Source organism: Bufo gargarizans, chromosome 2, assembly GCF_014858855.1.
Source record: "Bufo gargarizans isolate SCDJY-AF-19 chromosome 2, ASM1485885v1, whole genome shotgun sequence".
NCBI lineage: Eukaryota > Metazoa > Chordata > Amphibia > Anura > Bufonidae > Bufo > Bufo gargarizans.
This window is the reverse complement of record NC_058081.1, coordinates 681,959,335-682,103,513: the sequence shown is the minus strand read 5'-3', so window position 1 is coordinate 682,103,513 and position 144,179 is coordinate 681,959,335. Positions and strand designations below refer to the sequence as shown.

The window sequence follows — 144,179 nt, the reverse complement described above, 5'->3', positions numbered from 1 at the left end:
CGGCTGCGTTCGGGTCCGCTCGTGAGCTCCTTCAAACGGAACTCACGAGCGGACCAGCGAACGCTAGTGTGAAAGGAGCCTAAAAACTAACTAGATCAGTGGGCAGAGCGGCGCCCAGGGGTCCCCCTGCACTTACTAGTATGCCTGTGCGCCGCTCCGTTCGCCCGGTATAGGCTCCGGTGTCTTAGCTCCCTCTGACTGATTTTTTGTAGGAGGCGTGTCTCTTGCTGCACTGCTGGCCAATCGCAGCGCACAGCTAGGGGCATTTTATACTGGGGCACATTATGGTGGGTACTATGGGGAAGGGGAGAGAGGGGAACTATGGGGTCATCTACGGGGGCACTAATAATGGGTATTTTATACTTGCAAATTATGGGGGACACTGAGGGCATCTACTGGGGCACTATATAAGAGGGGCATTTTATACTGGTACATTATGGGGGGCACTAGAAAGAAGGGGGAGAGGAGCACTATGGTGGCATTTACTGGGGGCACTATATAGGGGTATTTTATACTGGCACATTATGGGGGCACTATCTCAACTGGGGCATTAAAAGGGGGTATTTTTTGTACTGTCACATTATAAACGGAATTATTACTACTGGGGGCATTATGATTGGCTTTATTACTACTGGAGGTCTATGGGGAACATGATTACTAGTATGGGCACTATGGGAGCATTATTACTTCTGGGGCACAGTGGGGACATGTTGGGGGCACTGTAGGAGCACTATTACTACTATGTGTGCTCTAGCAAAGAATTATTCCTATTGGTGGGACTTTTTGGAGCACTATTACTGTGGGGGCACCTTGGCACAGTATCAGCTTACCCCAATTATTTTGGCAGAATGTTATGTTTACACTATTAGTGTCAGGGGCACTTTTTGCTGGGTGCAGTTATTTTAGGGCACTAATTGCATGGTACTACTATTATCAGGGGGTTTATCTGTTTCTGCAGTATTGGGGGTGGTAGGATGATTTGTCCAGAAGATGGGAGGATGATGGAAAAGTAGTAAACTAAGATTTTGTTTGTCAAACTGCAGAGACGAGAAATGGCTGAAAAATGGTGGTCTGGTCTGAAGTCTGAAAGGATAAGGCATGTGGCGCTGTTTTACCCTGTATGTAGGGGTGGATGGAGGGGTTAGTAGTACAGTACTATCTGCACATTGTACAAAAAATATAAATTTATCAGCAAAATACTATATATTTGTGTCAGAAGTTGTGCTTTTTTAATTTTTAGAATAATGTATTAGAATTGTATTTGATACTTTTGTGCTAATTTTTATTTTATTTTTTCTGTATATTAAAGGACACTATAGTCACCAGAACCACAACAGCTTAACGTCGTAGTTCTGGAGTCTATAGCATGTCTCTGCACGCTTTGTAATGTAAACACTGCCTTTTCAGAAAAAAAGGCAGTATTTGCATTACTGCCAAGGAAAACATCTAGTGGCCACTCATTGTTATTACAGTTTACTACTCTACGAGGTGGGTGGTGGAGGGCGTGATTCCATGCTAGGGTGTGGGAAAGCAGGATTCAGGGGGCCCAAGTAAATTCTTGCCCAGGGTCCAATCAATATTAAAGACAACCCCGAGTACAGCGGCGATCTGTCAGTTTTGCCAGAAACGGAAAGTACTGCCCATGCTGCCCACCCGCTTCACTACGGGCTCCTCGGCAGTCGGCAGCCAAGTGAATCTTCCCCCGCCCACCTCAGCTGCTATTGGCTGGGAGGGAGAGGGCAGCACTGCCATTGGCTGCTTGTGTATCTCAGCCTAGCAGGGCCTGCAGAGGCAGAAAAGAATGGGGCTTGGGGATTTAACATCAGTAAACATCGTTGCGCGCCCCTCCCCCTGTCACCACGCCTAGAGGACAAAGGCACGAGGACAGAGCACATCAGAACTGTAAGTACCTTTTATATCTGTGCTGCACCCCTGACCAGCGGCTCCGTGTTACATGCACCCCTGACCAGCACCCCCTGCATTACATGCACTCCTGACCAGTGCCCCCTGCGTTACATGCACCCCTGACCAGCACCCCCTGCGTTACACGCAGAATAAGTAATATTAGTTGCACACAACTACATCACCCACAGGGTGTTGTCCTAGATTGTTCCCTTCTCCAAACGCTTCACCCTTTTGTGATTATTCCCACAGCCCTGGTATTTGCTGAAACTGCTTTAAACTATAAAGAAAAGTTTTCCAGTGTTTCTCTCTTTCTCAGGTCTGAAGCAAAACCGAGGAAGAAAGGAAAACTCTTGAGCGCTTGTCTTCTAAGTATTAGGTTAGTACAATAAAAAGCTATCCCTGCCGACCGCAATACTCTTGTATCTTGTAATCTTATTTATATATACTTATTATGTTTTTTTCAGTAGTATGATTAAGTGGTGAAAATTACTAGTGCCCCCCCCCTCCCCCCCCTATATATTGTTCCTAGAGTCGCCACTGGTTAGAGCCATACTCTTCATAGATGATCATTACGCTGTCTGGTAATGTGCCCCATATATATTTTCTGTATTGTTTCCATCGTGCTCTTTTTCCTTCTAAATACCTGATCAATATTATGGATTTTTGATAAAGATTTCTATATATTTTTATGATATTAGTTCCATTGATTCCCTTCTTTTGAGCTTAGTCTATGTTCACTGATCTATGGATGATTTTTTGAGATGATGAGGTTGTTGTAGGTGTTTATGAATAGTGAGTGCAGCTCTGGAGCATAATACAGGATGTAACTCAGGATCAGTACAGGATAAGTAATGTATGTATACAGTGACTGCACCAGCAGAATAGTGAGTGCAGCTCTGGAGTATAATACAGGATGTAACTCAGGATCAGTACAGGATAAGTAATGTAATGTATGTACACAGTGACTGCACCGGCAGAATAGCGAGTGCAGCTCTGAAGTATAATACAGGATGTAACTCAGGATCAGTACAGGATAAGTAATGTAATGTATGTACACACTGTCTGCACCAGCAGAATAGTGAGTGCAGCTCTGGAGTATAATACAGGATGTAACTAAATGATTTTCCTATTCCATGACGTAAAGTCATAGTTTTATTAAAGACACAGAGTCTCACTTTGCTTTCTCCTTCTTTACTGTCCACCAATAGCAGCAAAGAGAAAACATTTACATACAGGAAACCATAGCAACCAAGGTCCCTCCCCTATGGCCCCTATAATAGGCCGCTCTTCCTCTGGACCTTCCTCTTTCTTTGAAAAGCTGGTGCTGACATCACGAACATCCCAACGATAACTCCGAACTGTGACTGGAACGGATAAGTCCAACGCCAACGAAGCGCACCCAACTAGCCAACCTGGCTAAACTGTAAAAGAGACATCAACCGGGAACACGGCATCTTAGAATGGAAAGAGCTTCATCCTGAAAAAGAAAACAGACCATAGGCCTAGGTGAAACAAGCATGTCAGGACAGAATGTCCGGAATCCTTCTACTCAACTGACTCAAAAGTGATCAAGTGACTGAAGAACAATCTAAATTGCAATAAATAACATGAAAGACAATGGCAATTAAATAAACATTAGGACAATAAATACCTAAAACAAAAACAACTATAAAAGGTTAATAATACAGTGAGGCAATACTAAATGACCCCTGTAACAAAAAAACGCGAGGAGACCCAAGGGAGGGAACCAGGGCGGGCAATACTCGCCTCAATGTCTTTAATAAAACTATGACTTTACGTCATGGAATAGGAAAATCATTTAGTTTTACAGCAAGACACGGAGGCTTCGTATTGCAAGTTCAAAGCCAGTCTATAATATAAGCAAACAAATTAGATGGAGGACGAAAATAAAATTCTCTGAACGTGGTAACATTCGACCAATCAGCCAAACGCATGACATCCTCCAATCTGGCCCCCGAAACCGCCAAGGCGGTGGCAGAGGCACCACGCGCAGAATGGGCCGTGAAGATAGAAGTGTCAATTCCTGCTAGAGACATGACCCATTTAAAGGGACACTGATAGGCAAATTCAGCATATTGTGTTATATATCTGACATTACAGGTCTTATACAGTCTATTAAAAGCATGTAAGTATCCCCCCTGTCCACCTTCTAAATACCGAAATATAAAGTTTTATAACTTGCCTGTCTCCTCACCAATCTGCCCAAGGGGCGGCGTTTCATCTGAAAATGCGCCCAGCCAGCTGCTCCCAACTGCCGTTCTGTAGCCCCGCCCAGCTCATCAATATTCACTTAGCTGGGCGGGGCTCCTACTCTCCCCAGTCACGATCCTGCCTATGGTTGATAGAATCCTCTTGGCAGCGTCCGTCTAATCCTCTGCGCCTGCGCCCCGCCGTGGTTAGATCGCGCCTGCTGTACACACCCTGCCTGCGTTCCCAGAGGCAGCTGCAGCCTCTGCCTCATGCCCCAGGCACTGTTCAAAGCAGCGCTTCAGAGCGCTGCTCACTCACATCTCCAAAGGGGTTAATGATAGTGCGGAGAGTTGTAGCCCCGCCCAGCGAAGTGAATATCGATGAGCTGGGCGGGGCTACAGAACGGCAGTTGGGAGCAGCTGGCTGGGCGCATTTTCAGATGAAACGCCGCCCCTTGGGCAGATTGGTGAGGAGACAGGCAAGTTATAAAACTTTATATTTCGGTATTTAGAAGGTGGACAGGGGGGATACTTACATGCTTTTAATAGACTGTATAAGACCTGTAATGTCAGATATATAACACAATATGCTGAATTTGCCTGTCAGTGTCCCTAGCCATCGTGCCAACGTAGGGCTAGAAACTGGACCAAAAGGATGTCGGATCGAAAGGAACAACTGAGAAATGGCGGAAGACCGATGTGCCAAAGTTCTGGATTCGTACTCCTTAAGGCAAGCCTCAGGACACAAAATAGGAGAGGAAGTAAAACTGGGATAGGAGACAGACCGGATGTTAGTCTTGGTTCGACGCAAAATGTTAAAGGTGACCCCATCCGGGGTAAAAGAACGAGCGTCGTAGTCAAGGGCCCTCACATCCGAGACCCTCTTGCATGAAACAAGGCAAAACAATGCCCAAAATTTTGCGGACAATTGCCTAAGCGTAAGGGCTGAATTGTCGGGCCAAGAGGATAAAAAGGAAAGGACCAGGGAGACGTCCCATGTAGTGGAAAAACGAGGCCGAGGGGGGCGAGCCAACCGTGACCCACGCAAAAGGCGAGACCCAGAAGGATGTTGACCAGCCGGGACACCCTCGTACCCAGCATGGGAAGAAGAAATAGCGGACCTGAAAAGGTTGATGGTCCGATACGCCTTCCCCGCCTCGAAGAGAGAGGTGTGAAACTCCAGCAGGTGGGCTACAGGTGCCGAAACGGGATCCAAGTCCCGCTCCACGCACCAGTTAGCCCAAGTTCTCCAGGCAGCCCGGTAAGACTTTCTGGTATCGGGAGCCCATGCGTTATCCAGTAACTGTCGAGTCACTGCCGAAATGCCCTCGACAGCTCCAGGTGTCCGGAGATCCGGCACGCCAACAGCCGTAGGGATCCGTCGAGGAGAAGTGGATGGTGTAGACCCTGAGAGTTGCGCAGGAGATCCGGTCGGGTCGGGAGGAGAAGAGGTACCTCCACTAGGATCCTCATCAACGAAGAAAACCATACTTGAGACCCCCAGAACGGAACCACCAACACCAAATCCGCCAGGTGACGTTGAACCTGGAGGAGAGTCCTCGGAATCATCGAGAAAGGAGGAAAAGCGTAAAGGCGGGACACCGACCAATCTTGGAGAAACGCATGCACCGCCACTGCTTCCGGATCTGGACGCCAGCTGAAAAACCGGGCGAGTTGCCTGTTGAGCCGAGAAGCAAAGAGATCGACAGACATCGGACCCCATATCTCCGAGATCGTTGAGAAAACCTGTGGATCCAACTGCCAATCGCTGCCATCCGATAGGTAGCGTGAGTTCCAGTCCGCACGAACGTTGCTCAGCCCCGGTAAGCATTCCGCCTGTACCATGATGTCCCTGGACAGGCAAAACGACCAAAAATCCTTGGCTAACCGAGCCAAGGTTGCCGAGTGAGTACCTCCCAAACGGTTGACATATCGGACCGCCGATATATTGTCCATCCGTAGCCTGATGCACGCGTTGGCGATCCCGTTGGAGAAGCTCCTCACTGCAAACGAACCGGCTAGTAGTTCCAATGCATTGATATGGAGGAGGGATTCCTCCGCCGACCAGGCTCCCCCCGTGGAGACCCCATTGCAATGGGCGCCCCAGCCCTGGAGGCTCGCATCCGATTCGATGGTCAATTCCGGCAGAAATCTGAAGATCGCTCTGCCGTTCCACGCCTCCAGATTGGCGATCCACCAACTCAACTCCTCTCGGGCCTCCGAGTCCAGAACCACCGCGTCCGCAAAGGAGGCACCGGTCCGAAGATGGGCGATCTTCAGCCACTGTAGAGCCCGGTAGTGCAACAGGGCCGGAAACACAGCCTGAATCGATGAGGCCAACAAACCGATGATGCGAGCTAGGTGACGTAATAAAAGGTGGGGAATGAGAAGAGCATGCCTCAACTCCTCCGAGAGCGAATCCACCATGAAGCCCAGGAACTCCATCCTCTGAGATGGGATGAGGGAAGACTTCTCCTTGTTGAGGAGGAAACCGAGATCCGACAGTAGGTTCGCTGTCCACTGAAGATGTTCCAGTAGTCCCACCCTGGACTCGTGCATCAGCAAGATGTCGTCCAGGTAGATGATGAGGCGTACGCCCCGAGTCCTCAACCATGACACGACCGGACGCAGCAACTTGATGAAACACCAAGGGGCTGAAGACAGACCGAATGGCAGACAGGTGAACCTCCAGATCTCTCCTCTCCACCGGAATCGGAGCAGATCCCTAGAATGAATGGCCACTGGGACCGTCAGGTAAGCATCCTTTAGATCCAGCTTTACCATCCAGTCCCCGGGAACTAACAAATCCCGAAGGAGGTGGATCCCCTCCATCTTGAAATGCCGGTAGCGTACCACCGAATTCAGAGCGCGAAGGTTGATGACAGGTCATCTGACCCCCTTTTTTCTGGACGAGGAAGATGTTGCTGACCACCCCCCCCCCCCCATAAGGGGGCGCTTGCTCTATCGCCTGTTTTTGTCTGAGAGAGACCAGTTCCGCGTCCACCAGAGCGCAATCTGGGCGCGACAATGGTACGGGTGGAGGGGAGGGGATCAGGGAGGGGGAACCCGTGAGATGGAGTCTGCCCCCTACACAAGGTACCATAGAATCCCCAATCTGGGGAAGACTTACCCAAGGGTCTGCGATAGCTTGGATTGCCTCTGAAGGAGCGAGATCGCCATTGATTTCCTCTGGTAGAGAAGAAAGGTGACGGGTTGCGCTGGTCCTGGAAGGATGGTCGTTGTCCACCGGAACCTCTGTTCGCGCCACGGGCCTGAAAGTTTGCTTGGCCGGACAGACGGCCCCTACTACTGCCGGCCCGATGAGAGACCCGTCCCTGGAATACCCTGCGCATAGAGGCCTGGGCCTTGTCAAGCGCGGTAAAGGTACCCACAAATCGGCTCATATCTTTAATGAAAGAATCCCCGAAGAGGAGACCCTGGGCGTCCTTACCCGCCTCTGTGAGAGCCAAATTCACCAACTTGGGGTCAATTTTAAACAAGATGGCTTTGCGCCTCTCGATTGCCAAGGAGGTATTGGCGTTATCGGCAATGCAGATTTCCCTCTGGGTCCAACCCCGCAATTCTTCGGGATCTATTGGGGAGCCCTCATTTCTAGCTGCCTCAGCTAATTCAAAAATCTTAGCCAGCGGGCCAAAGATATCCAAAACCTTATCCTGGCAGCTGCGGAGAGCTGAATCCAGGCCCTTCTTAGGGTTCTAGCCGGTTGTGGCCAAGAATTGTGACATCTTGGGGTCCACTACGGGGGTGTCACACACTTTGTTGGGCACTAATGGTCTGGGGCACTCGGCCCTAAGTTTGTTCCGTGTCTCACGGCTAAGAGGGTGACGTACCCAATGTTCTAAATAAGACCCCACATGGTCAGTGGGAAGCCACTCAGCCGAGCGAGGGTGATGCAGAGTCTCAGGGTCGAACATCGGTTCGCCTGATGCATCTAGCAAAGCCTCTGAACGGTTAACGTTGGATGAGGATGCCACATCTTTGGCAGAGGAGGCCGTGGTAGCGGATATAGGGGGACCCTGAAATGGGGGGGCGACATCCTCCTCTGACCCGTAATCAAAGGCCGCAATAGCCTCCTCGTCCGATGCTCTATCTGAGTCAGACCTCTCAGGTGATTGTGCTCTAGCGCACTTCCATGTCCGAGCCCGTTCTGCCTGGCGGGAAAAGGCCCTTTTTCGTGAACTATGCACGATTTCTGGGGTGGCAGGATGCGCACCAGTCAAAGTCTCCTGTGGCACAGGAGGGTCATTATGGGAAGGCTGCGGAGTAATACTAGGGTCTGGGAAGGACCTACTAGCTGGCTGGGCGGACAGAGCATGGGTGATGGTTTGCGACAGAATAGTCGACATGGAACCCATGGCCGCCATGATAGCGTCTGACACAGAGCGCTGTAGGACCAGTGCCTGTGCGTCCACCTCAATGGAATTGTGACCCTCAGGGGAGGAGGGGGGCATAATAATCGCAGGAGGTGTAGGGGCAGACATGATCCCACAATATGGCCGGTAATGAAAACACCCTGGGGTAATCCTAAGCGCTGGCTAAACCTGATAGCACCTGAAATACAAAGCGACCGCAGCTAAAGGCAGTGAGAGCAGGAGCCGCCGACCACAGAGCACAGGAGCTGGAGACACGCAGGGCCGGAAGTGACGGAGGAACCGGAAGCCCGTCTGAAAAGCCCGCGAAACGCGGTGACCTCTAATCCAAGACGGCCGCCGAGATCTCGCGAGATCTCGCAGCCGGCCGGGTTACTGAAGGCATTCCAAAATGGCCGCCGAGATCTCGCGAGATCTCGCGGCTGGTCTGACTACCGAAGGCGCTCGAGAAAGGTGCCGCTGAACCCTGGGAGAGGAGCCACCGTCCCCCAAACGTCAAGGGACGTGAGGAGACTGCTCCGGTGAGTAAGAGGGAGCGCCGCACAAGCGAGCCGGATCGCCGCTGTGAGCGGCTGCCAGTAGTGAAGGGGGACGCAGGGAAGCGCAAGTGGGGACAAAATAAAGCGCAGGGAATAAACGCAGAGGCCCCAGTAAACTCAGAAGAGGCAAAAGCGGGCAGACAAAGCAAAAGGGAGCGCTGCTAGCAAAACAGGGTTAGTCACCCTGGGTTAAGAGCGCAAATACACAAAAACACAAATCACTGATAAAAGAAAATTACACAAGTGCACTTAGCTGGTGGCAGCAGCAAAGAAAGAGGAAGGTCCAGAGGAGGAGCGGCCTAATATAGGGGCCATAGGGGAGGGACCTTGGTTGCTATGGTTTCCTGTATGTAAATTTTTTCTCTTTGCTGCTATTGGTGGACAGTAAAGAAGGAGAAAGCAATATGAGCCTCCGTGTCTTGCTGTAAAACTCAGGATCAGTACAGGATAAGTAATGTATGTACACAGTGACTGCACCAGCAGAATAGTGAGTGCAGCTCTGGAGTATAATACAGGATGTAACTCAGGATCAGTACAGGATAAGTAATGTATGTACACAGTGACTGCACCAGCAGAATAGTGAGTGCAGCTCTGGAGTATAATACAGGATGTAACTCAGGATCAGTACAGGGTAAGTAATGTAATGTATGTACACAGTGACTGCACCAGCAGAATAGTGAGTGCAGCTCTGGAGTATAATACAGGATGTAACTCAGGATCAGTACAGGATAAGTAATGTATGTACACAGTGACTGCACCAGCAGAATAGTGAGTGCAGCTCTGGAGTATAATACAGGATGTAACTCAGGATCAGTACAGGGTAAGTAATGTAATGTATGTACACAGTGACTGCACCAGCAGAATAGTGAGTGCAGCTCTGGAGTATAATACAGGATGTACCTCAGGATCAGTACAGGATAAGTGATGTATGTACACAGTGACTGCACCAGCAGAATAGTGAGTGCAGCTCTGGAGTATAATACAGGATGTAACTGAGGATCAGTGCAGGATAAGTAATGTAATGTATGTACACAGTGACTGCACCAGCAGAATAGTGAGTGCAGCTCTGGAGTATAATACAGGATGTAACTCATGATCAGTACAGGATAAGTAATGTCTGTACACAGTGACTGCACCAGCAGAATAGTGAGTGCAGCTCTGGAGTATAATACAGGATGTAACTCAGGATCAGTACAGGATAAGTAATGTAATGTATGTACACAGTGACTGCACCAGCAGAATAGTGAGTGCAGCTCTGGAGTATAATACAGTATGTAACTAAATGATTTTCCTATTTCATGACGTAAAGTCATAGTTTTATTAAAGACACGGAGGCGAGTATTGCTTTCTCCTTCTTTACTTTCCACCAATAGCAGCAAAGAAGAAATTTACATAATCATAACAACAAAGGATCCACCCCTCTCAGATCCTATAATAAGCAGTGTCCTCTTCCTCAACTTCCTCTTTCTTTACATCCGCGACACCAACTGTAACTGGAACCGGAACTGGAACCGGAACTGGACCCGAGAACTGCAACCAACGGGACCAACGAACAGCAGAGTTAAGCCAACCGGGCTAACACCTCAGGAAACCATGGAACAGACCAAACACCATGGAAAATTCAGCCTGAAACAGAGCAAACAATATAGCCAGTGTAAGAATCGGATCAGGTAATGAACGAAAAACGACCCTGGAAACAGAAGCACACAGCCAGGTCGGTGAAAAACATAGGACAATAAATAATACATGATATACATCAAATATATAAATATCAACTAAAGACAATGTAACAGTCCAACAATAACACCCCACAAAAAAGGGCGGGCAGGAGAAACCTCCAGGGTGGGCAATACTCGCCTCCGTGTCTTTAATAAAACTATGACTTTACGTCATGAAATAGGAAAATCATTTAGTTTTACATCAAGACACGGAGGCTCATATTGCAAGTTCAAAGCTGACCAATAATGGAGGAGAACACATGAGGAGGCGGTCGGAAATAAAATTCCCGAAATGTGGAGGCCCAATAGACCAATCCGCCAGACGCAAGATGTCCTCCAAACGAGCCCCCGAAACCGCCAGGGCAGTGGCAGCCGCGCCCCTGGCCGAATGAGCGGTAAAGACCGTCGTATCAATCCCAGCAAGGGACATGACCCACTTCATCCAGCGCGCCAAAGTGGGGCTAGACACAGGGCCAAAAGGATGGCGAATAGAGAGGAACAACTGTGGAACGTCCACAGAGCGGTGAGCCCGAGTGCGCAACTCATATTCCCGCAAGCAAGCCACAGGACACAGCGCCGGGGAAGATGGGAAACAGGGAAAAGAGACAGACCGAATATTGGTCTTGGTGCGCCGCGTAATGTTAAAGGTGACGCCCTCAGGAGAAAAAGACCGAGCATCATGGTCCAGAGCCCTGACGTCAGAAACCCGCTTACAGGAAATAAGGCAAAAGAGGGTCAACAACTTGGCCGAAAGCTGACGGAGGGAAAGAGCCGCGTTCTCAGGCCACGCAGTGAGGAAAGAGAGGACCAGAGAAACGTCCCAAGTGGTAGTGAAGCGCGGCCGAGGAGGCCGAGCCAAGCGAGACCCACGCAGCAAGCGCGACACCAAAGGGTGCTGACCCGCCGGAACACCATCAAAACCCCGGTGGGTTGAAGAAATCGCCGACCGGAACAAATTGATGGTCCGATACGCCTTTCCCGCCTCAAAGAGAGACGTAAGGAACTGCAATAAATGGGTCACAGGCGCCGAAACGGGATCAAGGTTCCGTTCCACGCACCAGCTAACCCAAGATCTCCAAGCTGCCCGGTAAGATTTTCGGGTGCCGGGAGCCCAAGCGTTATCCAGGAGGCGTCTAGTTGCCTCCGAAACTCCCTCGACCTCTCCGGGAGTCCCGAGATCCGGCACGCCAGAAACTGAAGGGAGCCGTCGACCAGTAGGGGGTGGGGCACACCCAGAGGGCCCTGGAGGAGATCCGTCCGATCCGGGAGGAGGAGAGGTACATCCACCAGGAGTTCCAGGAGGATCGGGTACCAGGCCTGAGTCCCCCAGAAGGGGACCACCACCACCAACTCCGCCATCTGACGACGAGTCTGAAGCAGCATCCTCGGGATCATGGCAAAGGGCGGAAACGCATAGTGTAGAGCCGAAGTCCAGTCCCGGAGAAACGCATCCACCGCCTCCGCTTCCGGATCCGGGCGCCAGCTGAAGAACCTGGAAAGGTGAGTATTGAGCCGCGACGCAAAGAGGTCTATGGCGCAAGGGCCCCAGATGGCCGAAATCGAGCAGAACGTCTCCGGAGCGAGCCTCCAGTCGCTGCCGTCCGTGAAGTACCGGGAGTTCCAATCCGCTCGGTAGTTGTGAAGACCCGGGAGGTATTCCGCCTGCACCATGAGGTCCCTGGAAAGACAGTAGGACCAGAATTCCTTTGCGAGGCGAGCCAGAGTAGCCGACTGAGTGCCGCCCAAGTGATTGACATAGCGGACCGCCGACACATTGTCCATGCGCAAACGGATACACGCATGGGCCATGCCATTGGAGAAACTCCGGATTGCGAACGAACCCGCCAGAAGTTCCAACGCGTTGATGTGAAGACGGCTCTCTTCCTCCGACCATCGACCACCCGTGGAAATGCCTTGGCAGTGGGCACCCCAGCCCTTGAGACTCGCGTCCGATTCCACCACGAAATCCGGTTGGAAACCGAAGATCGCTCTGCCGTTCCACGCCTCCAAGTTGTCTATCCACCAACGGAGCTCCTCCCGAGCCTCCTGATCCATAACCACCAGATCTGCAAAGGTGGCACAGGCTCGAAGATGGGCGATCTTCAGACGTTGTAGAGCCCGATAGTAGAGAGGCGCCGGGAAAACCGCTTGAATCGAAGATGCCAACAGACCAATGATGCGGGCCAGATGGCGCAGCGACAGGGAGGTAGCCGCGAGAGCGAGCAAAGAAAGAGGAAGTTGAGGAAGAGGACACTGCTTATTATAGGATCTGAGAGGGGTGGATCCTTTGTTGTTATGATTATGTAAATTTCTTCTTTGCTGCTATTGGTGGAAAGTAAAGAAGGAGAAAGCAATACTCGCCTCCGTGTCTTGATGTAAAACTCAGGATCAGTACAGGATAAGTAATGTATGTACACAGTGACTCCCCCAGCAGAACAGTGAGTGCAGCTCTGGAGTATAATACAGTATGTAACTCAGGATCAGTACAGGATAAGTAATGTAATGTATGTACACAGTGATTGCACCAGCAGAATAGTGAGTGCAGCTCTGGAGTATAATACAGGATGAAACTCAGGATCAGTACAGGATAAGTGATGTATGTACACAGTGACTGCACCAGCAGAATAGTGAGTGCAGCTCTGGAGTATAATACAGGATGTAACTCAGGATCAGTACAGGATAAGTGATGTATGTACACAGTGACTGCACCAGCAGAATAGTGAGTGCAGCTCTGGAGTATAATACAGGATGTAACTCAGGATCAGTACAGGATAAGTAATGTATGTACACAGTGACTGCACCAGCAGAATAGTGAGTGCAGCTCTGGAGTATAATACAGGTTCAGTACAGGATAAGTAATGTAATGTATATACACAGTGACTGAACTTCTTATGTATAGTTTGTGAAATGGGCCCTAGACACTGACATTCCCTTTAAGCTCAGATGCCGGGGTCATTTACGTCCCTTTTTGCCCTTTTTCGCCATTTACGCTAAAGGGCAGGCAGGAAGGCCCATCTCATTTATCATTTCTACACCTGTTTAAGACATAGAAAATGGTCTAAATCTACACCAGCAAGGAAGCCGATGTACAGTTAGAAGTGGCGGTGGATCCACAGAAGTTATGTATTCATTACAGTTTCTTCATAAACAACCCTGATGAATTTTAAAGAAAAACTGCTTTGTAGGAAGAGGACGCGACTGCGGCTTTGAACTTCTGAACATGTTTATAAGATCTTACAGAATCTACATTAATTAAAAAGGAAATGTTGATTAATGCAGATGTCAAAAGATTAACTATCTTAACTTGGGAGAACCCAGAAAACTTTGAAAACAAGACTTCAAAACAGTCAGGCCACTAAAAAGTCAGCGGCGGCAGGACCGAGAACTGCAGCTCCGAGAGATGAGGTTCACAGATTAATTATGGGACGTCTGAGGCGAGACATTAACTGAAGCGGCATTTAATAATTCATGGATTTGTTGAGTGACTTCTGAGGGATTCTGCATGGCCACAATCATTACTCTGAGAGGAAGGGAGCTGAGAGATTACACATCCTAAATATTGATTAGAAACTTCCTCAAATTGTGAGATATAAGTAATCACATCATATTACTTCTCCTGTACTGATCCTGAGTTACATCCTGTATTGTACTCCAGAGCTGCACTCACTATTCTGCTGGTGCAGTCACTGTGTACATACATTACATTACTTATCCTGTACTGATCCTGAGTTACATCCTGTATTGTACTCCAGAGCTGCACTCACTATTCTGCTGGTGCAGTCACTGTGTACATACATTACATTACTTATCCTGTACTGATCCTGAGTTACATCCTGTATTATCCTCCAGAGCTGCACTCACTATTCTGCTGGTGCAGTCACTGTGTACATACATTACATTACTTATCCTGCACTGATCCTGAGTTACATCCTGTATTATACTCCAGAGCTGTACTCACTATTCTGCTGGTGCAGTCACTGTGTACATACATTACATTACTTCTCCTGTACTGATCCTGAGTTACATCCTGTATTGTACTCCAGAGCTGCACTCACTATTCTGCTGGTGCAGTCACTGTGTACATACATTACATTACTTATCCTGTACTGATCCTGAGTTACATCCTGTATTATCCTCCAGAGCTGCACTCACTATTCTGCTGGTGCAGTCACTGTGTACATACATTACATTACTTATCCTGCACTGATCCTGAGTTACATCCTGTATTATACTCCAGAGCTGTACTCACTATTCTGCTGGTGCAGTCACTGTGTACATACATTACATTACTTATCCTGTACTGATCCTGAGTTACATCCTGTATTATCCTCCAGAGCTGCACTCACTATTCTGCTGGTGCAGTCACTGTGTACATACATTACATTACTTATCCTGTACTGATCCTGAGTTACATCCTGTATTATACTCCAGAGCTGCACTCACTATTCTGCTGGTGCAGTCACTGTGTACATACATTACATTACTTATCCTGCACTGATCCTCAGTTACATCCTGTATTATACTCCAGAGCTGTACTCACTATTCTGCTGGTGGAGTCACTGAGTACATACATTACATTACTTATCCTGTACTGATCCTGAGTTATATCATGTATTATACTCCAGAGCTGCACTCACTATTCTGCTGGTGCAGACAGTGTGTACATACATTACATTACTTATCCTGTACTGATCCTGAGTTACATCCTGTATTATACTCCAGAGCTGCACTCACTATTCTGCTGGGGGAGTCACTGTGTACACACATTACTTATTCTGTACTGATCCTGAGTTACATCCTGTATTATACTCCAGAGCTGCACTCACTATTCTGCTGTTGGAGTCATTGTGTACATACATTACATTACTTATCCTGTACTGATCCTGAGTTACATCCTGTATTATACTCCAGAGCTGCATTCACTATTCTGCTGGTGCAGTCACTGTGTACATACATTACATTACTTATCCTGTACTGATCCTGAGTTACATCCTGTATTATACTCCAGAGCTGCACTCACTATTCTGCTGGTGCAGTCACTGTGTACATACATTACATTACTTATCCTGTACTGATCCTGAGTTACATCCTGTATTATACTCCAGAGCTGCACTCACTATTCTGCTGGTGCAGTCACTGTGTACATACATTACATTACTTATCCTGTACTGATCCTGAGGTACATCCTGTATTATACTCCAGAGCTGCACTCACTATTCTGCTGGTGCAGTCACTGTGTACATACATTACATTACTTATCCTGTACTGATCCTGAGTTACATCCTGTATTATACTCCAGAGCTGCACTCACTATTCTGCTGGTGCAGTCACTGTGTACATACATTACTTATCCTGTACTGATCCTGAGTTACATCCTGTATTATACTCCAGAGCTGCACTCACTATTCTGCTGGTGCAGTCACTGTGTACATACATTACTTATCCTGTACTGATCCTGAGTTACATCCTGTATTATACTCCAGAGCTGCACTCACTATTCTGCTGGTGCAGTCACTGTGTACATACATACATTACTTATCCTGTACTGATCCTGAGTTACATCCTGTATTATACTCCAGAGCTGCACTCACTATTCTGCTGGTGCAGTCACTGTGTACATACATACATTACTTATCCTGTACTGATCCTGAGTTACATCCTGTATTATACTCCAGAGCTGCACTCACTATTCTGCTGGTGCAGTCACTGTGTACATACATTACATTACTTATCCTGTACTGATCCTGAGTTACATCCTGTATTATACTCCAGAGCTGCACTCACTATTCTGCTGGTGCAGTCACTGTGTACATACATTACGTATCCTGTACTGATACTGAGTTACATCCTGTATTATACTCAGAGCTGCACTCACTATTCTGCTGGTGGCAGTCACTTGTGTACATACATTACTTATCCTGTACTGATCCTGAGTTACATCCTGTATTATACTTCAGAGCTGCACTCACTATTCTGCTGGTGCAGTCACTGTGTACATACATTACGTATCCTGTACTGATACTGAGTTACATCCTGTATTATACTCCAGAGCTGCACTCACTATTCTGCTGGTGGAGTCTTTGTGTACATACATTACTTATCCTGTACTGATCCTGAGTTACATTCTGTATTATACTTCAGAGCTGCACTCACTATTCTGCTGGTGCAGTCACTGTGTACATACATTACTTATCCTGTACTGATCCTGAGTTACATATTGTATTATACTCCAGAGCTGCACTCACTATTCTGCTGGTGGAGTCTTTGTGTACATACATTACTTATCCTGTACTGATCCTAGACATAGGCAATCTTATGTTCCTCCATTTCATGTCCCAGTCATTGGAGAACTACATGTCCCAGCAGAGTGTGACATCTCAGCAACACTGCTTATGATCATCCTCTGAATTTAGGAATGTTTTCATTTGCTGAAGGAAGCAGAGGTTTTAATAATGTGAGCAAACAAAGTGTGCCGTATATAAGGAAGGATTAAAAGTATTTACACAGAGAAGCCCGAACCGTCATATACGCCTATATAGAATATGTCACCGCACCTGCGTCACCCTATATGCACTCCTGCATTATCTTGGGATCCGTTTTTTGGGGACACAAATAGATCTGAGTGACCAGGAAAATGTATGGACAAACCCCCCCATCCTCCCTCAGAGCTGGAATCTGAGCAGCCAGCAGAGCGCCATCACCCCCTAGTGTTTGTTTAGCAGAATGGCCAACCGTAACCACAACATTAGATGTGAGGAGTTCTCGGGGCAATAGATATAGGGACTAGTGCAGTGGTAGCAGTCACACCTGGTCCCTGGGGCTTGAGGGGCCCCACAACCATACTGAAAATGTTGCATGGTAGGTGGGGCCCCTGTTACACATTTTCCCTAGGGGCCCAGGAGCTTTGAGTCTCTTATTTGTCCTGTGTTTGGCGTAACAGCGGCACCTGACCAGTAGAGGGCGAGTGCTTCAAGCAGCAGCGAAGGTTGACATCTCACATCTCCTCTTATAGAGTCATTTATCAGATGGAGAGATAACTCCCAGCATTGTCTGCCGCCCTGTGGTTATCTTGTAGGAGCAGATGTAATGTTAAGGCTCCTAAATATGGACATTTGATCCGCCAACCATGACAGGGGCTGCATGGGTAATCTAGGCTTCCAGCAGGGCAGGGTAAGTTACAAATAACCATGGGGCCCCATAGTGAGGCTTGGAATGGGGCCCCACTCCACCATGAGGAAAAAAAAAAGCTTATGATGGGATTCCCAAATCCACAGGGATAATGCACACAGTGATGTCACAGTAATGGGATAATGCACACTGTGATGTCACAGTACGGCATGCTGTGATGTCATAGTACCTAAACAATGAGCCTAGTGATGTCACAGTACAGGAATAACAGACACAGTGATGTCACAGAACAGAGATAATAAACGCAGTGATGTCACAGTACAGAGATAATAAACACAGTGATGTCACAGTACAGAGATAATACACACAGTGATGTCACAGTACAGGGATAACAAACTGTCACCACCAGACATCTGAGAAGCTCTGACAGACGTTCTTCAGAACCTCCTGTTTGAGGTTCTTTTGTTTTGCTTTCGTTTTGTCATCTCGTTTCCCTCTCTCAGCTGTCATCTAGTTGCACTGATTGCATCCCTTTAACTCCCCTCCCATACTGCATCACTTTGCGGTTTATACAACTTCCTGGAGTGTGTACATGCTGGATGCTACAACTGACGAGGGCATGCAATTTTCTATCATAGAGATCTTTGCATAGGCTGAGAAGACAGGGAGAGTTTCAGGGCTTAAATAGGGCTTTCCCTTTTGTTCCTTAGTTTTGGATCCAGTCAGGAGTTTTGGATCCAGTCAGGATCTTCATTTTGTGTCTTCTTGTTTCCTGTACACCATCCGTGACATTATAAACCACCAAAACCGTCTCAAGCATGGATCCGGTTTCACTTTTGACTGAACACATGCAGGGTCTTTCATTGGAGGTAGCTGATCTCTGTAAAACTGTGTCTCAGTTTCAGGTGACCGGTTCAGCTTGCGTTCATGGAGTTTGTTCTGAGCCTAAGATCTCGCTCCCGGATACGTTCTCCGGGGGTAGTGAGAATTTTGTGCGTTTTAGAGAGGCTTGCAAACTCCATTTTCGCCTTCTTCCCCATTCCTCTGGTGATGAGGAACGGAGGGTGGGGATCATTATATCGCTGCTCAGGGGTAACGCTCAGTCGTGGGCCTTTACACTACCGGTGGGGGCACGGCCCCTCCGCTCAGTGGATGAATTTTTTTAGCCCTGGGTCAGATATGTGATGATCCGGATCGTATTGCTCTGGCTGAGTCTAGACTACGTCTTTTATGCCAGGGTAAACAGTCCGCAAAGATATACTGTTCAGAATTTCGGAGATGGGCAGCTGATACTGGTTGGAATGATGCTGCACTCCGAAGTCAATTTTGCCATGGTCTTTCAGAGGGATTGAAAGATGCATTTGCCTTTCATGAGAGACCTACCTCCTTGGACTCTGCCATGTCTCGGCCGTTTATATTGACAGGCGTCTTAGAGAGAGATGAGAGATCACTCCTTCCTGTCATACTCTGTCCAAGGACAGTGCAGAGGTCTCATTCAGTGCACAGGGGTCTCAGTCGCTCTCAATCCCTTCTGAGCAGGAGCCCATGCAGCTGGGTTTGCTTGCCTCTGACAATAGAAGACTCAGCTCTCAGAGGAGGGTTTGTTTCTGTTGTGGAGGTATAAATCATTTGGCAAATGTTTGTCCCTCTAGGAGATTCAGGCAGTTTTTTGAGAGTAATAAAGAAACAAAAAGAAAAAAATCCTCTAAAAACGTTCCATCTGGTACTATTGGTAAGGTTGATGTGGAAATTGAAGGTTTTCCGTTTGCTTGTAGTTCCCGCTTTGTCCTACCTGCCAGGGTGGTGCTAGAGAGCAATAACATTTTTTGTGAGATTTTTGTAGATAGTGGAGCAGCTGTCAATCTCATTGATAATCAATTTGCGATAACTCATGGTTTCCAGGTGCGCACTTTGGAAAAGGATATACCTGTTTTTGCTATTGATTCCGTTCCACTTTCTCACAAATCGTTAAAGGGCATAGTTCACAATATCCGTTTGATTGTGAGTGATACTATGTTGAGGATGTGTCATGTTTCGTCCTAAGCAGGTTACCTACTCCTCTAGTGTTGGGGCTACCCTGGCTCACTAAACATAACCCCACCATTGATCGGCAAGCGAGGCAAATAAATGGTTGGAGTGACTTTTGCAGAGAGAATTGCCTCACGACATCTGTTTCTGAGACTGTACCATCTTTTCTCTCTGAATTTTCGGATGTCTTCTCTGAGAGTGGAGTTCAGGATTTGCCCCCGCACAGGGAGTACGATTGCCCTATTAATCTCATCCCAGGCGCCAAGCTGCCTAAATCTCGTTTATACAATCTCTCCCAACCTGAAAGGGTCGCTATGCGTGCTTATATCTCTGAGAGTCTGAGAACGGGACACATACGACCTTCGAAGTCACCCGTTGCCGCTGGTTTTTTCTTTGTTAAGAAAAAAGATGGTTCTTTAAGACCATGTCTGGATTTCAGGGAGCTGAACAGTATCACAATTCGTGACCCTTATCCACTTCCTCTGATCCCGGACCTGTTTAACCGGATTGTTGGGGCTAAAGTTTTTTCCAAGTTGGATCTAAGAGGGGCATACAACCTGGTCAGAGAAGGAGACGAATGGAAGACGGCCTTCAATACCCCTGAGGGTCATTTTGAGAATTTGGTTATGCCTCTTGGTTTGATGAATGCTCCAGTATTTTGTGAACAGCATTTTTTATCATTTTATGGGGAAATTTGTATTAGTGTATCTAGATGACATTTTGATTTTTTCTCCTGATTTCAAAACTCATAAGGACCACCTACGTCAGGTCTTGCTCATCCTGCGGGAGAATAAATTGTACGCTAAACTGGAAAAATGTGTGTTTGCGGTTCCAGAAATTCAATTTCTGGGGTTTCTTCTCTCCGTTTCTGGTTTTCGCATGGACCCCGAGAAGGTCCGCGCTGTGCTTGAGTGGGAGCTTCCTGAGAATCAGAAGGCGCTGATGCGTTTTTGGGGTTTTGACAATTATTACAGGAAGTTTATTTTAAATTATTCCTCTGTTGTTAAACCACTCACTGATATGACTAGAAAGGGGATAGATTTTTCCTCCTGGTCGGTAGAGGCGCGTAAGGCCTTTTCTAGTGTCAAGGAGAGTTTTGCTTCCGCTCCCATCTTGGTACAACCTGATATCTCTCTGCCCTTCATAGTTGAGGTGGACGCTTCTGAGGTGGGTGTGGGTGCGGTCTTGTCTCAGGGTCCCTCTCCTGCCAAATGGCGACCGTGTGCCTTTTTCTCGAAGAAACTCTCCTCCGCAGAGAGAAATTACGATGTGGGAGATAGGGAGTTGTTGGCCATCAAGTTAGCTTTTGAGGAATGGCGCCATTGGCTAGAGGGAGCCAGACACCCTATTACCGTGTTTACCAACCATAAGAATATGGCCTACTTGGAGTCAGCCAAGCGTCTGAACCCGAGACAGGCCAGATGGTCTTTGTTCTTTTCAAGGTTTAATTTTGTTGTCACGTTCCGCCCTGGGGTTAAAAATGTGAAGGCGGATGCCCTGTCACGTTGTTTTCCGGGAGGTGGGAATTTTGAAGACCCGGGTCCCATTTTGGCTGAAGGTGTGGTGGTCTCTGCTCTTTATACTGAATTGGAGGCAGAGGTTTAGGCAGCCCAGGCAGAGGCTCCTGATCTTTGTCCTCCTGGGAGGTTGTTTGTGCCTCTCGCTTTAAGACAAAAGGTTTTTAAGGAGCACCACGATACTGTCCTTGCTGGGCACCCGGGGGGTAGAGCCACAGTGGATCTCATCGCTCGGAGATTCTGGTGGCCGCCACTTCGTAAGTCGGTTGAGGGTTTTGTGGCAGCCTGCGAGACCTGCGCTCGTGCCAAAGTCCCTCATTCACGGCCATCAGGTCCTCTCCTTCCGTTACCCATTCTTTCCCGTCCTTGGACACATCTGTCCATGGACTTCATTACGGACCTGCCTCGTTCCTCGGGAAGACTGTGATTCTGGTGGTGGTGGACCGTTTTAGCAAAATAGTGCATTTCATTCCTTTTCCTGGCTTGCCCAATGCTTAGACGCTGGCACAGGCATTTATTGATCACATTGTCAAATTGCATGGTATTCCTTCAGACATAGTCTCTGATAGGGGCACGCAGTTTGTTTCCAGATTCTGGAAGGCTTTCTGTTCTCGCTTGGGGGTTCGGTTGTCATTCTCTTCTGCTTTCCACCCGCAGTCGAATGGCCAGACGGAGCGCGTCAATCAGAATCTGGAGACATATCTGCGCTGTTTTGTGGCGGAGAATCAAGAGGATTGGTGTTCTTTTTTGTCCCTTGCTCAGTTTGCTTTAAATAACCGTCGTCAGGAGTCCTCTGATAAGTCATCCGCAGTTTGGGACATCCGCAGTTTGGGACATTCTCTGGAGAGGGGTCTTCTGGTTTACCTGATGAGGACAGATTCTCCTCGTCTTTGTCATTTATTTGGCAAAAGATTCAGGATAATCTAAAGAGCATGAGTGAGAGATATAAGCGTGTGGCGGATAAGAGACGTGTGCCTGGTCCGGACCTGAATGTTGGTGATCTGGTGTGGTTGTCTACTAAGAATATCAAATTGTAGGTTCCCTCCTGGAAGTTGGGTCCTAAGTTTATTGGGCCTTACAAAATCTTGTGCTTCATCAATCCTGTTGCCTACCGTCTTGATCTTCCTCAGACTTGGAAGATCCATAATGTTTTTCATAAGTCCTTATTAAAACCTTATGTCCAACCCATTGTACCCTTGTCTTTGCCTCCTCCTCCGATTGTGGTTGATGGTAATCTTGAATTTCAGGTCTCTAGGATTGTGGATTCTCGTTTTGTCCGCAGTTCTCTCCAGTACCTCGTTCATTGGGAGGGTTATGGTCCTGAGGAGAGGATGTGGTTCCCAGTGACGGACATTAAGGCCACTCGTCTCATCAGGGATTTCCATAGGTCCCATCCTGAGAAGGTGGGCTCTGAGTGTCCGGAGTCCACTCGTAGAAGGAGGGGTACTGTCACCACCATACATCTGAGAAGCTCTGACAGACGTTCTTCAGAACCTCCTGTTTGGTTTTTTTTTGTTTTGCTTTCGTTTTGACATCTCTCCTCCCTCTCCCAGCTGTCATGTAGTTGCACTGATTGCATCCCTTTAAATCCCTTCCCATACTGCATCACTTTGCGGTTTATACAACTTCCTGGAGTGTGTGCATGCTGGATGCTACAACTGATCCTTCTACAGATAAGTCTGTTCATTGATTTGTGTTTTCCTGTTTGCTTGATCCTAGGTGACCCTGACTCCCTCCGTATTAAGTGTAGGGAGCCGGTGTTCGTGTCCCCCTCACTATTATAGGGTGTTCAGGTGTCATACAGTGGAGGCACGAGGGCATGCAATTTTCTATCATAGAGATCTTTGCATGGGGAGAGTTTCAGGGCTTAAATAGGGGTCACCCTTTTGTTCCTTAGTTTCGGATCAAGTCAGTCGGATCCTTATTTGTAACTTCTTGTTTTCTGTTACACCATGCCTGACACAAACACAGTGATGTCACAGTACAGAGATAATAAACACAGTGATGTCACAGTACAGGGATAATAAACACAATGATGTCACAGTACAGGGATAATAAACACAGTGATGTCACAGTACAGAGATAATAAACACAGTGATGTCACAGAACAGAGATAATAAACACAGTGATGTCACAGTACAGAGATAAACACAATGATGTCACAGCAAAGGGATAATACACACAGTGATGACACAGTACAGAGATAATAAACACAGTGATGTCACGGTACAGAGATAACAAACACAGTGATGTCACGGTACAGAGATAACAAACACAGTGATGTCACCGTACAGAGATAACAAACACAGTGATGTCACAGTACAGAGATAATAAACACAGTGATATCACAGTACAGAGATAACAAACACAGTGATGTCACAGTACAGAGTTAATAAACACAGTGATGTCACAGTACAGAGTTAATATACACAGTGATGTCACAGTACAGGGATAATATACACAGTGATGTCACAGTACAGAGTTAATAAACACAGTGATGTCACAGTACAGGGGTAATAAACACAGTGATGTCACAGTACAGAGTTAATAAACACAGTGATGTCACAGTACAGAGTTAATAAACACAGTGATGTTATAGTACAGGGAGAATAAATAGTGATGTCATAGTGTAGGGATAATCTAATGAGTAATGTTACTTTCTTCTTTCCTCTGCCAGTATCACATATGCTGCCTCCGCCCTGGGTACCCTCGCGGCCCACACTTACCTGACTGAGGGCGTCATGTAGATAATGCTTCTGTCCTGTTGACGCCCTACCATGTAACCCAGACAGAGTACATGTGACCTACACGTCATGAACTCTGTGTCCTGGTTCATCTGATCGCGCCTGAATTGCTGGAAATCCGGAATTCTGTGGTTCTATTGTACTGATGTATTTATTATTTCCGCAGTATGTCACACCTGAGGTTATAATTCCAGTTTATGGGTATTTACACCCCCAAGGTGAAGGTCTGTCGCCGAAACACGTTGTATCTTTTATCCTTGGATGTCTGTCCTTTTATTTATATATTTTATATACAATTGTTTTTTAAATTTAATTAGCAATAAATCAATTTGTATCCAGGGCAGCACCACATTATTCACTTTTTATTTATCATCCTTGTACATTTCTCTCCGGTTCCTTGTGGACGATCCGGCAGGAGGGGGCAGTAGCCTGGGATTTTCTGGAAGGAGATTTACGCTCCGTCCCGGTGTTGTGCCAGGCTTTGCACAACTATTTTTGGGAAGAAGTGATCTGCATGGATGCAAGGTTCTCAACTCTGAGGTGTTACACTAGGGACACGCCCCTGTACTCTTTTCTTTACAAAAAGTATTCAAACAGAGATGCAGGTGAAATGCACAAAGTAATATCAGAGTACAGGGATAATGCACACAGTGATGTGATATCCCCACCGGATGCCATCATAGTCAATAGAGTCCGGTGTGACGCACGGCCGGGTACAGTGAACTCACGCAGGCACTGCAGGCACAGGATACCTTTAGCACAGTGGTCCCCGGCGGACCGGTGGTGGTGGTGGTGGGGGGGGGCGCGGTCCGCGGAGCTTAATCACATACATAATAAAGTACATATTACAGAATATGTGGCCAACGTTGCCAATAATAATACTTTACAAAGGCCAAATAATCCCGCTACAACATGACCCAGTCATTAATAATCCCGTTTAGGCCCCCACTAAGTGTCTTACATGGGATCTCTCCTCTGGCTGGAGTCATTCTCTTTTTCTCAGTCCTGCACAGATCACCATGATGACGTCTCCTGACCCCAACTTCTTTCCTCATAATTGAACACACCTATTTAGTAATAATGCCTCCTTTCAAGCCCCTACTTGGTAATCATCCTTGTTTAGGCCCCAGTAGCTATAATGTCCTGCCCCTCCCCCACCACCCTAGTAGTGCCCTATGTACATATCACACGCCCCAGTAGTTTCCTGTTTACATATAACGCCCCCAGCATGGGCCTCTTTACATATTGGACATGATTTGGAAAGACACAGCCCTGTCTATATAAGATCTCACATCTCACAATGCAGATGAGAGCAAAAACCAAGCCATGAGGAGGAAAGAACTGCCTGTAGAGATCAGAGACAGGATTGTGAGGAGGCACATATCTGGAGAAGGAGACAAAATCTTTCTGCTGTACTGTAAGTTCCCAAGAGCACAGTGGCCTCCATAATTCTTACATGGGAGAAGTTTGGAATAACCAGGACTCTTCCTAAAGCTGTCCGCCCCACCACACTAAGGGGGAGAAGGGCCTTCGTAAGAGAGGTGATCAAGAACCCAATGGTCATTCTGGCTGAGCTCCACAGATCCTGTGTGCAGATGGGAGCAACTTCTAGAAGTTTGATAATCACTGCAGCCTCCACCAATCTAGGCTTTATGGCCTAGAAGCCTCTCCACAGGAAAAGACACATGAAAGCCACTGGAGTTTAACAAAAAGTACTTGAAGGACTCTCAGACTGTGATAAACAAGATTCTTTGGTCTGATAAAACCACGATTGAACTTCTTGGCGTCAATTCTAAGTGTCATGTCTGGAGGAAACTAGGTACTGCTCATCTCTAGTGTTAGGTGCGAATATTGGAATCACAAATTTTATGCGGGAATATTGCCACTTCGAGAATTCGCGAAGATTTCAATTTTTTTTCATCTGAACCCATGATCCCTCCCTGCTTCTTGCTTGTGGGCCAATGAGAAGGCTGCAATGTCTTTGTCTGAGCTTAGCAACATCCCTAGCAACCAATAGGAAAGTTGCCTCCCCCTTACTATATAAGATCCACCCCAGCAGCCATTTTCTGCAGTATTTTGCAGTTCTGAGAGAGAGAGCAGTGTCATTGCTGTGCTCTGTGCTTTCCTGTGTCATTACATTAGATAGTTAGTTAGCCTATATATATATATATATATAATACAGATAATTAGTGGGAGATAGTCAGTGTAGGTTATATCCTGATATAGTGTAGCTGATAGGTTCTGCTGTCCATACATACATGCTACAGACAGTGCTGTGATCAGGGCAGTCTTTAACGCGGGGCAAAAGGGGCAGCTGTCCTGGGCCCAGTTTCTCCTGGGGGGCCCAAGGCAGCTGCCTCTCGAGCCCCGCTGGCCACTGCCCACAAATTATTTTTCCTCCCATAAGACGCATTTTCCCCCCAAAATTGGGGGAAAATGCCTCTGCGTCTTATGGGGTGAATGATAATCAGCGCTTTCATTCTGGAAGCGCTGATTAGTACCGGAGGACCGAGAAGCGGTAAAAGCTCTGCACTCACCGCTTCCTGGTCCTTGGCTGTCGGCTGTGCACAGCATGACCTCATGCTGTGAGCAGCCGTCACAGCTGACAGCCGACGACTCGGAAGAAGAGAGAGCACTGGTGGTGAGTAGCGACGACGTCCAGGAGCAGGAGAGGTAAGTTATTTATTTATTTTATTTGCGCTGATGGCTGGGGGCTGATACATGGCATTGGGGGCTGCTATGAGGCTGGGGGGGGTGATATATGGCATTGGGGGGGATGATATGAGGTCTGATTCAGGGTCTTATTAACAATGGGAGTCTGATTGGGGCTGTCAGCTGAGGTCTCATTAACAGTGGGAGTCTGAATGGTGGTTTGACCTGAGGTGTAATGGAAAATATATTTTTCTTATTGTCCTCCTCTAAAACCCGGGTGCGTCTTATAGGGTGAAAAATACAGTACTTGCTTGCTCCTCCTCCCGACCTTCCCTGCTCTTTGCGTACGCCGCGCGCCATGATGCCACGCGGAGGCACTGCAATGCTAGGGTGAGCTGAGCCCCGGTCTCCTTCCTGAACTGCAGAGCGGAGCCCACTTCCAGCCTGAGCCCAGCTGCCCAGAGCACTGATCCTGAGCCGCTGGAGTCTTCAGAACTGGAAGTATTTACAGTCATTCACTGGACTCTACCAGATGTGTGGATTTTTTTTGTGTGTGTGTTGTGGTGGAGAGCGTGATTGCCTGCTAAGGTGTGGGAAGGCGGGATCCAGAGGGCCAAAGTAAATATTAGTAATATTCTGCCGTGCCAACCGTTTTCTCCAGTCTCAGAAAACTTTTAGCAGCTTGAAAAATATAGCAAAAGTGACCCACGCCTGTATTGCGCACGCAATACGCGCATATTACATTGCTGATTTTCGCAATCAAGAAAATAATGTCAAATTCTGACTAATATTCGCCTAAATATTTATGACTAATATTCGCCTAAATATTCACGAACTATCACAAATTCGAATATTGCCCCTGACGCTCATCACTACTCATCACCTGCCCAATATCATCCCTACAGTGAAGCATGGTGGTGGCAACGTCATGATGTGGGGCAGGGAGACTGGTCAGGGCTGAGGGAAAGCTGAAAGGAGCAAAGTCCAGAAATATTCTTAATGAAAACCTGAGCCAGAGCTGTGGACCTCAGACTGGGCTGGAGGTTCACCTTCCAACAAGAAAGTGACCCTAAACACACGGCCAAGGCAACATGGGAGCGGCTGAGGGACAACTCTGCGAATGTCCTAGAGTGGCCCAGCCAGAGCCCTGACTTGAACCCAAACATCCAACCTGACTGCGTGAGAGGATCTGCAGTGAAGAAGAAGAAGGAAATCCCTTTATTGTCCATCAGTGGGGAAATTTCGGCATAAGAGCAGCAATCACATTCACAACAGGAGCAAAAATAAGAGTAATTAGAAACTAAAGAGTAAAATACAATAAAAACATAACACAGAATTTACTTAAAAAATTCACTACTGGGTTTCTGGGAACAGTGGTGGTTATAAATCCTAACCGCTGCTGGGAGAAAGGACCTACGATAACGTTCCTTCGTGCACCTAGGATGCAGCAGTCTGTCACTGAAGGAGAATGGCAGACAATAGCGCATACACACACCGCGCCGGGGTCATGTGATTCTACTTTTTCCATCTTCCCCGATTTCAGATCTGAAAAATGGCTGATGTCATTGGGAGAAATTCACCTAAATCTCCCAAAATTCTGGCACAAATTTTTGGGACATTCAGGTCCAATTCTAAAGCTTTAGAATTTATTCACTCATCACATGTAAGAACATACAGTGCCTTGCAAAAGTATTCACCCCGCCCCCCTTGACTTTTTTTTGTATTTTGTTCCATTACAGCCTTAAGTTCAATGTTTTGTTAATCTGAATGTTATGTGATGGATCAGAACACAATCGTCTAAGTCGGTGAAGTGAAATGAGAAAAATATATAAAAAAAACTATTGTTTAGAAATAGAAAACAGAAAATTGGCCTGTGCGTATGTATTCACCCCCTTTGTTACGAAGCCCATAAAAAGTTCTGGTGCAACCAATTACCTTCAGAAGTCACACAATTAGTGAAATGATGTCCAACTGTGTGCAATCTAAGTGTCACATCATCTGTCATTACATATACACACCTTTTTTGAAAGGCCCCAGAGGCTGCAGCACCTAAGCAAGGGGCATCACTAACCAAACACTGCCATGAAGACCGAGGAGCTCTCCAAACAAGTAAGGGACAATGTTGTTGAGGGTTAGGTTATAAAAAAATATCCAAATCTTTGATGATCCCCGGGAGCACCATCAAATCTATCATAACCAAATGGAAAGAACATGGCACAACAGCAAACCTGCCAAGAGACGGCCGCCCACCAAAACTCACGGACAAGGCAAGGAGGGCATTAATCAGAGAGGCAGCACAGAGACCTAAGGTAACCCTGGAGGAGCTGCAGAGTTCCACAGCAGAGACTGGAGCATCTGTACATAGGAAGACAATAAGCCGTACGCTCCATAAAATTGGGCTTTATGGCAGAGTGGCCAGAAGAAAGCCATTACTGTCATCTAAAAAAAATAAGACACGTTGTGAGATTGCGAAAAGGCCTGTGGGAGACTCCCAAAATGTATGGAGGAAGGTGCTCTGGTCTGATGAGACTAAAATTTAACTTTTCGGCCATCAAAGAAAACACTATGTCTGGAGCAAACCCAACACATTACATCACCCAAAGAACACCATCCCCACAGTGAGACATGGTGGTGGCAGCATCATACTGGGGGGATGGGACTGGGAAACTGGTCAGAGTGGAGGAAAAGATGGATTGTGCTAAATACAGGGATATTCTTCAGCAAAACCTGTACCACTGTGTGTGATCTGAGGCGAGGACGGAGGTTCACCTTCCAGCAGGACAATGACCCCAAACACACGGCGGCTAAAGCAACACATGAGAGGTTTAAGGGGAAACATGTAAATGTGTTGGAATGGCCGAGATCTCAATCCCATAGAAAATCTGGACTTAAAGATTGCTGTTCACAAGCGCAAATATCCAACTTGAAGGAGCTGGAGCAGTTCTGCAAGGAGGAATGGGCAAAAACCCCAGTGGTCAGATGTGGCAACTGCTCATAGAGACTTATCCAAAGCCACTTGGAGCCGTGATTGCCGCAAAAGACGGCTCTACAAAGTATTGACTTTAGGGGGGTGAATAGTTCTGCACATTGACCTTTTCCGTTATTTTGTCGTCATGTTCTGTAAATTACATGATGCAAATCCTCAAACAATCCATGTTAATTCCAGGTTGTGAGGCAACAAAATACGAAAAAAGTCAAGGGTGTGAATACTTTTGCAAGGCACTGTATGAAGCCATTGTACTGGATGTGAAGAGCCATCTCCTCGGGGCCGCGTTTCATCCTCCAGCGCCGTCCTGTGCGCTCTTACCTGTTAGACCGGTTATAGCCGCACACTGGTGTTCTGATGCCTTCATTCATTGCCAAAGCTGCGGTTTTACAAGCTTGCAACTATAAATCACCCGCCCGCAGGCTCTCTGTATACGTCAGTAGAAAATATATGTACTTACACAGGTGGAAAGACTTGTCAAAACAATTGTGATGTAGCAGAGCCAAGTTTGTCACCTGGAATGACTCTTATCCCTGTCACATCATGCAGGTAATGCGTGATTGCAACGTCCGTAGGAGTCATCGTCACACAGAAATGATGCAGCCCTGGGAAGTCTCACGACCGATCCAGCTGTGCCAGTATGGACTAGTGCTGGGTACAGACGGGGCGCATCCAGCCTGGCAACTGCTGAAGCCGTCAGTCACAGGCGCCCGGCGATAACCTTCAGTTTCTTGCCGCTCATCTGAAGCCGCAGCGTCTGTAACGGGCAGCAAAAGAGACGGTTCTTGAAGTAGATGCAGGAAAGTAAGCAAATGTAAGGATCAAGGGTAAAACTGTGAGGTGCAGACGACTGGGTCACTGGATCTCCAAAACGGCAGGTGTTCCCGGTGTGCAGTGGTTTGCACCTACCAAAAGTGGTCCAAGGAAGGAGAACGGGTCACCGTTGCCAAAGGCTCGTTGATGTGAGTGGAGTGAAGGATAGCCCGTCAGGTCAGATCCCACAGAAGAGCTGCTGACAACATTACTGCTGGCGATGATGGAAAGGTATCAGGACACGGCCGCTTGTTGTGTACCCACGGAGTACCCATGCTGACCCCTGACCACCACTGAAGGTGCCTACAATGGGCATAAGAACTGAGCCACAGAGCAGTGGAAGAAGGCAGCCCGGTCTGACGCCATCACGTTACATCATGGGGACAGCCGGGTGCATGTGCGCATCACTTACCTGGGGAAGAGATAGCAGGTCGTATAAGTCAACTGACATGTGGGTGGCGGGGTGGGTGGCGTCAGGGAGCACTACGGTGGAGGCAGGGTGAGGCTATGGGCAACATTCTGCTGGAAAGCTTGTGTCCTGGCATTGTGTGGATGTGACACGTAGCACCTTCCTAAACATTGTAAAGAGAAGGGACCCCCTCCCTGCAGAGCAGTGGTGCCCCCTAAAGGCAGCGCCCTCTTTCAGCAGGATAATGCCCCGGCCACAAATGGTCTGAGGAACGTGACAAAGACTTCAAGGTGGTGACGTTCCCAAATTCCCCAGATCTCGGCAAAAAACAAGTCAGATCCACAGAGGCCACACAGAGCAACCTACAGAATCTCAGAGACCTTGTGGAGCGCTCTCCCCCTCCACCCAAGATCCAGAGTCTTCTGCTGGTCAGTCGGGCTCTATAGTCATTTGGCAATCACTCTCATATTTGTTGGGGAGGAAAGGGGGGGCCCAGGCATCATGATTTGGTCGCTCCGGGGGGGGGGGGGGGGGGTAAATAACATAACCGGATGAAGCTACTAATGAATGTTTTTCATGCATGTAAACGGGCAGCGGGGTCGGGGGGCGGTTATACGATGAAACAGGTAGAGCGTGGTTCACATTAGTCTGCCACAAGAGCGGAAGTCCCAGAGAGGCCGTATACAAGGAACGGAGGGTGTCAACTTTTGATGAGTGATGTGAACCTCCCCACCGCCACACAACCTGCATTTGGGGAGGGGTTAAGTAGAGGAGTATGCCGCCGCCGCTGCCGCCGCCACCTATTCGGAAGCTAGAAATGCACAGCCTTCAGCCTCTTTCACACGGGCGTCATGTTTTTTGCCCGGATAAGATGCGGGTGCGTTGCGGGAAAATGCGTGATTTTTCCACGCGAGTGCAAAACATTGTAATGGGTTTTGCACACGCGTGAGAAAAATCGTCATGTTTGGTACCCAAACCCGAACTTCTTCACAGAAGTTCAGGTTTTGGTTAGGTGTTCTGTAGATTGCTATTATTTTCCCTTATAACCATGTTATAAGGGAAAATAATACAGATCGGGTCCCCAGCCCTACAGTCACCTAGCAACCGTGCGTGAAAATCGCACCGCATCCGCACTTGCTTGCAATTTTTACACGGCCCCATTCACTTCTATGGGGCCTGCGTTGTATGAAAAAACGTGAAAATCACAGCTCATGCGCACAGCCCCATGGAAGTGAATGGGTCCGGATTCAGTGCGGGTGCAATGCGTTCAACTCACGCATTGAACCCGCGCGGAAAACTCGCCCGTGTGAAAGGGGCCTTCCTGTTCCATAGCCAGCCACTGATTACCAGGTTAATGCCCTCTGCAGCTGTACTGCGATTTGGATCTTTAATCCCCTTTATTTTTGTTTTACTACTTAAATAAAATAAAAATTGGAAAAATGTACTACTTAAAAAAAAATAAGAATAATTAATTGGAAATAAAAAAAAAAAATCTAAATTGGCAATTTTTATGCTTTGTCATTTTTGTATAAAAAAGCAACAACAACCTACATTTGCTTATCCCATAGACCAGGGAAGCTCAACCTGCGGCCCTCCAGCTGTTGTAAAACTACAACTCCCATCATGCCCTGCTGTAGGCTGTCTGGGAGTTGTAGTTTTGCAACAGCTAGAGGGCCGCAGGTTGGGCATCCATAATAGATACCCATTAGGGTCTATGGGATGGGATTCTGACGCTCTTCCTGCTGAGCCGTGCTTTGTGCACAGCTTTACAGGACAGGCCCGGGCAGCACGGTGGCTCAGTGGTTAGCACTGGTGCATTGCGGTGCTGGGGTCCTAGGTTTGAATCCAACCAAGGACAACATCTGCATGAGTATTCTATGGTTTCCTCCCAAACTCCAAAGACATACTGATAGGGAACTTGTGAGCCCCATTAGGGACAGTGTGATGCTAATGTCTGTAAATGCGGAATATGTCAGCGCTATATAGGTGCATAAAATAATAATAACCTACAGCAAGCCCCAGGCCATCATGGTAACACGATTTTGCTGCAGGAGACCACTCCTCCTACCTAACTCCACAGATGCCACGATTGCCATTGACCACGACATCTGATTGGTTAAACACCCGGGTTCGGTCTCATTGCCGATCCTGGTCATTCTGCCATGTGTTTTAGGTAAAAAATGCCACCTACAGCTGTTAGGGTACTTTCACACTAGCGTTTTTCTTTTCCGGCACTGAGTTCACAGGGTCTCTATACCGGAAAAGAACTGATCAGTCACATCCCCATGCATTCTGAAAGGAGAGCATTCCGTTCAGGATGCATCAGGATGTCTTCAGTTCAGTCTTTTTGACTGATCAGGACAAAGATAATACTGCAGCATGCTACGGTTATATCCCTGGCCCAAAAAACTGAAGACTTGCCTGAGTGCCGGATCCCGCATTTTTTTTCCCCCATAGGAATGTATTAGTGCTGGATCCGGCATTCAAAGCGCAGACCGAAATAAAAGGTGACACTAAATAAATGCCGGATCCCTTTTTCCGGATGACATCGGAAAGACGGATTCGGCATTTCATTGCATTTGTAAGACTGATCAGGATCCTGATCAGTCTTACAAATACCATATCAGTCGGCATACGTTTTGCCGGATCACTCTGCCGCAAGTGTGAAAGTGGCCTTAGCTGTCAGTCTACAGGAATTAGGAGATGCAGTGCAAACACGTCTTTGTGTAGGGACTTTTTTTTTTTTTTTCCTTCATTTTGTGGATATGTTTTTCTTTGCTAATTTTCATGCCATAAACATCCGTAGATTTTTTTTTATAAAAAAAACCTTCACTGTTCCCCCCCTGCACAGCAGTGTTCCAGGCCATAAGTGAACTACAGCAGCCCTTTAACACGAATGGAGCCGCGGCATCAGTATGCTGCGCAGCCTTCATTCTCAGGCTTGGTCTGGGCCCCACACTTCGGCGCGCCCCCCTGGTGCTTGCAACCTCTTCTCCTGGCTCGCTTTTTCCTTAGGCTACATGCACACAACCGTATGTTTGTTTAGGTAAAAAAAAAAAAAAAAAACGGATGACGTACGTATGGCATCTGTTAGTTTTTTTGAGGATCTATTCTAACAATGCCTAGCCTTGTCCGAAAAAACGGACAAGAATAGGCTACGCAATGGACCATACGGATGCAGATAGCACGCTGGGTGCTGTCTGCTTTTTTTGCAGACCCATTGAGAAAAAAACGTAACGGACGCGGAAACAAAATACTTTCGTGTGCATCAGGCCTTACTGTGGCTCACAGGAGAGGAGTGGAGTGTCGCTTCCATTCACTGACAGAGAGCAAAGATCTTGCAACTGTTGAGGTATAAAAACAAATGATATTAGGTGACGTTCACACTGAGTTTTTTTTTTATATGCGGAGTTTGGTGCCCAAAGACTGCGCCAAAAAGGCTGGCAGTTCATCCCCGCTGAACAAAATGGTGAAAACGCTTGTTAATTCATGACCCCAAAAAATAAATAAAAAATCCACTCGACGCGGAATCGGTCATTGAAATGGGAAAGATGTAAAATCGCTTCAAAAACGCAAATAACCACAAGGAATCCTGCAGCAGATTATCAGTGTTTTTTTTTTTGTTTTTTTAAGCAATGAAAAAAACTGTGTGGATGTGAACACACCTTTAGGAATCTGCTGAACATTACATAAAGGATGGGGCTATATCCATGTCTAGACTGGAAACATTGCGGTCTGTATGGTGTAGTGCTCTGTGGTGGCCACTGTGTGGCAGTGTTCCTCTGCACGTCCAGCAGTGCCCACCTCTGTAACCTGTGGCTCTCCAGCTTCCCTCCCAGCATGCCCTGCAGCTGGAAACACTCAGGAGGCTAAATGCTAAAATTCTGGGTACAGTTCTACTAGTTCATCTTGCATCCTGGTCTGCAACCTGCACAATGGGAGTTGTACTCCAAACCAAAAAAAAAAAAAAAAAAAGAAGAAGATCATAGGACTATAATTATAAAATGTATAGTAATCTTTATTTAATCCAAATATACAACTTCAATATAAAATATAGAAGGTAAAGGCACGATGGAAATAGATACAGAAAATGTGCATGAGGGACATAAATCAGGTGAAGCGCTCCATGTCACAATAACCGGATACAAATCCAAACCAGATGTATTGAATCACATATACTTAACCGAGTCCATACAGATTACAAAATGAGCCTGAATAATAGTATATCAAACTGCGTGTGTACAGCTGAATACATGTATAATAGCTATTCCCCCAGGGTAACACAATGTGAAACCCAAGGAAGATATGTCAAAGCTAAATAATAGCAGTGTGGTCAAAATAATAGCAGTGTGGTCAAAATAATAGCAGTGTGGTCAAAATAAAGTGAATAAAGCTCAAAATCCTTCTAATAGCTTCTTTTTCCATAGACACAAATGCATTGGGAACACTACACCTTCTGTTCCAAATCAAAGCAAGAAGAAGATATATCAAGTGTGAGTTGTTCCTCTAAAAAAATTGAAAAGTGATTAGACTGTTCAAAAAAATAGCAGTGTTTGTATTTTTCTTTACAAACTCAAACATTCACTATATAAAATGATAAATGTTTGAAGATTTTGCTTTCCTTTGAATCACTTCACTAATATCTAGTTGTATAGCCGCTGTGTCTGAGAACTGCTGGACGTCTGTGTTGCTCGGAGTCACCACCTTCTGGCCCCTGTGACCAGGTTCTCCAGCCCAGGATGATTGGACGACATTCCACAGTTCTTCTCTATTTCTTGGTTTTGCCTCAGAAACTGCATTTTTGTCATGTCGCCCCACAAGTTTTCTATTGGATTAGGATCCGGGGATTGGGCCGGCCACTCCATAACGTCAATCTTGTTGGTCTGGAACCAAGATGTTGCCCGTTTACTGGTGCGTTTGGGGTCGTTGTGTTGTTGGAACACCCATTTCGAGGGCATTTCCTCTTCAGCATAAGGCAGCGGGACCTCCTCCAGTGTTCTGATGTATTCAGACTGATCCATGATCCCTGGTATGCGATAAATAGGCCCAACACCGTAGTCTGAGACACATCCCCATATCACGATGCTGGTCCACCGTGCTTCGCTGTCTTCACAGTGTACTGGGGCTTCAATTCATCAGTCCACAAAATGTCTCTTTAGGCCAATGTGCTCTTTGGCAGATTGTAAGCTCTTCAGCACATGTCTTGTTTCCACCAGTGGGACTTTGCGGGGGCTTTTTGCAGATAGCTCGGCTTCACATAGGCATCTTCTAATTGTAACAGGACTCACAGGTAACTTTAGACCTTCTTTGATCTTCCTGGAGATGATTGTTGGCTGAGTCCTTGCCATTTTGACTATTCTTCTATCTATTCGAATGGTAGTTTTTCTCTTTCTTTCACATCTTTCAGGTTTTGGTTGCCATTTTAAAGCATTTGCGATCATTTTATCTGAGCAGCCCATCATTGTCTGCACTTCATTATATGTTTTCCCCTCTCCAATCAGCTTTCTAATCAAGGCACGCTGTTCTTCTGAACAATGTCTGGAAAGACCCATTTTCCTCAGAATTTCAGAGAGAATTGACACCTATTTTTCAAAGAATGAATGACCTCACTCCTTGAACTCCACAGTGATTGATCAGATTAGTGATGTCTGACTGCTATTATTTTGAACACAACTGTATAAGGCTGGATACATGGATAGCGATTCACTCACATAAAACAGCATAAAATACAGCTGCTGTAGGCCGAGTATATAAATAATACCAGATGCCCTATAAATAAATAATGAGACACCCTATAAATCTAGATGTATAACGCTAAATACATGGATCGCCCCATAAAGCTGAGTACATAAATACTACAAAAGGCTCTAAAGTATTATGCTGTACCTCAAACTAAATACATGGTATAAAGTAAATGGACAATACCGGTGAATGAAAGTAAGTGTCCAGCTAATAAAAGGAGAGAGCCATGTACGGCTGCAACAACCTACCCGCAGCCATGGTGCAGCACACGCGTTTCACCCCTTAGGCTTTTGTATCATTTACGTACTTTGCGTTATATACTCAGCTTTATGGGGCCTATATTATTCCATGTATTTAGCGTTATACATCTAGCTTTATAGGGTGTCTCATATTATTTATGTATTCAGCCTTATAGGGCATCTGGTATTACTTATATACTCCGCTTTATATACTCGGCCTACAGCAGCTATACTTTATGCTGTTTTATGTATCGCTATCCACGTATCCAGCTTTGACATATCTTCCTTGGGTTTCACATTGTTACCCTGGGGGAATAGCTATTATACATGTACTCAGCTGTACACACGCAGCTTGATATACTATTATTCAGGCTCATTTTGTAATCTGTACATACTCTGCTAAGTGAAGCTCTCACCTGCGCCCTCCCAATGGAGCACGGAGAATCAGAGCTGGACGCGGTCAGAGACGGACTGCAATCAAACAAATGTAATCCAGCGTCACATAGAAAATGCCTCTCATCGACTTCCATAAAATCCAGACATCAAAACAGGACAATTTGCTGTGACGCGTTTCGGGCTATTACATCTCAGCCCTTCATCAAGACAAACAAACAGACTTAAAAGTTGTATACACGGACATGACTCGCCCACTTGATTGAACAATCATCCCCACCGGAGATCCACGCCCGACATTGAATAGGGTTCGGCAGGAGGGCGGAGAATTCAGCCAAGAGGAACATAGAGGTCCAATACAAACTGGAGATATTATTTACTGTATTTTTCGCTTTATAAGACGCACCTAGGTTTTTAAGGAGGAAAATACAAAAAAAATATTTTGAACCAATGGTGGTCTGTGGATGCCGCACTGTTGTGGGGGGATCTGTGGATGACACTTATTGGGGGGGGGCTCTGTGGATGACACTTATTGGGGGGGCTCTGTGGATGACACTTATTGGGGGTGGGGGCTCTGTGGATGACACTTATTGGGGGGGCTCTGTGGATGACACTTATTGGGGGTGGGGGCTCTGTGGATGACACTTATTGGGGGGGCTCTGTGGATGACACTTATTGGGGGGGGGGGCTCTGTGGATGACACTTATTGGGGGGGGGGGCTCTGTGGATGACACTTATTGGGGGGGGGCTCTGTGGATGACACTTAGTGGGGGGGCTCTGTGGATGACACTTATTGGGGGGGGCTCTGTGGATGACACTTATTGGGGGGGGGGGCTCTGTGGATGACACTTATTGGGGGGGGGCTCTGTGGATGACACTTAGTGGGGGGGGGCTCTGTGGATGACACTTAGTGGGGGGGCTCTGTGGATGACACTTATTGGGGGGGGGGCTCTGTGGATGACACTTATGGGGGGGGGGGCTCTGTGGATGACACTTATGGGGGGGGGGGGCTCTGTGGATGACACTTATGTCATCCACAGATCCCCATAAGTGTCATCTACAGATCCCCCACCAGATGCATCAGTGTGGAGGGAGGAGGCGGAGACACTCATGGCGGGGCCGGTGCAGTCACTCTACTCTAATACACCGGGCCCCGCAACTGTTAAATACAGTCAATCCGGTCTATATCTAAATGTATACCGCACTGTTCGGTACTTACTGTAGTACCGTAAGTATAGCATTAAGACGGCGCAGATCGGCAGCTCCCTCGGTCATGCGCCGCCTGTCTGCTTATCTCACTTTATGAATGAACAGGCAGGCGGCGTATGAGCGAGGGAGCTGCCGATCTGCGCCGTCTTAATGCTATACTTACGGTACTACAGTAAGTACCGTACAGAGCGGTATACAATTAGATATAGATCGGATTGAATGTATTTAACAGTTGCGGGGCCCGGTGTATTAGAGTAGAGTCACTGCCAAAATAACAAGAAAAACGGTCCAGCTTCACTGAAGATACTTGAGGCTTAATTTAAATCCCGTGCAGGTAAAAACCAACATACAGCAGTGCAGAAAATCGGCCGGTTTCGGATCACTACAAAGTACAGATCCTTAGTCATGATGTGCATCAGTGAGAGGTGAAGTCCAGACTGAAATACCAGACCACCAGGAACAGGTGATCGCAATCCGGTGCAGGACACACCTCCTGATGACATCATCCACAAGTAAAACACATTACACCGTGCAAAAAGACATAGAGAAAATAAATAAAATCAGCAGATTACAATGATGGGAGAAAAAGTTAAAATATTAATAATGTAAAATAGTATCATGACGCCGGTTCAGCCCTGACGGTATCCATGAACCTAATTAGAAGATCCAGAAGCACTCGCCATTGAGCAGCTTTTTCTTGTGATCACCGCCTCTGCTTGGTCTGTTAACCCTTTCTACTCCTTGTACTATCATGCTGTCTGTGTTGCCATTGTGAACCGCAGCAAAATGTAAGCTTGCGGCAGAAACATTTTTTGTTTTGGCATGGGGTACATCAGAGATGTGACGGCATATTCGAACTTTTAAACAATTTGATGTGCACCCCACGTATTGTAAATTACACAAGGAACATGTTATGCAGTAAACCACATATGTGGTGTTGCAATTGATGTATTGCTGAACAGCATGAGTAGTGTGATTACTAGTAGACAAAATATGTGAGAGTAGAGTCACTGCACCGGGCCGCGCCACGAGTGTCCCCGCACCGGGCCCCGCCACGAGTGTCCCCGCACCGGCCCCGCCACGAGTGTCCCCGCACCGGGCCCCGCCACGAGTGTCCCCGCACCGGGCCCCGCCACGAGTGTCCCCGCACCGGGCCCCGCCACGAGTGTCCCCGCACCGGGCCCCGCCACGAGTGTCCCCGCACCGGGCCGCGCCACGAGTGTCCCCGCCTGCTCCCTCCACACTGATACTGTGCAGCATAGCGGCCAGCAAAGTATTCGCTTTATAAAATGCACGGCCATTCACCCCCGGGGGGTGCGTCTTATAAAGTGAAAAATACAGTATATTGTAGGGTTAATGCTTCTTATTCACGTTCCAAGATTGAACATCCAATAGGTTTCCCTGCTGAAAAGTTTCTGTCTACGATCTCCCCCTCTGATCGGTGTGGTAACCCTTTCAATGCCCTGTACAAAAAACACACAGAGGTATCGTCCTTGTGAACAGACGCAAAGTGTAATGTGGCCGCTGATACGTTACGCGCTGAACAACGCGGGACGTCACCTAGATGCTTCCGTACTCTGACCGTTAACCGATTCGTAGTGCATCCCACATACTGCAGGTGATGCCATACACCACATACTCAGTAATACAGTCAATATATTGTCGTCACCCATGCGCCCTACCGTTAGACGTAGAGACAATATTTTTGCTAACTGACGTGTGAACAGCACATCACTTCTTACTTCCACCTTTGAAATGACCCTTTGTACTCGGCCATACTGGTTGGCGAGAGGCATCCCCGAGGAATAAACTAGGACTCACTTTTTGTCCAATGGTCGGTGCTTTTTTCGCTATACATTTAGTACCCGCTTCGGGAACATCTCCCCAACCCTCATCATAACCTATGACTGGGAAGCGCTTACGTATAATATCGCAGAGAAGGGGATACGCTTTACTGTAATTCGTGACAAAGGTCACTCGTTCTCTCGAACCCCGTACACAGCATCGATTCCGTTTTCTTTTCTTATATCTTCTTCTATTAGTTTGCTTATTGCTTTTGATCTGAGTAAACACAAGAGACTCCCTATCTTCTTGTTTAGCAAATTCCCTAGCTGTACGGATACTCTCCACCGAATATCAGAAACTTTTCAGCAGGGAAACTTATTGGATGTTCAATCTTGGAACGTGTATCCCGAAGGGACTTGAATAAGAAGCATTAACCCTACAATATAAATCATATCTCCTGTTTGTATTGGACCTCTCTGTTCCTCTTGGCTGAATTCTCCGCCCTCCTGCCGAACCCTATTCAACGTCGGGTGTGGATCTCCGGTGGGGATGATTGTTCAATCAAGTGGGCGAGTCAGGTCCGTGTATACAACTTAGGTTTTTAAGTCTGTTTGTTTGTCTTGATGAAGGGCTGAGATGTAATAGCCAGAAACGCATCACCGCAAATTGTCCCGTTTTGATGTCTGGATTTTATGGAAGTCGATGAGAGGCATTTTCTATGCGACGCTGGATTACATTTGTTTTATTGCATACTCAAGTATATGTGATTCAATACATCTGGTTTGGATTTGTATCCGGTTATTGTGACATGGAGCGCTTCACCTGATTTATGTCCCTCATGCTAATTTTCGGCATCTATTTCCATCGTGCCCTTCTCTTCTATATTGAAGTTGCATAATTGGATTAAATAAAGATTACTATACATTTTATAATCCAGTACTATGATCTTTTTTTGGTTTGGAAGATAATTGTAGTTGTTACATCTGGGGACAATGTTTGGATTAATATGAGGTTGCTGTAGGTTCTTATGACAATGGGAGTTGTAGTCTGATTGCAAACATTGTGGAGAAGAAGTTGGTCTTCTATCAGACAACTGCTCCTACAGCCCAACTCCACTGCCACCCTCCATTATGCCCCCTTCATTTGAAGTACACTCGCTCCACATCTACTCTCCATCCAAGTAGCCGTCATCTAGCGCCCACCATCTTTCTTGACCACTTCAACGTCCCGTCTTCTACACTTTCTTTCTGCTGACATCCCAACTTATCATCATAGGTGACTTCACCACCGCCATTAACACTCTCCACTCAGCTGCCTCTAAGCTTCTAGCACTCTCCTCCTCCTTCGGCCTCTCGCAGTGGTCCTTCTCTCCCACCCACAGAGATGGTCACACTGGATCTCATCTTCACCCGGCTCTGCTCCTTATCTAACCTTTCTAACTCACTTCTCCCCCTATCCGACCACAACCTACTCACCTTCTCCTCACTGGTCTCTCCAACTGCTCCACTAGTCCCCACACTTAACACACCCCGCAGGAACCCCAACTCTTTTACTACCGGAGGTTTTTATTTTTTTATTTTTCTTCCCCATCTTCCTTGAGCCATAACTTTTTATATTTCCGGTCACATAGCTGTATGAGGGCTTATTTTTTGTGGGACAAGCTGCACTTTCTAATGCCACCATTAATTATGACATACAATGTAGTGGGAAGCAGTAAAGAAATTCCAAATGGGGTCGAATTGGGAAAAAAAAAAAAAACGCAATTCCTCCACTGTTTCACGGGTTTTGTTCCCACGGCGTATTGTTTGCAGCAAAACTGACCCATGCCCTCCGTTCTCTAGGACAGTACGATTACAACGATACCCTACATGTATAGGTTTTGTATGTCTAAAAAGTGTAAAAATAAATTTAAGTTTTTGTTTAATTTTTTTATTACATCACCATATTCTGACCCCCATAACTTTTTTTATACTTATGTCTACTGAGCTGTATAGGGGACCATGTTTTGCAGGACAATCTATCGTTTTTATTGATACCATTCTGGAGTGTGTGACTTTTTGATCACATTTTATGAAAAAAATAAAATAAAAAATGTGGGTAAGAGAAGGCCATTTTGACCCTTTTTTCTGTTACGCCATTGGTCGTATTGGATTTTTTTTTTATATTTTAATAGTACGGGTGTTTTCGGTCACGGTGATACCCATAATGGTAATATTTCTTGTTATTTAGGTATTTTATTATACGGAAAGGGGGGTGATTTAAACTTCTATTTTTTAAATTTTTAAACTTTTTGCAATGAAGCTCATATGAGCCTATAAATTCAGTTTTTTTAATTTTTAATTTTGAACAATCAGGGATTTTTAAAATGAGTTTATGACTCAATTGCTCATTTCTTACGTTGGCCTGTAATTGCTCATCTCTATGCTAGCTGGTGGCCAAAATAAGAATTGCAGCATGAATACTATAAGCCTCGTCAGGGAGGCTCATAGTATTCATAGCGACTACTAACAGCCCTCTTGGCCACAGAGGGCGTCGGTAGGAAGGGCGCACTTCCGGGTTTTTGCGCATTTAGATGCAGTTTAAATTTTCTGACTTTCGCTTGCTTGCCGACTCTTCTCCCACTCTCTACCATTTGTTCCCTCCAAGACCCAGATACTGCCACCACAATAAGTACAGCTCTGGACCCTGTTGCCCCCTCACACACAACAAAACCCGAAAAATCCTAAGACAACCCTGGCACACCAACCTGACCAAAAAGACAAGTTTCCAGGACTCCTGAGCAGCAATGGATGAAATCCCATTCTAAGGATCACTTCACCACACAAGCAATCCCTCCTCATTTTCACATCCTCACTCGCTGATGCAAAACAGGCGACTTCTCATCCCTCATATCTTCCCTGGCCCACAGCCCTAAATAACTTTAAACACTTAACTCCCTTCTCCGTCCCCCAGCGCCCCCACCCTCTCCTCTCATCTCTGCTGAGGACTTTACCACATACTTCAAACAAAAGATGGTCATCAGAGAAAGCTTCAGTGCACGGACCCCACAGACCCTCCACACAACTGCTCGGTCCTCTTCTCCCAAAACCCACTTCACCATTACAGAAGAACAACTTTCCACCCTACTCTTCAGATCACATCTCACCACCTGTGCACTTGACTCAATCCCATCCAACCTCATTCCCAAACCTCACCACAGTGTTTATCCCAGCCCTAACTCTTTAACCCCTTAGTGACAACCCTGTCTCCCATCAGCACCCCGAAAATGCGATTGCTTACCTTGCTTCTGTTCAGGGCCCCGAGCCTGTCTTCAGTTCTCTCCAGCAGGCTGTTCCTCTCTGGCGCAGCCTGCTGGTCAATCTTTGAATAGCATTGCTATTGAAATGTAATGCATTATAGAAATAATGCATTACATTTTAAAAGCAATCAAAATACTGTATATTATAGTCCCCTTGTGGGACTTTTAAGTAGTAAAAAAATAAATAGAAAAGACTGATGAACTTGATGTTACAGATACGCTCATGCATGAGGGAGTGTTGGGGTGTACTTTTCCCCTATGCTGGGAGTTGTGGAGTAATGGAGACACTTCTGCAGAGAGTGCAAAAACTCCTGCAGAACTTGTACTTGTACCTTTAAGTGAACGTGTAAGGGAAAGGACCATTGAAAACAGTGATGGTACCATGTTTGCTGAAATGCATATTAGAAATGTGAAGTCATGTGATAATAATGACATGCCTTTTCCTTTGCAGGCTGTGATTGGGGAAAAAGCTCCCCCTGTGGGTAAACATGTGTCTGATATAAAAGTGTTGATAAATGTTGAAGAAACACCGCTAGGAGACCCCATTGTAGACAATGTGGCGGGGCTAGAGGGTGTACCACACGGACCAGAGGTGGATGTGCAGTCTCCACAGGTTTCTAGGATTAATAAAATGTCCCAGGTGGGGATTGACTCAGGGGTGCTCCTAGAGGCCAGGGTTAATAATGACATGAGCAGTATAAGTGGCCTATGTGCCGTGACAGTTAGCAACTCCGAGAGTGAGGCTACCATGTCAAGACCCAGCAAAACTAAAGTGGTTACTAGCGACCAGATGACAGTTATATCTGACGAGACGAGAGTTCAGTCGGGTGACAGCCTAGTGTCTGAAGCTCATATCCAGACAGTTGTAGATGACCTGACAGGACAGTACAGCTACAAACTTGATGTTTTCGCTCATTCTGCACAGTCCCTAGATACACTAGAGACGGGGCTAGCGGTTCTCGCAGAGCAACTGCAGGAATCTCCAGAGGAGTCACAGAAAGAGATGAATGAACTGAAGTCACTAATAGAAGCGGAAATTCTCCAACTTCAAGAGGAACTTGCAGCTTCTGAGAGATCCAGACTTCATGCAGAGCAGGAAAGAGATGAGCTGGCTGATGAGGTTCTGAACAGCGCCTCAGAAAAATCTGCTCTCTTGGAGGAGAAAAGACATTTGGAAGCCAGGATGGCTCAACTTGATCAAGAGTTATGTGATCGCATGGTGGACCTGGACCACCAGAGACAAACTGTATCTAGATTGGAGAAGAAACAAAAGAAGTTTGACCAGCTCTTGGTTGAAGAGAAATACATAATCAGCATAACGCTGAAGAACATATCAGCATATCGCTGAAGAACGTGACCGAGCGGAGGCTGATGCTCGGGAGAAAAAGAGTCCAAGGCCCTCTCCTTGGCTAGAGCCCTTGAAGAAGTGCTTGAGGAGCAAAATTAATTAGAGAGGCTGAACAAGCAACTCAGAGCAGAGATGGAAGCTCTCATGAGCTCAAAAGATGCCATCTATGAGGTGGAGAAGCCTAAGCGTGCTCCTGCACAGCAGGTGGAAGAAAGTGAGAAACCAGAAGAGGAAGATCCTCTGGAAGACGTCAAGAAGCCAGAGTCTGTTAAAAATGGGACTGGAGAGAGTGGCACTGTGGTGCTGGCTGTGGCAGAGAAGATGGAAGATGCTTCTGCTAAACCAGTTGATGGGGCTGATGTGGATGCCGAAGACCACAGACCCGTGGTAGCGTGTAACCTAGGCCTGGAAGACGTCCCCTCTGCATACAGGGCCTTCCAAATAGCCAGCAGGCTGCTGGGGAAGAAGTAAGTGAACGATCAGTTTTCGGATCTGGGCTATTACGATGGGCTGTATCTCCTGACTCCTCCACAAAATGAGAACAGGGTCCTGGGTGAGCCTCTGGAGAAAATAAAAGACGAGGAGTCTGCTGAAGACCCTGGTGCCTCCTGCCTCAATGAGAAAGAGGGGGAGGGGTTAACAGGGCAAGTGTATGGTGCCATGTCAGAGAAGGATGAGAAGGCGGTCAAAGACTGGAGACTTCAAGAAGACAAAGACTGAAAAAGTTAAGGCCGATGTGTTGGTTGACGTGAAGTCCCCAGGTGCTACAGAGACCAAAGTTAAGCCAAAAGGGAGCCGCAGCCGAAGTGGAAAAAGCCGCCAAAGAAGCAGAGGTCTCTAAAACTGCCATAGTAGCTGGGGTAACTACTGCTGGAAAGAAGGAAGAAGTGACCCAGATGCACGTAAAAGAAGCAAGTAGGGGCAAGCATGCTTTGCCGAAGGAGCCCTGCAAAGCAAAGGAGAAAGTGTCGGGATATGACCATGACTGGGAACAGTTCAGGCAAGAGCTGCAGCAGTCCAAGAAAGGACGCCCATGTACAGGAGCCAGAGGATCTAAAAAGAGAGATCAAAATATACGACAGTGCATCATCATCACTCGGAAAAGAGTAAGAAAAGAGTATCTGGCCATGAGATGGGCACATGAGGCCTTTAGGCAGTTTCGGTTAGGCAAGATGTTGGTTTTGGTGATAATCCAAGCTCTGCTGACGTGGGTCTGGCAGAACAAAGGGAAGGTACGTGTCACCGAGGTTCCTGGCCTTGGTGAAATAAGAACCAGTAATTTTCTGTGTCAGCGGCAGCTAGTGCTCGCTGACACTGTGGTACTTAGTGTGGCTGAAAAGCCAATCTGGGCCGGTTCTTATTGGGAGCAGCCAAAGAGCAGGGTGGGTGGCTGTTCCCCACGTCCAGGACAGGTGGATGCCCTCTCACCAGCCTCCCGTGGTTATGCAGGTTTTCACCGTCACGGGCTTGAACAAAGGGGGGGATATGTGAGACAGTGACAGGTCTCACGCAGGTTAGAGGCAAGGAAGGGGTGGATAGTTTGGTCCACACCCCTATTCCACCACAGGTGAGACCAGCTGGAAGTAATCAGGCTGGCACAAAGCACCTCCCAGGGTGTCAGCAAGGGGGGAGTGTGTTGCCTGCGGACAGAGGCCTGGAGGCTCTGTGTGGTCCAAGCCAGGAGGGCTGAGAGACCACTATTCCCCATGTGTGCTGAGACCCTGGACTGGAGGCAGTGGGCGTACTGTGCTCTGTACAGCCAGGAGGCTGTGGGACATTGGCTGAGAAAGCTGCACGTGTTCACAGGGTGTGAACAAGGACTTTGGCGAGTCAGGAAACTCTGTGTTAGTTAGAGCCTAGCCGGGCAAGTGTTTATTTTATGTGGATGTCACCTGTGTTAGGTGAAGCTGCGACTTCATGATAACCTGTATTGGTTGGAGTGTGCACAATAAATGCACGGTTTGGACCCGAAACCTGGTGTCCTAAAGTCGTATCTGTGAGAATGACCCCAAATAAGAGGCGATCCCTTACAATATGTATGTATGTATGTATGTATGTATGTATGTATGTATGTATGTATGTATGTGTGTGTATGTTCTGCGATCACTCAAAAACGCAAACATCGATTTCAACAAAACGTGGTATACACATCCCTTGCTACCTGTAAAGAAATCTTGTGGGGGTCTCAGCTCTCTAGCACATACCGTTCCTGAGATGGTCCCAAAAAAATGCAAATATGGCACATCACATGACCTACATTAGCCAAGAGAAAGACCTGCAGGCTTCTGTTCATATCCCACCTGATATACACACGGTCACATGACCCTTATCAGCCAATAGAAGCTCACAGGCCCTTAGTCTCCACATACACACGGTTTTACTCCAGGTTTCTATAACAACCCAGCCATTTTTCTTCACTGCTGTAGGTCAGCTTTGAGGTGCGGGACGCTGTAGAGGTCACAGTTATGGGGGATACTGTCGATATCTTTTAACGACACACACAAACATTGGATGAAACAGATGACATATACCCGAAGCCGGCTCCTTCTAATAGTAAGTAATAATAATTGCCCGGCCTAAATGAATCCAGCGATCCGAGGAGAATCATGTAAGTATATATATATCTATTTATTTCAGAAAGGATTCTTAATATCTTCACATTTCAAAAACCTAAAATTCATTCACCGTGTGATTCTCAGACAAAATAAAAAACAAAAAACTAAAAACATTCACATCCCACACAATAAATTGGCTTAAAAGGCACTTTGGATTTGAAGTTAATACTGGTTCCTTTGCATTCAAGTGTCTGTGCGCTCCTTTAACTACGAGGTCCAAGAGTATATAATATATATATATATATATATCTTCTACAAACTCCGAGGCTGACCGCGCCCGTCCACTCGGAATGATCCAATCACATTTCCGACGGAGAAAAAAAATGAAAAAAACAAGCTTCTGTAAAATCTCCATTGAAATAAAACAAACCCCAAGAAAATTGCACTTCTAGGAACAAGCCGAATTCTCTTGTGAGCGTCAGCACCGGGGGAAGCGCTCCTCAGCACGGCGCGACAGCCACCACCTCTGGCGGCTTACAGGGATTGGTGGTTGGGTGTGCTGACCTCTAGGGGCCAGGAGATGCCATGGCGGCTGCCGCTGGGTCCGGTCTTTGGTTTCGCAGTCCTTGGTTACAGTACAGCAGAGAGATAGAGAAAACAGATTGATATATTGCAATGTCTTGTCGGGTGTGTCGGGCCGTTGTCCCCCGTGCTCCAGATACAGGGGCCACCCTGGAGGGTAGGGCACAGCTGGTTGAGGGGGGGAGGGGACAGTCTCACGTGTGGGGCCGCACGCCTTTGTCGATGCCGATGTCTACGGTGATGTTGGTGTAGAGAGGGGGCAGCTCCTTGGACAGGAGGCGATACTGCAGGGAGTTCATCCCGTCTTGTTTCCACGTCCGCCTCGTCTTCGCTAAGAGGTTGAACCTGAAACGGGAAACCAATAAGACGCCAGGTCAGAAGAGGCATATAGAGGGGAGGGGGGGGGGGAACGAGCGGCAGCGGTACCAAAAAACTGGGGGGGGGGGGGGGGGACACACACACGCCTTCAAACAGACTTTCCGATTTATGTCATAACTGATATTAGGTGTAGGGATCGTTACAGTGTGTCAGGACAACTGCACTGACCGAGGTCTGCTCACACAGCTGAGGGTTCGATACAATGTATCACTGCAGGGAATGTTCACAGAGCTAAAAAATATCAGTACAAATCAATGGATACATTGCACCTGTACCGATACATTGTAACAGACCATCAGCACAGGATTAAGGCACTGATACATTGTAACAGACCATCAGCACAGGATTGAGGCACTGATACATTGTAACAAACCATCAGGACAGGATTGATTGCACTGATAATTGTAACAAAGTAATCAATCCCTTACCAATTTCAAGATCTTTGTTTGCTGTAAGTAAATGACAACATTCTTGCTTTACATCTAAAGGCTAAATGTCAGCCCCGACCTAATACTTCACAGCAGATGCTTTGCTACAATTGCATCTAGTCTGGGCAACAATGTATCAGTGCAGGTAAAACTTATGAACTCACGGAGGATTGTCTAGACCGGATAACACTGACAAGCCTTCAGCTGTGTAAAGAGGTAGGACAAGAATGTTCTAATTCACTGACAGCAAGCAGAAATGACAAATAAGTCATACAAAGAGGCAGGACCGTCCCTTGTATAACTACTTTACTCTGGACACCCAGGTCCCTATAGGAAGCTGGCTAATAAAGGGGGCCCTGCACTATGGCACAGGCTGGGGCCATGTTGCTGTGACTTCCTGCAGGTGACCCGAGCTGAATGTGCCCATTTGGTACTGCGGGCGTGGCGGCCACCTACTGCGCTCGGTAATCGCTTTACAATAGCTGGGTGATTAAATCCTTTAATACAACATTTTTCACATAGTGAAACGAGCAGAACAATAGGGCTGAAAGCGATGTGAAACCTCCGCGGAGGGCACCGCGCCAACCCCGGATTACTGGGGACAGGGCGAGCAGAATGGCAGCCGCCTCGCTTTGTACTGGAGGGGGAGGGGATGAGACAGCACCCTGCAATTACAGGGGGCACGTGATGGCGGGGGTCGCGGGGCTCGACTGCCCTGCAGAAGTGGAATGTCACCTTGATTCCACCTACATTTCAATGAGACAATCGCTCGACTAGTCATTACTCAGTCACATCAGAGCACAGGCTGCCAAAAACAGCAGCCAGACCCGGCTCGAGTTCTCACACCATTTCATAGCAGTCTCTGAACTATGGTATAAAATCCTCTTGCTCACTTTGCGTCCAAGCTACCCACTTGCTGTCAGTGAACGGAAAGAGGCTGAAAAACCCCATCCTGACCCAAAACTTCTCGCAGCTGAGGGTTTGCTACAGTTGTATCCAGTCGACAGAATCCTCTGTCAGCTACACCTGTCCTGACGGGTTGTTACATTTTTCCTGCACCGATACCATCCCAGAGGATGCAACTGCAACAGACCCTCAGCTGTGAAAATAATTAGATGGGTTTTTAGCCCCCCTAATAGTAAAAAGAACGTCGTCACTCGCTGACAACAAGCCGAGATCTTGAAAATAGCAATCAATGACTAGGTTTACGCTTGGTCAATTCTGCAGCATCCCTTTAAATTAACCCCTCTCTCGCTGGAAAGCCCAGTTTTACGCGGTCGAAACTTTCTGCGGAGGCGCGGCTGTGGGTCTTATGTATGACAGATGGTGGTCACCGAGGACCAGTCTACACCGTGGAGTCGTACCACAATCGTGCCAAGCTCTACTGACTGTCACCTTCAGAGCAGCACTCAAAATTCTACCAGATCACCAGTACAGTATGGTTTCTCTCTTAGTCGATGAGACGGCAAAACAAGTCACAGGCGAGCAAATACAGGTGTGGCAACCTACAAGGCACCTACCTAAAACCGCCCGCCAACCATTTACAACCTACCCAGTATCTGCGAACCCAAAAAGGGAAGAAAAGAAGGAGGCGGCATCCGCTTTGCTCATTTTGGTTCTGTCCTGGTATTAAAAAAAGGGACACATCACAAAAGCTGTGGGTGCCCGCAGATTAGAGGCCCCAGGTCTTCAGTTTCAACGATTTGTGCTTTTTATCCATGTGCAAACCAGCAGTTGAGTGCACCGAGGGCGGGCCCATGCCACTCTGTGCACCCTTGCCCCTCCTGCCTCTCTCACACCTGCTTGAATGACAGGGTCAGGTTCCTGCAGAGTCATCTCGCCGGACCGCGGCAATCAAGAAGAAAAGGGAGGGGCGGGCAGAAGTAACGCTGGGTTCACACCTGAGCGTTTTACAGCGCGTTTGAACGCGCTGAAAAACGCCCTACGCTCAAAAAAGTTCTTGAGCTTCTTTAGGGCGTCTTGTCGCGCGTTCCCGTACATAGACATTCGGGGACGCGCGACGATGGGCGTTCGCTTGTCTCTGTATGCGCGATTATAAACGCCGGTACAATCGCGCATACAGAGCGCTCCTTTCAGAACGCTCAGGTCTGAACCCAGGGTAAGGGTGCACAGAGTGGCTTCGGTCCGCAGAATGAAGCAATGGATCGCTAAATTAAAAGGTGTCATTACAGTCAGCTGAGCTAGCGATTCTCATGCTGAAACACTCCCTTTAAGAGAGAGGTTCAGACGTGACGCTGACACTATGAAGGGGGGGGATTTAACATAGACGAGGGTCTTACTCCGGTCTGTGATATCCCCTGAGCCGTCAGAGGCACGGGCCTCTTCATGAATAAGGCGCCTCCTCCGGCAGTCCATGCACTTATGAAATCTAGTGGAGAAAACTGCCATAATTAGGGAAAGATTTGCCAGGGTTGCTGCGCCCCGCCGTCTCTGCAGGAAAGTGCCACGGGCGGTGTACAAAATCCACTCGCGCCCAGATTTAGGTGCGGCAGTGGTTAAAAAGTCACAACCATGAGGTGAGGGGAACGATAAGGTCTCCCCTGTGTGTCCGGGCTCCACTGTCCACGGGGCCAGATGTAAACGTGGAGCACCGAAATACACACCCTGTCTACCGCTCATAGCAACTTCTCTGTTTTTCTTGACTGTCAGCCTAGAACAACTTACTGACAGTCTCCACCACAATGAGGACAGAGACACCTGAGAATACACTAATAGTTCAGGAATTAAACCGTCAACTAACACAAGCCAGTGCTACAGGTGATTAATACCAGTGTAAATACACAGAAGGCCTAGTAATGCTGAAACCACCCCGATATCCGGGACAAATATTACCGAAACCTAACAGGCAGTATCACAGTAATTATTAGTATTATAGTAGTTATATTCTTGGACATGGGAGGCGGTATTATAGTAGTTATATTCTTGGACATGGGAGGCGGTATTATAGTAGTTATATTCTTGGACATGGGAGCAGTATTATAGTAGTTATATTCTTGGACATGGGAGGCGGTATTATAGTAGTTATATTCTTGGACATGGGAGGCGGTATTATAGTAGTTATATTCTTGGACATGGGAGGCGGTATTATAGTAGTTATATTCTGGTACATGGGAGCAGTATTATAGTAGTTATATTCTTGTACATAGGAGCAGTATTATAGTAGTTATATTCTTGTACATAGGAGCAGTATTATAGTAGTTATATTCTTGTACATAGGAGGTAGTATTATAGTAGTTATATTCTTGTATATAGGAGTAGTATTATAGTAGTTATATTCTTGCACATAGGAGCAGTATTATAGTAGTTATATTCTTGTACATAGGAGCAGTATTATAGCAGTTATATTCTTGTACATAGGAGGCAGTATTATAGTAGTTATATTCTTGTACAGAGTAGCAGTATTATAGTAGTTATATTCTTGTACATAGGAGCAGTATTATAGTAGTTATATTCTTGTACATAGGAGGCAGTATTATAGTAGTTATATTCTTGTACATAGGAGGCAGTATTATAGTAGTTATATTCTTGTACATAGGAGCAGTATTATAGTAGTTATATTCTTGTACATAGGAGGCAGTATTATAGTAGTTATATTCTTGTACAAAGGAGCAGTATTATAGTAGTTATATTCTTGTACATAGGAGCAGTATTATAGTAGTTATATTCTTGTACATAGGAGCAGTATTATAGTAGTTATATTCTTGTACATAGGAGCAGTATTATAGTAGTTATATTCTTGTACATAGGAGCAGTATTATAGTAGTTATATTCTTGTATATAGGAGCAGTATTATAGTAGTTATATTCTTGTACATAGGAGCGGTATTATAGTAGAAATAGATATACTATTACATTGCGCCCCACCGTGTAGCTAACAGCCTAGCATCACAAGGACACGTGTATATAATGAGCTGGCAGTGCTGACTCCTCTGCTCGCTCCCCAGACCTCATTATTACCTTTTCCTCTCCTGTCACTCTTACGGACACGTACTGTCACAATACAATATATCTCGGGGACAGGCAGCACACAATGAGAAGGAAAGGTCATCATATGCAGACGAGCTATACACTGTGTTCCTGGCACAAATGTCGTTGTTCAAATAATAGTAAAGAAAAAGTGGCGTCGTCTCCGGTCACAGCCGCATGGCCCTCAGTCTAGGGCGGGCGAGTAGAAATAATTTACAGTGTGACGCAGGAGAGCAAGACTGTCGTACAGCTGGATACATTAACAAGTCTGTTAAAGGCCCCCTCTGAGCTGATGTGGAAGGAAGGGGACCCCCCACAATCAGGTCTCTCTGAGCTCGGGGGGGGGGCGCTTAAACCTTCTTTCTGCACGAAAATCAATTTATTTTCCAGTTACCCCAAAAGTGTAATGAATAAAAAAAAAGTTCTGAAACTTTCCAATGTATGTTGTGCATCATCAAGTCACCATTTTCAAGATCTCTGCTTGCAGTCATACTAATTTGCCTTCAGAGTTTTTCTATAACCGCGTCCAGTCTACACAATCCAATGAGCTCAGCTGCCTGGACCTCAGACTGATACATGTGATCTGCGCCGATACACAGTAGCAAACGCAGGACTGGAAAGACATTGGTGCCGCTGATGTGTGTGGGGTGGTCTGTAACACGGCACCGTAATATATCTATTAGCTACGAGACAGGACTGGTTACCAAGCATGTTCCTGTTCACTGACAGCTGGCAGAGATCTTCAGATTGCTGAGCGCTGAAACACAAATGACTTTAGAATGTTGCCGAACTTCACTTTACACAGTTTGTGTCAAGATCCCTGCTTGCTTTCGGGAAACATAATCCTGAAACCCCGTTAAGGCCTCGTGCTCACAGCTACCCTCTGCGTGCGATCCGCATTTTTCTCAGCCCCTTCACTGCAATACGGACAATAGGACATGTTCTACAACTTGCAGAGGGACACATGGAGGAGCATGGCACGTGGATCTCATTCATCCGTGTGCTGTCCGTTTTTTATGCGGACCCTTAGAAGTGAATGCGGATCGGACATAGATAGGGTCGTCTTATTGGGAGAGTCCCCGGCAGAGGGACCCCCGTCTGTTCCCTGCTAGGTCCCTGGTCTTACCGCTTTGGATTCTGCTCGTTTCCTCTGTCGTGCCCGTGTTTTATCATCCTATACCTTCCGTGTCTCACAGTGGGCCGAGATATTAGCATGCCGCTCAGTGCCACCCTAAGAGGGGAGAAACACAACCATCGTTATTTAAAGGGAAACTCCCATCATATCCATAGGGTTGTGGCTTATTTATTTTAGCAGTACTATGCCTTTAAGGGTCCATTCACACTTCCACAAAATGGGTCCGCATCCGTTCCGTAATTTTGCGAAACAGGTGCGGACCCATTCATTTTCAATAAGGCCGGAATGTGCTGCCCACATCCGCACTTCCGGATCCACAAAAAAAAGGACGAAAAAACATGTCCTATTCTTGTCCGCAATTGCAGTTTTGCGGATCTTACGGATGCGTGAATGGACCGTAAGCATGAGACACAAAATCCTGCTCTTCTCTAGCAGTGACTGAAGACAGATTTGGGAGGGATCTTCTCACTTTATGACACTGCTGTAAAGAGAAGAAGTTACCTCCGGGGTAGTCTCATTAGAATAATAGGTGGAGGACTGGAGGGAAGACGGCTGTGCTCTCTTAATGAGGGGTCAGAAACCTCTGGCACGCCAGCTGCTGTTAAACTACAACTCCCAGCATGCGCCATTCAATTCTATGAGAGTTTTGAGAAGTGTGAATTGTAGTTTCATTGGAGCTGGAGCGCCGAAGATTGACGACCTCTGGTGTACATAAACATGGAGAAGACAAAGACTGCAAAATGAATAGAACTTCCAAGACTGCAGTTTATAGTGACACCAATCACCACACCATGAAAAAGGCCTGCGTTACCCACAGAGCGAATAGTGCACCAATACTTTCTGAACCGTTTATGATAAGTAGTATTTGGGAGAACAGGACGGCGTGATCCACTAATCAAAATGACAGGAATCTATGAAGAAGGACGGAACAGGTCAGGAGGTGCCCCCTGCAGTGACCAGAGGTCCTGTATGCTTCTCTAGCCAGAGACCTGTTAGGGAATGGCTAGCTAGGCAATTACTTAAAGGGGTTGTCCCATGAAAAAGTTCTACAGTTTTCAAACAAGCAGCCGGATCTTAAAGGGGTGTTCCCATCTCAGACAATGGATATGTCCCCATTGTCTGACAGGTGCGGGTCCCACCTCCCACCAAGAACGGAGAGGGGAAAGGTGGTGGAGGGCGCACTGCTCATGCGCAGCTGCCCTCCATTCATTTCTATGGGGCCATTGAAAAGAGCCAAGTGCAAGCGTGGTGCACCCCCACCCACTTGTATGGAGAGAGCGCTTGTCAGTGGCCAAACTCTGGGAAACCCGGGGTCCTCCAGCCACCGCTCTCCCTGCTCAGTTCTTGGCGTAGATGCCACCTCTGTAACCCGCACCCTTCAGACAATTGTGGCATAGCCCAGCAATATACTCCCCATTGTCTGTGATGGGAATACCCTTTTAACACTTTTGCAATTAAAAATCTAGTACATTTTATTGAATCACTCAGTGCTGTATCTGTATAGCGCCACCTGCCATTTGTCTTTTCTAAATTCTCTGTCCACCGCACTGAGGTGGACGCACAGGCTCAGTTCCATCCTCCAACTGCCACCAGCTGCTGCAGAAAGGACATGCCCCGAGCTGCCAGCGTGAAATGATAATTACTTACCGGTAATTTGATTTTCCGAAGTCCATGACCGCACCAGGAGGCAGGAAACCCACAGGTATAAATTTAAAGGAGCCTCTCCCTCATTCAGTGGTTTCCAGAGATGAGAGACCAGCTACAATCCATTCATTCTGTTTGGGCCAACCCAACCTTCTTTTCTTTCTCGGTTAATGTTAAATTAACGCTGGATCGGGTCTAAGACAAATTCTATCTTCCTGAAGGATAGTAAATGGAGGACTTATGGAGAGGGCTTGAAGCTCGCCTATCCTTCTAGCCGAGGTACTGGCCACTAGAAAGATGCATTTCAAAAGTCAGTATTTTGATCGGCAAAGTGTCTATAGGCTCGAAAGAGGGTTTAACCATTGCCTGTAATACTAGGCTGAGATCCCAAGGGGGCGTCCTAAGCATCCTAGAGTGGAGACGTCTGGATACTGACTTACAGAACCTAATAATCCAAGGATGACAAGCTAATCTGTAGTCAAACAACACACTAAGGGTCACCACTTGTACATTTAACGTACTTAATGCCAAACCGTTCTCTACAACCTCTCTGGAGAAAATCTAGAACCTTAGTGCGCTGGAGCCGACAGGAAGTAGAGGGAGACACACCCAAGAACTTAAACATCCCCCAAGTTCTGGCATACATTTTCTACTTAGCAACACAGTAGAAACCACCCTAACCCTTTGTCTAGCAACAAGCGCCGTTCAAAAGCCATGCTGTCAAATGGAGTCCCTTCACTGGGGGATGAACAACTGGGCCTTGCATTAGAAGATCCGGGATCTCCGGCAGGACCCAGGGATCGGCTATAGACATGATCCTTAGTCAGGAAAACCATGCTCACCGGGGCCAAAAAGGAGCTATGAGTATTACCTTTGCCCTGTCCTCTCTGACCTTCAAAACCCTGGGGATAATCTGAAGAGGGGGAAACGCATATAATAGACCCTGGCTCCACGGCTGAAGGAAGGCGTCCACTGCGTTTGGAAAGTCTGCTGGAGATAGGGAGAAAAACTTCTCCACCTTCCTGTTTGCTCTGGTGGCAAACAAATCTATTAGTGATAATCCCCAGAGTCTGACTATCCTTGAAAATATGGATTGATTGAGGGACCATTCCCTCTGATCCAGAGCCAGACGACTCAAATAATCTGCCTTACAATTGTCCACCCCTCTGATGTGAAGGGCCGACAAGGACGAGGCTCTTCCCTCTGCTAGGGAGAAAATCTGAACCGCCAGAGCTCCCAGAGACTCAGACCACGTTCCGCCTTGATCGTTCAGATGTGCTACAAGGAGCCATTGTCGAATAATATCTTCACATGTCGGTCTTTGATTAGGGGAAGAACTCCCTGAGGGACCAAAGGACGGCCATGAGCTCTTTCAGATTTGAAGAATTGTCCGATATTGGGCAATATCATAATCCCTGGAGTAAGGTTTCCCCCACATGCGCCCCCCCCATCCTCGTGGGCTGGCATCTGTGGCTATCACCAGGGGGTTTACTATTCTCCAAGGAACGCCCTGGACTTGATTGTCCAGAGAAAGCCACCACTCTAGGGCCTGACATGTCTGAGCTGAGATTGAAACTTTGTTCTCCAGGTCTCTTGCCTCGCCTGACCAAGCACCTAAGATCTCCCACTGAAGAGCTCTGCAATGTACCTGGGCCCATTGCACAGCCGGGATACAGGAGGTCAGGGTTCCTAACACTGACATCCCTTTCCTCATAGAAACTTGAGTGTTGTCTATCAGGGAGTGAACCACTGACCTCATCTTCTGGATTTTTTTCTGGCGTTAAAAAGGATCTCTGAACCATTGAGTTCAGCAATATCCCCAGGAACCGCTGCCTCCTTTCTGGAACTAACCTCGATTTCTCCTCGTTTAGGATCCTACCCAAAGATGACATGATCTGTCACCTGTCACATGATATGACCATTTTTGACTTGAGGGGGCTACAATTAGGAAGTCCTCCAGATATGGTACGAACAGGATGTCCTTCTCCCTTATATGGGCTGCCATCTCTGAGACCAGTTTTGTAAATATTCTCGGGGCCATTAAAATGCCAAAGGGTAAATGCCACTTGGTTTTTTGACTAAAAAGAGAGGAATAGTATCCTGAACCTTCTCTTTCTGGGCATGGAACAAGTGCGCCCCTCTGGAGAAGAAGACTTAAAACCTGTTTTTCTAAGGAGTCCAGAACTGAGTGCCCTACTTGGGTTACTCTGAACTTTTCTGGAGGGGAATATTTTAAATCTAATTCTGAATCCCTCTCTTAATGATCTTTGTTATTTTTGTCCAGGCTCGGAGGAAATTTTTTAATCCCTCCCCACCCCGGAGTCATTGTGAATTATCTTTTCTGGCAGGATCTGAGGGCTGATTCCTGAACAAAAAAAACCTAGCTCTGGATCTGGAAAATTTCCACTTATCGTTCTTTTGCCCCGGGTTTTTTTCCCCCATCCTTAAATCGCCTGCCCCTTTTGAAAATAAAAATTCTGTCTACGAAAGGAGGGAGGAATGGAAGATGGAAAACCCTTCTCTATCTCCCACTTTCTCTAGGATATCGTCTAAAGTTGAGCCAAAAAGGCATTTACCCTCACATGGGATGCTACAAAGGCGACTTTTAGAGGCTACATCGACCTTAGCAACTTTTCAGCCATAATGCTCGATGAGCAGAATTAGCCATAAATGAGGCCCTAGCAGATAGACCAGGCATCCTCAAACTATGGCCCTCCAGCTGTTGTAAAACTACAACAATTAGTTATAATCTAACTAATTATATACAATCAAATCTCCACATGACAGGTTCCCGTTAAACACATTTTCTGCCCGCCGGCGCTTCCATTGCATCTTGCGGCCCCATGAGATGCAGTGTGCCGCCTTCGAGGTGTGCGTAGCGGGGAGCTCACCCGGCGCACACCTCTGCCCAGCCAGCCTCTACTCCCCATGTAGCTTCAGAAAAATAAAACAAAAGCCTGCAGGTTATCCTTCCAGGACAGGAAACCACTGAACGAGGCAGAGGCTCCTTTAACTTTATACCTGCGGGTTTCCTGTCCTGGGAGGCAGATCCTCTCCCCTGGTGCGGTCATAGGAGAGCAATGAATGGGGAGATCTCTGGTGCAAGGCTGGTTCTAGCTTTGTTAGAAAGGTATTGCCATTGACTTTTTTTTTTACAGTAATCATTGGACAATCCCTTTAATACACTCCAGAAACCTATGGAAGGACCTTGCCCGTTCTGTCACGGGGTGCAATGCACTAGGACATGAGTAAACAGTGGAGGCGACTGCTGTTTTCCAATGTGTCAGACGGAGTCCGAGCCGAGATAAGGAGCTGATAAGGAGCGCACTTCACAGAGATGGCGTCGCACCAATCCATCTCACCTGACTGCGATGTCATCGTCCTCGCCGCCCCACCCCCAGTAGTTATTTGGAAATCCATTGATCTTCATGTACTGTTCGGGGGTGAGGGCTGAGACCCCTCCAAAGTACGACTTGTAAGGTAACCTGTAAAGGGAAATACATAGGCTTAGCTTTCTAATACGCATCAGGTAGGTCCTGATGTGGTCACCCAGCTTTCCCAAAGTCCTCAATACTCTATCGCAGGCATGCTTAACCTGCGGCCCTCCAACTGTTTCAAAACTACAACTCCCAGCATGTCTGAACAGCCTACAGCTATCAGCCTATAGCAGGGCGTTGTGGGAGTTGTAGTTTTACAACAGCTGGAGGGCCGCAGGTAGAGCATGCCTGCTCTATCGGTAACTGCAATAGGACAATGAAACAAACCTACAGATGTGATCGCCGTAGCTCTGCTTGCTGCACATGACGTCCCCAGTGATTACCAACTGCCTAGCTAAGCTTTAATGGATCCGGCATAACTGGTCATTCAGGGATATGGGAAAGCTGGAAAACATGCAATATGGCCGCTATGACAACCCGCACCCTGACGCCCTTCTGGATTAGCTGTAGAAAAGGCCACACTTACTGACACCCAACTACCCAGAAGCAGATGGAACCTCCAAGTCCTCATACCACAAGATGTCATAACTGGCAGCCGCAGGCCAAGGCATAATGATTAGGCCTCGTGCGCAAACTGCAGATACAGTCTTGTGTTGCTTCCAGGTTTGTGCAGGGCCCCTTGACTTCAATGGGTCTGTATTTTGTGGCCAACTATAGGAAGAGTTTTATCTTTCATCCTGCCGGACATACGGATGCAGCAGTCACTTGAGTCATCGGTGTGCTTTCCGCATCCGTATGTCCATTCTGCAACAAGAATATGTCCACAAAATGGGGACCACGGACCCAGTTAATGGGTCCGCAAAAGAAAAAAAAAAAAAAAATGCAGACACGGACTGCCTCTGTATTTTGTGGACCGCAAAACGGATGAGGCCGTGTGCATGAGCCCTTACAAAGCAGCCGCCAATCACGCGGTTCACATTAAAGGGAACCTGCCGCTGCGACAGTAGGTAAGGGGCTGCGGAGCGTCAGTCTTCCAAATGAATACATTAGGGACATACTTGGACTCCCCATCTTTTGGATCACAGTGTTGTTCCTCCGTTATTCCCCCAGAAAATGTATAGCTAAATTTAAAACTGGATGTTACCAGTCGGGTGTGTCCCTACACAGCACTAATTGGACAGCGTCACGCTGCGCGGAGAATCGGTAACGCCCAGTAGTCATACATTTCCAGGAGGAATAACTGAAGAGGGAGCTGTGTCCTAGGAGAATGAGGACGTCATGAGGAATACAAGTATTTACTTCAGGCCTGTCAGGAGAGGGGCCCGCTCCTCCTTAAAGGGGATCCCCAATCTTCTGTGAAGAGGAATCATGGCATCAGGAAAAATCCTGCGACTGCTTCAGCGCCACCCATTTTGCGGTCATGCGACTACTTTAAATAAAGCCCCCGTGTCACGCGACACGTGTACAGGCAGACGAATAACAGAGAGGATCTATTTAAAGGGATCTGTCATTGTACGCACTTGTAACCGAACTTGTCCATGGCGATGGACGCGTGCTTCGGGTACTTGTCGCAGGTGTAGAAGTTGCGATCGTCCTCGGGGATGAGATCCACATCGTGGAAGAACATGCAGTCCCAATCCTCGTCCTTCATCGCTTCTTTAAAGCCGACGTTCAGCAGCTTGGCCCGATTGAATGTATAATTCCCCGCCTGGAAGGAGAGGAGAAAGAGTCAGAGGAGGGAGGAGGCCCCCCGCAATATCACGGCGCCGAGACCGACGGGGGCGCCCTTTATAGCAACTCTTAAACCATTTGGAGGACGATGTGAACTGCGACATAATCCCCGGCGAGGACGCAGCGTCCGGTTTAAGACCTGCCAGGTGTCACGGACTGAGGGTGCAGGTGGTCACAAGCAGCTGCCAGACACACCAGGCTCCCTGGAGGACAAAGGATGGGGCCCACTGCCACCCAACAGGCCCAACCCTTCTATGCTCCTAAATATCTGGCACTTGGGGAGGGTTCTGACACCGTGTACATGAGACAGTCATCCGGTCCGGTCATATATTAGCTGCGCACCTAATGTGTATGGACCCCTCCAGCGTCACAGCTGGCCATACACATAGGGTTAACCTACACATTTCATCAGGACCAGCCGAGCATGTAGTGTGTACGCGGGTGTCCAGACTCAGACTGCAGATGTCCGTGCCAAGGTGGGGCGGGCTGCTGGATGTCAACATGCCCAATCCATTTCTTCTTCCCTATTCATCTGGGACTTTGAGGTCATATCTTAAAGGGGTTCTCCGGGCTTTTAATACTGACTACCTATCACCAGGATAGGTCATCAATATCAGAACGGAGGCGGTCCGACACCTGCCACCCCCACTGATCAGAAGTATGAAGGGAAGGCGCGCGGTGCGTCCGTGCCATCTCCCTTCATACAGTTGCTTAGCGGGGGTGCCGTGTGTCGGGCCCCCGCCGATCTGATTATCCTGGGGATAGGTACTCAATATTAAAAGCCCGGACAACTCCTTTAAAATATGGCATCAAAGTCAGATAGCTGGGGGTCTCAGAAGTGGTACCCACACTTATCACTAAAACGGGCCCCCTGAAAGTGAAGGAGAGCTGACTGCGCATGCGCACGGACCATTCATTTCTATTGGAATTCCCCCCCAAAAAAGCAGAGCAAGAGCTCATCTATTTTCGGAAATCCTATAGAAATGAATGGAGGAGGCACCTCTCATGCGTGCTGCACTCTCCGCTTTCTTCAAGGGTCCCGTTCTGGAGACATAAGGTGCAGGTCCTGGGACCACAACCTACCACTAGTATATGCCTCCAATAAGTCCCTTTAAAGGATTTGTCTTAAATTCAGAAGGCATCAACATCTGACTGTTGGGCGGTCCGACTGCAGGGACCCCCACTAATCAATGTGGCGGCCTCTTCCTTGGTCAGCGACGTCACGCCCACCGCTCATTCTGCAGGTCGGTCCCGTTCAAGGGAATGGAACTAGCCGCAATACCAGGCACAGCCACTATTCCACAGGGGGCGCTGCACTTGCTGATCAGCAGGGGGTGCTGCGATTTGGCCCCCCACACCTGAGGATAGGTCATCAATAGCCAAGTCTTAAACAAGCCCTTTTCAGGAAGATAAGCCGCCATCAGAGGTGTCCGGCGGCAGGTTCCTTCCCTCTCCCTGCTGAGGACACATGCACACTCAGCCGGGCATGCAGGGACGTCTTACATTCTTTTTGTATACCACTCTAAGGGGATTTTGGGGAACGTGTTTGGATCCCTCTGCTCAGGGTGCAAACCCCCCCATTAGCACAGAGGACTGCAGTTACGCTCCTTGGCCTCACATATCAGGGAATCGCTTGTCTAGCAATTCCCTCCTCGGCTCTTCTTCCGATTTCTCTGCGGGGGCCCCAGTATTCGGATCTCACCTGATGGATGATGTAGATCCCGTAGTTGAGCTGCTGCCGCTGCAGGAAGGGGTGCAGGTGATACAGGAGATATTTAAGGTGCTGTTCCCGGTTGCGGTGAGGGATGATGATGGCGGTCTTATGTCTAGACTCGCAGTCGGGTGGCTTGTACCGACCTCCTTTGGTCACATACGGATTCTTCTGGACCACGTCTTCCAGTGACAAGATCTCCGGTAACTGGACCCGGATTGGTCCTCCTGGAACCAAGAAGGGAAGGTCAATATTATATATGGCAGGGGGGGGTACCATGAGGGGGACGGGGGGCTTCACAACCAAGCGGCGAGATCACGACAGACCATTTCCAGTTCCGCTTCAATATTAAACATTTGACATTCTACACAGCTTGGGTCGTGTCATGGCTTCTCTGTCCTCTAGTCACTTCCAAAGCTGCATTCAAAACTATGCTGCCATGGAGTGGCTTAATTTGGGCTCATGAGGTAATGCACTTTAGTGTATTTCAGATGTGGGTCTAGTGGTACAGTGTCAAAGGCAGAATTTCAAAAGCTGCTTTGGTAGCGACAGGAGGATAAGCAATGACGCAACAGTTCATGGAAACACATTGAGTGCTATTTATGAGTCAAACACGAGCTCCAGAGCGGAACTCTCTCCTCTGCCAAGACAAAGGGGTCGCCTGCCAGCTGTAATCTATAAGTTATCACCAAGGTCAAGGGGAGTGAGAGGTCCGACATCAAAGCAGAGTGGGGGCCCCCCTCCCCCCATCACAGGCTTAGAAATGTACTATCCTAGGTTACAAGTCCAGTCACCTCCAGAGCTGCACCCACAGTTCTGCTGGTTTCCACCAGGATCATTACTGCACAGGCATCATGGACGTGTGATCCTAAAATCGTGACCCTGTGATGCAACCCTACAGCTCCAACAGAGCAAAGCACGGCAGCAGGTAGGGGACTACAACCCCCAGTCAGATCATGATGAGAGGTGGGGTTTCTCTAAAGTTAAGGCTAAACTCAGCAGTGAAAAAAAAAAAAAAAAAAAAAGCCATAATTAAAAATAAAAAAAACGGACAAACTGTCAGTTTATCAGGACTATTTTTCAACTATTTTCTGTCAATCTGTTTTTAATGGTCCCTTTGCAACCTTTTTTTTTTTTTTTTAATACCCAACCCCCGCACTGCCCTCTGTATACATAATGTCCCCCCTTAGTGGCCCCCAGCATTATGAATGCCCCCCTTAGTGGCCCCCAGCATTATGAATGCCTCCCTTAGTGGCCCCCAGCATTATGAATGCCTCCCTTAGTGGCCCCCAGCATTATGAATGCCTCCCTTAGTGGCCCCCAGCATTATGAATGCCTCCCTTAGTGGCCCCCAGCATTATGAATGCCTCCCTTAGTGGCCCCCAGCATTATGAATGCCTCCCTTAGTGGCCCCCAGCATTATGAATGCCTCCCTTAGTGGCCCCCAGCATTATGAATGCCTCCCTTAGTGGCCCCCAGCATTATGAATGCCTCCCTTAGTGGCCCCCAGCATTATGAATGCCTCCCTTAGTGGCCCCCAGCATTATGAATGCCTCCCTTAGTGGCCCCCAGCATTATGAACGGATCCGTTTGGCTCAGTTTCGTCAGACGGGCACAACGCTGCAGGCAGCCTCTAGAGCGGAATGGAGACGGAACGGAGGAAAACGGATGCATTCTGAGCGGATCCTTTTCCATTCAGAATGCATTAGGGCAAAACTGATCCGTTCTGGACCGCGTGTGAGAGCCCTGCACGGATCTCAGACAGAAAGCCTTACAAAGAAATAGGGATGAATAATTTCTCCATTACCGAGAGCTCTGACGGGGAGGACAAACAGAAATCTTATCACAAAGCTACGACAAACAACCCTGGATATCCTACAGGAGCACAGGCCATTGTGCAATGTGAGGCTAACCCGTCCTTAAATAGGGAGCAGCTGCCAAAAGAGGCCATCATCTATTAAAGGGCCCCTCCACAGCAACGATATCATCACTATGCACTATGGGGAAAGGCATGGAGTAACTACTGCCAGCTCCTTCCCTCCGATGACTGCCCAATCCTGTCCGACAGTCTGGGTACAATGGATAATAATGTCACACTCCAGAGCTGCACTCACTATTCTGCTGGTGCAGTCACTGTGTAAATACATTACTTATCCTGTACTGATCCTGAGTTACATCCTGTATTATACTCCAGAGCTGCATTCACTATTCTGCTGGTGGAGTCACTGTGTTCATGCATTACATTACTTATCCTGTACTGATCCTGAGTTACATCCTGTATTATACTTCAGAGCTGCACTCACTATTCTGCTGGTGCAGTCACTGTGTACATACATTACATTACTTATCCTGTACTGATCCTGAGTTACATCCTGTATTATACTTCAGAGCTGCACTCACTATTCTGCTGGTGCAGTCACTGTGTACATACATTACATTACTTATCCTGTACTGATCCTGAGTTACATCCTGTATTATACTCCAGAGCTGTACTCACTATTCTGCTGGTGCAGTCACTGTGTACATACATTACTTATCCTGTACTTATCCTGAGTTACATCCTGTATTATACTCCAGAGCTGCATTCACTATTCTGCTGGTGCAGTCACTGTGTACATACATTACTTATCCTGTACTGATCCTGAGTTACATCCTGTATTATACTCCAGAGCTGCACTCACTATTCTGCTGGTGGAGTCACTGTGTACATACAATACTTATCCTGTACTTATCCTGAGTTACATCCTGTATTATACTCCAGAGCTGCACTCACTATTCTGCTGGTGCAGTCACTGTGTACATACATTACTTATCCTATACTGATCCTGAGTTACATCCTGTATTATACTCCAGAGCTGCACTCACTATTCAGCTGGTGCAGTCACTGTGTACATATAAATAAAGCATGATGTAATGTTAGTGCCGGACCTGACCCCCGGTGCACCGCTCATCACTAGTCTGGTGGAGCACCTCTGATCTAGACCTCGTTACCACAGTCAGGGTGCGGGCACGCCCCCGCCTGCTGGCACTGGGGCTGCATACCCATGGGGCACGACCTCCGAGGCGGTGGCGGTGTCGTGTGCAGACAATAACTCCAGACACCAAGGAACATCTGCAAATATTTGAGCAGACTGTGGGGGGGGGGTCTGGATGAGATGAAGACGTCTCGAGACAATGCTGAGGATGGTGACGTCACTTGTGAACCGATTAAGGCAGGGGCTTGGGAAAGTCCTAGGACAGTACATGGACTGACATCAGGCCACCACTGATGAACGCCCCCCACCCATTGCTGTCACCATGGGACCAGCAGAGCCTCTGCAGAGTATCGCCCAGGCAGCGATCATCTGCAGATCTGGGCAGGGACGCAGTTGGAGGATGCATTACTAGTTCTGCTCCCACCAGCAGGACACCAGTCTGCTGCTGTGTAATATACTTTGTGTCTCCATTCCCTGCCGTTTGCAAGACCTCTGCTTGCTCTCAGCAACAAGCAACACTGTCATTCACATCCAGAGGCTAAACACCTATACACACTTAAGACTTCTCACAGCTGAGGGTTCGTCACCACTGTATCCAGTCCACACAATCCTCTGTAAGAAACATAGCAGCAATCTCTCTCCTTGTCAGCTACAATGTATCGGTGCAAGAAAAAATGTGTCCGTGTTCCAGTCACTGACAGCAAGCTGTGAAGAAACGAACCACAAAAGAGGCACAGTTACTATTGCTGCTGTGCAGGAAAATCAGCGCTGTGGCCCCTTCATGGCCATCCGCGCTGCATCCACATTTTTTGCAGGCCCATTGTGTTCCACGAGTTCCGGTCCGCATATCTTTTTGTACAATCGGCATACGGATGCGAAAAGCACGCGTGCGCTTTCCGCACTTGGAAGTTTGTTCTGCAAAAAGACAGTGTCCGAAAAATGGGGACTATAGACCCAGCCGGACCCCACCGATCACAGTGTAATAGCAGAACCCACTTGTGATATACCGTCACTTACTAAGAGAGGAACACCCCTTTAAGTGAAGGGGACGGCAGCACGCAGTAATCTCGAGATAACGGGTGTTATCTCTGTGACCGCTCCGAAGGTAAATAACGTGAAGCTCAGCTTTACAGGAGGTTTGGAAATATACAGGTGTGGGTGTTGGGGGGGGGGGGGGGTTCGATAAAAACCAACCAACTCAACCTGAATCTGACAGCAAGAGCTGCTGACCCCCTCCACACCCCAAAATACACAAAGGTGCAAGCGAAAGACGGAAGAAAGTGAATATCAGCCGCTCCAACCACAATCTTTGAAGCGCGCACAATACAAGGGAATGGCACCCTGCTAAACAAACAGAAGCATCCCAGCGTCACAAAACCATCGCTGATGAGTCATGCCTGGGGTGAACTACACCTCCCAGCATGCCGGCCGTAACATAAGCAACAGGAACCTAATAAACTAATCTAAAAAAGCCTGACCTGGACAGAACAAGTCGTAGCAGCCAGGAGCCATTCTAATTGGCTGAGATCCTTAAAGGGGTTCTCCGGGAATTAGGAATCTGAAACGATGTCAATATTACTTTATTATAAATATGTTCCCAAATACCTTTCATTAGTTATAATGGCTCGTTTTGTCTGGGGAGCAATCATCAGGGGAAACAAAATGGCTGCCGTCCTATTAGTTCACACAAAACCTGTCCTGATCACACATGAGGACAAGTTACCTTCCAAGCACTGAGGTAAAGAGCTGCCTCATCCTCCTCTCTGCTCTGCTTGTCAGGGGTTAGGATCCTGAATACAGATGATAATAACTTTAACTGAATCTCTGTAGTAATGGAGGAGACCTGAAGTACAGAGAGGACGGACTGTGGGAATGGAGACTGTACCTCATGAACTCCATTCCTACAGAGATTCAGCTGATGACCATATTAAACCGTACTCCGGATCCAAACCCCTGATAAGTAGAGAGGAGGATGAGGCAGCTCTTTAGCTCAGTGTTGTAAAGTAACTTGTCCTCATGTGTGATCAGGACAGGTTGTGTGTGAACCAATAGGACGGCGGCCATTTTGCTTCCCCTGGTGATTGCTCCCCAGACAAAACGAGTCATTATAACTAATGAAAGGCGTTTGGGAACATATTTATAACATAGTAATATTTAAGTATTTTCATGCAGTAAAAAACAAAATGGAAAAGTGCAAGGTCCTGAAGGGGTTAAAGTTACTGCGCTGCTCTTTAGCGTCAGTCTGGGGATATTCAAAGTCCTTCTCTTATTCATCTGTTTTAGTCTAATCTGTTCCTTGGAAAGCTGGGTGACAATCAAAATGGCCGCCATTCAGCGTTTTTCTCAGTTTTTTGTACGCAGGGCTTACTCCATATCAAATATTACCCTTTTCAGCTTTCTAATGCTCATGTTCCCTCCTTTGCCAAGATCTCTGCTTGGTGTCTGTGAACAGCAACCTTCTGGTGACATTCAACTCATACACTGCTCCTACCGCTGAGGGTTTGTTACAGTTGCAGCTAGTGTATGCCATCCTCTGTGAGCTGCACAGTCTAGACCAGAGGGACACAATGTGACAAACTATCAGGAGAGAAGAAAGGTCTGCGCTACCGGTGTGACAACCCTTCAGCTGTGAGACGTGTAAGGCTTCGGCCACTCATCAATCTTGGTCGCGCGGTGTAGCAGTGCTGGCATAGATATAAATGGGGTTGCAGCGCAACTTGCACATTTGCCGCCAGCCCAGAATTGCAAAAAATCCAGCAATTTTGGAGTCGAGGTCACACCATTCATTTCTACGCTAGCACTACTACACTGCGCAACGGAGTGTGGCCGAGCGCTTAGGTGCATACCGGTTTATAGCTTCTGGAGGCAAGCAGTTGAGGTTCTCTGGTTTTTCATGAGACACTTTGTATACATATTCATCAAATTTCATAGGCCCGCTCCCCACGTCAAGGTGGCCTCTGCTTAGACTAAGTACCTGTCAGTAGAGGCCACCTTGACGTGGTGAGCGGACCTATGCATTATGACCTAAACCTATACGAAGGCACTATACACGGCGGATCAGTGCACAATCTCATCATTTCTTCCCAGTTTACGGCTCAGGAACCCTTCGGTGCTTCAAGAGGCCATGAGTAGTCAGCTGAGGACAAGGTCACGCGGGGCAGGATCAGGACCTGCTGGATAACACCCACCTCAGTGCTATTTAACCCCTGAGCAGTCACAGGAAAAACTCTCCTGGAAATGACGCTTCTATTTTTTTAACCCCTTAGTGACATCACAAATTTTAGCTACAAAAGGGGTCACCCGGTGGAGAGTCTTACAAGAACTGCTTTATGATGATTTCGTTTTATTTTTTTAAACCTTACAGATGCGCTCCCCGGTCTAATTATGTCGCGGGCGCTTCCGGGATCACGAGACGTACATTGCACACGTGATCCTGGCCCGGTTTGAACCCACGATGTATGGGTTGCGCAGACAGCTCACAGGACCAGAGGCTGCCTGGACTAGGATCGCGTGTAAAAACGTACGTTGCGAGATCTCACAAGTGCCCGCAACATAATTACATCGGGGAGCGCAGCCCTCGTCCTATAAAAAGGTAAAAAAAATAAAATAAAACATCATAATGCAGTTCTTGTAAGACTCCCCACCGGATAACCGCCTTAAAGGGGGTTGTGCATTCATTTCCAGACCTCTCACGACTGGCGGGACCCGCGATGGAGACCATACTTTACCTGCTGCTCGACTCGGGTCCCTCCATGTAAAACCTCTGCTTGGAGGCTGCTGCAGCCAATCGCTGGATGCTGCGGTGCTCTGGCCCCCTGGTGTCACGTGGTCATTTGATGCAAGCGGAAGATTTACATGGATGGACCCAAGACAAGCAGCTGAGGTCGGGGAGTGAACGAGCCCGGAGCCAGCAATTTCCACACCATTTATTCGGTGTATGTAACGTGAAATCCAAAACTCCAGGGAATCGGCAAGTTGCTAAAATTCGAACTTCACTTTATCCTAGAACATCTTCAACAAAATTACACTCTTACGCGTTTCACGTGCAGCCTGAACGTGAAACACGTAGGTTTTTTTAAAATTTAGTTAGTTATACGTGTCCCAAGATAAAAATGCGCTTTGAATTTTGGCGCGGTGCGATGCCCATGGTTTCGGGTGAGCCGATCCCTCTGCTTGTTATATAGATGACTTCACTGTGCGGTCAGCCCGACGCGGCCCCTTATTTCGTTACGTTCTACCACTTGCCCAATAAAATGATTTGTTGTTCTATCGCCGCATACAAGACACGGCAATTTTTAGGTTTCTGTAACTGTTTGAGGGCGGTTTTTTTTGCGGAACGATCTGTAGCTTTCGTTGCTTTTTAGTAGGCGAGAACAGTTCTGGTATTTTACGTTTGTAGTATTCTTTCTTACTGCGGTTTCTGTGACCAATAAATAATGCTAGTAAAGGTTAAAGTATGGGTCTTATCTAGTTTGGTCAACTTTCCCAACAAAAGACACTGGCCAAGTTTATAGGAGTTTAAAAAAAAAGCGTAGTTTCGGGGGCGTGGCTTAACATGGGGCGTTATTTGACGCCAATGGCTTTACTCGTTTTTATTTGTGACTTATAAAATAAAATGGAACAAAAACTGATGAATTGGCCTCAGGTGTGAACAGGTGTACTGAATGAGCAGCAAAGCCAGGACAAATCCATCCCCTCCCCCCGAACAGTGCAGCCCTATGCAGGAGCCCAGTTTGCCCTGCAAAACGAACTGAAAACGATCACTCATGGTGACATCAGTCAGAGGTATTAGATCTTGCTCGCCAGTGACAGTCGTGTGACGTAATCACTAGAGAAGCGCTGCGCAGGTTTTACACTAAGAAAATCCAGTACGGACGGAAAGACTGTGTAAGATGGAGACTTTACTGATGTCTGCGCGTTTGGTGCATCTAACCGGACACTATGATCGGGATGCTGGTAAATGTCTGGGTTGTGGCGTAAATAAAATTGCCCAATTAGTTGCAAAGAGGCGATTAGATGGGCCAGTGATCATCTCCTTTTCTGGGAGGGGGGATTGATAACATGCACAGAAGTCCAGGTTAGCCTCCCACTGGGGTCACATACTGGGAGAGGAGGATCTAATGCTGTCCTCTTTTCTCTGCAGCACGTCACCCACTGGCCCCCCATCTCCACTTCCATGTTGGCTGAGATCACAGCCGGCTGAAGGCTATCCTAACCCGGAATATCTCAGGCTACATTAGGTCAGCTATGGCCGGCGCTCCCATAGAAATGGATGGAGAGGTGGTGCGCCTTTCTGACCAGCCGCTTCATCCATTTCAGGGGGGCTCCCATTCGCGATTGTGGGGGTCTCAGCGGCAGGACCCCCCACCGATCTGATATAACTGGAATACCCCTTTAATGTCAAGTATCTCCAGGGCTGATATTTCCATCAAGCATCCGCTGCTCTTACAACGCTCCAGCGCCATTATAAGACCAGCAGATTCTCCACTCTTCATATTTTCTCCCACATTTTCATATTTCAGAAACAGCCAAAGATTAAATTGTTGTATAAAAGAAACGTTTTGCAAATTTCTAACAGACGTTGTGATTCGGTTCCGCTCCGAATTCCGCTTGCTGTCAGTAATGGAGAAAAATCATTGTTCCTGGCCAGATGCTGACGTCACACTTCTCACAGCTGAGGGTTTGTGACAGTAGTTTCTAGTGTCGACAATCTTCTGGGAGGTCTACACATCTCTCACTTCTTCTGATGCTCTGCTACAATGTATCAGCGTAGAGCCCAGTCTTTTTATGGTCTACAATTGTAACAAACATTCAGCTGTGAAAAGTATTAGTTCGACACATTTAAAAAAAAAGGGTTGCGGTTCTGAATATTTATCATATAGCAACTTTCGGGGCTCCAACTGTGGTGAAACTACGACTCCCAGCAGGCACACTTGCTTAACTGTTCTTGGAACAACCATAGAAGTGAAGGGAGTATGCTGGGAGCGGTGTTGTCAGAGGGTGTTGACCCCCTAGGATAGGATACGCCATAAATGTCCGATAGGTGCGAGCCCTAAAACTTGGACCGACTCCTATCTATCTCAAGAACTTGCGCCTTTGAGAATGGAGAGGAAGCCGCGGGAGTGGGTCCCAGAGGCGGAACCTGCACCTATCGGAAATTATAGCCTGCTCGAAGATCTGCCATTATATGTCCAGATAAGACCACCACTTTAACCTCTCGATACAGACGAGAACACAGTAAAGCTGCGGGTTTGCTACATCATCAGCACAAATCTCCCGCCTGTTTGCTACAATGGATAAGCACAGGTAGGATCACTACAGATGGAACCTCCAACGTCTGAGGAGATAGCACATGCTGTACGCAACTCGGTGCTATCCCTCAGCTTATTACGAAGCGTTCGGGGAGGGCCTCACGATGCGACCGCTAGTGAGGGCTACCTGCACCCCCATAACACTGACATGGAATTCTGTCTCAGAAGTGATACGTTGGCCGGTTGACCACTTACCTATGAAAGGAGAAGTCTCGGGGCAGTAGGGCAGCCGATCTTCTCGCACGGGCGGCTTGGCTATCAAACTGAGATTGCCGTAAACGTCCCCTGGCAATGAGAGGTTCTGGGGGTTCAGGAGCGCTAGAGAGTGGGGTCCATTCTTATATAATATACCAAAAAAATAGGCCACCCGCCTACGGTAACCTTCTCTGTACAGCAGGGCCATAACCACCAGCTGGACGCAGAGGAACACCAGCAAGTACCTGCCTTTAGCGATGGCCATGGTTTTTAGAGAAGTGGAAAAAAAACAAAAATTAAATCAACCTCCACGTGTCTCCTGCACTTTAAGGTTCAGATAGCGGCAAGTTTCTACTAGTCTTCGGATCCAGTAGGATAACAAGATGTGTCATCTCTTCTCCGCAGGCTGCATCACGCCGAGACGGGAAAGCTTCAAAAAGGAATTCAACACGGCGGAGCGGAGGAGAAGACTCTGCAGAAAACTTCTTAAGATTGTAAAAAAAATATATAATGCACAGTCGGGGGGAGGTAAGGCACATGAGCTGCGTTCCCTTCTTTGGAGACAGCTGCCGTTTCACCGGGATCCTGGGTAGCATCGGCAGAGGAACATGTTCAGACGTTGGCTCCTGCAAAAGATAAAAAACACGAATGCCCGTTAGATGGTGGTCACGACAGCCCGACGCGTTCTGAGGAGGAGGGGGGAGACGGACGCCCAGAATCACCTGAAGCGGTGTGGACTGCAGCCTCCACACGGCCGGCTCCCTCCTGCTAGCTGAGCTTGTGGCACTCGTTACCAAATGAAGCTCAGAACAAGAGCAGGAGGAGGAGGGGGTGGAGGAGGAGGGGGTGGAGGAGGAGGAGGAGGAGTGCTGCTGCTGCCGCTGCTCTCAGCAATTAGGCAACTAGTCCCATGAATTAAGGGAGAGGGGAGGGAGTCGAAGAACAAAAGCAAACTCTGGCAGTGAAGAGGCAAAGAAAGCAGTCCAAGTACAAAGAAGGAGCCCGGCTAACGCATTTCACACCTCACAGCTTCTTAAAGGGCATATCAAGCACACAAAGTCCGTCAAGTTCAACCAAGGGATAGGTGGGGACGTGACCTTCAGAAAAGGGGAGCGAGACCCAGACTTCAGCTCTATAATTTGCAGCCTGGCCGCAGGGAAGCAGATTCATTGAAAAGGATGGGTCAGTGTGCAATCCGCAAAAAATGCGGATCGGACACGGACCAGAAATATGGTAGTGTGCATGAGGCCTTAAAGGGGTATTCCCATCACAGCCAATGGGGGCATAGCGTTGGGATATGCCCCTATTGTCTGATAAGTGCGGGTCCAAGAACGGAGTGGGGAGAGCAGGTTTTCCGGGGTCCAGGCGACCGCCTAGCGCTCCCTCATACAAGTGTGCGGCCACCGCTCCCATTCGTTTCTATGGGGCGCTCCGCCACCTCTCTCTGTTCCGTTCTCGGGACCCGCACCTATCAGACAATGGGGGCATATCCTAGCGATGTGCCCCCATTGTCCGTGATGGGGAATACCCCTTTAACGTTCTTCAGACCAGAAGGAGAAGCTGGTGAGGAGCGAGGCTCAGCGTGCCGCTCTGCAGGACGGATCTGCATGTCGTCATGATAATTCCACCTCCGAGAATTTATCTCCAGAGCACAAGCAAGAAAACATTCCCTGCGGGTGTATTCGCACCTGGCGGATACAGGCGGAGAACCCAACCTGATTTTTTTTATTCTCATCTACTCAAAAAAATCTGTGGTGAAATACGCAACCCGCGTAATGGGCAAGAGATTTTGCCGCAGCAGATTTTTTTTCCTTCCTTCCTATTTGGGTTTTAAAGGCTTTTTTTTCGTGTTGTGTTTTTATCTTGTTACATTTGTACGGGTTTTATTTTCTGCCGAAATCCGCCATACCCAGAGCACGCCCCCGACCCAAACCCGTTGTGAGAAATTTATCAGTTCATGCCATCCTAAAGCCGCAGATAAAAGCGTGTGCCAAAGGGGTGCTGCTCTCGCCACACGCCAGGTATGAAAAAGACAGAAGTGGGCGGAGTTGGCAAAAAAAAGGGTGTGGCCCGCAGCTTCCCAATGGATCCGATTTGCCTATAGGGCTGGTCCACGACCATCACTTCTCACCTGTCCACGGGAACGGTGAGGAAGATGTGATAAAGTGGGGTCCAGTGTGTGAATGGAGCTGTAGTGCGCAGCCATGATCGCCGCTCCATTTACGCTCTGTGCGACTTCAGAGGCCGGCGCCGTCAGTCCCGCAGAAGTGAATGGAGTGCTGGGCACACACTCAGAATGGCTCCATTCACACAGGGGAGACGGGGGACCCCATGGTCTTGTGATCGGTGGGGGTCTGACACCTGGGACCCCCAGTGATCATACATTTATCCTGATTTACAGTCTCCTTACACCTGGTTTTTGACATTAAGAAGTTGCAAAACCCGCAATTGCAAAAAAATAAATAAAAATTTAATGTCACTGGGTGTAAATCTAGTTGCAACTGGTGTTTTTATGCTGCCCTGACCAGTTAAGGGAAAAAGGGGGAGCGGTGAGGGCAGGGGCATCGCCGCAGCACATTTATCATAGTTAACGCCAGAAACAGGAGCAAATGATAACCGAATCCTACACCAGCTACGAGCTAGAGTATATCTGGTGCACGGGCGGATGGAGGAGACCATTTATGACTCCATTTGCGCCTCCGGTGGCACAGGGCCCATCAGGATCGGCACAGCACAATCCGGTCTTGATGAATTGGAGCTAAAATGTATTAAAGTCAGGGGAAATCTGGACGGGTGAGGCAGTGTATTCGATAACTGCTCCCTGACCATAAAATAAGTAACATATAACCTGTACAAGATAAGCAGGCTCACTGTAGGAATACAGTCATACAGGTCGTGGGCGTCATTTAACCTCCCTGGCGGTATGATTATGTGAGGAATTTTGTTCCAAAAGCGGTACCATTTTTTTGCTTAGAAAAAACAGCTAAAAGGGCAGCCAGGGCAGTGTAGAATGATCAGATGTCAAATCTGTCAAATCTGAGGTGATACAGTGGAATCTGACAGGATTCCACTGTATCACCTAACTTTATGTGTGTGTGTTTGACTTTTATACAATGTATCTTTTTTGAATCTTCCGCCCAGTTCCGCCTCTGTGAGGCGCTGCGGCTCACAGAGACGGAACCAGGAAGAGAGATGAGACATCCGCCGGGGCTCTCACCGGCGATCACAGCGGGGAACATCGCTGGATCGCCGGGATTAGGTAAGGACACCCGCTGCTCCCTCTGCAATGTACCCCGAGCGTGACTCGGGGTTACCGCTTCTGGCAGCGAAAATTAACCCCGAGTCACGCTCGGGGATACCGCTAGGCAGGTTAAGGGGGCTCCCAGAGCCTCTCGCAATTTGGCAGGCTCAGACATTAATTTAAATGGCTGGCATGTAATACTCTATTTGTCCTGTAGTGGCCGCTGAAGGGAAACCGTGAAGCCAGAAGAGCTTTACTCTGGCGATCACTGGGGTTTAAGTTTTTTTTTTTCTACATTGGCCAACTGAACAGGCAATCAGCAGGAACGATCAGGTTTTCTGATGCCGTTTTAGAAGTTAAAATCAAGAATGGATCATAAAAAAAAAAAAAAAAAAAAAGCTGGTTCCCGACAATTGCCCATGCCTTCTTAAAAGGGGTTTTCCAAGAGTTTTTTTTTTTTTTTTTTTACTGATGACCTATCCTTTGAATAGATCAAGAGTATGTGATCAGTAGGGGTCCGTCACCCGGGACTGCCACCAATCAGCTGTTTGAGAAGCCACTGGCGCTCGCAGAGGCACCGTGACCTTCTCACAGCTTACCCTCGGCCTTGTGATGTTCACTTGAAAAACCTCTTTAAGAAACAGTATGGAGAGCACTGACGCACAGCTGGGTACTACATGTGCTCTAAGGGGCGGTCATATACTATACGGTGCAGGTGCCTTCCCCAGGATAATGGTCAGACATGAGCGCTTGTGCACTGAGGAGCTCCCCTCTAAGGCTCTGTTCACACTAGTGTTAAGTTTTCTATTTATAACAGAAGAAATGGCACAGCAGCGGATCTGCTCTATAGATGGGCCTCAAAGACAGATAATCTGGTCGTCTGAATGTCCCACAGACAAAGGTCTCCAGATCAAGGAGCGAAACGCTCGTTCATCGGGTGATCCCGTCCTTCGTGCAGGCACCACCGATCATGGTTTCTGGACAGCAGATCATGTGGTCTAACCAGCAAACTGCTGCCCAGAAACAATGATTCTGTATGGGGGTGCTATAGCGATCCCAGTCCTGGCACTGTGAAGGAGATCGCTGCATGAACAGTAAATGCAGAGGTCTCCTCCACTGGACGAGCAGAGGACTGTCGGGAAGGAACGCTTCCTTCCTGATAATCAGCTGCTCATTCGGCCCGTGTAAGCCCTATGAAGTGTTCATGGCAGAGAAGAAACACTGCTAGAGAGAAAGTGTCAGCAGCCAGATGTCATCACCGCCCGAACGTGCTGCAACCAGAGGAAACTCACCGCCTTATCTGCGATCTGTACCAGGGAGGAAATCACTGCACAGAGGATGCACACTGCTACTGTAACCGCACTATAGCCACTGAGTACACATAGGGGGCAGTATTATAGCAGTTATATTCTTGTACATAGGAGGCAGCATTATAGTAGTTATATTCTTGTACATAGGAGGCAGTATTATAGTAGTTATATTCCTGTACATAGGAGGCAGTATTATAGTAGATATATTCTTGTACATAGGAGGCAGTATTATAGTAGTTATATTCCTGTACATAGGAGCAGTATTATAGTAGTTATATTCTTGTACATAGGAGGCAGTATTATAGTAGTTATATTCCTGTACATAGGAGGCAGCATTATAGTAGTTATATTCTTGTACATAGGCAGCAGTATTATAGTAGTTATATTCTTGTACAGAGGAGCAGTATTATAGTAGTTATATTCTTGTACATAGGAGGCAGTATTATAGTAGTTATATTCTTGTACATAGGAGCAGTATTATAGTAGTTATATTCTTGTACATAGGAGGCAGTATTATAGTAGTTATATTCTTGTACAGAGGAGCAGTATTATAGTAGTTATATTCTTGTACATAGGAGGCAGTATTATAGTAGTTATATTCCTGTACATAGGAGGCAGCATTATAGTAGTTATATTCTTGTACATAGGCAGCAGTATTATAGTAGTTATATTCTTGTACAGAGGAGCAGTATTATAGTAGTTATATTCTTGTACATAGGAGGCAGTATTATAGTAGTTATATTCTTGTACATAGGAGCAGTATTATAGTAGTTATATTCTTGTACATAGGAGGCAGTATTATAGTAGTTATATTCTTGTACAGAGGAGCAGTATTATAGTAGTTATATTCTTGTACATAGGAGGCAGTATTATAGTAGTTATATTCCTGTACATAGGAGGCAGCATTATAGTAGTTATATTCTTGTACATAGGCAGCAGTATTATAGTAGTTATATTCTTGTACAGAGGAGCAGTATTATAGTAGTTATATTCTTGTACATAGGAGGCAGTATTATAGTAGTTATATTCTTGTACATAGGCAGCAGTATTATAGTAGTTATATTCTTGTACAGAGGAGCAGTATTATAGTAGTTATATTCTTGTACATAGGAGGCAGTATTATAGTAGTTATATTCTTGTACATAGGAGCAGTATTATAGTAGTTATATTCTTGTACATAGGAGGCAGTATTATAGTAGTTATATTCTTGTACAGAGGAGCAGTATTATAGTAGTTATATTCTTGTACATAGGAGGCAGTATTATAGTAGTTATATTCCTGTACATAGGAGGCAGCATTATAGTAGTTATATTCTTGTACATAGGCAGCAGTATTATAGTAGTTATATTCTTGTACAGAGGAGCAGTATTATAGTAGTTATATTCTTGTACATAGGAGGCAGTATTATAGTAGTTATATTCTTGTACATAGGAGCAGTATTATAGTAGTTATATTCTTGTACATAGGAGGCAGTATTATAGTAGTTATATTCTTGTACAGAGGAGCAGTATTATAGTAGTTATATTCTTGTACATAGGAGGCAGTATTATAGTAGTTATATTCTTGTACATAGGAGGCAGTATTATAGTAGTTATATTCTTGTACATAGGAGCAGTATTATAGTAGTTATATTCTTGTACATAGGAGCAGTATTATAGTAGTTATATTCTTGTACATAGGAGCAGCATTATAGTAGTTATATTCCTGTACATAGGAGGCAGCATTATAGTAGTTATATTCCTGTACATAGGAGGCAGCATTATAGTAGTTATATTCCTGTACATAGGAGGCAGCATTATAGTAGTTATATTCCTGTACATAGGAGCAGTATTATAGTAGTTATATTCTTGTACATAGGAGCAGTATTATAGTAGTTATATTCTTGTACATAGGAGGCAGTATTATTAGTAGTTATATTCGTGTACATAGGAGCAGTATTATAGTAGTTATATTCTTGTACATAGTAGTTATATTTATGCACATAGGAGGCAGCATTATAGTAGTTATATTCCTGTACATAGGAGGCAGCATTATAGTAGTTATATTCCTGTACATAGGAGCAGTATTATAGTAGTTATATTCTTGTACATAGGAGCAGTATTATAGTAGTTATATTCTTGTACATAGGAGGCAGTATTATTAGTAGTTATATTCTTGTACATAGTAGTTATATTTATGCACATAGGAGGCAGTATTACAATATTTATATTCCTGAATTCTTATTATAAACTGATTATCTCCTATGGACATTTTTTTGTTATAAAAGGTGGCCCCCTTCTTCAGAAGCAAGCACCAAACATTCACTTCACTGCTGCATATTTACTACTGGGGATGAAAGTATTGATCACTTCCCTCGGAAAACAATTAGCTGTCCTAATATAATACCGCTCCCCCCAGATTGGCAGACCGCTATTTAACTGTATAACACCGCACCATACCAAGTACAGCTCTGGACATTGTTGTTCCCTCACACACAACAAAACCCGAAAAATCTACAGACAACCCTGGCACCAACCTGATCAAAAAATTCAGCCAAGCTTCCAGGGCTGCTGAGCGACGAGAGAAGAAATCCCATTCTAAGGATCATCTCACTGCACACGAGCCATCCCTCCTCATATTCAAATCCTCACTCGCTGATGCAAAACAGGCGACTTCTCATCTCTATCTTCCCTGTCCCACAGCCCTAAATAACTTTTTAACACTTAAAGGGAACCCGTCACCGGGATTTTGTGTATAGAGCTGAGGACATGGGCTGCTAGATGGCCGCTAGCACATCCGCAATATCCAGTCCCCATAGCTCTGTGTGCTTTTATTGTGTAAAAAAAACGATTTGATACATATGCAAATTAACCTGAGATGAGTCAGAGCTTGAAAATATGACTCTTCTCTGGTCACACAAGTAAGATATGACTCTTATGTTAATTTGCATATGTATCAAATCGTTTTTTTTACACAATAAAAGCACACAGAGCTATGGGGACTGGGTATTGCGGATGTGCTAGCGGCCATCTAGCACCCCATGTCCTCAGCTCTATACCCAAAATCCCGGTGACAGGTTCCCTTTAACTCCCTTCTCCGTCCCCCAGCGCCCCCACCCTCTCCTCTCATCTCTGCTGAGGACTTTGCCAAATACTTTAAACAAAAGATAGTCAACATCAGAGAAAGCTCCAGCGCACGGTCCCCACAGACCCTCCACACAAGTGCTCAGTCCGCTTCTCCACCATTACAGAAGAAACTCTCCTCCCTACTCTCCAGATCACATCTCGCCACCTGTGCACTTGACCCAATCCCATCCCACCTCATCCCTAACCTCACCGCAGTGTTTATCCCAGCCCTAACCCATCTCTTCAACCTATCACTAACCTCTGGTGTCTTCCCCTCTGCTTTTAAACATGCTACCATTACACCCATCCTCAAAAAGCCTTCACTTAACCCATCTTTTGTCCAGTTATCGCCCCATATTACTCCTTCCGTACGCCTCAAAGCTACTTGAGCAAGATGTCCATTCTGAACGGTCCTCTCATGTCTCCTCCTGCTCCCTCTTTGACCGGCTACATTCTGGCTTCCGACCCCACCACTCAACTAATGCTGCCCTCACCAAAGTCATCAATGACCTACTAACAGCCAAAACAAAGAAACAATACTCTGTCCTCCTTCTCCTTGACCGGTCCTCTGCCTCTGACACTGTCGACCACTTCGTTCTGTTATCTCTTGGCATCACTGACCTGGCCCTCTCCAGGATCACGTAATACCTCACAGAGCAGACATTTTGTGTCTCCCACTCTCGCACCACCTCCTCGTCTCATTCCCTCTCTGTTGGTGTCCCTTAACCACTTCAACCCCGCTAGCTGAAACCCCCTTCATGACCAGGACACTTTTTACACTTCGGCACTACACTCCTTTCACCGTTTATCGCTCGGTCATGCAACTTACCACCCAAATGAATTTTACCTCCTTTTCTTCTCACTAATAGAGCTTTCATTTGGTGGTATTTTATTGCTGCTGACATTTTTACTTTTTTTGTTATTAATCAAAATGTAATGATTTTTTTGCAAAAAAATGACATTTTTCACTTTCAGCTGTAAAAATTTATTTATTTTTTGGCACAAGTTAGCGGAAATTGTTTTTTTTTGTATTTTCTCACAAAGTCTCCCTTTCCGCTAACTTGGGACAAAAATTTCAATCTTTCATGGACTCAATATGCCCCTCAGCAAATACCTTGGGGTGTCTTCTTTCCGAAATGGGGTCACATGTGGGGTATTTACACTGCCCTGGCATTTTAGGGCCCTAAAGCGTGAGAAGAAGTCTGGAATATAAATGTCTAAAAAAAATTTACGCATTTGGATTCCGTGAGGGGTATGGTGAGTCCATGTGAGATTTTATTTTTTGACACAAGTTAGTGGAATATGAGACTTTGTAAGAAAAAAACAAAAACAAACAAAAAATTTCCGCTAACTTGGGCCAAAAAAATGTCTGAATGGAGCCTTACAGGGGGGTGATCAATGACAGGGGGGTGATCAGGGAGTCTATATGGGGTGATTGATCACCCCCCTGTCATTGATCACCCCCCTGTCAGGCTCCATTCAGACGTCCGTATGATTTTTTTTACGGATCTACAGATACATGGATCGGATCCGCAAAACACATGCGGACCTCTGAATGGAGCCTTACAGGGGGGTGATCAATGACAGGGGGGTGATCAGGGAGTCTATATGGGGTGATCAGTGGTTCATAAAGGGTTAATAAGTGACGGGGGGGGGGGGGTAGTGTGGTGTAGTGTTTTGTGGTACTTTACTGACCTACCTGTGTCCTCTGGTGGTCGATCCAAACAAAAGGGACACCAGAGGACCAGGTATATTAGACGCTGTTATCAAAACAGCGTCTAATATACCTGTTAGGGGTTAAAAAAATTACATCTCCAGCCTGCCAGCGAGCGATCGCCGCTGGCAGGCTGGAGATCCACTCGCTTACCTTCCGATCCTGTGTGTGCGCGCGTTCACAGGAAATCTCGCGTCTCGCGAGATGACGCGTATATGCGTCCAGGAGGAGTAAAGCAACCACCTCCCGGACGCATATGTGCGTACAGCGGTCGGGAGGTGGTTAAAGCTCTGTCCTAGGATCCCTGCTCTTCTCTATCTACACTTTTGGCCTGGGACAGCTCAGAGTCCCATGGCTTTCAGTATCACTTTTATGCTGACGACACAAATCTACCTCTCTGGTCCAGACATCACCACCTTATTATCCAGAATCCCACAATGCCCATGTTCTATATCATCCTTCTTCTCCTCTCGCTTTCTAAAACTTAGGAGGACCTTTCACCACCCCTGACATGCCTATTTTAATAGCTCCATGCATTCCCCATGTACTAACAATTCTGGAGCAACTATTCTTATGGCTCTATGTTGTGGCATTCCTTTATTATTTCCCCTAGAAGTTATGAATGAATTGCTAGCAGTCTGCAGTAAGGGCGCAGAGTTGCGCCTTGTGGTATTCAATCAGCGTGTCGCGGTGCAGTTGTAGTGATATTAGCCGTTTCGATTCAGATTCCCACTTTCTTTCTAGAAATTCAGTGGATAAGAAGATAGCATTACCATTGTCTCTGCCTATGATTCTCTGCGCATCCTCCTTGGTATATGCAAAAGTTCCGGAATTATGTGTATTTGTCATTGTAGATGGTATAGAATAGTAGCAGGGTGCCCGTCCAAAATTACCATCCAATAGCGAAAATATGGGTGGACAGCACTCATCCCAGAACAGGTAAACAGTACAAAATCAGACACTTTCTAACCTGTCATTCGTCATATGTCATCTACACCCTACAGTGTCCATGTGGCCTCATCTATGTAGGAGAGACCACTATGGAATGCAGAGCACGGATTACGAAAATTATGTGGAACAACCAGTTCCAAGGCATTTCTTGGAGGCCAAACACGTTTTCGTATCATAGACCACATACCAAGGCAAAGAGGTGGCGACCGAGAAAAACTTTTGAAAAGGTGTGAACTCAAGTGGATAGACGAGTTGGACACTTTAACACCGAAGGGCATGAACACTGACTTTGCAATAACCCCCTTTCTCTGAATTACATGCATTTACTTTTTTTTAGGTGTATAAGCACCATCGGATTTCTTTGCGCTTAACTTTTGTTTTTATCTTCTAGGTTCTCTCCCTGATACACTTGCACTGGGACTTATGGACTCTTCACATGTTCACCTCCCCCCAAATTCACTTCACCATTATACGTGGGTAGGGTAAGACACCCATAGAATATGTAGAGTTACAGAAATCGCCTCAATATATAGAATTGTGTACGCGCCATGTTATGTCGGACCACAGCATCCATCTATACGTATTGATTATGCAACAATATCCAAAGAAATCAATCTGTCTATGTTGGTGCATTATGCGAGTGTCACATAGGGATGGAGCCCCATGATCCATCCACTTTACAGGCGGCTGGGGCACACGCAGTGTTTTATTTCTGCGCATAAGCGGGGCACATTAGTTGCGCTCGGATATACTTATTATATGCATATAGGCAGGCCTATTCCATTGCGCACGCGCCCACTCCCTTTTCCCAGCCCTTTACCCTGCATTTAGACACATCGCAGATATTGCGCCAAACGTTATCGCGCATGCGCGCTATACAATATTGGAGCTTTCAATCCGGATTGAGTGCCGTTGGAATACCATTGCTATTCTTCCATTATCTCCCCCACATAGTGCGCCCAACACCGGTCCTCTGTATAGATATAGTGGCATTATACTAGTAACAGAGCGCACTGTTGATCCTGGCTCTTACATTGCCGGAAGAGTTGGGCTGGAACGCACATGACTGGCACCAGCATCCGGATGTCATCTAACCGGAAGTGCCGCTTTGGAACGCAAATGCGTTCCGCGAGGGTTTGGCACCGGAAGTGACGACCTCGGCAGCTCGTTGCTGGAACGCAGATGCGCTCCACCTGCATTTGACTTCCCTAGGCGTCCCTCATGGCGTTACCTATGGCTTCAACACCACGCTTCATGGCGTTACTCATGGCGCCAACACTACTGGCTACCTGCCCAACCTCACTGGCACATCAGGGTCAAACTGCTGATGACAATGAAGGTAATTGTATCACAGGTCACTCCCCCTCACATGTTTCTGTATGTGGGTATTTAAACCCCACCTTTGAATGTATATGCATGCTTGAAAAAGGCTAACACACAGCCGAAACGTTGCATCTGGAATAAATTCCACTTTTTGCACCTTTTTGGACGTGCTGTCTCCATTTTTTTATTTTTCTGGATACCTACAAGCCTACAACTAGTGACCCTGCTGCCTCTATACCGCCATGACCAGCTTCACCCGCACCTACTGTGTCCTTCTCCCATACCATGTAGATTGTAAGCCATCACAGACAGGGGCCTCTCTCCTTCTGTACCAGTCTGTAACTCGTCTTGGTCATGCTTAGTGCAATTGTCTGTATTATGCATGTCCGTCTGCCTCTCACCGTGCCGCCACCGGAACTCCGCCCCATTACAGTCAATGGGGATGGAGCAGCAGTCCAAGGGCACACGTCAACTAGCGTCAGGACAGATCCAACAGGCTGTTCACCCGCCGGAACAGTCTGCCGGACTCCCCTGCCGCTAATGTGAAGGGTTTAGCAGGGTTTATGAACGAGACGATCCTTTAACCACCTCCCGACCGCCTAACGCACGGATGCGTCCGGAAGGCGGTCGATTCATTCCTCCTGGACGCATCCGTGCGTCATCTCGCGAGAGCCGTGATTTCCTGTGAACGCGCGCACACAGGCGTGCGCGTTCACAGGAACGGAAGGTAAGCGAGTGGATCTCCAGCCTGCCAGCGGCGATCGCTCGCTGGCAGGCTGGAGATGTGATTTTTTTTTTTTAACCCCTAACAGGTATATTAGACACTGTTTTGATAACAGCGTCTAATATACCTGCTACCTGGTCCTCTGGTGGTCCCTTTTACTTGGATCGACCACCAGAGGACACAGGTAGCTCTGTAATAAGTAGCACCAAACACCACTACACTACACCCCCCCCCCCCCGTCACTTATTAACCCCTGATCACCCCCCCCCCCCCGTCATTGATCACCCCCCTGTCATTGATCACCCCCCTGTCATTGATCACCCCCCTGTCATTGATCACCCCCCTGTCATTGATCACCCCCCTGTCATTGATCACCCCCCTGTCATTGATCACCCCCCTGTCATTGATCACCCCCCTGTCATTGATCACCCCCCTGTCATTGATCACCCCCCTGTCATTGATCACCCCCCTGTCATTGATCACCCCCCTGTCATTGATCACCCCCCTGTCATTGATCACCCCCCTGTCATTGATCACCCCCCTGTCAGGCTCCATTCAGAAATTTTTTTGGCCCAAGTTAGCGGAATGTTTTCTTTTTTTTCTTACAAAGTCTCATATTCCACTAACTTGTGTCAAAAAATAAAATCTCACATGAACTCACCATACCCCTCACGGAATCCAAATGCGTAAAAATTTTTATACATTTATATTCCAGACTTCTTCTCACGATTTAGGGCCCCTAAAATGCCAGGGCAGTATAAATACCCCACATGTGACCCCATTTCGGAAAGAAGACACCCCAAGGTATTCAGTGAGGGGCATATTGAGTAGGGATCGACCGATATTGATTTTTTAGGGCAGATACCGATAATTTGTGAACTTGCAGGCCGATAGCCGATAATTTATACCGATATTCTGGGAATTTTCATTTTTGAAAAAAATAAATAAAAAATTCCCACAAATCTGCTGAAAATTAATGTTTATTGTTAATGTGTATTTTTTTTTTTTGTAAATCTTTCTTTTTCATTTATACTTAATATTTTGGTGTTTTTATTTTTGTACCTTTTTTTTTTTTTTTTTTTACTAACTTTTAGCCCCCTTAGGGACTAGAACCCTTGTCCTATTCACCCTGATAGATCTCTATCAGGGTGAATAGGAGCTCACACTGTCCCTGCTGCTGTGTGCTTTGTGCACAGAGCAGCATGGAGCTTACCATGGCATCCAGGGCTTCAATAGCGTCCTGGCTGCCATGGTAACCGATCGGAGGAGCAGGGAAGAGGGGATCCTGTGGAGGGGCGCACTGCGCCACCAATGTTTTTAATACTGGGGTGGGGGGGCCCTATGCGCCACCACTGCTTAAGGGGCTTGGGGGGGAGGGGGGGCGCACTGCGCCACCAATGCTTAATACTGGGGGGGCGCGCACTGCGCCACCAATGAAGCTTAAATCTCTTATTTATTCATATACAGGAGGCGGGAGCTGCAGTATCACATAGCCGGCTCCCGACCTCTATGAGCTGTAGCTGCGATCCGCGGCACCTGAGGAGTTAACTACCGCAGATCGCAGCTACAGCTCATAGAGGCCGGGAGCCGGCCATGTGATCCTGCAGCTCCCGCCTCCTGTATATGAATAAATGTGAGATTAAAGGGGTTGTCCAGGTTCAGAGCTGAACCTGGACATACCTCCATTTTCACCCCGGCAGCCCCCCTGACATGAGCATCGGAGCAGTTCATGCTCCGATGCTCTCCTTTGCCCTGCGCTAAATCGCGCAGGGCAAAGGCATTTTTCTGAGTTCCGGTGACGTACCGGGGCTCTCTATGGGGCTGACAGGCAGCCCGGTGACGTCACCGGCACTGATGGGCGGGATTTGGCTCTGCCCTAGCCAGTAAAACGGCTAGGGCAGAGCTAAAGCCCGCCCCTCAGAGCCGGTGACGTCACCGAACACACTGCTGGGCGGAAGTTACCGCCCGGCAGTGTGTTATTGTAAACACAAGAGCCTGTGCCCTGCGCGATCTAGCGCAGGGCACGGGAGCGCATCGGAGCACGAGATGCTCCGATGCTAGGCTCAGGGGGGCTGCCGGGGTGAAAATAAGGGTATGTCCGGGTTCAGCTCTGAACCCGGACAACCCCTTTAAGCTTCATTGGTGGCGCAGTGGCCATAGCTCCTCCCCTCCTCTTGTCCCCTGTACTTTCATTGGCGGCAGCAGCAGCAGCACAGGGGGAGGAGACACTGCTCCTTCTCCCCTGTGCTGCTGCTGAGGGAACACGGAGAGCGCTGTCAGCAGCGCGTTCTGAGTTCCCCATACGCTATCGGAATATCGGCAAAATAAATGCCGATACCAATAGCGTTCAAAATCCTGAATATTGGCCGATAATATCGGTAAATCCGATAATCGGTCGATCCCTAACATTGAGTTCATGGAAGTTTTTATTTTTTGTCCCAAGTTAGCGGAAAGGGAGACTTTGTGAGAAAATACAAAAAAAATAAAAAATCTATTTCCGCTAACTGGTAAAAGAAAAAAAAAAAATTCTATGAACTTGCCATGCCCCTCATTGAATACCTTGGGGTGTCTTCTTTCCAAAATGGGGTCACATGTGGGGTATTTATACTGCCCTGGCAATTTAGGGGCCCGAAAGCGTGAGAAGAAGTCTGGGATCCAAATGTCTAAAAATGCCCTCCTAAGAGGAATTTGGGCACCTTTGCACATCTAGGCTGCAAAAAAGTGTCACACATGTGGTATCTCTGTACTTAGGAGAAGTTGGGAAATGTGTTTTGGGGTGTCATTTTACATATACCCATGCTGGGTGAGAGAAATATCTTGGTCAAATGCCAACTTTGTATAAAATTTTTTTGAAAAGTTGTCTTTTGCCAAGATATTTCTCTCACCCAGCATGGGTATATATAAAATGACAACCCAAAACACATTCCCCAACTTCTCCTGAGTACGGCGATACCAGATGTGTGACACTTTTTTGCAGCCTAGGTGGGCAAAGGGGCACATATTCCAAAGAGCACCTTTCGCATTTCACCGGTCATTTTTTACACATTTTGATTTCAAACTACTTGCCACACATTAGGGCCCCTAGAATGCCAGGGCAGTATAACTACCCCACAAGTGACCCCATTTTGGAAAGAAGACACCCCAAGGTATTCCGTGAGGGGCATAGTGAGTTCATGGAAGTTTTTATTTTTTGTCACAAGTTAGTTGAATATGAGACTTTGTAAGAAAAATAAATAAAAATAAATCATTTTCCGCTAACTTGTGACAAAAAATAAAAAGTTCTATGAACTCACTATGCCCCTCAGCGAATACCTTAGGGTGTCTACTTTCCGAAATGGGGTCATTTGTGGGGGTTTTCTACTGTCTGGGCATTGTAGAACCTCAGGAATCATGACAGGTGCTCAGAAAGTCAGAGCTGCTTCAAAAAGCGGAAATTCACATTTTTGTACCATAGTTTGTAAACGCTATAACTTTTACCCAAACCATTTTTTTTTTACCCAAACATTTTTATTTTTTTATCAAAGACATGTAGAACAATAAATTTAGCAAAAAATTTATATATGGATGTCGTTTTTTTTGCAAAATTTTACAACTGAAAGGGAAAAATGTCATTTTTTGCAAACAAATCGTTCAATTTCGATTAATAACAAAAAAGTAAAAATGTCAGCAGCAATGAAATACCACCAAATGAAAGCTCTATTAGTGAGAAGAAAAGGAGGTAAAATTCATTTGGGTGGTAAGTTGCATGACCGAGCAATAAACGGTGAAAGGAGTGTAGTGCAGAAGTGTAAAAAGTGGCCTGGTCATGAAGGGGGTTTCAGCTAGCGGGGTTGAGGTGGTTAATTTAACCACGTACAGGAGAGGACAACTCCCAGGAGGTCCTTAGTCAGAGCAAATCACTTCTGTCCAGGGATGTGCTCAGTGTGTGTCTCCTCTGCAGGGACGGGGTCTGGGCCGCTGTGAAATCTATCCGGATAAGTTCCGCAATGGTTGATGTAAGAGGCTATGACAACTACAGAAGAGAAGTGTAACACCTGAGGCAATGAAATAGCACAGATCTTACTGGCTGTCAGTGAACAGAAACATTCAATCTATGAACTGTGAAAGGTTTGTTTGTTTTTTTTGCATGATTTACGACTTTTTGCAAATTCCAAGGCCTTGATCTTCCCTCTCTGTAGAGCAAATATCTCCTGCACTGACCACATGTGCGAGAAGAGTCCACACAGATGTTCTCAAGACGTCTTGGAGCCTTCTCCGCTGGCGCACCATAAGAGGAGCCTGGTTACATATTTATGCAGATCCGTCCACGTGAAAAGCCTGGCCTGTCGACCCCACAGCTGCCGGGCAGGTTTAATAATATGCGCTACACGCATAGGTTCTCTTCTAAGGAACGCGCAGACCCTACAGCCACTTCTAAGATGCATCCGAGTAAGGAAAAGCTGGGTGGTGACCAATATGGACATTAGCAGTCTATGTATCCCCCTCCTCCGCCGCCCACAGCCGGAGACTGCAAACGTAATCTCGCCGTGTAGAATTGGATTCGAGCAGTCACCTTCTGCTACCTTTGCGCTCCAATTAAGATGCAGGAGGCTCATCCAGAAGCCTCGGGTGTTGCATATGGCTCCCCGGCACATGGAGCTCCAGGTTATTTTAATATGGAGGGAGAGTGGAGGATGTAATATCAGGTGCGGCATGCATGCTACCAGCCAGAGACCGCAGTATAACATCTGTATCGCCTCCATGTGCAGTCAGCTACTGCACACTGAGGTTCTACCATGGGACGCCCCTGGACAGTAGAGTAGAAGGCTCTTTGGGCTTCCATGACTAAAGGTCCTTTTGCCCAGACCAATGTTTCAGGCAATTATCGGAACAAACCAAACATTCCCGATAATTTCCCGATTGTAAGAGGAGATGAGAGCTGCTCCTCCGATGTATGGGGATGGACGATCGCTTCAGGGATGCTCAACCTGCTGTTGCAAAACTACAATTCCCAGCATGCCCTAATAGCTGTAAGCTGTCCAAGCATGCAGGGAGTTGTAGTTTTTCAACAGCTGGAAGGCCACAGGTTGGGCATCCCTGCCACAGAGAATGATTGAGGGTCACTTATACAGAGTGGCCCCCAACACTCCCAAAAGGGAGAGAACAGCAATTATAAATGTGCAAAACGGGGTCTTGCATCTATTTTGATTGCCCAATCGTGGTGCGGTTAACGTGACGGAGGCAACCTTGCCGTTTAGCACCAGACAAGGTCTTAGGCTATGGCCACGCGTTCAGGTTTTTTGATGTTGCTAGTCCAAACCAGGAGCGGACCCCAAAAAGCCAACCGACCCGTGTGAGCTCCCTGTGGATCCGTTACAGAGCGTGCTGTGGATTCTCCGGGGGCGTTCCCTCCATGCACTGCAAAGGATGAAAACTCGTAACATAAAAACGTACAAGTGTGCAAATCTGCAGTCTGCCCTGCGAGCCGCTTTTCGGGCACATCTTTCGTCGCAAGTGGGGGAGTGGATGAAATTTAATAAAATCTCGTCCACATTACTATTGCTATTAACCTGCCTCGTGTGAGCATACCATTCGTCCTTCGCGCGTAAGATCACAATATTTTGTGCCTGGTGAAAAAGAAGCCGCTTTGCAGAATTCAAGCTAGCAGAAAAAGTTCTGTGCGGACCCTGAACAAGCAGGGAGAGTTCAGCTCTGAAGCCTGCAGAATTGTGAGCGCAGCCGACTACATATTGAGTGAATCAGTGCACAGGATGATGCAACGCGCTGGAGCTGCAGCAATTTGGGTAAAATGTTTGTGATGGAGCAACGGCAAAAGCAATTATCACCGATGGGGCTGGCTAAAGAGTTTTGGGCTCCATGGACGCCACACAGACAGGAAAAAAAATAAAAAACGAAAACACAGACGAAATTGACATGGAAATGTCAATTAGGCCTTACCTGCCCTTTAAATGGTTAATGAACAGATGTGTCGGAGATTTTTGAGATTTACTGAAAATGATGCTTTGCCAGAAAGGATCGTGGGTGGGGGGGGGGGGGGGGGAATGATATCAGCTCCGCGGCGGCCTCATTATCCCTCCGCCAGCATCTGCCGGAAATCTTATTATCAGCAATGGGCTGTAATAGGCACTGACCTGGATAGCCGGTGCTGGCCCTAATGAGGGGGGGGGGGGGCTTCATTTTTAATGCATGAGCTGCGGTCACTCTCTCCACTCACAGGTTACAGCTCGCGGGAGGTATGAGGACGCCGCTTCCGCATTAGCTCCGGGTCTCCTGGCTATATATGAATATTAATGGGGGGGGGGGGGGGGAGCGCATTTTAAGAGCTGGAGGAATACTTCTAAGAGCTGGATAAATAGACGCTGGCCCTTCCAGTAATGCCGAGTTCCTGAGCTGCAGACCAGTAGGTTGGGGGAAGGGTCCGACGAAAGCTCAAACTACTGGGACCCCGGCGGATCGCCAGAGCGAGGGTCCAAGGCTGGCGCATGTCCACTTCTGCTCCACCGTCCCATAGAGCAGAGTGCGCTCCACTAAGAGGAGCACAGGACCCCCAGCGATCAGACCTCCACTGATCAGACTTCTCCTGGAGATGTGTCGTTCATAGGACAACCCCTTTAAATTATTTGCGACCCCTGAGGTAATAGTGGGGCACGCTCATCAGCTGATCCTGCTCCCTACGCAGCTGAACTCCGATCTCGGTCACTTTAACCCCTCAGATGCTGTGGTCGATAGACCCGTGGCATCTGAGCAGTTAGAGGGCCGCCCTTCAACCGGCGCCCCCCCCCCCCCCCCCACAGCGAAATTCCGGCGCTCGGATGGGTTGTTATGGCAACCAGGGGCCTTGTGAAAGCTCCCAGGCTGTCCCAGCGAGCTGCCTGGAAAGGGCTAGTGAAAATCCCATAGACTGCAAGTATTCCATTACAGTCTATGGGACAAGAGATCAGAAGATCACATGTACAAGTTGCCTAAGGGGACTTTCACATTTGCGGCAGAGTGATCCGGCAAGCAATTCCGTCGCCATAACTGCCTGCCGGATGCGAAAATCTGCATGCAAACGGACAGAATCTTGCATTGCAAGAATGGATCTCTCTCTCCATGTCATAAGGAGAAACTGATCTGTTATATATTTTTTTTTTTATACATTTTTACCAGCGGATCCGGCATTTCCAGGTGTAAATGCTAGTAAACTAGCCGGGGCTGGCGTCCCCAAAAAAAAAAAAAAAGGGTACAAATATAAAAATAGTCTCATGGGCCCCGGTGCAAGAGTTCAGCTTGGGCCCCTCTTTCCTCGGAGCTTTGTGGCTGGGGGCAGGGAAGCACATAGCCTACCTGCTGCCCGAGGCAAAAATAGAAACACCCCCCCCCGCTCCCATGCCAAATTTTTGACTTAACCCCTTCCCTCCAGCCAGAGGTGTAACTTGACCAGCATGCACTTTCTATAGTACTGGTGTCTTCGGGCCCCCTCAGGCTCCTGGGCCCGGTGGTGACTTCTACCTCTGAACCCCTTTAGCTTCGTCCCTGATCGCGAGTCCCTTAGTAGACGCGTCCCTGAATCAACCTGTACAAGGTCCAGGTAGACAAGAACGTTGCCATTCACTGACAGCGAGCGGTGATCTTGAAAATGGTGATGAATTAAAACACTTTGGTCCACGTTTGTTGTGCCTGAAGAGGCGGCAAATGCTCACTGTGCGAAATATTAGCAGCTCTCCTCCAGATCTGAAAAGCGCAGTTGCTCCTTAGCCTTCAGTCGCACCCCCCATAAGATGGCCATACACTCTACACCAGGGATGCTGGTGAAACTACAACTCCCAGCATGCCCTAATAGCTGTAGGCCGCAGGTTGGGCATCCTTGCTCTACACAAACGTCAAACCAACCTGCCGATTTTAAAAAGGACGTCCAACCATCTGATGTGTATGGGGGGGCCCTGAGTCTCCTTGGATGGCAGAAGGATCGTGCCGCTGGATTCCAACATGGCCGACTCTTCTCCCCGGCGGTGCCTGGCACTGGCTCATCTCCTTCCCTATAGAAGCACACGCATGCTCAGGCGAGCCCGGTCTGCATGTATACATGGGAGTCGAGTGTTTACACCTGCATGAAAAACATACAACCAGCTTACGGTCGTGTGCATCAGGGATTTATCCGTTTTGCTCTCCGCAAATTACGGATCCTCAAAATACGGACGTGGTATGTGTTGCATGCACATTTTTTACAGACCCATTGACTTCAATGGGTCTGCATTTTGAGGACAAGTGTAGGAAAAGTTCTATCCACTTGCGGAAAGGACATATGAATGCGTACGTACAAATAAAATGCAGACTTCACACAGATCGTATCTGTGTTTCGGATCCGCGATTTTCGGACCGGGAAAAAAAAAAAAAAAAAAAAGTACAGTTGTGTGCATGAAGATTAAAGGGGTTGTCTTCTTTTGAAAAAACAGTGCTGCCCCTGTCGGCAGTCTGTGTGCGTTACTACGGGTCTGTCCCAATGACTCCAGTGGAGCTGGGCTGCAATACCAGACATGGACAGGTGTGGCGCTGTTTTTAGGAAGAAAACAGCTATGTGGTTCTAATTCTGGACAACCCCTTTAATTCAGTCCAATCAGATGATCGGGGGAGGTGTGGGGGGCTCTTGGTTACCCCTCGATCCCACGTAAGACAGGTCACTATATAGAAGTCCCTGAGGAAGGGGGGGGGGGGGGGGAGCGCTAAATGCACCGTTTGTCGTCCGTGATCCGTGTTTCCAGTCCGTGAAAAAAATATGACCTATTTTTTTTCACGGACAACGGTTCGCGGACCCATTCAAGTCAATGGGTCCGTGAAAAAACACGGATGCACACAAGATTATCATCCGCGTCTGTGATCAGTGTCCTTTTTTTTCCTATTATTTGCAAGGCAAACTTGACAGATTTTTTTTCACTTTCCTTCATGTCTGGTGATCCTCCAAAAATCAAGGAAGACACATGGAAACAAAAACGGATCACGGAACAACAGAACCCCGTTTTGCGGACCGTGAAAAAATACTGTCGTGTGCATGAGGCCTTATGCTGAGCCTTCCTGCCCGACCTCAGCTGGACTGACGGAAGGCAGTCAGTACAATTCAGCACAGCCGGGGTCGGGCAGGAACGCTCAATATTTAAAAAGGCACATTTACATGATCGTAGTGTTTTTGCGGAGCCGCAAAACACAGTTACCCGCCATGCGCGTTCCACAATTTGCTGACCGCACATAGCCGCAACTGTAACAGTAAATGCCTATTCTTGTCGGTGATGGGGGAGGGGGGGCTAGGATGGGACATGCTCTAGCTTTTCCGTGGAACCGCGTGCTGTCTGCCTCTTTTGCGGCCCCATTGAAATGAACGTGTCCGCGTGCATGCCGCAAAGCGGACTGTTCATATGGCCTTCTGAATGGGCCCCAATGCCGTGAGTTTCTTACACAGGACATGTTCTATATATTTTTGCTGGGCCGCAGAACAGAACTACGGATGCGCACAACACGCGGTGTGCTGACCGCATCTTTTGCGGCCCCATTGAAATGAGGATGGGTCATCAGTATTTTAACCTGGAATGGGTCTGTGTGGAAACTGATGGCAGAGACCGCGGCGCAGGATGTGCAGCACATTTTGTCTCCGAAATTCCTCTATGTAAATCTACCCTAAGGGCCCCCGTCTCACAATGTTTTTTGTCGCGGCTTTTCACGCGTTTTCTGCTCCAAAAATCGAATCTAAAAAGCCTCCTATTCACTTCTATGGGGCCAGGGCTGCGCAAAGAAAACCGCTGAATATAGAACATTCTGCCATTTTCACGCAACGCAGAACCGAGGCGTGAAAAACAATGCTCATCTACACAGACAAAAAAAAAAAAAAAAAAAAAAAACGCAAAAAAGCGGAAGCATTGCGGATCTGAAATCCTCAGCATGTCAATTTATACAGCGGATTTCTCCTTCTCAATGGAGAGGGTCGGATCTGCTGGCTTCTCAGCAAAAAAAACGTGTAATACGTGAGCGTCTGCCGCGCTTTTCCTGTGCGTTCTTTGCGGTGCAAGTGCAGAAAAAACCACAGCAGCTTTTCTGCTGGATCTTCGGTCACTTGTGAACCCGGCCTTAGGGGACAGCCACACGTACTGGTGTACTGAAGTGTTTTCTTAAAACCAAAAATGAGAGAGGATTAGAAAAAAGGGAAGACCGTGCGCCCTTAATACCTTCCCTCCTGAGCCACACCCGACTGGCTGTAAAACCTGCACGTGCGGAATAATGACATCCGATAATGACGGCCAATTCGTGATAAATTGCTTCATTCCGGATGACACATCGTCAGTTATCACAACTAACGCGCTTCTATCAGCTTCAGGCTCCGAGGACGGCGACGGGATCCCTGCTGCTGGTTTACTATGCTGCACATAGGCCTTAATAGGACTAAACCGTGCGCCGCCATCATATGTATAGCATCAGATTTCATATCCGCACACAGTAGCTGCTACTGACTCCAGTCCAGAATTCACAGAAAAAGGTGTACATACATTACTTATCCTGAGTCACATCCTGTTCTGCTGGTGCAGTCACTGTGTACATACATTACATTATTTATCCTGTACTGATCCTGAGTTACATCCTGTATTATACTCCAGAGCTGCACTCACTATTCTGCTGGTGCAGTCACTGTGTACATACATTACATTATTTATCCTGTACTGATCCTGAGTTACATCCTGTATTATACTCCAGAGCTGCACTCACTATTCTGCTGGTGCAGTCACTGTGTACATACATTACATTATTTATCCTGTACTGATCCTGAGTTACATCCTGTATTATACTCCAGAGCTGCACTCACTATTCTGCTGGTGGAGTCACTGTGTACATACATTACTTATCCTGTACTGATCCTGAGTTACATCCTGTATTATACTCCAGAGCTGCACTCACTATTCTGCTGGTGGAATCACTGTGTACATACATTACATAACTTATCCTGTACTGATCCTGAGTTACATCCTGTATTATACTCCAGAGCTGCACTCACTATTCTGCTGGTGCAGTCACTGTGTACATACATTACTTATCCTGTACTGATCCTGAGTTACATCCTGTATTATACTCCAGAGCTGCACTCACTATTCTGCTGGTGCAGTCACTGTGTACATACATTATTTATCCTGTACTGATCCTGAGTTACATCCTGTATTATACTGCAGAGCTGCACTCACTATTCTGCTAAACTGATCTGTGAGTGTTATTTTTCTGCCTCTAGGGGGGGGGGTCAGAGAATATTACCATTCACCGATAGCAACAGAGAGGAAAAAATGAAGGGAGTGACTAATTGGGGGGGGGGGGGGGTTAAAATTCAGGAGCCTCTATTGCCATAATTGGCAAAAAAAAGTTGCACGATGCTTGTTGGTAAAGCTGGTGGGTTCTCAGCGGTTTCTGACCAGGTTAACGCTAAGGGTAGGTTCACATGGAGGTGGTCTGGTGGCAAATTTCTGTGCAGGCTTTTCAGTCAAAGCAAGAAGTGGATCCAACAGGCAGGAGAAGTAACGTCCTCCATACTCCCACTTCCCATTATACTCCCACTTCCCATTATACTCCCACTTCCCATTATACTCCCACTTCCCATTATACTCCCACTTCCCATTATACTCCCACTTCCCATTATACTCCCACTTCCCATTATACTCCCACTTCCCATTATACTCCCACTTCCCATTATACTCCCACTTCCCATTATACTCCCACTTCCCATTATACTCCCACTTCCCATTATACTCCCACTTCCCATTATACTCCCACTTCCCGCTTTGGTTGAAAAACCTGAAGGGGAATTTGCCAGAGAACCTGCTCCAAAAATCTCAGTGTGAACCTCCCCTTCGTCCTGAGAAGTTGCTCCACTTTCCCCACCACGCCTGCACTGGAGAAAGTTTTCAAAAAGTTTTGGCACAGATAAGCAGGAAAAGTCATGAAGCCCTCGGTACAACTTTTTGAAGCCAGAATTCTGGAGTGCAGGGCTTCATAAATTCTTCGGCGCTAGGTTCACATCTGTGGTACGGTATTCCGGTAGTGTGTTCCAGCGCAAAGAGCAGAACACCGGCATTATATTACTGTATCCGGCGACAACAGGATTTATCTGCTTCCTGGCATAAACACCGGCTTTCTGCAGGAAACCTGACCCCCCCGACTATACCGCATACAGGAACTCGGGTAGTCTGCTCCTCTAGACTAGCGGGATACCGTTCCGCAGAGGTCACTTTCTAGCCTTAGAAAGCTGCACGGCCGCCCCCTCCGCAGCCGTTATATCAGGGAGGCGCCATCAGCAAAGCGTGTGCCCCAGACTTCAACCGTCTGCCCTCGGGCGGCACTAATGCGGACCTTATGATCTGGTGCGCCAACAGAGAGAACGTCAGGACCTCAGAACGCGTGGAGGAAACTGGGAATCTCGTCGGGCAGGACTCGGGGGACATCTGGCAGCCGCTGGTGATGGAGAACGTAGATCCTCTCACTGCCGAGCTCAGGGAATCGCAGGTGGAGACGGGATACAGCTGGCAAGGCAACGCCGCTATTCCACAGGGGCAAGGCCGCGCCCGGCGAAGAGCTTCCCGCAGCGCCAGACTTCACCGTGATGATGCTGGGGACTGCCGGACCGCCACTGATAATAATGGGATCCAACAGGGGTCTAGACGCTTTCCGGCATAAAAGCCAGTGGGGTTTTTTTTGCGCGGCCGACAGTCGGATTTCTTAACGCTAATGTGAACGTAGCGTAACCTGGAAAGTTCAGCCCCCGAGTCGCCCTCTTAATGGAACACTCCATGCCGAACGGATACATTGTGTTATGACCAATGCAGGGCCTGGGGGGGGTGGAGTGTGACACAGATTCATCACGCCATGCCCAAGGCAAGCAACTGGTCTCGGAGTGTCCCTTTAATTCAACCGTTTCAGGGTCCCGTCCAGCAGGTGGGCGACAACCGCAAAAGCAGCCATCACTGAGCTTCCAGTGGTTGTCACCATGTCATATAGCCCCTGCATGGTATCGAAATCTGCACACAACCGAAGCGACACGGGGCGGCGCCTCCTCACTAGTGCACGCGCACCCGGCAGACTGCCGCGACTGCTTTCTCACAAGTCCGGAATAGAACGCTCGTGAAACAGGAGGATCAGGATGAGCACAGCTATAGCACCTAGTGCACTATATATCCCAGCTTGTGCTGATCCATACACTGTAGGGGGTCTCAGGGTATAACTAGCACACGGACAGAAGCAGCCAGGGAGGTGCACTACATGTCCCAGCCTATCATACCCTGGTCGGGGCGCCCCCTTCGTGGGCTGATAACGGCGACACGGTACAGCGCACGTTGCTTCTGTATAAACAGCGTCTCTCTGTTGTCACTAAACAGGCGACGGTGAGTCATAGCGAGAGGCGGCTAAGATTAAGACCGACGACCAACAGCTTCCAGACGTCTCAAGGTGCAGCTCGCCGTTTCTAACCTGCTGCCGTCGAGACCCCCTACCCCTGAGGCCCCTCCCATCTCGGCTCAATGCATTTTATAATTATGTTGTAACGAAAATCGGTTCGTCGTGTACTAAGCTTCTGCTTATACACAGGCGACCTAAACAATCAGCGCTGCAGTGTAAAGCATGGGGGATGCAGGCTGCCGCAGCTTCGGCGGCACAGGAGGTGGATTTCCGACTCAATTCAACACCCACCATATAACCAAACAGTCCCGAGACCTGCTAACTGGTGCAGAGGAGAAGTGGGGGGGCTCCTCATGGCAACCAATCAGGTCGCAGCTCTGAAATAACGGCGAGTGAAATCCGATTGGCTGCCACGGGAAAATCCTCTATGTTTAGTCTGTGCGCTAGTTTGGAGACTTTTTTTCCTTCCAAAATCGCTGCTTGCTGTCAGTGAATGCAAACATTCACTGTTTATAGCCAGAATCTAAAACCCCCCTTCAGAGACAAATGCACTTGCACCCAGGCCAGGCCATCTATTGGGAGCCCGGCTCGATTTACACAACCGTTCCCGGTCCAAAAAAAATAAAAATAAATAAAAAACAGCCCAAGTGTCGGCCGCATCTCCACTGACCCGAAGTGACTGCGACCTAGCGATTTCCGATACCGTCAGTAACTATCTGGTCGGGGGTCCGTTGTACTGTGCTGTTCGGGTCAGGGAAGCTGCGGTCTTGTTTCCCGGACCGAGTCAGGTGAATCAGGCCTTAGCACACGGAAGCAGCGCAAATCTCTCTAGTCCTCACCGGTTGTTACAATGTATCAGCGCAGCCAAAACACATCAGTCTGAGGTTTGCCTAGACTGGATTTAAAGGAATTGTTCACCTGCTTCCCAGTGCCGGTTCTCCGCTCTTCCATATTGACGCCGTCACAGCCAATCGCTACCCCCGGCAGTGACCTGCATCCCTTCACATGATACAAGGAGAGCAGGTCACTGCTGCAGCCAACGATTGGCTGCAGCGGTGTCAAAACGGAAGTTAACATCTTTGGAGTGCAGCGGAGCTAGCGCTAGGAAGCAAGTAAGTATGTCCTTCGCAGGTCTGCTAACCCCCCCCCCCCTCCCTCCCCAAAGAGTGCACCCCTTTTAATTGTAAAAAATAAATAAAAACCTCAGTGGTGAGAGGTATTAGGTTAGGATGGATTTTTCACGCGATGACAGCAAGCAGAGATCTTCAAATAATAATTTTTTAAATGTGACAAATTGAAACAATGAACACTGGAGAAGTTGCACAAGAATGAAATCAGCTGCTGACGCCCAGTGTGTTTGCTCTGTGTGGGCACGCCCCCCCCCCCCCCCCTATCTGCGCCGATCGCAGACATCAGAATAGATTCTTCTTCCCAAGGCTAATATTTACCAGAGGCTCGCCCCGGAACAAGGATATGCTATAAGGTGAGAAATGTCTCTAAAACAAAGACAAAATGCAGAACACAAAGCGATCTGCGTCAGCCTGCAGTCGCCACGTGATTGGCAGATAGGGCTCCCGGGGGCCCGGCTGTGCCAGCGCCATAGAAACTTCTTTCATCTCGGATGCCCCTTGAGGATTAGCTGATCTGCAAGCACAAGCGGGGTCAGGCGTGGTACGAAATCTACGGCGAAACAGCCGCGGTCAGGTGAGCGGAGGCTCGGAGCTGCCGATCGGCTGAGAAGACGGAGGCGCTCATAGCTTTTCCTAGTCCGACACATCGGTCACATGACCTTGGCGCAGCTCAGCTTAGCGCGACCCCGAGCACTTTGTGAGCAGGTCGTGGCCGGTGCCTTCTCAAACAGCTGATCGGCGGGGGTCCTGGGTGCGGGACCCTCACCAAATCCACAGGATAGGTCATTGGCATACAAGTCTCAGAAAGCCCACCTCCCGCAAACAAGCAGTGCATGCTGGGTAAAGTGCAGAATAACGGAGCGAGGCGACGCTGCACGAGACCCAGGCGCGATCGATGGCCCATTCTTATCTACATCAAGAGCAGCCGTGTCTACAAGTTCATCAGCGACACAAGAGACGCCGGCAGACGTCCCAGAGGAGCCGCCAGCAGCCACAGATCCATGCCGAAATCAATGAGCGCCGCTGGGCTAGAAGGAGCAGATTCTCGGACGAGATGTAGCCGAGCCGCAGGTTTCTAGGACCCCGGGGGGGGGGGGGGGGGGGGGACTGGTGTGAATGCATAAAGTACTGGGAGGACACGGTATACTGGACTGCACTTTATTGGTGGGGGGGGGGGGGGGGGACTGGAGGCACGGCAGTGATGTTATTGACATGGGACTGTACGGTGGAGGGGCTGAGGGAGTGATGTTATTGACATGGGACTGTACGGTGGAGGGGCTGAGGGAGTGATGTTATTGACATGGGACTGTACGGTGGAGGGGCTGAGGGAGTGATGTTATTGACATGGGACTGTATGGTGGAGGGGCTGAGGGAGTGATGTTATTGACATGGGACTGTACGGTGGAGGGGCTGAGGGAGTGATGTTATTGACATGGGACTGTACGGTGGAGGGGCTGAGGGAGTGATGTTATTGACATGGGACTGTATGGTGGAGGGGCTGAGGGAGTGATGTTATTGACATGGGACTGTATGGTGGAGGGGCTGAGGGAGTGATGTTATTGACATGGGACTGTATGGTGGAGGGGCTGAGGGAGTGATGTTATTGACATGGGACTGTATGGTGGAGGGGCTGAGGGAGTGATGTTATTGACATGGGACTGTATGGTGGAGGGGCTGAGGGAGTGATGTTATTGACATGGGACTGTATGGTGGAGGGGCTGAGGGAAGTGATGTTATTGACATGGGACTGTATGGTGGAGGGGCTGAGGAGTGATGTATTGACATGGGACTGTATGGTGGAGGGGCTGAGGGAGTGATGTTATGACATGGGACTGTATGGTGGAGGGGCTGAGAGAGTGATGTTATTGACATGGGACTGTATGGTGGAGGGGCTGAGAGAGTGATGTTATTGACATGGACTGTATGGTGGAGGGCTGAGAGAGTGATGTATTGACATGGGACTGTATGGTGGAGGGGCCTGAGAGAGTGATGTATTGACATGGGACTGTATGGTGGAGGGGCTGAGAGAGTGATGTTATTGACATGGGACTGTATGGTGGAGGGGCTGAGAGAGTGAGTTATTGACATGGGACCTGTATGGTGGAGGGGGCTGAGAGAGTGATGTTATTGACATGGGACTGTATGGTGGAGGGGCTGAGAGAGTGATGTTATTGACATGGGACTGTATGGTGGAGGGGCTGAGAGAGTGATGTTATTGACATGGGACTGTATGGTGGAGGGGCTGAGAGAGTGATGTTATTGACATGGGACTGTATGGTGGAGGGGCTGAGAGAGTGATGTTATTGACATGGGACTGTATGGTGGAGGGGCTGAGAGAGTGATGTTATTGACATGGGACTGTATGGTGGAGGGGCTGAGAGAGTGATGTTATTGACATGGGACTGTATGGTGGAGGGGCTGAGAGAGTGATGTTATTGACATGGGACTGTATGGTGGAGGGGCTGAGAGAGTGATGTTATTGACATGGGACTGTATGGTGGAGGGGCTGAGAGAGTGATGTTATTGACATGGGACTGTATGGTGGAGGGGCTGAGAGAGTGATGTTATTGACATGGGACTGTATGGTGGAGGGGCTGAGAGAGTGATGTTATTGACATGGGACTGTATGGTGGAGGGGCTGAGAGAGTGATGTTATTGACATGGGACTGTATGGTGGAGGGGCTGAGAGAGTGATGTTATTGACATGGGACTGTATGGTGGAGGGGCTGAGAGAGTGATGTTATTGACATGGGACTGTATGGTGGAGGGGCTGAGAGAGTGATGTTATTGACATGGGACTGTATGGTGGAGGGGCTGAGAGAGTGATGTTATTGACATGGGACTGTATGGTGGAGGGGCTGAGAGAGTGATGTTATTGACATGGGACTGTATGGTGGAGGGCTGAGAGAGTGATGTTATTGACATGGGACTGTATGGTGGAGGGGCTGAGGGAGTGATGTTATTGACATGGGACTGTATGGTGAGGGGCTGAGGGAGTGATGTTATTGACATGGGACTGTATGGTGGAGGGGCTGAGGGAGTGATGTTATTGACATGGGACTGTATGGTGGAGGGGCTGAGGGAGTGATGTTATTGACATGGGACTGTATGGTGGAGGGGCTGAGGGAGTGATGTTATTGACATGGGACTGTATGGGTTGACAGGAGGGGAGAGGCGTTATCTGGACTACTACAGGTTCACCTGCATTAATACCGCGCGCCCCTGCAGCGTCCCCGCCATAGAAACAGACCTAGGCTCGCACCGCGCTGAATCACAACAGCACAAAATCACAGAAGACAATAGGATGGACCAAGAGACAGAAACTCTCACCATTCTTTTCCCACCACAGCGTGACTCAAAACGCGTCATGGCACAAGTTTCAAGAAGGTTTCCCATAATCCCATGACCACGTACAAACGGCCTCTGGCTTTTCGCATCTTGCCGACACGAGTACAAAAGAAAAAAAAAAGAAAAAAGCAGCTACAATTGGAAGAAGAATCGTTCCGGCCGACTCCTGCGCCTCAGATTTATATAACTTTGATGACTTCCAGAACGAGGCGACATAACCGCAGCCGCCAGCACAGCAGGGGGGTTATGTTACGCCCCGGCGCAGACGCGGGGTAACGACATGGCAAAAGTTTTGTGGTAACAGCCTAAAAACACGTCCAGGGTCGAAACATGCGGTCAGGCGCGGAAAGAGGAAGGCAGTGGGCGTTTCCTTAGCCTGCGCCCTGGCTACAACATGGAGGCGTTTTATGCCTCACACCTCAATGACGCAGACTACTGACTATTGATTGATGGACTCTCAATATCACATTGGTGGGACGCCCCCACCGATCAGCCGCGCACCGCGGACGGAGTCCTGAACCCACTCACTATGGAGCAGGGACTACTCAGTCAGCCGCCAATACAAAGATCCTGGAGAATCCCTTTAAGTGGAAGCAATGCATGCAAACACGCTCCGGAGAACTCCCACCCACAGTACATCTGTGCCGGGAGAACAGAAGCCCAGCTTCACAGGCAGAAAGTGCTAAGACGGGAGCGGACAGTGCGTGGGATCAGCGAGAACGCCAGCAGGAACGCTGCGGATCACAGAACGGGGGCGTGCCCGGCGCTGCACCCAGATATAGGAATACCCTAACAACAAAACGCTTTATGGCTGCATCAGTGGATCACTTTCCAAATTATAGCTTACATTAAAGGGTTTCTACCACTTAGGCGTCACATATTTGGCTGTCAGACACTAGCGATCCGCTAGTGTCTGCTCTGCCCAACCATCCTAATATAATCTCTTTTGGGGCGGTGGTTTGGCTAAAAAAACTACTTTTATTAATATGCAAATGAGCCTCTAGGTGCTATGGGGGCGTCATTAGCACCTAGAGGCTCCGTCTACCTTTAGAAACTGCCGCCCCCAGCGCGTCCCTCCAGCCCGCCCATCTCCTCCTGAATGCGATCCTCGTATGTATTATGCGCATGTGCAGTAAATGTCTGACAGCTTCCCTGTTCAGACATCTCCACTGCGCCTGTTCCTCGGAGCACTATGGCGTCATCGCGCAGGCGCAGTGGAGATGTCTGAGCAAGGAAGCGATCAGACATTCACTGCGCATGCGCAGAATACATACGAGGATCGCATTCAGGAGGAGATGGGCGGGCTGGAGGGACGCGCTCGGCGGCGGCAGTTTCTGAAGGTAGACGGAGCCTCTAGGTGCTAAAGCATAATAATAAAAGTAGTTTTTTTAGCCAAACCACCGCCCCAAAAGCAATTATATTAGGATGGTTGGCCAGAGCAGACACTAGCGGATCGCTAGTGTCTGACAGCCAAATATGTGACGCCAAAGTGGTAGAAACCCTTTAAAGAGCAAGTGTCAGCAGGAGCAACCCTATTAAATAAGGCATATATCACTAAAATGATGAAAGCCTCGTGAAAATCAGTTGTGGCATTCCCGAGAGAGAAAAACAAAACTGTGGAGAAGTCGGGGTTATCATGAAACTCAGCGGATGAGGGTATCCTTCTCTATTTTTACGGACTGTCCCACAACCCCTGAGTTTGCAGCATGGAGGGATTTACAAAGGGGTATGCTGGTATAAAAAAAAAAAAAAAAAAAAAAGTATCAGCCTACACGTGGTACCCTTTGTGTAGGAATGGCGCCAATAGATCCCACACAATTTTTCCCGATGTCCCAATATTTTCGGGGCAGCCTGGGGGGTTAAGTTGGGGTCCCTGCCCTCATATACAGACAGAGCGCAGGTGTAGCCGGTTCGCTCTCGCACACCTCATATCATTTTACCCCATAGCTGGCACGCTCGGAGGGAATGGCGGCCTCTAAAACTAAAAAGGGATTCATCGACGGATAGATTTTTATCAGGGGTATTTAATATTAAGAATAAATCCCTAAGGAGGGAAATAAAGGGGTCTCGATTTATTTAGGCGGTCGCAGGCTGGGTCAGTTCGGGGGGGGGGGGGGAATTGTTAGAAAAATGCATAAACCGCATTAGGGCTTCATAGCGGTTTGGGGACATAACTGCTGCAAACACAGGGGATGAGTGGACAGTACTCGCAGCCCAATAGGATCGGACAGATGGCTCGTCTACAATGCCCATGTCCAGGGTGAGCCCCCAAAAATGTTTTCATTTCAGGGACACTTGTGGGGGTCCGCCGTCTTGTATAGATAGACGGGGGGGCTACAGCAAACTGTGTGTCGTACAGCGCAGTCTGCTGCGCAATTAACTCCAGGACTTTATCGTCCACAAATAAATGAGGAGGGAGAAAGTTTACTGCCGGCATTTTCGGTGATCATGTGATCAGACACCGCTTGTCACGGTCTCTGATCACTGCCCCTACCTCCGGTAGCTGCGGGCAGGGATCTCCTGCACTTTTTTTGTAGCGCTAGCTTGGGCTGAGGTGCCACTGTATAAAGGCGACGCTCCAGCCCAAGAGGCCCCTTATTGACCGCCGTAAAAACATCTATGGGTGGTCACTAAGGGGTTAAAAAAGTGGAAACGTCGTATCTGCCCTTTATACCTCCTCTCCTGATTTTGGATTCAAAAACCTAATAAAGCAGCCCTAGGCCTCTTGCATCCGCCAAAAAAGGATCCGCAAAAAAATACGGATGACATCCGGGTGCATTCTGTTTTTTGAAGAGCGGAACAGCCGGCCCCTGATAGAACAGCACTATCCTTATCCGTTATGCGGATAATAATAGGACAGGTTCTATCTTTGAATGGAACGGAAAAACAGAAATATGGAAACGGAAGGCATACGGAGTACCTTCTATTTTTATTGCAGATCCATTGAAATGAATGGTTCTGCATACTCTCCATATACAATGCAAAAAACGGAACGTAAACGGAGAAAAAGAAACACATTTGTTTACAAGAGGCCGTAATGAGTGGCGGCAGTCTTAGGCCTCGTTTGCGGATCCGGCGCAGAGCAGCCTGCCGTATCCTCTACTTTACTGCCAGTTCCCCATGGACAATGGGGTCCGGCAATAATCACAGTCTCATGCAGAAGGGTCTGCGCGCCCCGTGTGATCGATGGGAGCAAATGGTGACGTCATCACACTGGGAGCGCAGGTCCTTCTGCATCAGGAGATGAACAACTCGTCCATCAGGAGCAAGTGGATGGGGGGCACTAAAGGGGGCATCATCAGTACTGGGTGTCACTAAGAAGGCTATGTGTTATACTGGGGGCATTATCAGTACTGGGTGTCACTAAGAAGGCTATGTGTTATACTGGGGGCACTAATGGGGGCATTATCAGTACTGGGTGTCACTGAGAAGGCTATGTGTTATACTGGGGGCATTATCAGTACTGGGTGTCACTAAGAAGGCTATGTGTTATACTGGGGGCATTATCAGTACTGGGTGTCACTGAGAAGGCTATGTGTTATACTGGGGACACTAATAGGGGCATTGTCAGTACTGGGTGTCACTAAGACTTCTATGTGTTATACTGAGGGCACTAATGGGGGCATTATCAGTACTGGGTGTCACTGAGAAGGCTATGTGTTATACTGGGGGCACTAATAGGGGCATTGTCAGTACTGGGTGTCACTAAGAAGGCTATGTGTTATACTGGGGACACTAAAGGGGGCATTATCAGTACTGGGTGTCACTGAGAAGGCTATGTGTTATACTGAGGGCACTAATAGGGGCATTATCAGTACTGGGTGTCACTAAGAAGGCTATGTGTTATACTGGGGGCACTAATGGGGGCATTATCAGTACTGGGTGTCACTGAGAAGGCTATGTGTTATACTGGGGGCACTAATGGGGCATTATCAGTACTGGGTGTCACTAAGAAGGCTATGTGTTATACTGGGGGCATTATCAGTACTGGGTGTCACTGAGAAGGCTATGTGTTATACTGGGGACACTAAAGGGGGCATTATCAGTACTGGGTGTCACTGAGAAGGCTATGTGTTATACTGGGGGCACTAATAGGGGCATTATCAGTACTGGGTGTCACTAAGAAGGCTATGTGTTATACTGGGGGCACTAATGGGGCATTGTCAGTACTGGGTGTCACTAAGACGGCTATGTGTTATACTGGGGACACTAATAGGGGCATTGTCAGTACTGGGTGTCACTGAGACGGCTATGTGTTATACTGGGAGCACTAATGGGGGCATTATCAGTACTGGGTGTCACTGAGAAGGCTATGTGTTATACTGGGGGCACTAATGAGGGCATTATCAGTACTGGGTGTCACTGAGAAGGCTATGTGTTATACTGGGGGCACTAATGAGGGCATTATCAGTACTGGGTGTCACTAAGAAGGCTATGTGTTATACTGGGGACACTAATAGGGGCATTGTCAGTACTGGGTGTCACTAAGGCGGCCATGTGTTATACTGCGGGCACTAATGGGGGCATTATCAGTACTGGGTGTCACTGAGAAGGCTATGTGTTATACTGGGGGCACTAATGGGGCATTCTTTATACATCGGGAAGGGGGGAATTAGTAATACTGAGGGCACTGCAGGGGTTAGGATGTTTTAAAAAAAAAAAAACATAATGAAATTCATCCGATTGAAAACTGACAGCGCGCCTGTTTTTAATGGCGGTGTTAATGTAACCTTCGCCTTAGGCCTCATGCACACAACCGTTTTTTCGGGTCCGCATTCGAGCCACAGTTTTTGCGGCTCGGGTGCGGACCCATTCACTTCAATGGGGCCGCAGAAGATGCGGACAGCACTCTGTGTGCTGTCCGCATCCGTTGCTCCGTTCCTTGGCTCGCCCAAAAAATATAACGTGTCCTATTCTTGTCCGTTTTGGAGGACAAGAATAGGCATTTCTACAATGGGCCGCCGGTTCCGTAAATTGCCCGTTCCGTTTTTTGCGAACCGCAAAAAACGGAATGGTCGTGTGCATGAGGACTTACTCACAGGCTGCAGTTTCACGGCAACAATCAGCAGGCAGGCCACAGAACGATCCTCGTGGCCATGTGCTCCTCATGGAAAAACACGAGCGACGGGCGGGTTACCAATAATCCCTGAGGCTGAAATCAGATTTCCGAAATAGAACAATTAATGGTTAACCACAAAGACTGCAGCGGCGGGACACGGGGAGGTCAGGGGTCCGCAACCTTCTAACCGACTTTGTGTTCCAGCTCCGCACTGTTTTCAAAGTGTCCGCTTGCTGCCAGTGAATGTGCGAATCCTTACCATGCTCAGAAACGGGAAACCCGCACAGACCAGCAGGACTATTCACAGGGGGGGGGGGGGGGGGGGGGGTAGCGATACAGCGGAGGAGAGCCCCAGCGCCGCGACAACCGCGGGCTCTGCTGCAGTTCTACAGTGGTCACGGTTTTAGCAGAAATCTTCCAGAATTCCGTTCAGACTGTGATTGGCCGAGGGCGATTTGGGACGTCAGCAGGATGCGACGGAGGGAGGATAGCGGAGGGACAATACACAGGATGCGACGGAGGGAGGATAGCGGAGGGACAATACACAGGATGCGACGGAGGGAGGATAGCGGAGGGACAATACACAGGATGCGACGGAGGGAGGATAGCGGAGGGACAATACACAGGATGCGACGGAGGGAGGATAGCGGAGGGACAATACACAGGATGCGACGGAGGGAGGATAGCGGAGGGACAATACACAGGATGCGACGGAGGGAGGATAGCGGAGGGACAATACACAGGATGCGACGGAGGGAGGATAGCGGAGGGACAATACACAGGATGCGACGGAGGGAGGATAGCGGAGGGACAATACACAGGATGCGACGGAGGGAGGATAGCGGAGGGACAATACACAGGATGCGACGGAGGGAGGATAGCGGAGGGACAATACACAGGATGCGACGGAGGGAGGATAGCGGAGGGACAATACACAGGATGCGACGGAGGGAGGATAGCGGAGGGACAATACACAGGATGCGACGGAGGGAGGATAGCGGAGGGACAATACACAGGATGCGACGGAGGGAGGATAGCGGAGGGACAATACACAGGATGCGACGGAGGGAGGATAGCGGAGGGACAATACACAGGATGCGACGGAGGGAGGATAGCGGAGGGACAATACACAGGATGCGACGGAGGGAGGATAGCGGAGGGACAATACACAGGATGCGACGGAGGGAGGATAGCGGAGGGACAATACACAGGATGCGACGGAGGAGGATAGCGGAGGGACAATACACAGGATGCGACGGAGGGAGGATAGCGGAGGGACAATACACAGGATGCGACGGAGGGAGGATAGCGGAGGGACAATACACAGGATGCGACGGAGGGAGGATAGCGGAGGGACAATACACAGGATGCGACGGAGGGAGGATAGCGGAGGGACAATACACAGGATGCGACGGAGGGAGGATAGCGGAGGGACAATACACAGGATGCGACGGAGGGAGGATAGCGGAGGGACAATACACAGGATGCGACGGAGGGAGGATAGCGGAGGGACAATACACAGGATGCGACGGAGGGAGGATAGCGGAGGGACAATACACAGGATGCGACGGAGGGAGGATAGCGGAGGGACAATACACAGGATGCGACGGAGGGAGGATAGCGGAGGGACAATACACAGGATGCGACGGAGGGAGGATAGCGGAGGGACAATACACAGGATGCGACGGAGGGAGGATAGCGGAGGGACAATACACAGGATGCGACGGAGGGAGGATAGCGGAGGGACAATACACAGGATGCGACGGAGGGAGGATAGCGGAGGGACAATACACAGGATGCGACGGAGGGAGGATAGCGGAGGGACAATACACAGGATGCGACGGAGGGAGGATAGCGGAGGGACAATACACAGGATGCGACGGAGGGAGGATAGCGGAGGGACAATACACAGGATGCGACGGAGGGAGGATAGCGGAGGGACAATACACAGGATGCGACGGAGGGAGGATAGCGGAGGGACAATACACAGGATGCGACGGAGGGAGGATAGCGGAGGGACAATACACAGGATGCGACGGAGGGAGGATAGCGGAGGGACAATACACAGGATGCGACGGAGGGAGGATAGCGGAGGGACAATACACAGGATGCGACGGAGGGAGGATAGCGGAGGGACAATACACAGGATGCGACGGAGGGAGGATAGCGGAGGGACAATACACAGGATGCGACGGAGGGAGGATAGCGGAGGGACAATACACAGGATGCGACGGAGGGAGGATAGCGGAGGGACAATACACAGGATGCGACGGAGGGAGGATAGCGGAGGGACAATACACAGGATGCGACGGAGGGAGGATAGCGGAGGGACAATACACAGGATGCGACGGAGGGAGGATAGCGGAGAGACAATACACAGGATGCGACGGAGGGAGGATAGCGGAGAGACAATACACAGGATGGAGGGAGGGAGGATAGCGGAGGGACAATACACAGGATGGAGGGAGGATAGCGGAGAGACAATACACAGGATGGAGGGAGGATAGCGGAGAGACAATACACAGGATGCGACGGAGGGAGGATAACGGAGAGACAATACACAGGATGCGACGGAGGGAGGATAGCGGAGAGACAATACACAGGATGCGACGGAGGGAGGATAGCGGAGAGACAATACACAGGATGCGACGGAGGGAGGATAGCGGAGAGACAATACACAGGATGGAGGGAGGATAGCGGAGAGACAATACACAGGATGGAGGGAGGATAGCGGAGAGACAATACACAGGATGGAGGGAGGATAGCGGAGAGACAATACACAGGATGCGACGGAGGGAGGATAGCGGAGAGACAATACACAGGATGGAGGGAGGATAGCGGAGAGACAATACACAGGATGGAGGGAGGGAGGATAGCGGAGGGACAATACACAGGATGGAGGGAGGGAGGATAGCGGAGGGACAATACACAGGATGCGACGGAGGGAGGATAGAGACACCATACACAGGATGTGGCAGCACAGAAAACTATCCTCTGATTATACAGGTAGAGGTGACTGCCAGGGGCTCTGGAAAGCTGGGTGGGTAGCCTAGGGAAAATTCTACTGGCGGCCATAACGGTTATCACCAGGGCTGTGGAGTCGGAGTCGGAGTCGAGGAGTCGGAGTCAATTTTGGGTACCTGGAGTCGGAGTCGGCAAAAAATGAACCGACTCCGACTCCTACTAAATTTAAATTGGAATAAAAAAATAAAAAAGCAAGTTTAAATGTCCGAATTCATAAACAGTTATAATTAATGACTTCTCTACTGTAAGAATAAAGGCCAATGCATGCAGTGCCTCACGTAACCGCAAAACAAACGCGTTCAGTGATGTGAAGAAGCTTTTCATATGCTTCACTATATGGTACGCAATGCACAATTAGGAGTGGCAATACATATACTTTGCATTGTGTTGTGTTCTGATGTTACAGGGAACACAATGCCCATGGTTTACCGAGCCTCTCACTGATAAGGGATTAAGTAAATATGTGTTTTGCAGGACTAGAGACACTTGTATAAGTGAAGGGAATGGAGGGTCAATAGTTCAAGACTGAAGCTGTAAACCATGGATGTCAAACTCATGGCCCTCCAGATGTTGCAAAACTACAACTCCTATCATTCCCTGATAGCTGTAGTATGCCCAGGCATGATGGGAGTTGTAGTTTTGCAACAGCTGGAGGGCCACGAGTTTGACATCCCTGCTGTAAACCATTGGAAAAACTGCTGTCATTCAGCTAAGGCTATAAAACGTGTAAACTCAGAATGTTGTCTTAAACTTTAAACATGACTATGGGATTCTTCTAGGGAAATCATGTTTTAAAATAAATGTCCCTTCTTGGATCCTCCCACTGCCCTGTCTTCAGCAGAAGATCAGCACACAAAGGAGAAGGCAGCAGCTTCTGCCCAACTACCTCTCTGTGCTAGAAGAGCTTAGAAGAACTTCTTTCTTTCCTTCAAGGAATGTATAAAATACATTTGCATATTAAATACAGAGGAGTCGGAGTCGGAGGTACAAAGAACTGAGGAGTCGGAGTCGGAGCATTTATCTACCGACTCCACAGCCCTGGTTATCACACCGTTTCTCCAAAGAAGGTGTAATTACACATCCTGACAGCAGAGGACGCTTCGGGGGTTCAGGGGCCCCGGGTGTGTTCTGAGGGGCTCCAGAGCTCATTACTGGGACATAGCAGCAAAGTATACAGTGAGGAGGGCCGCTGCACAGAGGATCAGTCAACAGCAGTTATTGTTTCAGGGGGGACAGTGGGGAAGTACAATCTACACAGACGGCACTTTTTTTTTGGGGGGGCGTGCACTTCACACATCAATATCAGGGTCAGTCTACAAAGGGTCTTGGGGGGTATCAGCGGTAAACAACTACATGATGATGTTTGGGGGGGGGGGGCAGTTTAGTGGCCAAAGGATCCCACACACAAGGGGGGGGGGGGGTTCACCGCACACACGGAGGGGGTCCCCATATCCACCAGTATAGACTGGGCTCTGCACACACAGGGGTCCCCATATCCACCAGTATAGACTGGGCTCTACACACACAGGGGGTCCCCCTATCCACCAGTATAGACTGGGCTCTGCACACACAGGGGGTCCCCCCTATCCACCAGTATAGACTGGGCTCTGCACACACAGGGGGTCCCCCCTATCCACCAGTATAGACTGGGCTCTGCACACACAGGGGGGTCCCCCTATCCACCAGTATAGACTGGGCTCTGCACACACAGGGGGGTCCCCCTATCCACCAGTATAGACTGGGCTCTGCACACACAGGGGGGTCCCCCTATCCACCAGTATAGACTGGGCTCTGCACACACAGGGGGGTCCCCCTATCCACCAGTATAGACTGGGCTCTGCACACACAGGGGGGTCCCCCTATCCACCAGTATAGACTGGGCTCTACACACACAGGGGGTCCCCCTATCCACCAGTATAGACTGGGCTCTGCACACACAGGGGGTCCCCCCTATCCACCAGTATAGACTGGGCTCTGCACACACAGGGGGGTCCCCCTATCCACCAGTATAGACTGGGCTCTGCACACACAGGGGGGTCCCCCTATCCACCAGTATAGACTGGGCTCTACACACACAGGGGGTCCCCCTATCCACCAGTATAGACTGGGCTCTGCACACACAGGGGGTCCCCCCTATCCACCAGTATAGACTGGGCTCTGTACACACAGGGGTCCCCCATATCTACCAGTATAGACTGGGCTCTGCACACACAGGGGGGTCCCCCATATCCACCAGTATAGACTGGGCTCTGTACACACAGGGGGGTCCCCCATATCCACCAGTATAGACTGGGCTCTGTACACACAGGGGGGTCCCCCATATCCACCAGTATAGACTGGGCTCTGTACACACAGGGGGGTCCCCCATATCCACCAGTATAGACTGGGCTCTGCACACACAGGGGTCCCCATATCCACCAGTATAGACTGGGCTCTGCACACACAGGGGGGTCCCCCCCTATCCACCAGTATAGACTGGGCTCTGCACACACAGGGGGGTCCCCCCTATCCACCAGTATAGACTGGGCTCTGCACACACAGGGGGGTCCCCCCTATCCACCAGTATAGACTGGGCTCTGCACACACAGGGGGGTCCCCCCTATCCACCAGTATAGACTGGGCTCTGCACACACAGGGGTCCCCCATATCCACCAGTATAGACTGGGCTCTGCACACACAGGGGGGTCCCCCCATATCCAGTATAGACTGGGCTCTGCACACACAGGGGGTCCCCCTATCCACCAGTATAGACTGGGCTCTGCACACACAGGGGTCCCCCATATCCACCAGTATAGACTGGGCTCTGCACACACAGGGGGGTACCCCCCTATCCACCAGTATAGACTTGGCTCTGCACACACAGGGGGTCCCCCTATCCACCAGTATAGACTGGGCTCTGTACACACAGGGGTCCCCCCTATCCACCAGTATAGACTGGGCTCTGCACACACGGATATGACGGACACGCTGCCCCTCCCTCCGCTGAGAACCGTTATGTAGATCCCGTTACCTCAGGCATCAGCCGCCAGCACCGACCTCCGGGAGCCCCGGGCTTCTGTCTCCCCCCAATCCCAGCCGCCGGGAAGGGGTGCTGCCCCGGTCACGTGTCCCTGCTCGGGGTCGCCTATGGGAGGAGCGAAGGGGGATTCCTGGCACATGTGCTGCGCCCCCTATACCACGTGACGAATGCTGCTGTCTCCTCCCGCCCCTCCCCTCTTCTCAACCATGTGATCAGGCGCCTCCCAATGAGGGCGGCATCCCCGGTTGCTATGGTAACACAGTGAGGGTCCCCGGACATGGCAGGTTATAGATAACCGTGCGGCTTCTTAATTTTTTTTTTATTAACCCGTTCATTACTTAGGAGGGGGGCTTATCCTAGCGGCCAGTGACCTGCTCTGGGGTGAAAGCCCTACTTGGCACAAAGCCGGGCACGAAAGAGTGTAGAGTAATGGGCATAGACGGAGGGCTGCTTGGCCCAAAAAGCCTTTTACTATCATCAAAGTGCGCAGACGGCCATGTTTTATTGTGTTTTGCTTTTGATGGGCCAAATTCAGGGTAGGACTGGCCCTCCAGCGGATCCCCCGGGGGGCCCAGGCTCTGATACCATGGTGGGCCCCAAAGGGCCCGGAGAGAAAGAACATTGGGCTGCCTTTGGGGCCAATCACTTGCCCCTAGGGTCTATTTCTTTGAATCAGACTTATTGATGATATGGGGGTTGGGCCCCGGCCCCCGAGAGTAATTTCCTCTGGTGGGCCCCAGCCCAACGATTAAAAAAAAAAAAAGGACAGACTCGCTCGATGTATATTGAGGCGTTTTTGCCCATAGAGCAGGTTTAAGCACCTGGAGTTTTCTTTTTCATGGCGTTTAGGAAAGTATGTGCCCCCCTGATGGGTTATCCTGGAAATAATGATGACCTATCCTCTAAATAGGTCATCAGTGTCTGACCGGAGGGGGTACGACACCCGGGACCCCCGCTGATCAGGCGCTCCTAGGCCATGTGACATCGCCGTACATCGGTCACATGACCTAGGCGCAGCTCATCATTGAAGTGAATGGGGCTGTGCTGCAATAACAAGCATGGCCACTTTACAATGTACGGCACTGTGGTTGGGGAGCGTCCTGGAGCCTGCATCGCCCGCCAGAACCCCAGTGATCGCAGTTTCCTAAAGCACCTGGACTCGGGGACTAAACCCCCACTGATGTGATAATGATGACCTATCCTGAGGATATCATCTATCGCTGGATAACCCCTTTAATATTTCCCACTGACCTCCATCTGGAGCTCGCCGGCCCAAAAAAAATCACCACAAACCACCAGCCTAAGAGCTCATGCACACAAACGTATTTTCTTTCCGCTTCTGTTCCGTATGCGCACTGTATGCGGAAGGTACTCCGTGTGCATTCTGTTTCCGCATTTCTGTTCCTCAAAAAAGCATGTCCTATTATTGTCCGCAAATCACGGTCCGAGGCCCCATTAAAGTCAATGGGTCCGCAAAAAATACGGAACACATCCGTATTTTGCGGATCCGTACTGTAGAAATGCTATGCCCAGCCCATATTGCTCATGTGTTTGGTGATTAATAAGTTACTGTTTCCGATCCGCAAAAAAAAAGGATCGCATACGGAAACCATACGGATATGTTTTGTGGAATAACGGAACGGAAGAGGACTTAAATCAGAGGGGGAAAAAAACTCAGATACAGAACAACGGATCTGTGAAAAACGGACCGCAAAACAACAACGGTCGTGTGCACGAGCCCTTCGGCCTCAGTCACACTTCAGTGTATGGTCAGTGATTTCCATCAGTGATTGAGCCAAAAACCAAGGGAAGGGGGGGGGGGGGTCAAAAAGAGAACAGGTGCAGATCTTTCCCTTATACCTTATCTCTCTGGAGGCTCCACTCCTGGTTTTGGCTCGAAATCACTGACTGTGTGAATAATGTTGGGTTTACTGTCCCAAATTTGCCAGGACTGTCCCTGATTCTGGTTTGTACGAAGGGCCAAGTCCTGGAACCCTAACAATTCGTGCTCAGTGCCCTGTGTTCCTCAAACCTTCTGATAGCCAACCCAGAAGTCAAAGCCCAAGAAACTGGTCTCCTTGGAAAAAAGAGACCTAACCCTGGTACTGAACTGATTGTTTTCCGCCCATTTGAGCCTCTAGAAGAGCCGGATCTGAAACTGATAGCTTTCAAAGCTTGCTGCTTGGTAGCAGATACTTCGGCCAAGAGGGTCAGTCAACTTCAGGCACTATCAAGAAGATCACCGGACCGTGTGGAGGGAAGACGGGACTCGCTCTCACCATCTTTCTCGCAGTGCAGCACAACATTCCTCCAAATAAAGCACCGAAACATATTTGGTTCAGGATCCAGTCATTTTGGTCTTCAGGACCAGATAGTTTAGATGTTTGTCGCATACTGAACAGTTTTTTACCCTTTATGAGCTTCTAGAGCAGCCGGATCTGAAACTATTTCAAAGCTTGCTTCTTGGTAGCAGACACTTCGGCCAAGTGGGTCTTTTAACTTAAGGCACGATCACCAGACCGTGTGGAAATTTCAGCTGTGCCAAGGATTACAGTTGCAAGAAAAAGTATGTGAACCCTTTGGAATGATATGGATTTCTGCACAAATTGGTCATAAAATGTGATCTGATCTTCATCTAAGTCACAACAATAGACAATCACCGTCTGCTTAATCTAATAACACACAAATAATTAAATGTTACAATGTTTTTATTGAACACACCATGTAAACATTCACAGTGCAGGTGGAAAAAGTATGTGAACCCTTGGATTTAATAACTGGTTGAACCTCCTTTGGCAGCAATAACTTCAACCAAACATTTCCTGTAGTTGCAGATCAGACGTGCACAACGGTCAGGAGTAATTATTGACCATTCCTCTTTACAGAACTGTTTCAGTTCAGCAATATTCTTGGATGTCTGGTGTGAATCGCTTTCTTGAGGTCATGCCACAGCATCTCAATCGGGTTGAGGTCAGGACTCTGACTGGGCCACTCCAGAAGGCGTATTTTCTTCTGTTTAAGCCATTCTGTTGTTGATTTACCTCTATGCTTTGGGTTGTTGTCCTGTTGCAACACCCATCTTCTGTTGAGCTTCAGCTGGTGGACAGATGGCCCTAAGTTCTCCTTCAATGATAGCAATCCGTCCAGGCCCTGACGCAGCAAAGCAGCCCCAAACCATGATGCCCCCACCACCATACTTCACAGTTGGGATGAGGTTTTGATGTTGGTGTGCTGTGCCTCTTTTTCTCCACACATAGTGTTGTGTGTTTCTTCCGAACAACTCATCTTTGGTTTCATCTGTCCACAGAATATTTTGCCAGTACTGCTGTGGAACATCCAGGTGCTCTTGTACAAACTGTAAACATAAACGTGCAGCAATGTTTTTTTTGGACAGCAGTGGCTTCTTCTGTGGTATCCTCCCATGAAATCCATTCTTGTTTAGTGTTTTACGTATCGTAGATTCGCTAACAGGGATGTCAGCATATGCCAGAGACTTTTGTAAGTCTTTAGCTGACACTCTAGGATTCTTCTTCACCTCATTGAGCAGTCTGCGCTGTGCTCTTGCAGTCATCTTTACAGGACGGACACTCCTAGGGAGAGTAGCAGCAGTGCTGAACTTTCTCCATTTATAGACAATTTGTCTTACTGTGGACTGATAAACAGCAAGGCTTTTGGAGATACTTTTATAGCCCTTTCCAGCTTTATGCAAGTCAACAATTCTTAATCGTAGGTCTTCTGAGAGCTCTTTTGTGCGAGGCATCATTCACATCAGGCAATGCTTCTTGTGAATGTTTACATGGTGTGTTCAATAAAAACATGGTAACATCTAATTCTTTGTGTGTTATTAGTTAAGCAGACTGTGATTGTCTATTGTTGTGACTTAGATGAAGATCAGATCACATTTTATGACCAATTTGTGCAGAAATCCATATCATTCCAAAGGGTTCACATACTTTTTCTTGCAACTGTATATCTAAGGTTCCTTTGAAAACATCCATCAGGAGGTGATTCTACCAGTTTTTGTTCAAGGATAAAAAATGTCAAAGTCCGGACCCCGATAGTGTCTTTATTTGCAAAGAATGGAGAACCTCCGAAAAAGACAATAACCTGTTTATTGCATTTTCTGGAGCCAGGTGGGAAGCTCTCCTGGTCTTCAGCTGCAAGAAGGATCTTAGAGGTGATCTCACTTTGCTATACCCTAGGGGGAAAGTTTCCACCTACGTTTTACAGCAGTTGGTGTAGAACCACTGTGTCAACCAAGCAGATTTGACTTTGGGATACTCCTAAGGGCATTATCCTGGCAGTCCCCTAGTATTCATACTTTAACCCCTGTATAGGGATCTGGACTTTGCTGTAGCACAACCACCAGGCCGCTAGTCTTTGGTTTGACAGCTGACCCATGAGGGTTAAGAGACACTGGTGCAGGGCACTGAGGTGTCAGTCAAAACCATGGTTAGGGCAGGCAGGGTATGTGCAATCCGAGGGGGCGGCTCAGGGTCAGTATGAAGATCAGGGGTCAGAAAAAACAGCGAGAAAAGGGTCAAATCTGGAAAACAGGCAGAAGTTGTTACATGGGCAGATAAACATATATCTGGTCACTAGAGAACAAGGAACCTTTTGCTCAGGCACCCTCCCATAGGGGAAGTTGCCTAAAGTACCCTTAGGTGGCCAGCCTTTGACTGGCGTGAAGTAGGGTGCGTGCAGCGGCCCTTTAACAGCTGGAGGGTGCGTGCATTGTGCCCTACGGGCAGAGGATGAAAGGCCTTCCGGAAGCCGGAAACAGCCTGCTTGGAGGGATAGAGCAACACCAATGGCTGGGCCCGCCGGGAAGAAGGGGATTGCGGGAGGCAGGTCTGTGTCGCCGTGGCAGGCGTGAGCCAATGCTGTAACACTACTCGACTGGAGTGGTCTCTGCATCTTGGGCCGGTAAAAGTCTACTCTCTAACAGCCTGGACTTCTCCTACTACAGTCATGAGACATTATAAAATGGACGCTTACTTTGGTGCACACAAAGCCCTCAGACAAAGTGCACTCAATTCTGAGACTCCTTGCTTCATCCATCTATGTGCTGCTGGACATTCGGGAAGACGGGACTCGCACTCACAATCTTTCTCGAAGTGCAGCACAACATCCCTCCACATAAAGCACTGAAAGATATTTGGTGAAGCGCAATTGACTGGCTGTCCAACCGGTTCAGGACCCAGTCCTTCTGGTCTTCAGGACCAGATAGTTTAGCGGTTTATAGCATGCATTACATCAATGACTATAACATATAACTTTTTTCAGCATTTTTTCATGAACAATGCTGGTTTCTTTGCTTATGATTTTTATATAGATAATTTATGCTTTTTTTGTACAGTTTATAGGCCTATAGTTTGAAAAAAATGACAAAAATATGCTTTTATACATTTCAGCAGTTTTTTTTGTATCATAGTATTACATGTCCACTTTCAATTAATCAGATTGTGGCTAGCAGTGTGACAGTGACTGGCAGTGGACCTTTTTTTGGGGGGGAGAGTATTTTTTGTGTATTTTTTGCCTTTAGTTCTTTTTTATTCTTTGTTGCTTAAAGATCAGTAAAGACCATTTTTAATATTTTGCTAAAACCCTTTTTTAATGTATTTTTTGTTTTTATTTCTACATATTTTGGTTGCCACTGGTAGACTTGAAAATCTAGATTCTGGATCGCTCCTATAGTATGAGGTCCACACATCCACATTACATGAGATCTTCGTAGCATAGTCCACACATCCGCATCACGTGAGATCTTCATGGTATAGTCCACACATCACATGAGATCTTCATGGTATAGTCCACACATCCGCATCACGTGAGATCTTCATGATATAGTCCACACATCACATGAGATCTTCATGGTATAGTCCACACATACACATCACGTGAGATATTCATGGTATAGTCCACACATTCACATCATGCGAGAGATCTTCAGGATATAGTCCACACATCCACATCACTTGAGCTCTTTGTGTATAGTCCACACATCCACATCACATGACATCTTCATGATACAGTACACACATCCATATCATTTGACATCTTCATGGTATAGTCCACACATCCACATCACATGAGATCTTCATGGTATAGTCCACACATCCAAATCACATGAGATCTTCATGGTATAGTCCACACATCCACATCATGTGAGATCTCCGTGGTGTGGGTATACACATGACCCTGACAGAACAAACACTATTTGGGATCTTGGGTTCTACTTAGAACCATTCCCACCACCCTTATAACATTCCTTACTGGACAGCCTCAGAGCCCCCTGCTTTATCAGCATGTCCCAGGGACCCCTCTACCATATTTAGCTTCAGGTTCTAGGAACTTCGAGCTACACCCCTGTGGCTGTCTATTGACTTCAATGGTCAACACCTGTTTTGGCATAACCATTGAAAGTCTCCCCAACATCCAACAACTGATCGTGGGGTCTCCCAGAAATAAGGAGACTCCTCCCTGATGCAAAAGCATTATAAGAAAATGGATGGCTGGATCTGTGTGGATTGTAGATTTTGGTGCCTGCCCTCCAGAGCCTACTATGTCTTACAATGCCTCCATGTGTGTCCCACATAATATTAAAGCCATAGAAGAAGATCAGCCTGGAGAACATGTGAACTTTTTTTCTCACTTCTCAAGACTCAATGTCCTTGTGTGATTGACAGATCCCCATTACCAATCTGCTTCACAATCTGCTCCTTTTCATGCACCATGGAGGACGCAGAGAGATGAGAACGTGCACTGCAGTAATGACTATGTGAAGAGGTGCAGATCCTTGTACCAGAGCAGGTGGTGACTTGTCATTGTGTCTGGAATGGTTCTGACGCATTTTGTGTTCCTTACAAAATGTTACCCCTTAAAATAAGCACAGCCATATAGCAGTAGATCCCACAGCCCCATATTGATGTGGAACTATGTACATTCACCACTCTGGAGTCTGGGGAAGTAACGACAGACTCAATCTGAGCTGGCATAGTGGCTCCGGGAAGTCAAAAAGACCATTAAAGATGTATTCCATCTCATAAAGAGATGACTAGATTATGCCATATCTTTTTGATCAGTGGGCTCTTTAAGAATGAAGAAGCCCATGGCATTATTGTATATATATATATATATATATATATTCAGCAGGCTGAACTCAGCCTGCTTTTGTGGGAGGGACGTAGGGGGCTTCTTAAGCTCCACCGCCCAGCTCACCTGGTGCACGTCCTCTCTTGCCTTTTCTGGTAGGAGGAGTTGCACCGGTCAGCTTCCTGTTCCAGCCGAGCTGCCACACGGTACGACGATTCTGTGCGCCAGAATCCCGCGTCATAGGTAAGTTGCCCCGGTCCTTCCTTCAACGCCGTCGTCACCCCGCACCCACCGGACTCTCCCTCCCCCCGCCGCTTCTCCTGCCGCCATGCGCTCCAGTCGGAGCGCATCGGGTCCTGCTGCACGCTGAGCCGGAGGTCTGCGGGGGAGGGGGGTTCCCGCACTGTCCGCCCCACACACAGCAGCTGTTGCTTCACCCAAAAATGTAACAGACAAATTTTTTTCGCGAGGTGGCTCACACAGCCCGCCCGCACTACCGGCACACCACGCCAGATCCGGCCGGCCCCTCGCTGTTCCCCTCTGCACGGTCCGGCCCCTCCCGCGTCTTCCGCCTGCCGCCTTGCGCTCCAGCGTGGAGCGCATCACGCTACCACCACGGCGGGCCAAAAGTTGGCGGGGAGGGCCTACCACTGTCCCGTCGGGCTTCACGCTCATCACCGCTCACTGCCATGCCCTGCATCGGTCCCCTGCCGCCCACCGCTTCCTCCTGCCGCCACGCGCCCAGGCCGGAGCGCCGCTCCCGACTGCGGCAGTGATCAGGAAGCCAGCGGCCGGGCACTGACACAAACAAAAAAAAAACACTAAATGTAGCAGCAATACAGGCCAATACTTACATTCATGAGGTCCTCGATCCTCAGATTCAAACACACATTCATCATGGCACTGGGCAATAAATCCACCAGTCACATGCTCACAGACACACAGCGCATGCGGGCGCTGGCATCGTGGGAGGGACAATGCGGCCTTCATGTTCAGCCTCCGTCCCTCCCACTTTGTACCCCATCATGCTGGTTCGCACACCTGGCATCACGCGGCGCACCTCCCTGCGCATGCGTGCCACGCAGGTTGCCACCCTTTGCCCTCCCCGTTGCCAGTCTGGTAGTCACGCCAGGGCCAGCGTTGCCACAGCGTGTCCACATGGATGCCATCACTCATTTCGGTTGGGTGGTGGCCGCCATGCTTGTGACGGAGGGAAGTCTCTAGCGGCTCCAGGGTCCGCTGTGGCTGCGACGGGATTTCACTCCGTCTCAAAAACCAGCACGCGGTCCTGCCGGGTGCCCGGCGTCATCCTTCCGCGGAGTGGTCACGCACCGGGTACCTGCCGCAAACATCCTCGTCCCAGTCTTGCCAGCACCGCTGATTCGCAGCTTCCAACTGCCCGTTGATCCGGCACAGCATAACTCTCAAAAAAAAAAAAAGAGAAAAGAAGATTTTATTTTTAATTTTTTTATACATACGCTCAGGTTTCCAATCCGGCCATCCTTCACGAATCTCCTGTCCGCAGGAGCGCCCTGCCTTCTTCTCATTACTTTCCTCTCTCTTTTTTCGTATGTCGTACATCACAGACAAGGCCTGTATTCCCTCTTTTCATTATGAAGAAATGTGGCATCGCACTCACCAGAACTTGTGGTCATCCGGAATGTAACAGCCTGCCTGGAGTCCAAGATCCATCAGGGCTCCTGTATATGTAGTCCAATAAATAGAGATGGAGGCAGCATGTCCGGTACAAAATGTCCCTTTATTGGGAGCCGCTACAGTGAATACACGTGCAAAAGGTAGTTACGTTTCGGCTGACCCACAGCCTTTATCAAACACCATTGCTATTTTCTGTGTCCTATCTCTCTCTTTGTCTCCTGCTCGGGTCCCGCAACCCATGTCTTTTCACGCTGGTGCGCCGCACCACGCATTCTCACACCAACCTCCGGACCTGGTACGCCCAGGCCCCACGTTTCCCAACAGTCATCCTTACCAGGTACGCCCTGGACCGTTCCTTGACCTTGTTAACACGTCTCCGGCTCCAAGGATCGCCCTGGCACACGTTTCACTCAGCGACCCCTTGTTGCTAGTCTCTCCATCAGTCAATCCACGTTCCATTTCTGGCACCTGCACGGTCATACCCCAGGAACATCTGGTCGCGTCCCAGTCACGGTTCATGAAGTCAACATGTACGGTCTTGTTCTTTCAGGTGCTAAGCTAACCCATGGGTGCCCCCTTAGAATTTATTCGGTTTTTTCCAGGTAAGTTATGGACACGATTCGCTATTTCGGCCTCCCGGCATAGCCAATCGTGGCATCATATACCGTTCTTTTTAGGTGAAGTAGTGACAAACTCGGCTTCGCTACATCTTCCGTTTCTTTAAATCGCGGCGCAAACGGCTCCGGTGAATTAAGGTAAGTTGACAAATCACGCCTAGCAAGGTCACCGCCCAGACGTAAGACACCCCCACCCCGCCACGAGCATTCTTTGGTAGCACAGCCCGCGCCCATCTCACTTTCCCCCACCAGCTTTCGTCATGTCCCTCTTCATTTTTTCAGCTCAAAACATGTCTCACGTTTCCGATCTCGAGAAAGCTCTATCGACCGTAGAGTCCGCCTATCGGAGCGAGCAAGTCGTTCATCTTACTGGACGTGGACAATCCCCAAGATGATCGCCGAGCTGAACAAGCGAGGAATCCGCCATTCGGCTACAGCCCAAAAGGCCGAATTATACCGCCTTCTGTTTCCAGAGCCATCCACAGGGTCCACGGAGCAAGTCTCCATGTCGACCATACAGTTGTCCCTCACGCAACTGCACGCTACCATCAACAACCTGTCCAGTTCCATCTGCGACATAAATACCAGACTCCAAGCAGTCGAAAGCAGGGACGCTTCACCTTCCGCTCCCACCAGTCCCTCCCCTGGTCCTTCCACTTCCCGGCCGTCTTCCCCAGGTAGGTTTTCCGGGGCCCCCGAGATAGCTCCTTCCTTTTTTGTACCCGAAAACTTGCGCAGGGACATACTCGCAGGCAAGGACGTCAATCTGGCGGCGGTCCTCATCTCCACCCATGATACGGTGGAAAACAGGACCATCGCATGCGGTGATGTGTCTGTTGTTCTGAAGGCCAAAGACACTCGCCTGAACAAAAAACTCCCCATCCCAGAGTTTGTGCTCGCGTTCAGCCTGTATCGGGACATCATCTGCTCGGCACAACCAGCTAGAAGGGAGGAGCTAGAAGCGCACCTATACAGGGTTACGGAGCTCGGGTACAAATACGGAGGATTCGCCTATTACGACTACCATCGGTCATTCTCGGCGAAGGCAGCCGCAGCCCTCGCCCAGTTCCAGCATGTCACCAACTGGGCTTCTTTAGACATGGAACTATTCTGCAGACATTTTGCCGGTCTCAGGTCCCCATATTGCTCCAACTGCCAGTCAGTACTGCACGCGTCTGACTGGTGCCCAAACTCGCATGTCACCTCCCAGCCCAAACAGCAGCCCAGCACTCCAGCCCCTCAAAAGCCGGGTCCGCTCCTGGATAAATTAGGTCGCCCCATTGTGTATCTAGCAAAAAATCAGTTGTGCAACAACTTCAACACCAGCTTCTGCAACTACAGCAAATGCAAGGCGCTCCACATTTGTTCCACCTGCTTCCGGGCCCATCCCCAATCCTCATGCTCCCAGCGCTCGGCAAAAAGCTGACTAGCCGACATCAATGTCCCCCTTCTTGTCTCCCTCCTCTAAACCCACCACAACCCCGGCTTCGTCAAATTTCTGCAATCTGGTTTTTCAGTAGGCTTCCACACCGGTCTAGTCACCTTGCCCGGGATTCCTGGGAGGCCCCCAATCTCGTGTCAGCCATGGATGACCCGGCCTCGGTGGATTCTCTTCTGCAGGTCGAGTTGCAGAAGGGATTCATCATAGGCCCTTTTCCCACACCTCCTTTTCAGGTCTACAGGGTAAGCCCCATCGGTCTGGTCAGCAAAAAAAACACCAATAAAAAACGTTTAATCTACGATTTGTCAGCGCCTCATGCATCCAGCGTCCCGAGTCTCAACTCTTTGATCCCGTCTGAAGAATACTCAATGCACTACTCTTCCCTGGATGAAGCCATTCAACTGATCTTACAGGTAGGGGCGGGCGCTTGGCTCTCAAAAGCGGACATCTCGGACGCCTTCAAGCTGTTGTCAATCCAACCTCTTCTTTGGAGGTTTCACAGAATCAAATGGAGGGACCAGTACTATTTTGCCACCCGCCTCACGTTCGGGTCAAAGAGCAACCCCTGGCTCTTTGATCAGTTCGCGCAGGCCCTTCATTGGACTCTGGTAAACCAAGGCAACTGTCCAAGGGTCATACATTACCTGGATGACTTCTTACTGGTCGAGAACCCCAACCACGTGCCGACAGGTTGGAAAGTCTCCTCAGCATTTTCTCTGCCTTACAGGTCCCAGTGGCGCCATCAAAGGTTGATGGCCCTTCCACGGTCATCACTTTCTTGGGCATCTCGTTAGATACCCGCAGAATGGAAGCCAGACTCCCAGAGGACAAACTAGTCAGACTCCAAACGTCCATTTCCGCTCACGTAGGATCCAGGACCATGTCCAAGGGCGACCTGCAGTCATTACTGGGCTCTCTCAATTTTGCCACCCATATCATGCCACAGGGGCGATCCTTCACAGCAAGACTCCTCCAATTGTTGCCTACAGCCACAACGCAAGACTCGCTGATTCAGCTGGACCGTGAAGCCCTGGCCGACCTAGACATGTGGAGGGTCTTCCTGTCAGCATGGAATGGCATCTCCCTGTTCGTCCCTCACTGGAGTCCCACCTGTCCGACTGTGTATTCCGATGCGGCCGCATCCGTCGGGTTCGGTGCCTTATTCGGCCACCAGTGGTTCGCGGACTCCTGGCCCTCCCAAATCCACTCGGACCCTCAAGCCATTCAGTCCTCTCCTGTCCTAGAGTTGTACCCCATCGTGGCGGCCGCACAAGTCTGGGGCGAAGAATGGAGCAACATGCCGGTATGTTTCATCTCCGACAACCGCACGGTCGTCGACATCCTCGCCAAAGGCAGGTCCAGCTCGCCCAAGGTCATGCGCTTCCTACGCAAACTCACCTGGCTAGCCCTTAAATACAACTTCCATATTTCTTGCACCCACATCCAGGGCATCAGGAACGTTGCAGCAGATGCCTTGTCTCGCCTAAATCGAAACCTTTTTTTCCAGGTCATGCCACAAGCCGAGAGAATCGGGATCCCCCCCCCCCCGGATTTCGGCTCCCTGATCCTGGACTAGACAGGCACTTATTAATGGCTCAATCTCTCATCCGCAAGTCCCTGTCCGAAAACTCCACCAGGAACTACCAGTCAGGTTGGAAGGCTTTCAAGGTTTTTTCTCACCTTCATTCCAGGGGCAACGCGAGCGAAGTCACATTCATCATGGCTTTCCTGGCATACTGTCACAAAGACCTACACCTTTTGTACAGCACCATCAGGTTGTATTTGTCAGGGGTCCAGCATCACCTCATGATCCGTCATCTGGACAGGAACTCCATTTTTTCTTCCCACGCCATCAAAGCCACACTGCGGGGTATTCAAAAGAGCTCAAACAAGTCCGAACCCTCCAGGCAACCTATCTCAGGGGACCTGTTCAGGAAACTCTCATCCTCCCTAGATGGCAGTCCTTTTGGCCCTTTCAGAAGCTGCATTCTCAAAGCTGCCCTCTACCTATATTTCGACGGCTTTCTCCGGCCCGGGGAATTCACCGGCACCTCCCCTCACAACACAGGCCCCGCACTAAGCCAACTCACCCACAGACACGAGCGTTTCATTTTCACCTTGCCCGTCTCCAAAACCTCACAAACCGGGCCCCCTGTGTGCATAGAATATTTCCCTACTACCAACCATTGGTGCCCTGTGGTCGTCCTCAACGGGTTACTAACCACCCTGGGCGACCGGGCTCCTGCCAGCCCTCTCCTTCCTTTCCCGTCACGGCCACTTTCGTCCTCGCAGTTCATTAAACACATGCGCAGTCTCGCATCAGGGTTAGGTTTCAACCCCCAGGCCATCTCGGGCCATTCATTCAGGATCGGAGCCGCCTCCGCTGCATCCAAACATGGGGTCCCGGCTCACATCATACGTAAAATGGGTCGATGGAAGTCCTCTTGTTTCTAGCAATACATCCTGCATCCAAAAGCCGAAATCGCCAGAGCTCACCACTAGCCACCTAGTTAGATTAGGTTCAGTCTCACTCACCAGGCTTCGCGCCGTAGCCAGGACCACAAATTCAGCAGGCTGAACTCAGGGGGCTTTTTAAGCTCAGGGGGCTTTTTAAGCTCCACCGCCCAGTTCACCTGGTGCACGTCCTCTCTCGCCTCTCCCTCCCGGCCCTTCTTCATACATCTCCCTTAGGGTATGCCCCATTTATTTGGCCTACCCTCGTCACGTGGCCAAAGGCACACCACTAGCCTTCTAGTTAGATTAGGTTCAGTCTCACTCACCAGGCTTCGCGCCGTAGCCAGGACCACAAATATATATAAAGTGGCTTTGTGTTGAACCTGTATATGTGTTATAGGATGTCCATTGAGTATTATCATTTCAGAAGACTTTGCTGTGCATTTTATTTTTTTATCATAAAGGCTGCACTAAGCTCTAGTAACATAGCATGGACGACAGAGACCGTGATTTCCATTTTTGACTAGACCACGTGGCTGTGCAAAGAACTGCAGCTGTTCCTATTCAGGGGTGCACCTAACTTTCTGCTGCCTGAGGCGAAAATTGAAACCTAACCCCTTCCCTCCAGCCCTACTGTTAAAGACATATTTGGAAAACATTACAGTCTACATACAGGGTAATACAGCGCCCCAGACCTCTTACATCCAATGATGTCTCCTCTCATGTAGATGTTCTCTTTCTTTATCTCCTCCATTCAGACCAGACCGCCATGATGATATCTTTCAGCCATCACTTGTCTCTGAAGTTTGACAAACAGACATCTTAGTTTCCTACTTTTCCATCATCCTCACATCTTCTGAACTCCCCATCCTGTCACCCCCAATACTGTGCCCGCTGTGTTCCCCAATACTATATTGCAGAAACAGTCCCCCTGAAAATACTAGTACCACACAGATACTGCCTTTGAGGCATATGGAGTATGATTTTATTCCTGCCATTTGCTCCAGGAGTGGCAGAGGAAATCAAACTCCAGAGGGGAGCCATGCTTCAAAGCGCAGCCAGATAGCAGAAAACTCCTAGCAGGCCACATTTGGGTACATTAACACCTCCATTCAGACAACACAGATCCTGCGGGTTCGTTTCTCACCCTATATAATCCCGTTAGCAGACCGGGCTTATATCAAACGAGAAACTGGTGGCAGTCTACCGGGCTGAGGAAGTGCTGTTTCACTGGAAAACTTCCCTGCAGGGGGTCTAAGTCATTCCTCAGAACAAAAGCAACTGGACATCATGGAACCGGCGATTCATAAGGAATTATGAAGCGCCCGTCCATCACAGGCATAAACCAGATATATATTTGCGACCCTATGGCCAAGATGGACACGCTCCTGCCCGTAGTTGGGTGGTAGAATGCCAGGGAGGGCCGATATGGCGATCTCCCCACAGAAACCTTATAACAGTACCATGTGTGGACTCTACCTGTAGCCGGAACCCGTTGGTCCCAGAACCATCTCCCTGTGACCTTCTGGTCTGGACCTATGGGCCCTAATGGAATTTGTGGGTCGTTTGGCTGCCAGGATCAGGAGGGAGGGGGGACCCCTCCCAGAGGCAGGGAGGGACATGGCCGACTACAGGTGAAAAGACCCATGCAGGCAGGGTCCAGCGTCTTTTCTCTGAAGGGGGGGTCACGCTGAGCATCGTGTTTGGAGGGACCTTTAAAATTGCTGACATCACTGCCTCCCATGTGACGACAGCCAAGGATTACAGCAACCATTATTCATCAACCCAAAGGACTCATCTATCTGGTAAACTGACTTTTTGCTCTGTTTAATCCTGTTTGTACCATACCACCTGTATTCTGCACGTCAGACCACTGTATATACTGTCCGTTATATTGTGTACTGTCTAGGGAGCCCTTAAGGCGATTAAATATATAATTTAATCTTATGCTATCTTGAATCTCGATCACGAATCCCCATGTCCGTGTTTTGGCATAGTTATACGCTACCGCGGGTTGATTTCTCACCCTATATAATCCCGTTAGCGAACCAGGCTTATATCAAACGAGAAGCTGGTGGCAGTTACCCGGGCTGAGAAAGCGCTGTTTCACTGGGGCAGAGAATAGGCTTGACGTGAGGTGCGGTATTCGTCACACTGCCCCCTTCAATAATTATTGGCACACAGCGCCTTAAAAAATAACTGTGCCCAGCAAATAGCACTCCTAGTGTAAACATGATGTCAACCCAATAAAAGTTTGCTAAGTTGATACTGTGCCAGTGTGCCCCCGACAGTAATAGTGCTTCCAAAAGTCCCAATAGTCATAATTCTCTGCCAGAGTGCACTTAGTAGTAATAGTGTCCCCAACAGTACTAATATCCACACTGTGCCCCAGAAGTAATAATGCGCCCATTGTGCCCATATTAGTAATCATGTTCCCCATAGGCCCCCAGTAGTAATAAGACTCACCATAATACCTCCAGTAGTAACAATTCTCCTTAGAATGCGTGCCAGTAGAAAAATACCCCCAATGTGTGCCAGTATAAAAATACCTCCATATAATATGTGCCAGTACAAAAATTCACCCTTGGGCTACATTCACACAAACGTATTTTGTTTCCGTGTCCGTTTCGTTTTGTTTTTTTTGCGGATTGAATGAGGACACATTTATTTTAACGAGTCTGCAAAAATACGGACAGCACACCGTGTGCTGTCTGCATCCGTATGTCCGTTCCGCAGCCCCGCAAAAAATATAGAGCATGTCCTATTCTTTTATTTTGTGGACAAGGATAGGCATTGTTACAATGGGTCCGCAAAAAAACTGATGCCAAAAGGAGGTCATCTGCATTTTTTGTGGATCAGTGTTTTGCGGACCGCAAAATACATACGGTTGTGTGAATGTAGCCTCATAATGTACGCCAAAAGGAAAAATATCCCCTTATAATGTCCGCCAGTACAAAAATGCCCTCTTATAATGTGTGCCAGTACAAAAAATGTGCTCTTATAATGTGTGCATGTAAAAAAAAGCCCCTTATAGTGTGTGCCAGTACATAAATGTCCCCAGTAATGCCAGTGTCCCATAGTGCCCCCCATAGTGTGTGCCAGTACAAAACTATGCCACCTTATGTGAGCTAGTATAGTATAAAATGCCCCTATTTAGTGCCCCCAGTAGAAGCAATGTCCCCATTGTGAACCAATGCTAATACTGGGGAGGGAGGGGGGGGGGGCCGCACTGGCCACCAATGCTAATACTCGGGAGGGAGGGAGGGGGGGTCGCACTGGCCACCAATGCTAATACTGGGGAGGGAGGAGGGCCGCACAGGCCACCAATGCTAATACTGGGAAGGGAGGGGGGGGGCCGCACTGGCCACCAATTCTTTTAATACTGGGGAGGGAGGGGGGTCTGGCCCCTGCTGCCTGGCAGCACCCGATCAGGGGGCTGAGATCCACACAATTAACCCCTCAGGTGCGGCACCTGAGGGGTTAATTGTGCGGATCACAGCCCCCTGTAAGAGATCGGGTGGTGCCAGGCAGCAGGGGGAAGTTATGTACACAGTTCTTAGTATATTCTAACTTGAAGCGTCCCCATCACCATGAGAACGCCTTTGTGTTAGAATATACTGTCGGATCTGAGTTTTTACGATCTTGAAAACTCAGATCTGAAAAAGCTGTTATGCAGACGGATCCGTTCTGAACGGATACCATCGTTTGCATTATAGGTGTGGATCTCTCTGTGCAGATACCAGACGGATCCGCACCGAACGCAAGTGTGAATGTAGCCTGATGGGGTAGATAGTGTAGATAGAGAGTGGGATATAGAAGGGGATGGTGGGGATTTAGTGGGGGCTGGGGTTAGCGAGGAAAGTAGGGAGAAGACTGGGCATAACAATGCACTTATGAAAAATAGAACTGTTGGTAACAAGAACCTGTTACATACAAACATCAACCAAGGTAACAAAAAAATCCCGGATAATCACTTTACAGGTAATAGTAATTTAAAATGTATTTTCACAAATGCCAGAAGCTAGCTAGCAAAATAGGGGCGCTGGAGGCTATGGTACTAGAAGAACACATAGATGTAGTTGGTGTGGCTGAGACATGGTTGGACTCTTCACATGACTGGGCTGTAAATATTGAGGGTTTTACACTATTTAGGAAAGACCGGGTCAATAGAAAAGGCTGTGGCGTGTGCCTGTATGTGAGGAGTGATCTGAAGACAAGTGTGAAAGAGGCAATTGTGGGTGAGGATGGTGAGGATGTGGAAACCTTATGGGTGGAAGTTCAAAGGGATATAAACACTGGAAAAATAATACTTGGTGTAATCTATAGACCCTGTAACATCACAGAGGAGATAGAAACACAACTGTATAACCAAATAGAGCGGGCGGCACAGGCTGGTACAGTGGTCATAGTGGGAGATTTTAACTTCCCAGACACTGACTGGGGTCATGATTCTGCCTCAACCGCAAAGGGGAGAAGATTCCTCAACTTGCTGCAGGACCACTTTATGGGCCAGTTTGTAGAAGCTCCCGCTAGGGGCGATGCTCTGTTGGATCTGGTAATTTCTAATGATGCAGAGCTTCTTGGAAATGTTACCGTTCGAGAAACACCAGGTTATAGTGACCACAATATAATTATATTCCCCCTGAACTATAAGAAGCAAACTCTGTCAGGCAGAGCAAAGACACCGGATTTCAAAAAGGCTAATTTCCCTGGGTTGAGGGCAGCATTTCAGGGCATAGACTGGGGGCAGCTACTGTCACATAATAATACTGAGGATAAATGGGAGAGCTTCAAATCCACATTGAGTAATTGCACATTTTTTTTTATTCCTTTAGGTAACAAATATAAACGGCTAAAATTACCCCCCCCCCCCCCCCCCATGGCTTACGGCTACTGTAAAAAGGGCAATAAAAGACAAATAGGGGCATTTAAAAAATACTAATCTGAGGGGTCAACTGTGGCAAAAATACAAAACGAACAGCAGGTAGCAAAATAGAGCAAACCAAATCCCCAAAAATTCTTTAAATATATAAATGCTAAAAAACCTGAGCAGGTAGGAGCCCTAAATAATGGTAAAGGGGGGTAGTCACTGAAGATAAGGAAAAGGCAGAGTTACTAAATGTTTATTTTTAGCTCTATATATACAAAAGAAGAGAAAGGAGCTGATATCTATGGTGCCGGGGCTGTTAGTACATCCAGTGATATACTCAGTTGGCTAACTGTACATATGGTCCAAGAGAAGTTAAATAGGGTAAATGTGAACAAAGCTCCGGGTCCAGATGGATTACACCCAAGAGTGCTTAAAGAGCTCAGTTCAGTCATTGCTGTGCCCCTGTTTATAATTTTTAAAGATTCTCTAGGGACTGGTACAGTGCCAAATGATTGGCGCAAGGTAAATGTGGTGCCCATATTAAAAAAAGGGATCAAGGTCCTTCTGTTGTGGGAAAAATGTTTGAAGGACTCTTAAGGGACTATATACAGGAGTATGTGACTGTAAATAATATTATAAGTGATAATCAGCATGGGTTTACCAAGGGCAGAAGTTGTCAGACTAACCTGATTTGTTTTTATGAGGTGAGTAGTAGCCTGGACAGAGGGGCGGCTGTGGATGTAGTGAGGTGAGTAGTAGCCTGGACAGAGGGGCGGCTGTGGATGTAGTGAGGTGAGTAGTAGCCTGGACAGAGGGGCGGCTGTGGATGTAGTGAGGTGAGTAGTAGCCTGGACAGAGGGGCGGCTGTGGATGTAGTGAGGTGAGTAGTAGCCTGGACAGAGGGCTGTGGATGTAGTAAGGTGAGTAGTAGCCTGGACAGAGGGGCGGCTGTGGATGTAGTGAGGTGAGTAGTAGCCTGGACAGAGGGGCGGCAGTGGATGTAGTGAAGATAGTAATAGCCTGGATAGCGGGGCGGCTGTGGATGTAGTGAGGTAAAGTAGTAGCCTGGACAGAGGGGCGGCTGTGGATGTAGTGAGGTGAGTAGTAGTCTGGACAGAGGGGCGGCTGTGGATGTAGTGAGGTGAGTAGTAGCCTGGACAGAGGGGCGGCTGTGGATGTAGTGAGGTGAGTAGTAGCCTGGACAGAGGGGCGGCTGTGGATGTAGTGAGGTGAGTAGTAGCCTGGACAGAGGGGCGGCTGTGGATGTAGTGAGGTGAGTAGTAGCCTGGATAGCGGGGCGGCTGTGGATGTAGTGAGGTAAAGTAGTAGCCTGGACAGAGGGGCGGCTGTGGATGTAGTGAGGTAAGTAGAAGCCTGGACAGAGGGGCGGCTGTGGATGTAGTGAGGTAAGTAGAAGCCTGGACAGAGGGGCGGCTGTGGATGTAGTGAGGTGAGTTAGAAGCCTGGACAGGGGGGAGGCTGTGGATGAAGTGTTGATGGATTTTGTAAAGGCTTTTGATACTGTCTCTCATAGACGCCTAATAAGTAAAGTAAGATCCATTGACTTGGAAAGTATAGTTTGTAATTGGATTGAAAACTGTCTAAAGGCCCGTGTCCAGAGAGTTGTGGTCAATGATTCCTATTCAGAAAGGACCCAGACCTGAACCTTGGGATCACCACTTATAACCCGGGACCAATGTTATTTAATTTATTTATTAATTATATCGAGGACGGGATTAATAGCACCATTTCTATTTTTGCAGATGACACTAAGCTGTGTAGAACTGTACGGTCTATGGAAGATGTCCATATACTACAAGCTGACTTGAACACTGAGTGATTGGGCATCAAATCAGCAAATGAGGTTCAATGTGGATAAATGTAAAGTTCTGCATCTTGGCAGTAATAATCTCTGTGCTTCATATGTCCTAGGTGATGTAGCACTGGGAGAGTCACTTATAGAGAAGGATTTGGGTGTCCTTGTGGATGGTAGATTAAATTACAGCATACAATGTCAATCAGCTGCTTCTAAGGCCACCAGGATATTGTCATGAGGCATGGACTCGTGGGGCAGAGATGTAATATTACCACTTTACAAAGCGCTGGTGCGGCCTCATCTGGAACATGCAGTTCAGTTCTGGGCACCAGTACATAGAGAGGATGCACTGCAGCTGGAAAAGGTACAGAGGAGAGCGACTAAACTGATAAGGGGCATGTAGGGTCTTAGTTATGAAGAAAGATTAAAATAATTGAATTTATTTAGTCTTGAGAAGGGACGTCTAAGGGGGGACATGATTAACCTATACAAATATATAAATGGGCCATACAAAAAATATGGCGAAAAACTGTTCCTAGTAAGATGCACTCAAAAGACAAGGGGGCGCTGCCTCCGACTGGAGAGGAAAAAGTTCAGTCTCCAGAAGCATCAAAGCTTCTTTACTGTAAGAACTGTGAAGCTGTGGAATAGACTTCCTCAGGACGTGGTCTCAGCAGGAACAGTGGAAGTTTTAAAAAGGGTTCGGATGAATTCTTAAAAGTAACCAACATTAATGCTTATGAAAACGTGTAGAAATGTGAGTCTCACTTCCTCCTGGGATTCGCGCCCCCATCAATCCCTTGGTTGAACTTGATGGACTTATGTCTTTTTCCAACCGTATCAACTATGTAACTATGTAATGCTGTAAAAACGAAACCCATAAAACAGTGGGTTTTTTTGTTGCAATTCTACCCCATTTGGAATTGTTTTCCAGCTTTTCCTCTACATTGTGTGCAATACTAAAGGGTGCCATTAGACAGTACAACTTGTCTCGCAGCACTTGGCCAAATAAATAAAAAAAATAGGCAGCACTCGCCAATGGTTCATTTGCTTCTTTATTTCAAGCAGACACGTGCTTCATGCGGCAAGGTAGCAGATAGCCAGATTCACGTGCCAGTGGCGACGGCCGTTTTCGCGCACGAGTGATCGCGCTTCCTCAGGCCACTACAGATGCACGCCCATACGCGCTGACCTCTTATACCCCGGCGTCAGGTTGCCATGGAAATCCACAACAACCAGGCGCCGTGCACACAAGAGATCATTAATCAACATGTTACAACAAAGAGATACAGTATCACAAAAACGCATTTAAATCATTGCGGTCATTCAGACCAAGCTGACCTGTTCCTCCTGTACAAATCATCCACTTTGCTTCTTTTTGCAAAAGGGTGCGGTGTCTGTCTCCTCCCTGAACTGGGTATGGGACAGTCTCTATCCCGGCAAACTGCAGTGCTTTCACATTACCTCCATGTTCCTTTCTCACATGGTCAATTAGTCTGGTGCAACCTTTCCCAGTCCTTATAGAGTTAAAGTGTTCCCTGATCCTCTCGAATAAACATCTGATGGTCTTTCCCACAATCACACATCAAAACATATACTACATAAGTACTTCTACAGTTTATGAAACTAGTGATCCTTTTTGTGATGGGACCTATTTTGACAATTTTTTTTGGCAATTATGTTCACATAGCGAACAACTGCCGCATTTATAGTTACCGGCCGGGAACCTCTCCTGTAACCAATTAGTATTTTTTTCTCCCAAAAATCTGCTTCTCACAATCCTATCTTTCATTGTGTGACTGCGTCTATACGTGACTAACTGTTTATCATCCACTATGACTCTCAGACTCCCATATTTTTTCAGGATATCCCAGTGCTCAACCACCTTCCGTCCGCACGTTGACTATTAACCTTTCGGGAGGTGGTTCTCTATTTCTGAAGGGACTTTCCAGAACGTCCGTTCAGAAACTGCAGCTGCACGCTAATCGTGCAGCTGCTGATCGGGTTGCCCGCTGTCAGTGACAGCAGGGCAACCCTTAGAGAGAAGGCAAGGATAGTGCCCAGGTGTCCCTGCCTTCTGGATCGCTGCATACACAGCGCTCGCCGCTATGCGCTTCCTGTTCCGGCCCGGCGGTCATGTGACTGCCGGGACCGGAGAGTGCAGGAGCTGTGTAAGGTCTTTCAGAGACCTCGATCAGCCCTGCTCTGACGCTGTACAGCGCTGTATTACGCTGTACAGCCTCTCTGGGGGGTGCATTTCTCCTGTAACTGGGGCTACTATGTCGCCCCAGTTACAGGAGAAATCAACAGTGAAAAAAAAAAGAAAAAGTGATGTAAATGTCCCCCAGAGGTCTTGTATGATCTTATGGGGGACAAAAAGTGTAAAATAAAAAATAAATAAATAAAGTGTTAAAAAATAAAATAAAAAAAACGTTTTCACATGTAAAAAAAAAAAATTCCCCAAGTAAGGAATAAAAGAAAAATGTTAAAAATAGAAAAAATACAATAAAATAGACATATTTGGTATTGCCGCGTCCGTGACGGTCGGCTCTATAAATATATCACATAATCGACCCAGTCCGATAAACACCATAAAAAAAATAATAAATAACTGTAAAAAAAAAGCAATTTTTGTCACCTTACATCCCAAAAAGTACAATACCAAGTGATCAAAAAGTTGTATGTCCCACAAAATGGTACCAATAAAACCGTCACCTCATCCCACAAAAAATGAGCCCCTACATAAGAAATTCTCTCAAAAAATAAAAAAAAACTATAGCTCTTAGAACATGGAGACACTAAAACGTAATTTTTTGGGTTTAAAAAATGCTATTATTGTGTTAAAGTGAAATAAATAAAAAAAGTATACATATTAGGTATTGCCGCGTCCGTAAAAACCAGCTCTATAATATCACATGTCCTAACCTCTCAGGTGAACACCGTAAAAATAAATAAAAAAATGGGTCAAAACAAGCAATTTTTGTCACTTTACATCACAAAAAGTGCAACACCAAGTGATCAAAAAAGCGTATGTCCCACAAAATGGTACCAAAAAAAACGTCACCTCATCCCGCCAAAAATGAGCCCCTACATAAGAAAATATCTCAAAAAATAAAAAAAACTATAGCTCTCAGAACATGGACACATTAAAACATAATTTTGTTTGTTTAAAAAATGCTATTATTGTGTAAAACTTAAATAAATTAGAAAAAGTATACATATTAGGTATCGCCACATTCGTAACAATCTGCTCTATAAAAATGTCACTTGACTGAACCCCTCAGGTGAACGCTGTAAATATAAATAAATAAAAACTGTGCTAAAACAACCAATTTTGGGGTCACCTTGCCCCATAAAGTGTTATAATGAATGATCAAAAAATAATATTTACCCAAAAATAGTACCAATAAAACTGGCACCTTATCCCCTAGTTTCCAAAATGGGATCACTTCTTGGGAGTTTCTACTGTAAGGGTGCATCAGGGGGCTTCAAATGGGACATGGCATCTAAAAACCATGTGGAGTTCCTTTTCTTCTGCGCCCTGCCGTGTGCCCATACAGCAGTTTATGACCACATGTGGGGTGTTTCTGTAAACCGCAGAATCTGGGTAATAAATATTGAGTTTTGTTTGGCTGTTAACCATCGATGTGTTAAAGAAAAAATTGGATTAAAATGGAACATTTGTCAAAAAAGTGAAATTTAAAAATTTGATCTCCATTTTCCTTTAATTCTTGTGGAACGCATAAAGGGTTAACAAAGTTTGTAAAATCGGTTTTAAGTAACTTGAGGGGTGTAGTTTCTACAATGGGGTCATTTATGGGGGTATCCACTATGTAGGCCCCATAAAGTGACTTCAGACCTGAACTGTTCCTTAAAAAGTGGGTTTTGGCAATTTTCTTAAAAATTTGAAGAATTGCTTCTAAACTTCTAAGCCTTCTAAGGTCCTAAAAAAACAAAATGACATTTCCAAAATGATGCCAACATAAAGTAGACATATGGGGAATGTTAAGTAATAAATACTTTAAAAGCAGAGAAATTGAAATTTAGAAAATTGCAAATTTTTTAAATTTTTGGGTAAATTTGGGATTTTTTCATAAATAAAGGTGAAATATATTGACTCAAATTTATGACTATCATGAAGTACAATGTGTCACGAGAAAACAATCTCTGAATGACTTGGATAAGTAAAGGCGTTCCAAAGTTATTACCACATAAAGTGAGATATGTCAGATTTGCAAAATTAGGCCTGGTCAGGAAGGGGGCAAATGGCCCAGATGGGAAGTGGTTAAATATTGCTGTTTATTTAAAATTAGCCATTGGGCTAGATTTAAATGAAAATATACATCTCTTTTTGTTGTTATTTTTATTTTCCTGTTGTCCATTCCTACCAAGCCCTCTTTTTCCTACTAATAACTCATCTTGGGACAATTTCTCAAGCTCTTTTATGTTCTCATCCAATAAATGTTCAGGATAGCCTCTCTGTAATAACAGTTCTTTCAAATGCAGTGCTTGTTTTATATATCCTTCATCTTTGCTATTTATGCGCCTCAACCTGACAAATTGCCCATAAGAGAGTTAATCGCCGTGGGCTTACGATAGCCCTCCGTGACCAACTCTCCGCCACAAACCGCGACAGACACATCCAAAAATTCCAACCGTGGACCCCAGAAATTCATCGTGAATTTCATCTCCATACAATTCTCATCATTGAGGTGCTGTACAAATTCCCTACACATGTTCTAGGTCCCGGACCAAACTATAAAAACATCGTCCACAAACCGTAGGAACAATTTAATGTACTGTAGGTGAGGATTACTGGTATTAAAAATACACTTATCTTCCAATCTAGCGAGGTACATATTCTCAAAAGTACAGGAGACAGGAGTCCCCATTGCTTACCGATTTTTTTGTCTATACCAGTCCATTCCAAACCTAAAGACATTGTTCTCTAGAATAAACAACAAGGCTTCCTGCACAAAGTCCCAGTAAAGAGGGCTCTTTCCTGCTTGTTGTAGAACCTCAATCACTGCTGTAACCCCTTCAGTGTGTGGTATGTGTGTGTATAAACTCTCCACATCCAGGGACACTAGTTGATAGCCCTCCTGCCAATGAAATTAGTTCAAAGAGAGGAGGAAATCATTAGTGTCCCTGATGTAGGCTGGGGCACTACTTAATATTGGTCTTAATAACCAGTCAACATACTGGGACAATGGTTCTGTCACTGAGCCAATCCCGGCCACAATAGGGCGACCCGGGGGATGGCTCAGTGCCTTATGCACCTTGGGTATGAAATACCATGAGGGTTTCTTTGGAATTGTTTCCATTTGGAATTGTTTTCCATTTTTTCCACTACATTGTGTGCAATACTAAATGGTGCCATTAGACAGTACAACTTGTCTTGCAAAAACAAAAACAAGCCCTCATATGGCTATGTGAATGGAAAAATAAAAAAGTTATGGCTCTGGGAAGGCAGGGAGTAAAAAACTGAAACACAAAAAATAAAAAAAGGGGTTGTCCAGCTTTTACTAGGCAATGGGCTATCCTCACAGTAGGTTATCACTAGCTCATTGGTGGGGTCCGACACCAGTCATTTAGCTCACCGGAAAGACGACAAGTGCTCACTGCGCGCGCTGTCCTCTTCAAACAGCTGATCGGTGGGGGTGTCAGGTGCCGATCTGATATTGATGACCTATCCTGAGGATCGGTTATCAATATTAAAAGCCCGGGCAACCCCTTTAAAGGGGTTATCCCATGACTAATGTAAAAAATGAAAATCAGGCATCATATAGGACATGACAATCTTTAACAAAGCTAGAACCAGCCCTGTACCTCACATGGATCCAGAGATCTCCCCTTCCATTGCTCTGCTAGATTTATGTCAAGCTGACAGCTCAGGGGGCGTGTCTTTTCTGCTGTAGCTAAGGGGGCGTGTCTTTTCTGCTGCAGCTAAGGGGGCGTGTCCCAGCTCTTCCTATCACAGCTCAGGAGACAGTTGAAGGATGAAACTGAGCATGTGCGGCCTTCTCAGTGAGCAGGACAAAGAAATAAGAAAAATAACAAACATGAGGTGGCGCTATACAGATACATTTTATTGAATAACTCAGTGGCTATGCAAAGATTTTAATTACATGTAATTACAAAAGTCTTCAGATCCAGAGGCTGGTTTGAAAAGGGAAGTATATGTTTAGTGGGAAAACCCCTTAAATTTTATGTATCGGACGTTTATTTACGGGGCAAAAAGAGACAGAAGATAGCTTATAAAATACTCCAACAGCCTAAACTGAATGGCGGAACAGGATTCCCCAATATTAGAATGTATAATTTGGCATCCCCCGTTCTGGATAACAGGTAGGTGGCAGTCCGCAGATACTTGCTCCCTATCTGCAATGTTGCACCTGCCACATAGACAATTTTCATGCATTATTCCAAAGATGGGATGAATTGGTACATCTGCAGAAGAAACATCTGCTCACCCTGGAGGAACTGGTGCAGACATGTCCCGAGGTCCTTCCCTTCATGTACCTTCAAGCTAAGAGTTACATATCCAAGGTGTTAGCAGAACTGGAAGTGCTGGGCTTTCTACTAAGCGCACAATATCCAAGTAATACAAATTCTATATGTAGGATGGACATTCGGATGCGGAAAACACACGTTCCACATCCGTATATCAGTTCTCCAAAAAGATAGAACATGTCCTATATTTGGCCGCAAAATACGGTTCACGAACCTGTTGAAATGAATGGGTCAGAAAAAAAAAAAGGATTCAACACCGGACGTCATCTGTATTTTGCAGATCCGTATTTTACAAACCGCAAAATACATATGGTCTGTGAATGTATCATTAAGGGGATTTCGAATGTGACTCCCCATTGTTTTAAATCTGGGGTCCCGGATGCAGATTTATATCATTGTATGGGCACCTGCCCTCTATTCTGGCATTTTATATGCCATCTCACCACCTCTAATCTACTAACTTCACTCTTGAGGTTCCACTTTGACCCATGTTTGGATCCAGAGACCTATAAGTGCGGCAGGCGCAGCACTGTGAAGTGCCTTTTGCGCTGTGGCATTAGAAGAATTTTGATCTCTAACTTTTTAATCCAACCAGACTGTCTGTTACTCTTTAATTCCTCTAGCGCCGTTCTATGGAAACAGTAGGTTTAAAGAGCACACCAATTGCTTGAAATAACTTCAACTTTTCTTCATATAACACTGCCGCCTCCGCAGCAGATAGCCCATGTACAAAAAACGTGCTGCATAAAGATTCATAAAATGGCGGTATGCAGTTGAACCACCATCTTGGTGGTTCAACTGTTCAATCTTGTCATTCAACATAAAATGGTGGATATATTTCTCTCTTGAGTATCTGTACTTTTACTTTCAGTTATTTAAGCACTTTATGATCTCTCTGAGAGGTATATCTGAGGTCTAACTAATAGTTCACTTGCTGAATTTGGTCGCAATTTGCAGTGTGCAGTTAGCAGTAATTATTTGCAGATTGATTGAGTATGATCTGGTATGGTTGTATGCAATTTGGATTGCAATATGGAATTTGGATTGTGAACTTCCTCTGGTGTAATGATTCTAGCAGCTCCTGCTAGGGGAATTTCCCACAGAGGCTGTGTGTGAGGCTGGCTGTGATTGGTCAAGACTCCTGCCCAGCAACAACAGTTTAACTCTATGCTTTCTGTTGTTTCTGCTGTGTCATTGAGCTTACCTTACATTATATAATGATCCTTAAAGGCATATTATCTTTTCTGCTTCTGTGAACACAATATATATAACAGTTATATGACATCCAAACATGAAGTCACTGTAAATAACTCTTCTTTTGTCTTTAACACACAAACATAGGAACTGTATTAAGGTTATTGGCAGGTTTAGCTGTATACACATATAAGCTATATTAGCAACCTAGGACAGGTCTTAGCTGGCCAGCTACACTCCCACCAAAATTACCTATAATTCTATGTTCTTAGTGGTAGGACTTAAACATGAATTTGAGGAATTTTCCATCAGGTTCTTAACTTCATAGTGTCTTTTATCAATCTTGACCACTAAAGGACCGCCGCACGCAGGGATGCGTCTTTGCGGCGGCCCTGTAATTCCTCCTGGACGCGCCGGCGTGTCATCTCGCGAGACGCGAGATTTCCTGTGAACGCGCGCACACAGGAGCGGCCGGTAAGCGAATGGATCTACAGCCTGCCAGCGGCGATCGTTCGCTGGCAGGCTGTAGATGCGATTTTTTTAACCCCTAAAAGGTATATTCGATGCTGTTTTGATAACAGAGTCTAATATACCTGCTACCTGGTCCTCTGGTGGTCCCTTTTACTTGGATCGACCACCAGAGGACACAGGCAGCTCTGTAAAGTAGCACCAAACACCACTACACCCCCCCTGTCACTTATTAACCCCCTAATTACCCCATATAGACTCCCTGATCACCCCCCTGTCATTGATCACCCCCCTGTAAGGCTCCATTCAGACGTCCGTATGTGTTTTACGGATCCACGGATCCATGGATCGGATCCGCAAAACACATACGGACGTCTGAATGGAGCCTTACAGGGAGGGTGATCAATGACAGGGTGGTGATCAGGGAGTCTATATGGGGTAATCAGGGGGTTAATAAGGGGTTAATAAGTGACAGGGGGGGTGTAGTGTAGTGGTGTTTGGTGCTACTTTACAGAGCTGCCTGTGTCCTCTGGTGGTCGATCCAAGTAAAAGGGACCACCAGAGGACCAGGTAGCAGGTATATTAGACGCTGTTATCAAAACAGCATCGAATATACCTTTTAGGGGTTAAAAAAATCGCATCTACAGCCTGCCAGCGAACGATCGCCGCTGGCAGGCTGTAGATCCATTCGCTTACCGGCCGCTCCTGTGTGCGCGCGTTCACAGGAAATCTCGCGTCCCTGTCATTGATCATCCCCCTGTAAGACTCCATTCACACATTTTTTTGGGCACAAGTTAGCAGAAATAGATTTTTTTGTTTTGTTTTGTTTTTTCTTACAAAGTCTCATATTCTTACAAAGTCTCGTTTTTTGGATGTCGACTGTGTGTTCGATATCCAATTGGGTAGTATATTTAGATCGTTTTATCTATTGTATGGATTTGTCCATACTTTTCATTCTTAAATTCAACCATCCAGGATATCTACCAACGGGCAGGCGCACTCAATTACGTCGTCCGGATCATCATGCTGAACACATAGCCGGCACCTGACTATAATCATTAAAGAAATATATATGTAATTTCATTGGTAAATGATTGTTGATATTGTCTATATTTTTGATATCCGTTACATATATATGTGTATACTTCTATATGATGTACAACACATCACGCTATTTTGCCTTAAATGTCACTCTATGGTGCATGATGTTGGGTCCATCATGATATGGTTCTTGGGGGCACTTTTCATGTTTCGGCCGTGGTCAGTGGGGTCGGGCTAGAGCAACTATCTGGCTTTGTATGTGCTCCGCCCCGCCCCCACCCACACACGGCTGACTCTATGAATTTCTTTTTGGTATGTACACATGATGTGAATTGTTGTTTTCAAGTGCATTTGTATTGATGTGAGACTCAATATGGATACGTCCGGTGCCTCTTTTGACATGTAGTTACAGTTAGTGACACGGTTGCAGCATTCCCCGTCCACATATCTATATACTTCCGGTTGCGGGTCACCTGCGTTCCACAGGGCCGCGGACTGCGCATGCGCTGCTCGGCGCCATCTGGACGCGCTCCATGACGTCATATTTTCGCGCTTGCGCGATGACGTGGATGCGCCGAGAGATGGCGTCGAGCATCATGGAGCATCCCGCGCCCAGACATGTGGACCACAGGTGTACCAAATGAAGGTAATCTCCCCGACCCACCCACCTCTCCCTATATATACCCTGTCCATATATCATTCCATACCTCCTGACGAAGCCGTAGGGCGAAACGCGCGTCGAGGTTGTGCGCTCAGGGTCCTCACGCCCACTCACCACCATGTCTTCAGGTACGTTCTACATTGATATCTCCTTGTCCTAACTCCTGCCAGTGACTCTGCACGTATCCATAGTGAGTCTCCGTATACATCCATGTCAACTACTGTTTACATTGTGATTTTCACCAGAGAATCTCACTTCCATGGTTTGCTGCTTTCCGGCTTCAACGCCATGTGTGGATACGCTGTGCCTTTCCCCTGCTATTAACAGGGCAAATTGCATTATTTGTTTGAAGATATTGTGTAGTAACTGTATATTGGACCATTCTGGTCACCTTTATATGCACATCAGCACTTTACTCTGGTACCTGTAATATGTGTCATTATTCATTGACACTTTGGTGTATTGTGGCGTCCGTGAGCCTGTGCTTCTCTGCATTCTTGTAATTCTGTAGCAGCTCCATCTTTTGTATTTTTATCAATAAATTTACATTTTTATACCATTCCCCACTTGTTAGTTTTGGTTTACCTTGGGTGTCATACAAGTGGTTTTTGTTAACTGTCTAGTCGACGGGTGGCCTTTTGTAGGTTAATAGCATTGAATATATATTTATAGGCAATTCCTCATTCATGGATTATCGATCACGTGACAAAGATTGGATGTCACAATTGGGATCAGTGTTTGGAGACACTACAGTGCAAGATGCGGAGAAATGTGATAGCAAAGAATTAAAGCATAAGCTCAGAGAGGCCCTAAAAAAACGTACCAAGTTGTGGTGGAATAAAGCCTCACTTGAGAATTACCTTAATAGGAATATCATACCACGGGGACT

General features: G+C 47.7%; 1 protein-coding gene across 2 annotated transcripts; it reads right to left on the bottom strand.

Annotated features, from left to right (window-relative positions):
- Nucleotides 1–47,663: 47,663 nt before the first annotated feature.
- Nucleotides 47,664–113,624, bottom strand: LOC122928965 (beta-1,4-galactosyltransferase 3-like). 2 transcript variants are annotated; one of them, XM_044282318.1, is made up of 7 exons: nt 113,456–113,624; nt 72,123–72,748; nt 62,633–62,868; nt 60,720–60,907; nt 59,125–59,247; nt 54,110–54,214; nt 47,664–48,536 (listed from the first exon to the last, which is right to left on the bottom strand). In XM_044282318.1, exons 2-7 carry the CDS (start codon nt 72,385–72,387, stop codon nt 48,386–48,388), a joined length of 1,068 nt encoding a protein of 355 aa, XP_044138253.1. In that variant the 5' UTR covers nt 72,388–72,748; nt 113,456–113,624; the 3' UTR covers nt 47,664–48,385. The 2 variants fall into 2 exon arrangements, with proteins under 2 accessions (XP_044138253.1, XP_044138254.1); XM_044282319.1 differs by lacking the exon at nt 113,456–113,624 and adding an exon at nt 72,845–72,938.
- Nucleotides 113,625–144,179: the final 30,555 nt, after the last annotated feature.

What these genes read in the sequence shown, in the direction of transcription:
- LOC122928965 (XM_044282318.1), bottom strand. Translation starts at nt 72,387, where the DNA reads ATGGCCATCGCTAAAGGCAGGTACTTGCTGGTGTTCCTCTGCGTCCAG. An exon ending in CGAGACTTCTCCTTTCATAG is followed by an intron (nt 62,869 to 72,122) that starts GTAAGTGGTCAA and finishes TCTTGGTTCCAG; the next exon opens with GAGGACCAATCCGGGTCCAG. An exon ending in GACGATGACATCGCAGTCAG is followed by an intron (nt 54,215 to 59,124) that starts GTGAGATGGATT and finishes CTCCCCTCTTAG; the next exon opens with GGTGGCACTGAGCGGCATGC.